This window comes from Astyanax mexicanus, chromosome 1, assembly GCF_023375975.1.
Source record: "Astyanax mexicanus isolate ESR-SI-001 chromosome 1, AstMex3_surface, whole genome shotgun sequence".
In the NCBI taxonomy this organism is placed as follows: domain Eukaryota; kingdom Metazoa; phylum Chordata; class Actinopteri; order Characiformes; family Acestrorhamphidae; genus Astyanax; species Astyanax mexicanus.
Genome location: NC_064408.1, coordinates 99,794,341 through 99,915,000, shown reverse-complemented (window position 1 = coordinate 99,915,000; position 120,660 = coordinate 99,794,341). Strand labels below are relative to the sequence as shown.

The 120,660-nt window shown below is 38.8% G+C and overlaps 3 protein-coding genes across 4 annotated transcripts; all 3 read left to right on the top strand.

The window, feature by feature from the left end:
* The first annotated feature begins 15,446 nt into the window (after positions 1-15,446).
* Positions 15,447-44,126, top strand: ptchd1 (patched domain containing 1). The gene is made up of 3 exons (XM_007252312.4): positions 15,447-16,940; positions 25,511-26,177; positions 36,832-44,126. The coding sequence occupies exons 1-3, from the start codon at positions 16,593-16,595 to the stop codon at positions 38,481-38,483; spliced, it is 2,667 nt and encodes an 888-aa protein (XP_007252374.1). The 5' UTR covers positions 15,447-16,592; the 3' UTR covers positions 38,484-44,126.
* Positions 44,127-51,877: 7,751 nt separating this feature from the next.
* On the top strand, positions 51,878-99,251 carry LOC111195199 (mucin-5AC). The gene is made up of 22 exons (XM_049476151.1): positions 51,878-52,102; positions 60,333-60,442; positions 79,260-79,847; positions 81,503-81,559; positions 81,723-81,764; positions 83,221-83,280; positions 83,508-83,990; positions 89,662-89,741; positions 89,842-89,970; positions 90,064-90,101; positions 92,261-92,391; positions 92,572-92,668; positions 93,085-93,149; positions 93,414-93,461; positions 93,560-93,627; positions 94,553-94,593; positions 94,680-94,710; positions 94,827-94,861; positions 94,993-95,120; positions 95,712-95,841; positions 96,906-99,203; positions 99,239-99,251. Exons 2-22 carry the CDS (start codon positions 60,337-60,339, stop codon positions 99,249-99,251), a joined length of 4,668 nt encoding a protein of 1,555 aa, XP_049332108.1. The 5' UTR covers positions 51,878-52,102; positions 60,333-60,336.
* Positions 99,186-118,339, top strand: adgrg2a (adhesion G protein-coupled receptor G2a). 2 transcript variants are annotated; one of them, XM_049462769.1, is made up of 14 exons: positions 99,186-103,186; positions 106,688-106,883; positions 106,994-107,150; positions 109,711-109,860; positions 110,649-110,768; positions 110,859-110,898; positions 111,057-111,163; positions 112,122-112,246; positions 112,518-112,786; positions 113,529-113,628; positions 114,135-114,418; positions 114,525-114,626; positions 116,078-116,215; positions 116,899-118,339. In XM_049462769.1, the coding sequence occupies exons 1-14, from the start codon at positions 99,319-99,321 to the stop codon at positions 117,003-117,005; spliced, it is 5,763 nt and encodes a 1,920-aa protein (XP_049318726.1). In that variant the 5' UTR covers positions 99,186-99,318; the 3' UTR covers positions 117,006-118,339. The 2 variants fall into 2 exon arrangements, with proteins under 2 accessions (XP_049318726.1, XP_049318721.1); XM_049462764.1 differs by having other exon boundaries at positions 99,186-105,763.
* The last annotated feature ends 2,321 nt before the right edge of the window (positions 118,340-120,660 follow it).

The window sequence follows — 120,660 nt, the reverse complement described above, 5'->3', positions numbered from 1 at the left end:
AAATTCAAGACGAGCCAAGTTAGTCCATAGGCTATAATTTGCACAGCATTGCCCAGACGCAGCAGCACACACCAGGCCACTGCTTCTATTCAAAGCATTTCTATAAGCTAAAGAAGCTAAATGAAAGAAACTAAGAGTGTCCCACTGTTTAAATCCAGTTCTAGTTCCTGTCCTGCCTCAGAGGTGCCCCTGAGCTCTTAACTCATCTACTCATCAATCCAATCCTTCTATCAGCATCTCCCCCACCTTCCTCGCCCATTCTCTCCTCTCTTAAATCTGCTGATCACGCTGTTCTTCACTGTAGGTCAATCCCAATGTTCTCCAGAAATGACCTCCTCCAAGCAAACAACAGTTAATGCATGAGGGACTAAGGCTATGGCCATTGTTCACTGAAGCTGCTTAAGGCAGGAGGTGTCCAGTCTTATCTGCAAAGGTTCTGCAGTGTGGCTGCAGGTTTTCATTCCAGCCAAAGCAGAAGCATGTGATTTGATCGGCTGTTTAAAAACAAACTATATGAATAAATAAAATAAAGTGGAAGCAGATGTGCCACTGGTTGTTTAAAACAGTGTGTATCTTGTGTGTCTGTCTAGGTGTTCAGACATGGTTAAATTTCAGTGTAATACACTGACAGGTGAAGAGGTGTCATGTACTGATGTTAAGCAGGTGTGAGGTGTGTGTGTGTACACTCTAAAAAACAGAGGTACGATATGAGTACTTTTTTGTACTCAAAGGTACACTCTTTATAATTGTACCATCAAAGGTACAATATTGGTCTTTACAGGGTCAGATTTGTTCCCTCTGAAGTACAAAGTCATTTCTAACAGCAATAAGTACAAATTTGTACCATTTAACCAGCCAAAGGGTACATTCAGTATTCTGCATCACTGTACTAATAAACAATATATATTTAAATTGCACATTTTTTATTTGAAAGCCAGACAATTTTGTATCATCAAGTTTTTGAGCCATATTTAGTTGATGATAATGTTTATAATCTTTATGATCTTTCCTGCCACAAAAACAATGGGTACAAAAAAGGACTTTCACTGAAAGGTACTTTTTTGTGCCTCAATATAAGGTACAGCCCCAGCGACAAGCTTTGTACTCTTTTAAGTACAAATCTGTACTTATATTTCTTAGAGTGTATGTGTGAAGAATCTGTCTCTTATTTTCTGATCTCCAGGAGCACGGTTAATTGGTTGGTTATTTGAGTTAGGAAACAAATAATGATAATGCCCAAGAGAACAATGTTAATGCTTAAAGAGAAAAAAATAATTATTTTTAAAACTTAAAGAAACACACCCTAACAAATACTGTTTAATAAGAAAAAACTGCTAAAATTATTGTTTTGGAACCAATCGTGCCATTGTGCAAAGCTGTGATTCACAAAGTGGGATCTTGGGACCCTAACAATCCGTGGTGTATAGGTGGGCAGTATATATGAGATATGCAGCAAATTTAATGTGTAAACTGATACTGATATGACCTGAATGTCAAGTACAATGATGGCTGACTAAATGATTCTATTGCATAATGCTATTATCAAACTTACTGATGCCTTTTCATTAAGAACAACAACAACAAAACATAGAGACTAAATACTTTTCTTCTAATTTTCTGCCATTTTTCTCCCAATTTAGTTAGGCCACCCATTCAGCTGCTACTCGGCTGTATATCCCCCATCACAAGTGATACCATAACTCAAGGAGGGTGAAGACTAGCACATGCCTCCTTCAACACATGTGAAGTTAGCCACCGCACTTTTTTTGAATTGCTGCTGATGCATCACAGCGTGCTTGGAGGAAAGCATAGTAACTTGGTTACAATACATCAGCTTACATACACCTTGTGCTGACCAATTGTGCTCTCTAAGGACTCTGGCAGCTGATGGCAAGCTGCATGACCGGGATTCGAACCAGCGATTTTTCGAACATGGACAGTTTGGAGTGCCTCTGAACTGCTATATAGGGTCTTTCTGCTGGCAAGGACAAGAAGCCTTCATTGCTGGAGGGTTCAGGAATTTTATTTACTTAGGAAAGGAGCCCCTGGCAACAAAACAAGGTGTTAGAGCTGCAGGGAACTTCTTGATCAAATTCAGTTTAAACAGCTTTAAACATATAAAACCATTTAATAGCTCATTAGAACTCAAATGCTTTGGGATCTATATTGTACTGAATTATGGTAAATAAATACACCATAAACCATAACAGCCCTCACTGCTGTGTTATGTACTTTGTAGAGTCTTCCAGTAAGTTCAGTTTGCACTAATTTTTCGCCAGCTCATGTGAATAATAAATGATGGGCTTGACTGTCCATTTAAACTGTGCAAACTCAGCTGCCCATACGTGATTGTGTACTGACCATTATCATGCTAATTTGACTAATCATTGCCTCTAATTGCATTCTCTTCATTAATTGCCATTTTCCGCACCTCCTGGGACAGTGGAATGCCATTTCACCCCTTCTGCTCATTTTTTTGTGCCATCTATTTTTCTGCAGCACATTAACTGACAGAATTAAAAGTCTCAATTAGCTAGAGAGTGACTCATTCAAATTAAATCACATTGGCAACAGCGCAAGCCAATCGGCTTAGGGAAACGTGCACAATGTTTAGAATGCATAAGATGCCTTTCGCTTGGGGAAGGTGCATCCCTAGCACAGCGTTTCTGTATGAGTGCACATAATCGAAGTGTTCCATAGGCTTTCTTCTGATGAAAAGCTACGTCCCCAAGGAGCAGAGGAGATGAAAGGGTCAGCTACAAGGTCAATCCTTCACCACAGTCCACTTCTAGAGAAATAATGACCAAGTCTATCACTACATAGTGCTTGACAAACCTTCTTAGATACCTGTAGCTAACTTCTCTGGTCTGGATCAGCTGTTGAGTCCATTTACTTTTTCCCCGTTTTCCCCCTTGGTTAGGTTTTTTTTTTGCACAAGCACAAACCTAAACGCACCAAAATTCACACCAATAAACCATGCCAGAACGTGGTCTCCTCTGATTGGTCAGAGATCTCTAGTGCAGTAGCAAGAAAGTAAACACAGCAAGAAGGTCTTGTGTTCTAGAGCAGTATGTATGTTTGTGCAGTGTGAAGCTGAATGTGGAAAATTTGCTGCTGCACATTTAAACAGTGTTTTTTACAATGGGATGTGCGGCATAGTAAACAGACATGCGTGGCCACGAGCAGTGAATGCTGAACATACGGCATTCAGTGTGAAAACAGTTTAACATGAAGGAGCAGCAGAGGCAGTGTTTGTTCATAACTGTAGTAATTATCTGGCTAATATACTCAGCTATTGCTGCAACTGAACAGCAGTCCAGCTCAAATTAATGTAGTATATTTTATAGTTAGGTTGGATCAAGACCGGATTACATTCTTACCACAATTGAACTGCTCCAGAGTTTGTTGTTTGGATCCGCACCCGAGTGCGATTACTGATTTCACATCTGCTCAAATGAACCACATCAAGAGTACAAAGGAACCAGTGTCTGTTTTACCCGGACCAAACAGTGCTGGTGTAAAAAACCCTCAGAAGCAGATTTTACTGCACAACTCCCTCAACATCAGGGGCCACAGAGTGTGCTGTAATTAAAAACATAAGAGAGAGAGAGAGAGAGAGAGAGAGAGAGAGAGAGAGAGCTTCTTCGGCTCACTGGCTTACTGTTCCCCGAGCTGCATGTAAAAATGTCTCAATCTGCTTTCCTCATTAACACACGCGCACTGTAGAGCTCAGGTTTAAAGAATCAGACCATCTTCACACTCAGATATCATCCTGATAATCAGATCTTCCTCCCTAATCTTAGCAGATGTGATTCAGGTATGTAGTATGTCAGTGGAACACATATAATGTGGATTTCAACATTATGAACAGTGACAAACCCTGGGTTTTGGGCATTCGTCTTTGGTTTGATGCTAACTGTTGAAATTCAATCAAAAGAAAATAAATTGTATTAAATTTTGCATATGGGTATTTTGTTTCCATTCAATACTAAAACACAGCTATCGTAAGCTATTAAGGTATTGTTTGAAGCATCAGACACTAAAGTATATTTTACATTGTACTCAGTTTTAACAGTGTACAATTTTAACAGCGACTTTTTGAGTAACAACCATTTTTGCTTCTATATATAGGACAATGTTGAATAGGTTCTTTTAAAAATGTACAATGCCTCTCTAAGAACTAATAATTTAAATCAGCATCATGAAAGAATGTGCAATTTGTGCTCCTAGGCTCCCTCTACAGTGTTGAAGTGTAATTCACATACTGCTGTCGGACACAACAGTGTAAGGAAAAAACTATATACATTTACAAAAACAAAGAACAACTGACTAACTGCATTAACTAAATGCCTTAACTAAAGACAGACATCCCAGTCTGAGAATACTAATTTGAGGGAGATCACATCAGGGAGCCCCTTTTAAAATGCGAGAGACTAGGTGGTACTCCTGTAAAGAAGACTTACAGAACTCATGCTTTGGATCACAAACCCTTCCTTTCATTTTCTAAACTCTTTATTTTAGTGTAATCTGGCCTTTTTGTTTTTGAGTGATTTCAGTGGTTTGCAACTCTTAAAAGTCCATACCCCTCTTCTTCTAAAGTGTTCTTAATTTGACAATTTTTTAACCACAGGAAGAAGTTATTCATCTACTTAAGTTGTCTTCTAAATTCAAAAATGTATTCCTTTGTGTTAGTTTAGTCACTCCTAACATTTTTTAGAGATACAACTGACTAAAGGCCACGGTGACCACTTATGCACTAATGCAGAATTATGGCATTGGAAACTATCTATTTATATTTCAATCATTAATGGTCTAAGAGGTTTACTGGCCCTGACTCAAATTATTATCATTTATTTTACATTTTTTTCCCATTTTCTCCCCAATTTACAAGGCCAATTACCCAATCCACTCATTAGGACTCCCCCTATCACTAGTGATACCCCAACACCAGGAGGGTGAAGACTAGCACATGCCTCCCCTGATACATGTGAAGTCAGCCACCACCTCTTTTTGAACTGCTGCTGATGCAGCATTGCTTAGTAGCATCACAGTGCACTCAGAGGAAAGCGCAGCGACACGGTTCTGATACATCAGCTCACAGAAGCCTTGCGCTGATCAACATCACCCTTTAGAATGAGCAAGGCCATTTGTGCTCTCTCAGGGCTCTGGTAGGCGATGGCAATCTACATGAACAGAATTCGAACCGGCGATCTCCTGATCATAATGGCAGCACTTAGCCCATTGGACCACTCAGAGTAGACTCAAAGTACTCTAAGTGGTCCAATAAAAGTAACAAAATTAACTAAACTTAATTGAGAATTTGATGAATATCAACTAACATTCAGTACATTTCACTTGAATTTATTTAGAAAAGGTCACCCCGGGGAAACGACTACACATTGACGGTGAGCGTCAGTGACAAGGGTGACATGCCCAGTATGCATATAGATGGTGCCAGAAGCCAGTGGAAAAGGTGCCATCTGTTAACACCAGTTTTCCATTTCACAGAGAATGTGTACTCCATGGTATGAGAAAGGGAAGAGTAGTGCCAGCAAGGGAGAGGAATCGGAAAGCTTAAAAACACCTGAAGACAGAGTGCAGAGGAATAGAAGGTGTAATTTGTGACTTTATAAAGCATGTGTGTGTTTGTGTGTGCGTGTGCATTTTCTCCAGCACTGACTCATTCATAAATATGGCGAGTTTTTCCTGTGAGCATGTGGTGAGGATTACCCTGCAGAGCTTGTGCCCAGTTTGAGTCAGCAGGAAGTAGAGAACTGAGGGACCTTATGATTCACATTCATCAAGTGCTCTTTTTCTCTCTTTTTCCTTCGTTTTCATCTCCTCTGTGTGAACTGCAGACCTGTACAGCCTCAGACAGGTAATATGCACTCTCGAAGATCAATGGTTCTTTGGCGTGATGCCATAAGAAAAGCACTTTTGATTCTTTGAAGAACCTTTTAATGGATGGTTCTTTTAAATAAAACACTGTTGTAAATAAAAAGTATTGGAAAGTCATGGATTTTTATCCTTATTTTCTCTTAAAAAATGTTCTTATTCACCTTTTTGAAGACATTGATTCCTCAGGGATGTCAAGGAGTCTAGGAAGTGATTCAGCACAGAACTATGATCATGATACACCCTTAACCATGCATTACAGTTGGGATGAGTTTTTAATACTAATTTAAGCAAATGCTCTAGAAATAGGTGTGTCACTTATTTTTTTCCTGTAACAAAAAAAAAACACAATATAAAAATTAAAAAATAATGTTTAATTGTATTGATGGTATAAAAGGTGATTTATTTAGCTTGTGGACAGTAGGCTTACTTTGTGTTTTAGCCACAAACGTCACAAGATGATATCAGAGTTATTGCAAGGAAGTGGCTAAATAAATAAAATATTTAGAATATTGCCATATTGATTGGCTCATTTAAATTTCTTATCATGTACCCCTACTACTTGTATGCAAGTGTCGCTCTTCTAAAACCTTGCTGCATGACATCATACAGTCATATGAAAAAGTTTGGGCACCCCTATTAATCTTGATCATTTTTAGTTCTAAATATTTGGGTGTTTGCAACAGCCATTTCAGTTTGATATATCTAACAACTGATGGACACAGTAATATTTCAGGATTGAAATGAGGTTTATTGTACTAACAGAAAATGTTCAATATGCATTAAACCAAAATTTGACCGGTGCAAAAGTATGGGCACCCTTATCATTTTATTGATTTGAATACTCCTACTACTTTTTACTGACTTACTGGTTTGGTAACCTCATTGAGCTTTGAACTTCATAGCCAGGTGGTGTATCCAATCATGAGAAAAGGTATTTAGGGTGGCCAATTGCAAGTTGTTCTCCTATTGTTTCTCCTTTTCAAAAAGAGGCAGGTGTGATGTGAAAACTATTTTTTATTGTCCACCTTTATTTCTTCTGCGACAGGGAGCTAAAGTTTGTAAGATGGAGCCCAGAGCATAAATAAATGGAGTGAATACATCTCTACCAACTAGGATAATGTCCATCTGCACCACCACAATTTACCACATGTAATAAAAAAAAGGTACAAATAGTTTTGCTAATGTCCTGACACCTCTGCTTTATTCACCATAACAACCACAGCAACCATCAGTCCAATCCAATAGAAGGATCTAGATGTCACCAATAACTAGATCTTTCCCCATATGATAAAGTACACAGACATGAATGCTGAATGTTGCAGAAATGCCTGCAAACTGGAAATATTTTTCTAGTGCATTAATATGACAACAGTGCAGTTTTCCAAGTTCCTGAGATTGCTGCTGTACATGTCAAATCTTGGTCCTCGAAAAATTTGAGACCCATGGAGAGTGAGGAGCATTTCCATACAAAGTGATGACTAGAGACCATAGCAAGAAGATAAGCGGAGGACATGAGCAGTTTAATATACCAGTACCTGTACCTGAAGGGGAGAACATGAAAAAAAAAAAAACATGGGAGAAGTGAACATCAGACAAGCTCCTGAGCTTTATCATTCAAGTACACCACACAACTACCAAGTAGTACAGAACTCTCAATCATACTGCCACAACTAACAGCTTCACCAATAAAGGTCAATGTATGGTTTTGCATCATATATATATATATGATATAGATTTTATCATCCTGTGAAATCACCCAGGGAGACAAACCGAAAAAATCTAAAGTAACTTTTAAAACTTTTGTAAAAAATTGTCTTTCAGCATGATTGCTTAAAAAAAACACATTAGGGCCCTATATACTGTTAAAAAAAAAACTCCAACTGCATCCCTTAATTCTGCAAATGTCAAGTTGCAGCAGTGTAGAAACGCCCCTGTTGGAAGCTTTCAAGTGTGGTAAATAGGGCTACGGTATTCTGTCACTGTAACAGCAGAAAGACCCACACAAAGCAACTGAAATGCACAGTGTCTCTTCCTGCTCTCCTGAGATTAAAACTGACCAGTGCCCAGCTGAGCGGGAAAAACAGGAACGACAAGACTAATAGGCTGGAAGGGAGAGACAGAGACAGAAAGACAGTGGAAACACTGTAAAAAAAAAAAAAAAGCAAACAAAAACATCATCACAACAGAAATACAATGAGAAAGGAGAAAACTTCTCTTCCTCCCTGGAATACAAACAATCTGTGAAATAAGAATCTGTGTCTGTCTTTTTTTAGAAGAGTGTTTTGACAGAAAGGTTTGGGCATGAGTTTTTACAGTATGCCGTGAATTGCGTGATTTAAATCCAGTACAATTCAGTGATTGTTTTCTTACAGTTCACTAGCTGTCTGGTCTGCATGCTGAAAAATGTCTAGTGTTCATAGGGAGACATGCTTCTGTAAATAGTGAAAAAACTAAGTGGCTTGGACTGAGAATCATAAAACATAAAACAGGGAGCAGTCATGATTTTGCACAGAACAAGTGAAGGGAAAGGCAGGTAGGTACAATGACACACATAAACTATAGAGAAGTATTTGGACAGTGGAGAGTCCTCTAAATGTTGAAAGGCTTGAAAAGGGATGAAGATGTTGCTTTATTCCTGCTGGATGTAACATAAACTTTTTCCTTTTTTCAAATTATAGATCAGTATTGTTTTGTTCAGGTTTTGATCGTTTGTGATATAGAATCACAACTGAATTGACTGGCATTAGCAAATGTAGCAACTGTTTTCTAATCGATAACGTGAATGGGGTCTATCTTTTAGGCTATGTCTGGAACCTGACCACCATCTGTATATACCTGTATATAGTCAGAAGTGGTCATTTGGTGGGCTGAACAATTGTGCAGCAGCAGATGACCTTGAGTCAATAATTGCATGTTAGTAAATTCATGGCTACACTATATGGACAAAAGTATTGGGACACCGGCTCATTCATTTTTATGTCATTCATTTGTCATTCTACTGCCCATAGAAAGCTTTCTACTAGATTCAGAAGAACTGGTGTGAGGATTTGATTGAATTTAGTGACAAAAGCTTTAGTGAGATTACAGCTCTTGCTATTTATAGTTATATGTTTAAGTAAAATTAACAATGTCATTTTATTCTATAAACTAACATTTCTCCCAAATTCCAAATAAAATTATTGTAATTTAGAGCTTTTTTTAAGAAAAGGAGAAATGGCTGAAATAACAAAAAAGATGCAGAGCTTCTATAATGCAAAGAAAACAAGTTCATATTCATAAAGTTTTAAGAGTTCAGAAATCAATATTCAGTTGAATAACCCTGGTTTTTAATCTTGGCATGTTCTCCACCAGTCTTACACACTGCTTTTGGATAAATTTATGCCACTCCTGCTGCAAAAATTCAAGAAGTTCAGATGGATGCCTTGTGATAATCCATCTTAGTCTTGAATATATTGCAAAAATCAAAGAAACTCATGGTCTATTATTTTTTTGAATGATTACCATGCCACTTCATCTGTAAACCTCCCAACTCATCCCAAAAAGTATTGGACGCAGCATCATCATTTCAGAGAACACAGTTCTACTGCTACACAGTTTAATGCTAAAGGGCTTAATATCCCTCTAACCAATGCTTGGCATTGGGCATAATGTGAGTAGTTATGTGCTTATCTGCTCTAGAGGGTGCTAATATTTTGGTAATATATGTCTACAGGGATTATAAAAAGCTGTGTGTGTGCATTTGCACATGTGTGAAAGTAATTATTAGACAGGGTGTCCACAAACACCTGTAGCTATAGAGTAGGCTTGCACAGGGAATTTGATTTTGTGTCCATACATCTACTGTACATTCTCATAGATTGTGTATGTATATGTATATACACTGTGTCTATAATGTTTCTGTTTGCACAACACACACACACAGATCTGCACACCTTCGACTCAAGAGATGTATGCATGAGCCCAAAGCCTTACAGCCTGAGGAGCAGGACAGCGCACAAACCCACACCCCAGATAAGCCGAGGTTAACCTAAGCATGTGGGGTGAAATAAGGAGAAAAAAAGAAGGGGGGGGGGGGGTGCAGAAGCAGGCAGGCGATAGATGACAGGCCATGGTTATGAGCTGCATTTAAATGAGCTCTCAATGAGCTCATCTCTCTCTTCCTCTCTGTCTCTGACTTATTTCCAGGCTTTTTTCTTTCCTCACCTTCCATATATTTCCTCTGACACTGTTCTGTTTTACACATATCCCTGCCTTCCCAGCATAATCAAGACGTGTCACAGCCTCCTGTAGAATCTTAATCCTCCTGAATCCTGTCAAAAAGCTTAACCTGGCTGGGCATGTCCTTCTGAGAGCAACCTGGTCTGAGATAAGGTGCACTCTAAACCATCAAGGCTCTATTTAAAGCGTTTTAGATGGCATTAGGACTGTAGTCAAGGCTGAAAATTATAGCAGCCCAAAACATTGTACAAGGAGACATTCTCTAAAAGGAGAATACTACATAATTTTTACAATTACCAAACATCATCTTACATCTGCTTTGCTGCTTGAATATCTGCTTTGCTGCTTTAAGATGCTGACATTTTCACATTTTCCTCCATCCTACAGAGCACCACCAGATTGGTTGCTCTGACAGTTGGCTCCGCCTCTGCCTTTAATTTACAGCAGGATCTGCGATGGTCAGAAGCTACAACATCTGGGCCAAGGATGGGGTGTAAACTATAGACTTTGGCCCATCCCTTGCCATTCACGACTAGTGGTAGAGTGGCCCACATTTTGTTGGAATAGAGGGGTATGGTGAAATGTTAGGGATACATGGGAATTCAAATAGCACACTCATAACAGCATACTCCAAAGAGGGTTATGTGAAATCACTGGCAATAAAGTTGCACAACCGGACAAAGAAACCCAATGATGTAGTATTCTCTTCATTAAAAATTAAGATCCATTGCATTTTCTTTCATTTCTCCTTAAATGGCGCAGCTCTTACATACTGTAACCTGAGACTGCTGCATGATTTAAGGTGGAATGGGAAAATTAAAAAAGGTTCTCGCAAATAGTCCATTTCTTTTCCCAATTATTGAGGAATTATTGATGGATGATGACAAATAATTGTTGCATAATGATGAGATTGCCCTAAATTGAACTAAAGTCCAAAAGCGCGAGTGCTGAATTTTACCACTCCTCTGCATCACAACAGACAGGCAACATCACCTACAAAGAACTACTATTAGCCTGCTAATAAATAAGTGTTCCTATTTGTTTATTTTGATGCTGTATTGGGTTCTTAAAGGATTGTCCAATTTCTTAGGGGGAGGATTTAATCTAATTCAACCACTTCAACCAAGGCTAACCCCTCAAAAACAAGGATTAGAGATACAAATAAGAAATTAAATTGGGCCTTATACTATATTTTTTGAGATTTTTAAGACTGCAGATATGGTTATGTTGTATTGTATTGTTTAATTCTACCACTAAAGTCCTCGTGTTTTTCTTTCAGCTTGTCCAGAAATGCATGTCTAAAGTGTGTCCTTTTTTAGTTGCTTAAAGAGCTCATTTCATTCCATTATAAATTGAACACTTACTTTATATATTTTCCTATAGTATCTTTAAGACCTTTAATTATTTTTTCTATAGTTACATAGTCTTCTGGTAGAACTTGAATTTGACAAAACAAAGCCAAACGCAAATACATACAAAACACGTAACAGCAGGATTGACACAAACCACAGACACTGCTGTCCTTCCTCCATTCAGTTCCCAGCACCTGAAACTGGAAAGTAACCATGGGAACCATACTTTGTCGCTTTGCTGGACCAATATGGCAAAGCTTTAGCCACAATAAGCAGAAGCAACGGTTACCATGGTGATAACTATGCAAGAGCCTACTCTTCCCTGAGCGTCTCCTCTGAGGGTCAAAGGTCAATGAGAGAAGCAGAATTGAACGCTTCCCTGACTCCGTCTGACCTCTAATGACGAGCCTTATTAGACACGTTGCACGACAAAAGCAATAATCTGGACAGTGGAGCATCAGGAGCGAGCAGAGAGCTGGTGGAGGGTGAGCTGCTCTCATCCGCAGGCTCAGTTCTTCATTATGCACGCCTGGGCGAGTCCGCTCCTCAGTCCCCTGCACTCCAGCCGGCAGTACCAGCGCGCCCGTCTGCTAATGAATGACCTGTCCTCCAGAGCCCAACTGCCAACACACTGAGGCATTTAGTAAGCACGCGGGAGTTCCAGGGATTTAATACCACGCCCATATATGCACCTACCTGACCGCTAAGCATCAGTACAGGTTTTCTACTCTAAAGCAATAAGCAGCTAAGACTGCATTACATTGCTGGAATCAAAAAGAGTTCCATGCAAAAGTAAAGAGGTAGACATTTTTCATCAGGCTTGGGGGGGGGAGGGGGGGGGAGGGGGGGGTGCTAACTGTACTATGTAACTTTGGTGAAGCAAGCAGAATATCTTAACCCCTTTACTCCACATGCTTCTTTAATACAAAGAAGGGTTGTAAACCAGACGTGCCACAACCAGATGTGCAACAAAGCCCCATAAAAATGTTAAAAAAATAGTTTTTAGTAGTATACCATACGATGCTCAAGGATTGTGACAGTGCACCACACAGCACTTTTTTTTAATATTACATTAAATTATACCCAAATAATAAGACATGATAACTTGTGACATGAAACATACATTAAATGCAAAAGCTCCAAATTTTAAAAACAAACATTTCCCTTGGGCAAGGTTTACTCATACAGTTCTGTACAATTTATGTCTTTCATGCAAGGAACTTTGTGGTGATGGTTGATGAGAAGCAGATCAACTAACTGAACTTATTACATAAAAAACCTGAAGACTTAATTTAATATGATCAAATCACATGAACTTAATGTCTCAAATGTAAACATATTGTCCATTTTGGTGCTCTCATGTCAGCGCTTTGTTCCGAGGTGCAATGCTTTATTGCACATTGGATGTGCGATTGCCTTAAGACTGTCTTTCAGGTTGTCCAAAAAAGCATGTGTAAAGCATTCCCTATGTGCAAAATATATGATAATCCTCAAATTCTTGTAGGTTGATTTTTTAAAATCCATTCTCTTGTCATCTTCAGTCTTTTAACTAATAATCTGACATTTACAGTAAATCCAGTATTTTCTGGTATAATGATTTAATTAAATCACCTTTACAAGACAGCAAGCAAAAAACACGCAAACTCACAGTTTACAGTTAACGGCTGACAGATAAAAAACTCTTCTAAAAGGAATTATTACATTCCAATCACTAAGTCCCAGTTTACTCTGCTGCATCAGCAAGAAAGTCCCAGTTTATGGCCTAGCCGAACTGCCCAGCTCACGGACCAGACGATCTCGGCTGTATTTCAACTTGCAGTCAGTTATAAGAAACAACATTAGCCACTAGAGCCCTGTGCTGACCTGATAAGGATGTCAGCGTCAAAATCAGGAGCATATGGTCACAATGAAAAAAAATGTATCAGTATATAAAAGCTGTAAACAATAAACAGGCCTTGAAAATAATCTACTGGTGACTTTTCTGATTATTGTCATTATTGTGACTATGATTTAATTTTGCCAGAATTGATCAGCATATCCATTTTCTCCGTCTGGAATGGTAACATATTGTACCAGATGGCTGGATCATTTTGGGTAGTGCACATGGCTGTCTGGTTGCTTCAGACTGGTCCAATTCATCTACAGGCACTGCAACCAACACTGAGGCCTGGAAACATGAAGCCTGTTGAGGCACACAGATGGTATGGTCAGAATTTGGTGCCAGTGGCTTAAATCCATGGACAAAACCTGCCTATTGTAAACAGTCCCGGCTGGTGGAGGTGGTGCAATGATGGAGACATTGTTGTTTTAGCACACCAATCAATCACTGCTTGAACGCTACAGCTAACTAATGATTACTTCCAGCATGATGATGCATCATGTCACAAAGCAAATGTTGTCTAAGACTGGTTTTATGAACAAGACAGTCAATTATTTTCAGCAGTTTCATCAGATACCAGATCTACAGCACCTTTAGGTAGAACACAATGTGGTAGAACAGCATGAAAGTGGAAAATCCTGAAAAATATGCAGAAATGATGTGGGCCAGAATCTCAAAGGAATGTTTCCAACACATAATTCCGTTATGCCACAAGCAACTGAGGCTGGTTTAAAAGAAAAAGAAGGCATTGCCCAGTAAACTGTATAGTGTACTGGATAATAAGCAAGGTTTTTTATACAAAAAAAAAACTTGGAAGTCTATTTGGAAGAAATATCCATTCTGTTTCTCTCAGTACACTTTATACACTATACAGAAAATTTGTACTGTTTTTTTTAATGTGATTTTAATTTTTACTTCAAATCATAGATACAATGAGTTTATTATGTATTAATATTATGGTTAAAAAGTTATTTGAAATATTGCAATATATATGGTAGAAACAGCGATATCATAATATGAATTTGTATATATACACTGTAAAAAAATCTATACATTTACAGTTTCAGTTTTTAATGAAAAAAAGTCTGTATTTTTTATGTGCCCTTTATTCTTGCTTTATGAAAAAAGTAATTTTCGTGGATAAGCACATTTCCCTCCTTTATCATTGCTCTCTGAGGTAATAGTTGGTGAGCTGCAAATTTGAAACTAAAGCTAGCCTAATTTCAGCTACATATATTACTTTATATTTTAAATAACTTTTAAGGTTTCATTAATATTGTAGGTCTAAGGTAGCTAAAACTAGCTAGCTAGCATTATGTATACCAGTAGGTATTAATGTTAGCTAGCTATTTGTCAAGCTAATTTTAACAGTAAAACCAGCTCAGGTAAGTTCAGGTATGCAGTTAACAGGTTGTAAACATAACAATTGTCAGATTTAAGGCTGCCTAATTAACAACACCTATGTTTTGTGGGTACCCACAGAGCAAATAGCTAAATAAATTGCCGAGTTGGGCAGCTAGCTGTCTGGTAGGAGTAGGAGCTAAAGTTCAGGTATTGTGCTGTTAAAAATAAATCAATACTTTTCAGTTCTCACAAAAGTAGCTAAGTTTGATGGGTCTTTGATAGATGCTAGCAGTTAGCGACCAATGTAGCAAGATAGCTAGCTCAGCTACGAAGTCCCATTAAGCAGCCAGTACCTCATTTAATTATACAGGAAATGTAAGAAATTGGTTACATTGCATTACCTATGTGTTTCATTTCATAATTAGCTGTTTAATACAACTTTATGCAATGGATATTTCAGTATACATATTTATTTATGTAACAGTAATGGTAGCATATGGTATGTATGCTTTTCTTTATATTTACTAATAAATTCTATATTTAAAAAAATGATGATGGTTTAAAAAAAATAATCTTATCTATTTATCATTAAAATGTACAGAAAATATGTTTTTTTAATACGAACTAATTGTAAAATAACAGAATATTCCAGGTAAGGCAACTGCCAGTAAATTTTTTTTTTACAGTGTACACTCTTATCTATAAACTCTCCAATGAAAGACAGGATAGAGAGATAGAGGGGGGGCACGCACGCGCTATCAGTGCTCCGATCCTCTACCACCCATCACATCATTCTGTGTGTGTAAGAGAGAGAGAGGGAGAGGTAGAGGGGAAGAGAGAGAGAGAGAGAGAGCGTTCGTATACAGTAAGTTCCAATTAAGTGCCGCAATCTCTTGCCTCCGTGCTGCTGAGACCCTCGCGAGCAGTGAGCGCGTCCCTCCCGGATTAACGACGCGGCGAGCGCGCGGGAGCCACCGCACACCCGGAGATGCCGACAAGTGGCGAAGCGGCACGTGCTCGAAGCCGGAGAGCGAGCGCCAGCCCCGGCCGCAGGTGGAGGAGCGCGCTGCTGCTCTGACAGCGCCCGGCGCGGACGCGGACTGCAGCATACGGTACGGCAACACAGCACGCGCCTGCCTGGGCTTCTGCAGGTGGAATAGCGTGCATTTAGGACTTCTCGCGCTTGTGCTTCCCTGCGTGTGCATCATGCGTAGTGCTGTATTACACCAGGCTGGCTTTACTTCAGCAGCGCGCGCAGCAATGCATCTGACTGCTGGAAGGAAGATTTACGTACGACTCGTCTTGCTTTCGTCATGCTTGTTATTGTAACACGTTTTTGGAGGCGCGTGTAGGTGCACCGGACAACTCACGTGCTCGTACTGGACATGCATGAAGCAAACTCTCAGTGAGTTGCGTTTTTCTTGTTGTTCAGGGCAACCAAACCAAACCCAGCGCAGCACAGCGCAGACCAGCCCAGCCTGCCCAGGTCTTGGGGGGCGATGCAGCAGCAGAAGCAGCTGCAACATCATCCCCATCACTACCAGCTGCGGACAGAACAGGGCAAGACAAGACAATCATGTTTACACTGTTGGATTGTGACCTCCACCCTTAATCCATCCATTCATGCAGTGAACACATACATACACATTTATTTGCACTAGTAACAGAGTGAGTAACAGAGTGAGCACGCCTGGCTGGAGAGGTGAGCAACCATATAGTGTTAAGGGCCTTTCTCAAGGGACCAGCAGTGAAATCTGGTAATGAACCCACCGCCCTGTCATCATTAACCCAGTGCTCTAACCACTGAGCCACCACCAGACTGATGCTGGTGTGCACGCGGTGGGAGAAGCTCGCTTCCCGCTCGTTCGCTGCGCACTCCTGCGCCCTGCCCACCTTCTAGGATGTTGCGGCAGGTGCTGCACGAGGGCCTGAAGACGTCGTTCCACAAGCTGGGCCACTTCGTTGCCAACCACCCAGTGTTCTTCGCTTCGGCACCCGTGCTCCTCTCCATCCTGCTCGGCGCAAGTTTCAGCAGGTATCGCATCGAAGAGAACGTGGAGTACCTGCTGGCCCCCAAGCACAGCCTGGCCAAGATCGAGGGAAACCTGGTGGACAGCCTCTTCCCGGTCAACCGCTCCAAGCACACGCTGTATTCGGACCTGCAGACGCCGGGCAGATACGGCCGGGTTATCGTGACCTCGCGCAAGGGAAGCGTGCTCGAGGCACACCACGTTGACCTGGTGCTGAAGGTAGGCTAACAGGCAAGTTCTTCTAGAGCAATGGTTCTCAATCCTGGTTCTGGAGTAGGCTACCCTAGTGGTTTCCCTGCTTTACCACACCCCCTGCAACTAACTCTAAAGAGCTAACGTTAATGATCTGATCAGTTGAATCAGGTGTGTTGGGAGATTGGATATATAGCAATAAGTGTGGAGGGCGGTGATACCCCAGGACCCCAGGTTTGGGAACCACTTACTGTTCTAGACCAAGAAAAAAAAATGTGTGCCTTCAAGTTGCCACTGGCAAAACCAGTGTGTTGACTGGTGAGCCAGGCTATATTTACAAGTGTTTGAAGCAAATCCTCAGTATGGATGTGATGGACTGCCATCAACCCAGATGGAAGCAGACACTGACACAGATTTTGTTGCAGCTCTCATCAACACATTCATCGTCTTCACACCACACTCTCCCTCAATTAGTCCTAGCAGCTTTTTTAGGCTTGACTGAGGGAAAAAAATAAAGCCCACATAAAGCATCATGCTGGCTTATTGCCAGAACCTCCACAGCTGAGTCAAGGCACCATTTGCAACTAAATGTTTCAAGTTTAAGAGGTGGAGTTTAAGTAGCGTCTAAAAATGCTCCACATTAATAATAGAGTTGGATGAGCCAAATGTCCCAGCTCATGGATTGGCCTGGGGCCAGACCCTCCAAAACATCAACGTATTAATTTTTTACACGGAAATTTTTAAAGAGCGTCCTCAAAATGATACCCAGTTCCCAATGATGCTTGCTGGGATTTTTTTTGGGGAAAAGCAGGTTATGGAATCTCTGTAGTGGGTCAAGACTAGGATCAATCTACTTTAACCTTTAGAAAAAAAGGTCTGCAAAGAAATGAGGAAAAGTGATCCCATAGCACAGGGTTTGAAATTGTTTTGTGAATTCAGACCCAGATTCCTCACTGAGATGTGTGTGAGAGAGAGAAAGCTTGCGTTTGACAGCATATCCTTCTCAGAAACAAACAGTACCAAATTGTCAATGGAGTGGTATACTCAGGGGTGAGCATTCAGTACTTCAGTCGGGGAACACGACTGTACCATATGTCAGTGCATTTTTGGGGAATTGTATTGACATACATCCTGCCACAACAATCCACTGAGAGATGAATAAATGTAGTGAACACAAGTGGATGTCAAGGACCACACTGAGGATACATTCACATAGTTTGTCATTTGTAAACAAAAATATATCTATACAGTAAACAGCTGAGGTAACCAAGTCTGATCCATCAGCCAAAAGATTTTACCTCCTGTCTTCTTAAACAGGGGGTTACCATTTTTTTATTGATTAATAGGTTAAATCAGGCATTCTAGTTAGGGGAAATCACACTGTAAAGCTATTCAATGGGGTGCCGGGTTTTCATGTTATGTGGTTTTGTTGGCTTTGCCACCTTCTTAACCTCTGAGGAAAACAGATGAGATTAAGTATTAAGATCTATAACTGCTAGTGTAGACGTTCTGGACCAGTGAATATCTTAACCCAGGTACCAGGCTGTTCTCACATGTTATGTAGTATCGTTGTGTAGCTTTTATGCCCATATCTCCTATCACTCCATTCACCCACAGCATTCAGTGATACAGCTGAAATACAGCTCTTTTAGCCGATGCTCCAAACAGACTTACATTGCTAGTGATAGGAGCATAGTGTTGCCCATGCAAAAATAAAAATAGCTATTTTCACTATTAACAAGCTCAAAATAGCTCCACACTTTATTGGTAGAATTCTCAGGGCCCTGACATTTAAAATAAGGCACTGAGAGCTTTAAAAATGCACATAAAGTTTATTTAAAAAATACTGTTTACACAGACAGTACCTTCAGGTAGTTATCCTGGCGCTGCCTTCATAAAATTAAGTCACAAATTAAGTCAAGATAACTAATAAGATGTGAAATGATAAAGCATCATGCTGGCTTATTGCCAGATTCTCCACAGCAGAGTCAAGGCACCATTTGCAACTAAATGTTCCAATTTAAGAGGTGGAGTTTAAGTAGTGTCTAAAAATGCTCCACATTATTAATAGAGTTGGATGAGCCAAATGTCCCAGCTCCATTCACCCACAGCATTCAGTGATACAGCTGAAATACAGCCCTTTTAGCCGATGCTCTCAACAGCGCTGCCTTCATGAAATTAAGTCACAAATTAAATCAAGATAACTAATAAGATGTGAAATAAGTTCATTTTAAACTGGATTTCTCCTTTAAGTTATATTTCTTCCTATTTTTTTTCTGATTTTTTTTTCAGTTTCCTCCAGATTAGTACTTTCCAATTCCCACCCACTAGCTATGGCTCCATACAATGCTACTATTCCTGAGAGTACAATGGCAGCCTGTGCAAGCATGTTTGGTCTTTTTAAACTGTTACTAAAGCAGCATCAGTTGGTTGCTTAATGTGCTTGGAGAAGAATCCTAATTATATTAGTTTACAGACACCTACACAGGCTAGCATTGTTCTGAGTTAGTGTAGGAAAGGGATGGCCGTCCTACCCAGACCAGTAGTGCTTCCTCGAAATCCCAGGCTAACCTTGAGGATCGGTGATCTCCTAAAAACAATTCCTAGACAGTTTTTCCATTGTGGGATTTTTTTCATTGTGGGCAAGTTTTAAGAATTCAGTTACAATGTATGCAATATAATCAGTATTAAAATGAATACTTTGTTATCTAGTAAATGTATTTTTCAATGCCATATTAAACAATACTGACCTATACATTATACTATTAGATTCCTAATAACTAGAGAGATATTTTACTTTTCCTCTCTGTAACAGAAATCCACCAGACCATACAGAACACTAAAAATGCAATGTACTTTGGTACAATGCAACCTTTTAGTCAAGTAGACTCATTCAGAGGAAAATACAATATGTTCTTGTATGTAAAAGTATGCTTTAAATGTGTCACCTAAAATACAATTTATTGCAATCTGAAGTCATGGCTTATTCAAGAGTGAAATCATATAATGCACAGTGAACAGAAATGCAAGACGCTAAAGCTCTCTGACATTTAATTTAATTTAATTTTCATTTCATTTCTTTGAAGAACATGACAAGACTCGACTATGCGACCTGCTGGTTATGGATTTGAGGCAATTTACCACTCATCCAATAGCTCACAGTCCTATTATGGTATAATAGCCATGTTGCCATGGTTCCTCTGACAGTAAACACCCCAAGCACCCATTCGGGAGGCAAAAAATGTTTTTCATGACTGCAAGATGGTTGTTATGATCATAATCATGTTTGAAATACCCATTAGGGATCTTATTTACTCTGGTCTTTACCGGGTACTACTTATCTACAGGTGTATTCTCTGAATCCAGACTACCAGCAGTTCCAATATGTACTTTTGTCATTTTGCCATCATTTTTATATTAGATATTAAGCATATTGACATTTTGTCAAACATATAATAGATTTGTAGAGTAAATTTGAACAGATAAGGATGAGCCATTATTCCTCCTCCTCTTCCTCCAGCTTTTAGTTTTTCCTACAGCCACTGTCACTCAATGGGAGGTCTATGTTTTATGTTGTTTTAAATCCTTGTCCTGCTACCAGATTTTTTTGTGTATTGTGACAACATCAGATGTAAAAAGCACTATATTCATTTAATATATATAATTGGTTAAGTTTGAATTTGATTTAAGAAATGTCAGAAAGTGTTTAAAAGTGGAAGTGCAAAACAAAACGTAATATCAAACGTATATACGTCAAAAACGTATATACACATTCACATTTGTAGCTAAAATATATCTATATGGAGTATTTTTTTTGGTTTCTATGATCTATTTATGTTATGCTGGTTGCTGCAGAGGTAGTAAACTGCCAGCCTTACCTTATTAACCCAGCTGCACATGGACCACTGGATGTGAATGCAGGATTAAAATGCCCATCCTTGCTAGTGGTTGTGATAAATAACCAAACTCAGGTTAACAAACCTTAGCTGAAGCTCAGTGCTTACCTGTTCATGAGAAAATTAGCAGCATCTCATCATCTGTCTTGTAGTCCTTTTGGGCTCTAAGCTATCTCCATATATCAAACAGGAGCTTGTCGTTTTGCCTGCTATTGGTTTCCATACCTGGCAACCCAGGGTTTGGAAATAAAACAGTAGAATAGGCATTGGACAGGGTTGGGGTCTATAATACAACCCCCCCAAAGTTGTCTTAATGTCTGAATACACATCTTAATGATTTTATTAATTAGTACAGAAAAATATATACAAACTAGTCATTTAAGCCATTGCACATTTAGTTATGTGATATGTGTAATACCAGTCCTAGTGAGCCTTACTACTTGCTTTAAAACAGGCCCCATACTAGCTAGCAAGGGACTGGAGCTGCATCCTCTGCATTCTTACCTCCTTAATATTCATACAATGCATCAAAATGCTCTACATCTCTACAGATGGAGCCTTGTTTGTATTCGTTCTGCAACAAACACACACCAAGTCTTACCACCAGAACCCTTAGCATTGTGGCACTGCATTAAATTCCATCTTTCCGTGCTTCCATCCTACAGCACTGTTGTGATTTGATGACATTTTGTGCATTCAACTGCAGTTTGCACCAATCAAGCATAACAATATGAAGATCTTACACTTGTGTCTACACCTTATCCATTTCATGTGCTCGACTGACCATGTAAGAGTAGTGTGTAGTTCTATAATTACAGACTGTTGTTATGTATCTGTTCTTTAGTGGTCAGGACCCCACTGATTCTTTTTTTTCCACCAACAGTGTGCTGGTGCTGGAGCTGGTTTCGGTTAGATTTGAACGATTTGAACACCTTTTTTGTGATGCTTGAATGCCGCTTGCATGGCGGGTTTGCTGGTTCCAGACCAGCAACATTGTGGGGCCAGAACGGCACTGACTTTTCTGACCAAAACCGTGTAATTTTGCGGTGGAAAAGCACAGATCTGTTCAGAAATTTGCCACCAGCACCAGCATCATGCTAGTGAAAACGTGCCCAGGAATTACAGTATGTGGTTGTTGGGTCATTCTTAGCACTGCAGTGACACTGACATGGTGGTGGCATTAATGTGTTTTGTGCTGGTACAAACTGATTAGATACAGCAGTGCTGCTGGAGTTTTTAAACACGGTTTCCACACACTGCCCATTCTATTATACACTCCTTTACTAGATACTCCTTCCACCTTGTAGATGTAGTGTCAGAGAGAGAAGTTCTGCATCTGTTGCTGTACAGTTTGTACAGTTTACATCCTCTGGTACTTCATCAGTGGTTACAGGATGCTGCCCACAGGATACTGCCCTCAGGACGTTGTTGGAGGACTATACTCAGTCAGTGAGGGGTTTAAAAACTCCAGCAGCACTGCTGTGTCTGATTCACTCATACCAACACAATGTACACTAACACACCACCATGCCAGTGTCACTGCAGTGCAACTGTGGACCACTGTGGTGGTCCTGTGAAGTCCTGACACAATAAACACAATGAAAATGGACAATGGGTGTAAAACAAGAAGGTTATCATAAAGTTATGATCAATATGTGTGTATGTGTGTGTGAGTATTTTGTAAGATCTGGTAAATCGTGGTTGAAAACACTAGTTTGATGTGCTTAAGCTTAGTGGTCGACATTTTTATACACTGTTCCCATGCCCTCTGCTTTGGCTTGTGCAAAGAGCAGTCGGCCAGCTAGCAGCTTCCATCCAGGTCAGCGGTTCTGACTGTGAGTATGCAGATGTCTTGCTTTAGCCTCCAATGGGGGCCTGATTAACAAGGCGAAGCAATTAAAGGTCCAATTGGTAAGCGCCTGACATTTCTCTCGTTCTTGAGAGAGCCATAGAAACACTAGTGGAAATGACTCACTGTGGCAACCTCCGGTGATCCAAGCCCATCTAATCGCTCTCACATACGGTGTGGAGATACCGACCTCAGATAAAGGATCTGTGTGGCCTGCCGTCTCCTTCCCATACTGTGCTGAAGCAGATAAAGGAGATATAAGCTCTAATCCCAGAGACCCGTGTTGGGGGATCGTCACTCATAAATATGGTAGAAAAATAGATAGTTATTTTAAAGGCTGTAGAGTGGATAGTGTCTGCGTTCTTCTTTAAAAATAGATGGTGTTTGAAGGGGAATTCCCCTGACTTTTTAAAATTCCTGCATAATTGGGTCGTTAAGATGTAAACAAATTAATTCAGGGTAGTTTGATGTGAAATGCACCATTCTATTCAGAATTGTGCTAATTCATAGTGCTGATGACAGACTTCCAGTTGAGTTGGTTTTGTGCCTGTAAAAGCTTTTAAACAAAATGGGTACATACACAGTGTGAAATAATCTTTTCTGGCATAAACAGTCATTTTCCAAATGTTAGAGAGGTTTATTATGCAGTTGTAGGGCAATACTCTGAATAGAAACATTATTTATTTTCAGAATTAACAGAATATTGCAATTAAATGAAACAGATAAACACACCAAGCTAGTTCAATCTGGTCAAGCTGGTTAATGTGGTTGGGTGGTTGGGACAGAAAATCAGTATGGCAGTATATTGTATTGTTTTTGTTTAATTTACATAATTGATAAGTGGTGTCAATATTTTTATAGGATCTAAGGCACCTTGGACTGTAAATAAAATGGCTATATTTGTGTTTTAGACACTTGTGGTTGCTATCACCACCTCTATAAAGATGTCTGACTCAGCTTGTTTCTCTACAATGGACTATTTCACATCGAACCACTCCTGAAAGACTTTATTTTCATCCCACCTACTGGATTATTCAGAACTTCAGGACCAAATCAATGGTCCCTCTTTTAAAAAATACCCTAACATGAATAATAATGGTTGTGAATTAATTATTACATATGTGATGTTATGCTGTGATACAACTTAATCTTTAGAACAGGGAAATTATCTGTAATCAGGCCTGTTGAAAGCAGGCAGTATCTGTCTGTAGTGTTTCCTTGTTTATCTCTGGGTCCTATTTTATGTGTATCATAGTGCAGATTTAAACAGGAAGTGAAAGTGACTGCCCACTCCTTGTACCATGCTTCCCTGTTGCCTGGCAACCGCTACCCTTCAGGTTTCAACAGTTGCCATCGAATGCTTTTAGAACTTGATATAATCATATACTCTTCGAGCCTCAGTGCCTCCAATTTCTTTGTCAGCCGAATAGCTGTCGTTTTAATTGCTTTCTGTGGACAGCTGGGCAACTTGGGGCTCTTTGCAGTGTTTAACATGATGACATGCTGTAGTTGTTAACACATCTGTCACACTCGAGTTGGCCTAAGACCAGTAATATTGTGTGACTGCGGCGCAGTAATGGAAATTGGGCACGGGGAGGGCATGCTTTTAACTTTTTCAGTTTCTTATCAAATAATGGCATGTGCTGCTTCTTCCTTTTGGATATGGTGCGCAAGATCAATCAGACACACTTTATTAAATTTAACAATCAATTTCCACAATGTAATGTGTGAAAATGTGTGAATTTGTCTGAGGGCCAGTGTCAGTATAATGTGTCTTTTGTGTGTGTGTGTGTGTGTTTGTGAGTGTAGTGTAGTCGTTCAAATTTCACACAAACACTGTGTAACAATACATTTTTAAAAGATTTACTCTGAATTAAAACATTTTAAAAAACAGAGAAAGTCATTTACGGGAACAGAAACATCATTATTATTTTTATTTATTTATTTTTTTAATAATTTAATTTATAATTTTTACCCTATTTTCTCCCCAATTTACACAGCCAATTACCCAACCCATTCATTAGGACTGCCCCTATTACTAGTGATGCCCCAACACCAGGAGGGTGAAGACTAGCACATGCCTCCTCCGATACATGTGAAGTCGGCTGTAGCATTACAGCTCACTCGAAGGAAAGCTCGGTTCTGATACATCAGCTCACAGACACCTAGTGCTGCAGACATCACCCTTTGGAGTGATGTAAGGAGAGAGTGCCATCTACCCACCCAGAGAGAGCAAGGCCAATTTTGCTCTCTCAGGGCTCTGGTAGCCGATGGCAAGCTGCATAAGCGGCAATCTCCTGATTAAAATGGCAGTGCTGTGGCAGCCCGCTGGACCACTCAGAGCCTAGAAATTTTACTTTATTTTGTAATCTGTTTATTTTCGATGTTAAAGTTGGGTTTGTGATGCATGTCCACCATGCCAATGGACAATTATATATTCGTCGCTATTTAAACAACACAGACAGAAGCTGTGAAAATGGAAAATTGTGACATGACTTGTGCACAGTGTAAGATAGGGCCCATATCCAAAATGAGCCAAGGCACTTTACCCTGTCAAGGTAAAATATTAAGGTAATTAAAAAAATGAACATGTATTTTAATTCCAATTTGAGTTTCCACCAATTTGCCCAGTTTACCATGACATTGTTTATACATGCATGACAGGAAATAAAAAAAATAAAAAACAGTGATTAAGCTGGGAAAATATGTTTTCTGTGTAGCCTGTACAAATATAATGAATAGTTAAAAGAATGGAATTACATTACAATAAAAAGCCACTTTTTCATTACAGTACAAGCACAAACTGATGTGGCATTCTGTGTAACTGTCTCTTTTTATCTTTCCCCAACCAGCTACACAGCACCATCACCCACATTCAGGTGCCCATGCTGGGCTTCAACTACACCTTCGCCCATCTCTGCCTGCTGGATGACAGTAAGAACTGCATAGTGGATGACATCCTGCGAGCCCTGGAGGAGATACGCTCAGCCAGGGCCTCCAACCGCACTGCCCCCCCACTGCGCTACCCCATCACTAGGCTGAAGGACGGCCGAGAGGCCTACATCGGGCACCAGCTTGGTGGGGTGACTCCGGTCGGCAGCGGACGGGAGGGTGTAAGGACTGCCCGTGCCCTCCAGCTCACCTACTACCTGCAGGCAGCGAGCCCTCTAAACGAGGTGGTGGCTGCCCGCTGGGAGCTCCTGTTCTGCAAGGAGCTAGAGCACTTTGGGAAGGTGCACCCAGAGCTGGGCCTGTACCCCTTCACCTCGTCCTCGCTGCAGAGGGACTTCCAGAGGACCAGCCGAGTGTCGGAGCGGCCGCTGCTCTTCAGCCTGGCCTTGTGCCTCTCGCTGGCTGTGCTTTGTTGCTCCATGAGGGACTGCGTTCGCACCAAGCCCTGGTTGGGACTCCTGGCGCTGGTTACAGTCAGCCTGGCTACCCTAACATCTGCAGGGATATTCAACCTCGCGGGTGGAAAGTACAACTCCACGTACCTCGGGATTCCCTTCGTTATGCTGGGTAAGTGCTCACATCCTGACATCTATATGCCAGAAACTAGTCATGCAACAAACAAACATTTTTGATTTAATACAGAAAATGAACACATTTATTTCACCATGTTTTTGTCATTGCATAAGTTAAGAGGATAACTCAAAAACTATCATTTATAATTATTTATTGCACACCATCCATTTTTAGCATCCCTGTAGATGTACCAACATAGCACAGTACAGTGTTTCTGCTAGAGGTGGGCGATATGGCCCTAAAATAATATGTGACATTCCAAAATGACATTCATTGGCATTTTAAAAATTAATTTTAAGAATATTTAGCTGCAACAAGATAAATGCTAAAGTTTCATTTAATATAAATGTAACAGTTGCATACATTCAGTCGAAACAAGGAATTAAAAAAGTCAAATTTAAAAAAACGTTGAAAGTGTGCAAATGCAAACAAACAATTAAAATAAATACAGAAAATAGCAAAATAAATGCAAAATAGGAATATCACAATATGGAGTTTTGTTTAATATGTCAGAATGTTTGTCAATATTATTGGGTAGGAGCATAGACTGTATATAGCTGGACAGAGCATCGTCTCTCAAAAGTGAAGCCACCACCGGTCGGGCGCCCCCTGCTGTTCGGCTGCAGAAATCCCCATCCCCATAGGTTTCAATGGCAAAACAGACAACTCTCAATCACGTTTTTTTCTAATATACTGTAATTATACCTCCTTTATTTAAATGCAGCAGCTAGTGTAACCTCTGATTATATTGTCAATTTTTTATATCCCCACAGAATTCGTTTTTTAAAACGTTATTCAGCTCTATTCAAAAAAGGTGTGGTTATTGTAAAAGGGCTGTTTTTGGGCGGGACCAATAACAGACCGTCAGCTCCGCTCCGCTCCGCTCTGCAGTCTGTGACCGCGAGGCAGCCCTCAGGGGCGGGGTTATTCAAATGAGAAGGTTGCTCTCGACAGTCTTTCTCCCTCCTCTGGTCTCTACTGCGCAGAATCAGGTGGCAGGATCGCCAACATGGCGGAAGATTTCATTTTCATTGAATGAATGGGAACGGAGACACAGCGTCCATCTTTTTTTACAGTCTCTGGGTAGGAGTAATGCCAACATGACAACTGGCCTCTGCTGAGCAGAAACAGTTTTAGCCTTAATTGCCTCAACAGCCAGGTTAAAGTATATAATGCTGCAGGTCTCGAATGGGCTAGAGAGATTTTGCTACCCAAGTAGTTTTTCTGAGCTGCATTACTCTCCGAGTTTATGATAGGCCCGAGTCTTTGTGTGAGCTGCCTTGTGTGCACTGTAATTTGACCTAAAATAGATAAATAAATTATGCATTTTCACTTATTTAGTCAAACACAGAAAGTGTGTTTTGTCATTTTTCCTGATATTTCTGGTTTCTTATCCCTACCTGAAACATATCCCAAATGGAAAAGACAAATGGGTTGTCGATGCAAAAGACAATGCAAGGTCATGGTCCTGTTGCACATGTTAAACATTCTATGTTAGTGTAGTCAGAGTGTCTGCAATCCAGACCCAGGCTGGACAAGAAACAACAGTAACTAGAATGTGAGGGTATGGTTTACTCATCCAAACCATTGGGTACATGGGTTATGAGCTCTGTATGACCCTTTTCCACAACTTTAAGAAAGCATCCAGTATTTACATTGAGGTCTGAACTTTCGCATGACACATCTTTAAACGTACCGATGCATGAAATCCTTTCTGCATAGCTTGAAGCGTTTGTGTGGGGTATAATTCTGGCCTAAGACGTCAGCACGATTACAGATACACCCCTGATCCTCATACTATCCGTGTTCAGTTTCACATTCTCATCACTCTTCCATTCTACTGACATCCAGCTACTTCTACAGTTTCTTTTCCTCAGGCTGTGACAGTGAATCACAGGCAGAACAAGCAGAGGGCAAGCTAGCACACCTATTGGCCAGCCGGTGCCGCTTGTGGCCATGATTTTGTAAACTCTTCAATAAAAATGAATATCCACAGATCAAAGAACTGACGGAGCACAACTGTGGCCTCTCTGAGGGATTCCACAGTGATGTCTTCTTTGTGCTTGATCTTTTCAGATTCTCTCCTACATATCCCGCATGCATGCAGAAAACACACACAAAACAAACACGCAATCGGCATATTCCGACAGATCGCCTCTGTCTCCATCTTGTCCTCTCTCACTTTATCTTTCATTCCACATCTTTCACACACACATTGTAATTAGTGCCATGTGTAGGAGGGGGAGAACTGGGTGAAAATAACAGACTGGAGCAAGATGGAACGGGTAGTGAGCTTGAGGGGGGAGGGGAGAGGAATGTCAAGAGAGGGGATGGGGAGAGAGATGGAGAAAAGAGAGAGAATGAAAGAGAGAGAGAGATGGGTAGGTGGAGTAAATAGCTGTGTGAGTACAGAGTGCACTCAGGAGGAGTAGCTTGATTCAGAATGGCCCTCTGAGCCACTCCATACAATTACCATTGCCTCTTCGTCTCGGTAAAACTGACAAGGCTACTGACAAGGGATGGTGAGGCTATGTTTGTGTGGTTGTATGCCTGTAAAAGAAATGGGAGATCCATCTAGAATCTAATAGCCCCTTCAATTCAACCCTTGCCCTTTGGCTATTGTGTTGCTGCGTGGCAGCAGTGTGTGAAACAGATTTAAACCTCAGCCAGAAAACTTGAAACTTTTGTGCTGCAGCATAGTTGTTTAAGTTTTATACACACACTGGGTAACAGTATATTTTTTTAGGGTTTGAAGAATGAACACATTAATATAAATATAGAATGTGTTAACCTTTACATTAAAGTACTTTTTTCTACTTATTTTATACAGTTTATTTGAATGATATTTAATGTGATTTTGTTTACCACAGTTCTGCCTGGATATGCTTTTCTTTTAAGTAGTAAAACAACGCTTTTTTCTTAATTAATGAATATATATTTTTAAATAATTTTGGTATTTTAATTCATTCTTAAGCTATAATAATATTTAAACATGTCCAATAATTCCCTGTCCACCCTGCAAACCTCTTAGGATTAACGTCCCTTCAAGCAAGTGACCTTTGACCTGCACAGGCTGCATCCAGAAACGCCAAAATTACTGTTTTTTTTCCCATGGATCGTCTTCCACACAGAAACTGATTTAGGGATGCCATCTTGCCGTCTGTCCAAATACCAGAAGAAGCAAAAGAAGCAACTTAAAAGAGGATAGAAGAAGAGGATACACCAGAGTATCCTACCCAGGGAGTCTTTTAGTGATTTTGAAGTGACATCACTGTGTAAATATTTATTAGTTAATTAATGTATTAATGTGTAATACACCGTGTAAAAACAATACAACTTTATAGAATTCCATAACTTACATGACAGTAGAACATATACCGTCGATTTCTTTAAATGAATAAAAAGAGATAAATAAATAACAACCAAGGCTTTTGTTTGCATCTGATTGGAAAATATTTCATAACATTTTAGAGATGTTAGTGATGTCAAATTAGAAACGCGGAATCGAACTGAATCGATTCATTTGACTCACGTTACGTCACGCAGTTTCGAAACTTTTCGAATCTTTTCGCGCGTTTTAGTCCGTGCTTAACTTTAAGCAGCTGGTCTGAGATCAGAATGCTTAGTCTCATATCTGCCCAGAGGAAAAGAAGACCCTATGGATTACTGGCTCAGACAGTCTGCCGTCTTTCCTCATTTGTTTCAATTAACAAAAAAATATCTCTCAATTCCAGCAACCCAGCAGTCCAAGCACTGTGGAACAGATCCTGTTTATTAATAAAAATAAGTGATTACTTGTAATGTTTAATAAATAAAGTATAACACAAGCATTTCCCTATCTTGCAATGTAAAATGTATAATGCCAGCTATATCAATCCACTGACTAACAGTGTATCATAATGAAAAATACATCTTAATGACATCATTAAAACAACCCTGTTCTCTGCAAAATGATGTGTTTTCACGACTAAAATGTATCTAGGGACACAATGTGCTATGGGGGAATATTTCATGTCATTTTTCATTAAAAAACACATACTTCTGTTAAGAAAAAGTTGTGGATTTAGGCCCTGGTTGCCCACTAGATGTCACTGTGGCGTGTGATTATTCGAACGTCCCACAAGATCGAATCATTTTCCGAATCAATTGGTTCATTTGATTCGATCTCCCAAAAGCCCCACTTTTCTAATAAACTTTCTAATAAAAGGGATTAGTGGTTCAATTTCCCTCAATTACTGCTCCTTCTCTTAATTCCTCCTTTTCCTCTCCTCTTCATGACCCCTCCACCTTCTTCTGGGGTAGGGAGAATCAGTAGAGAAGAGGAGGAGAGGAGGAGTAGCAAATGTTTTTGGATGCAGTAATTATGTTTAATTTTAAAGAGACTAAAGACACTTGCTGCATGTTCAGCAATAAGTAAAGTGAATTTCACTTAATATTGATCATATTGTCTCCCAACTTAGTCAAGGTAAAGATTAGAAGCTGTCCACCCAGTAGTTGTAAAATATATCAAGGTAAATAAATAATAATAATAAAACAGTATGTATATTTATATGTACTATTTATGTATCTACAGAACAAGAATAATTAAAATTGTATTTAATAAAATGCCATTTGTACATCTGTGTAGTCTGAAGCTGTATACATGTAATAAATAATAACTAAAAACTAACAAAAAAAAAATCATTTTCACTCTTAGCCAAAATACTCTGATAATAAGATTCTGATAATGATCCACAGACTTTCCTTTTTCACAGTTTAGGATGATTCAAGATGTGTCACCAAATGTTCTTACCCTTCTTCAAATGGAATAAGGAGAGTCATGAGCCCAGATCAATGACTGCCCTCCCCATTCTGTGCTCCAGACGTTCTGTCCCACTGTGGCCTCCCCCTCGTCTCTGGAGTTTAAAAAGACTGTACGCTCTGTGGTGCAGTGGTAATAGAAATATGGAGAATGGTAATTACAGCATTACAGACTTAGGCCAGCACAATGTCCCTTATCTTAATGCTCCACCAGCTTCTCCTCGTAAAACCTAATTCCATTACTGAGACATCAGCCTTTAAATGTGTTCCGACAATAGTCTTCCTGCAATGATGGACACAGGAGATACGATGGGTTATAATTGCTGGGATTAATGTTGCGTTTATGAGGAGGAGGTGTTGGTTATGGTTTCTGTAATCTTGGGAGACTTCAGAATGGGTTTCTCCTATGTGTAATGACAGAGGTATCACTTGTGGTGTGCAGTGGCAGTGACGTATATAATGGTTTAGGCTGAAATCATGTGAAAATTCAAGAATTCAATGAAATTTTCTCTGTTTAATATTCTAAGGACTTTTGTAAACTCTAGGCTATTTCTATTTCCGGAGCCCCTAAGGTGATATCATGTTATAAAAATAATAATGCGTGGCCACAACTTATTAAGGCATAGGAATAAGATCCTAAAGAGTGGCTATGGCTTAATAAGGCATGGGAATGAGATCCTAATGCATTGGATTTAAATAATTAAAGCGTGTGAATGAGATAATTAAGGCGTTGCCACGACTTAATAAGGCATGGGAATGAGATAATTAGCCAGAGAATAATAAAGGTTGCTTTTCTGTAAATGAATGCTGTAAAAATAGCTTGATATTATCCAAGGATAATCTTTAGCGAGAAAACAGAGTTTTATTTTCCTCTTATAATGATTTGTGGTGATATTTTGGAGTCTGTTGCAGTGAGACATGGCATAATTCTAAGTAAAAGCCACTTAATGATCATACTAAAAGCTGATTGGCTCAGACGCAGACAGTATACAGACCTCTTCACCTTCTTTTTTTTTCAGCCATATTGTTCACAACCCCTGAGAGCTGCTTGCTTTGTTTGCTGTTAAACAAACTTGTGACCTTGTGGCCACACCTTAATGGCTACGATTTAATTAAATCATTCCTGCACCTTCATAAGTAGTGGCCACACCTTAAGTATCTAATTACCACGTATTAGATTCTCGTTCTCACGCCTTAACAAGTTGTGGCCACACCTAAGGATCTCATTGCCACGCTTTAATCAGCTGTGGCTAAGCATTATTGTAAGATGACATGATGTCATCTTAGGGGCTCTGTAGTAAAAGACACTAGGGGGCTGTTTTAGGAATGGCTACTTGTTTGGAAACACCATGTCAGGTGCGTGTGCAGAAAGGACACTTGGAGAGCGAATGCGAATGTGAGTATTGATTAAAACGTATATATTAAATAAACATGAGTACATGAAGTACACTTACACAGAGACGCGAAACCTGACTGATGGTAGGACGTACAAAAACCGACAAACTAACACTGAAGACACAGGGGATTATATACACATGGAGGAAACAGGAAACACCTGGGAACAGGTAATGAGGGGGTGAAGCTACAAATAAACACAGGTGGGAGCACTGAAGACAAGGGCGGAGTCACGGAGGTACACACAGAACCACGTGGGGAATGACACAGGCACGGAGGGAAAAGGTTAAAAAAAACACAAAGAGAAATACAAGCACAGACGGGAAACGACAGGGAACAGGGCAAGGATTTGACACACCACTGAATATTCAAAGCCTGTAACATGCCATTAGTGTCATCCCACCATGCTATCTTTGTTGTTTAAACTGTTTTTAGGCAAATAAATAAATAAATAAATAGCATAAGATGGATACTGGAGTAAATTATAGCAAACTTTCCCAAAAGAGAAAATGTGTGTGACAGAGTAATAAAAAAGCTGCATGTATTTATAACAAAAGGAGGCAGAGATATGGGAGGAAATGTGGAGAAATTTCATGTGAAATTTTATGTGAGAAGACAGTAGCAAATCCAGGGGCTGGGAGAAGAATAGAGTTTAGGCTCAGCATTTTGCCAGTGCTTAAACTCTTGTGCTTATGCTCAGTGCTTATGCTGCAGCATCCTCTCCAACCCCTCCTTTGCGTCTCTGTGTCATTTCTCTGCATCTGTAATAATTTGTTTGGTCTTCTGCACCCTTTTAGCATTGATCTCCTCCCTGCCTCAGGCTGGGAGTGTAGCCTGGCTCAGGATCTACTGTCTCTGGAGTGCAATCAGATGGCTGTTCCCAGTGGGTAGTGCCCTGAGGTCAGTCCGCAAGGGACGTAGCGTTCTTTGCCATGTGCAGAACGCAGTTCCCGGGTCAGTTTAAAGGCAGAAAGGTTGAGAGAGAGATGGCGCCGGGGCTGAGGGAACCTCCGTCATGGCCGATGAGTCACTGGTGCCGTGGCAACCCTGGAGGTGAGAGCCATCTGCTCCAACTGTGCGCACAGTACAAGCAAGAAAGAGGAAAAGAAAAAAGTGAGAAAAAGAGAAAAAAAAACATAAAGGATTAAAGAGAAGGGCAGGTGTGCTGCTTGATCATAGTCCTGGAGATCTATCTCCCCACAGAGTTTAGCGCAACCTTAATTCAACACTTCTGATATAGGTTAGCACATTAATGCATTTTATTTACCCATTATTCATTTTTCACCTTTTTGGCCCCAATGTCCTGCAATAATTCACTCTTTTTACAGAGCCTGGACATATTAGCATTTTTTTAAGTATTTAGCTGCATTAAGCTGTTTATAAAAGGTGTTGCTACTGTTTAGAAGTTCAGATGATAGATTACGTTTTATTTATCATGAAATATAAATTATAGATACTCTCCACATTTTCCTCACTCTCTCTTTTAGACATAAACACACACACACACACACACATTATCTGCTGCTCCTGTGAAGTTTGCCATTTTTCCTTTACTGCAGCCCATCTTAATTCAGAGAATCTTTCTTTCCCCATTTTTTTTTTACATTGATATTGTGACTTTTTTTATTTTTAGCTGGTACTTAAAGTATCTGTATGTTTTGGGATTTAGGGCCCTCTCTGGTGAGAATGGGTAATTGCACCGAGCATGCGGAAGAATCATTTTAAACTGGATGGGTGTGGGTGTGGAAGTTCTTCTTTCAGAGCGGATGAATCCGATTCCAGGTTATGTTCAGTCAGAGAGAGAGAGAGAGTGCTCAGTCAGAAACTTCACTTCAACTACACACTTTTTTACTATAAGTAAATGAGCTACTGAGCTCTGAGTTTCTTCTTCTGAAGTCTCCATTGCTCCACCAGCTGCTCGCGTTCAGTAAAACTGAGCCGGATCCTCTTTTAGAGGCTGTATGTGTGATGTAAGTACTTAAAGATGCGTGACGTGGCCTCCAGCAAAAAAACGACCCGACAGCCAAGTTTTTAGAATGAATATATATGGGCTTAGCAGGGACGGTTGTTTCAGCAAACTGATACCATTAAACACAACGTTTTATGCCTTCTTCATTCAGAAATGCTTTTGCTTTTAGTTTAGAAACAGAGTAATACGGACTGCCACTTTAAACATAGTTCACAAAACAAACAAATCTTTGTTCAAAGTTAAAAAGATACACTGAAACAAATATATTTGAATATAAATAAAATCCCACTATGACTATCTTACATTGATTCTCTTATTTTACACTTAAATTTACATTATTAAAAGTTTAAGTTTTAAAAAGGAAAAATGTGATTCATCTCGATTTTTTAAAATTTTGAACAGCTCTAGACATTCAACAGCATTCAGGATCATCTCAGTATTGAAAGCTAGGTGTCTCTGTCTAAGTGTCTGTAGATCTCCAGGACAAAGCTTTGGCACACCTGGTTTAGGGTGTAAGGGAGCAGACTAGTGGACAAAAACTCAAAGTGCAACAAACATGTTTAATAAGACAAAACCCTACTCACCATATGTGCTCTGTGATCTATTTGCGCATCCTTTTCCATGATTTATCCCTCAGATGCATTTGAGGAACGCAACATCACTTGTGGCAGCCTCTAAAAGTAGGCTGACCCAGTTTGGTCTTCTGCAGAGTCCCTGGGCAACAACGTGAAGCTCTTACCCAGCCTGGCGTCTTTGGGCCTCTCTTCTCTCATCAGATCAATTTTGCATGAATGAGTGGCTGGCTTGTGTGCCTGAGAAACTCACTTAAGCGCTGCTGTAGGGTTGGAGAAAGAGTCAAGCAAGATCTATGGATTCATCTGTAAATGAAGATGATGAAAGAGAGCGCCCTCCGCCCATTTTTCCACTCTCTAGCAAGACTGGCAGCTTTGTTTTTGTTTACGGATTGTAGTTCAGTGACATGATGATGTAATTGCTCTGGAATTGGTGCATATAAAGAAGTACTGTTCATGTTAACTTGTTATCTTGGAACTTTTAACGTATTCTGTATAACATATTCTATTTTCTGCACAGACTGATCATTTAACCAAGTTTGGCCAAAACTTCCCCCCATAATTTACTATTTTTACAGCACTCAGTAACATATTATTGGTTTAATTTAGTGATATAAACACAGCATGACTATTTTTTTAGGTCAGATGGTAGATTATATTTTATTTATGGTAAAATACAGATTAAACCTCATAATTAACAATTGATTTAGTTTACCTCTCTCTGCTTATTCTTCTGCGTCTTTTTCTCTTTTACGCACACACACACACATGCACACATACAGCTGCTGATCCTGTTAAGCATAAGTTTAACAGTTAAAAGTAGTTTTATCTGTTAAAAGTAGTAGTTTTGTTGTTTGAGCTGAGCTGTGGTAGCATTCATTTCCTCCATTAAGGTTTCTGTGTCCGATCTTTGTTGTGTTCAGTGTTAATGCTTTCCCTGAACAGTAAAGGATTCTAAATTCTAAGATTTTATTCTCCCTTCCAAAAATACAAGGACGTATGAGACATTTTAACTTGAAATGAATCATGATAAATCTTTTTAATGCTAAAATATTGTTGTGCATAATATGAATAAATTGTTTTAAACAATTGGCACCAGTATTCCCCTACAACGGTGTACTTTTAAGAACTGTATGCACTTATTTACTTTACCAGCCTTAAGCTTTTATTCCTCTATATTTGCACTACTGTTAAATGGGTTCTGTTTATACTGGTACTGTCATTCCCTCTTTAATCCCCCTCCCCTCCTTCATACCAACTGGTACACTCTCACTCGTATTGCACTACTGTTTTATGTCATTTAGTGTCTTTCTTTTATTATTTTTTTTATTTTATTTTGCTGTACTTTAGTCATTCACTAAAAATCACTTTGCTTTTTTACTGAAACTTTGGGAAGGAGAGTAACGCAATTTGAATCCTCTGTATCCATCTGTACATATGCAGTACTGACAATAAAACTACTTGAACTTAAGCTTGAACAGTAGTATGAAGCTTTTAAATATTCTTACCAAGGTACAGACAAATCAGTTCAACATGACACGTTGTTTTTCGCTTGATTTGCATGTTCTTTTGGTGCCACATGTCAAGAAATATTATCGCAGGCAGCTCAAAAAGGGGTCGGCAGCAGGAGAAGAACAAAACGCGCACCTCTTAGATCCACTTGTCTCTGAGGTTCTACTGCAGAGCTGCCGCCTTGTCACCATTTTATTCAATTATTTACATTCACCCTTTCCCTGTCACTTAAGGTGAAAACGGTAGCTGCTTGAATCAATGACTGTGACTGGACTATTCGAGTACATGTGTCCTGTTCAGGATTTAAACAGCACTGAAAAACATCTCTCTTTCTCTCTCTCTGTTTTTTCTCTCTGTGTCTCCTCCACTATAACCTTCTCTCTCTCTCCCTCTTTTCCAGGTCACGGCCTATTTGGCACATTTGAGATGCTGTCATCATGGCGGAGGACACGCGAGGACCAGCATGTCAAGGAGCGGGTGGCAGCAGTGTTCTCAGACTGCATGCTGCCCTTCACAGCCAGCACGGCCCTGCACCTGGTCACCTTTGGCATCGGCGCCAGCCCGTTCACCAACATCGAGGCGGTGCGCCTCTTCTGCCGGAACGCCTGCATCTCTGTCCTTTTCAACTACCTCTACATCCTCACCTTCTACGGCTCCAATCTAGTCTTCGCCGGCTACCTGGAGAACAGTTACCGCCACAGCCTGTTCTGCAGGCGTGTGCCCAAGCCTGAGTTACTGCAGCAGAAGCCGGCCTGGTACCGCTTCCTCATGTACACGCATTACAACGAAGAGGCAGCAGAGCCTGGCGACTTGCGTGCCTATGAGACACATCTACTGGTGGCCTTCATGAAGCGCTACTACTGTGACTGGATCACTAATACCTACGTCAAGCCCTTTGTTGTGCTCTTTTACCTGGTGTATGTCTCCTTCGCCTTGATGGGCTACTTGCAAGTGAGTGAGGGTTCAGATCTTAGTAACGTTGTGGCCACAGAGACCAGCACCATTGCTTACACCCGGGCACAACAGCGCTACTTCAGTAGTTACAGCCCAGTCATTGGATTCTACATATACGAATCCATTGAGTACTGGAACATCAGTGTCCAGGATGACCTTCTGGAGTACACAAAAGGGTTTGAGCGCATCTCCTGGTTTGAGAGCTACCTGAACTACTTGCATGGACTGAACATCAGCACCAGCCTATCACGCAGTAACTTCACAGAATATCTGCGTTCTGGTTTCCTGCGTCAGCCTCGCTATCTACACTTCTCCGATGACATCATCTTTGCCAAGCGAGCAGATGGAGAGTTTGATGTGGTAGCTTCTCGTATGTTTCTGGTGGCCAAGACAACGGAGAACAAGCGAGAGGAGATGTCAATTTTGTTGGACACGCTGCGGAAGCTCTCGCTGACATCTAGAGTAAAGTTCATCATCTTCAACCCATCTTTTGTGTACATGGACCGCTATGCGTCCTCTGTGGGCGCTCCACTGAAGAATTCCTGCATTGCTGCTCTTTTCTTGCTCTTCTTCTCTACCTTCCTTGCAGCAGATCCACTGGTGAACGCCTGGCTAACCGTGACGGTGGCCTCAGTGGAGTTTGGGGTGGTGGGCTTCATGACATTGTGGCAGGTGGAGCTGGATTGCGTGTCAGTGCTGTGCCTGATCTATGGAGTGAACTATGCAGTGGATTCTAGTGCCCCTCTGGTGTCTGCGTTCGCCTTGGGACGGGAGTCAACGCGAACGCGTTGGGTAAAGTTGTCCCTGGAGCGACACGGAGTCCCTGCTCTCCAAAGTTACATGTGCTACGGTGCAGCGCTGCTGCCCTTGGCGGCCGTACCCTCCAACCTCACCCGCACACTGTTCAGGTGCCTCTTCCTGACTGCCCTCATCACTGCTTTTCACTGCTTGGCCATCCTTCCTGTCCTCCTGACCTTCTTACCACCCTCCAAAAAGAAGAGGAGGGAAAGGAAGAATGTATCGGAGAATCAGGAGGAGATTGAGTGTGTGGAGATGGCGGACAGCACACGTGTGGTCGATCAAATAACCACTGTCTGAGCAAATGACAAAAGGTAAAAGTCAACCAGGTGAACTCTGACCAAAGTACCCAGGGGGAATGGCAGGGAATGGCCTCACGGTGCCCATCAAGAGTGGGTCAGTGTGAGCCTAGACAGGAGATGCTCCCAAATGAGCGATAAAGCAAGCTCAGAGGTGTTTTTGCAGTGAAGTATGGGCCTACTTTCTCAGAACGAGAGTGTGAGCCCTCTTGTTGAAGGAGTGCTTTGTTGTCTTGGTAAAAAAAAGGTGCTAGATAGACCTTGCCATTAAATGGAGACCGGGTTGTCATGGTAAAAGCCCTGTGAAGGCTATGCTGCACAACTTCCATCCTTCATGGTGTGGGGAGAAAGCTGTTGCTCAGCAAGCCAGATACTCAGCCAGCTGCAGATAATTACAGAGTGGCTTCTCCGGCTGGCAGTTGTAGAGTAGTAGATGAATGCTGTAACAAGGCTTTGCCTTATTGCGGCACAGACACCCATAGATACATGTGAACCACTAAAACATCACTGCAAGATGAGGCAAATAACCAAGGTATCATTACAGTGTCCCTACCTCTCATATTTAGAAATGGTTAGGGAATACTCCCTGAATCAAAGCAGCCATAGTCATCTCTTTGAACAGCCATGTGTTCTATTAGCCATATAACGTCATTTATGATTATCTGTCTCAATGAGACTGTATAATGGCCTCTGGCCATTTTGTGGTAAAAAGGAAGGCACAGGCCTAAATGAAAGTCAGCAGACATCAGGACTTCATTTCAGACCCTGCTTTATTCTTTAGATTGATGCTGATGTCAGTCCTTTTAGCCCTCCCTAACACATTTTAGCTGCATTCCAAACTATAGGCTGCAAACAAGGTACGATGGGACCTCGGTAGGACTGTCTTATTAATATTATTTTTAAGCAGCATTTTGGTAAAATTTCTTTACAAAGTTATGTTAGAAATTGTTTAAAAAAACACTTCTCTCAGAAATGCAGCTCACCTCGACTGCAGCTATGGGTTTGGACTGCAGCTACAGTCTTAGTGGCACTAATAGTAGATCTGTTCCAGAGGGAAGACTTGTAAAAGGAAAAAATAGGAAACTGAGAGAGAAACAGATGCTTGTAAGTGTTGACAGGTTGAGGTGCAGTGCATCGCTTCCTGCGCCATCTCCCATATTGCAAGTCTAGTTATACTGAGCATTTCTGTTTCTCATAAGCTTTCAATCAGTACCTAATAGAGGCATGGTTTTGCAAATTTAGTTTTGTTACATTGTTACTGCAAATAGCCTGCAAAGCCTTTTCTTCTGAAGTCTTTTTTAGGATTTTGATTCCCTCTGAAAATGTTGAAAAGCACCCTGTCACAGACTGTGCTCCTCATCAATATGTATGAGTCAGAATGGCTGTTTTTTTTTTTGTCCTTGGCCTCTGTGTACGTATAGCAGCAAGGAGGGAGAAGAGAGGGATAAAGTAGAAGAAAATAATTAACAGGGAAGAAAAGACAAAGAGCCAGAGAGGTTAAGAGAGGAGCATCTGGCAGATTAAATCTATTTATTTTTTCAGATACTCCTCAGCCCTGAGGCTACTTGTGTCAAATCAATTCCAATGTAAAATAGAGTCTACTCTATTTCTTCCTTGCATTATTGAAAGCCAAGATGACTGTGACAGCCCAGATACCTTAAAGGCCAATATGGAAAACATGTATAAGCCCTGGCATCTTCTGATGGGAGACTTTCAGCCAGTATGTTTTTCTAATTGTCTGTTACAGAGCAAAAATCTGTGGTTTAGACTCTGATCCCACTTATTGCCCAGTCCCAAGTCCTATTGCTTTACCAGGGTTGCCAGAAATGGCACAAAAAAACAGGCAAGCACAGCACGCTGCAGCTTCAGCATCCTTCTGAGGCAGAGTAAAATATGAGTAAATATTGACAATGCATTTGATAGACTGAGACACACTGGAGACCAGAAGGACTACAAGACAGATGGCAACCCTGGTTACCCTGGCAACACAAGTGAGCTTTGCATCTAGGGTTAAAGAAAGGGGCAGACAACTCTCTCTTTTTGAAGTTGGACTGTGGTAGTTGTTTTTAACACTTGCTGTCAATTAGTAAATATTTTTCCTTTAATGTAGACCACATAGCTATTATAGCACATTAATTTTATTTCTTAACTTAATAGCAGGGTCAAAAGCCTCTGACTGTAACATTTTTGTACGGAAATAAGATGAAAGTTACACGAGTCGAGCATTCCGAAATCTGCCAGAGGTCTCCAGGTATGAAACATCTGTGCTAAAATACGAGGAAGCGAATGAGGCAGAGGCAAAAACCAGCAAAACAGATGTTCGCAGAACCTGCCAGCAGATTTCATATGGATGTGCACACTTGATGTGGCAGCTGTCTGTCTGAGAGTCTGATTTTCTGCTTCGTCAGGAGCACTGATGTTCATAGTGGAGCATCACAGTGCTGCGTGGCCCCAGGGGCCCGGGCTCCCCGTATGACTCCTCTGGCCAGCGGCCAACAGCTGCTTTCTCCTGCCTCTCAGTATTGCTGGAGCTATGCACGCCTGCCGTACATCTGGATGAGCTCTCTCGCTGGACTCTACAGTTGTCAGTCTAGAGAGCTGATCAAACCAGACTTGTGCTGCTGGAGCACTGACATAAAGCCTCTCCCCTTAAGCTTGCTTGCACTGTCCCCAGCACAGCACTCTGAATGTAGAGTCCGCACATACTGTACCCTGCATCTCACATTTACTATACTATCTGGTTTAGGCACCATTGTCCCTTATTCATCTAAGTTGCACACTAGCAAAATTCCATCCATTTAGATATAATTTAGAGCTTAAGAGTATATCAAGGCTGATGGAGGTTGTCTGGAAGTGAGGTGTGTTCAGGTAAATTTCTTGCTTATTGCTATATTGGCAATGGAAAACGCAGGTGTGCCACTGACTGATTAAAACCTAGACAACAGTCATCAGTCAGACATTCATTCCTGGTTGTTACCCACACACACACACAAACATACAGCAGTGCACAAACCCAACTTTTACATCAACAATAAACAGAATACAAAATAAAATAACTTTTCTGTTCCTGTAGATTGCCTGATAGTGCACCTTTAAAGGTTAAATTTCCTCCTTCTAAATTTCCTTAAGTTTCCTCTGGTTATCACAAAAGCACTGCACTGTTAAAATACCAATTCGCCAAAGTCAGTCTTTCAAAGAGAATGGCAAGTGACACGCTCATTATTTTGAAAATAAGATATCTTTACTTTTTCAAATGGAAAACTGTACTCTACAGTGGATGTACTTGATAGTATATGTATTGTGTGACAGCAAAGATATGTGTGAGGTTTGTCATTTGTCATTTGCAAATCATATGTTACACGGTAAGCCCTCTAAGCCACCTATAAAAGCTCTATTTTGAATTAGTTTTCACGCAACTTTGATGAATGAGGGTCATTGTCTAACATTCTAAACTACTAGTATCAACACCTGATATCTATTGTATGTAGATTTGTTGTAACAAATTATCAAAATTTGGTAGGTTGCATTCAGAACTAACTTTAAATCAGCATCAGCAACTTCTTCAGAATCACGCCATCTGCATACCATGCCAAAACAGCAGGATATAACTGGTCACTAAGATAGCAAAACTCGTGCCAAGCTTGAGTTGCATCTGCCTGTTGGCTTGCAGTGGAGCATATTATGGGAATCTGCCCAAAGCCATTGTGCCGACACACCAGTTGCAGAGTATAATATGTAAATTGGACAACATCGCTGGTTGCCGTGTATAAACAACATTCAGGCCAATTCCACATGGCTGATTACGATTCTTAGACGATCCTGAGTCTTAACCAACGCTGCCATATATCAAATAAGCATTCAAATGTGGGCAGTTGGCAGATTAATTAAGGTCTGTTCCTGTCACATAGCTGGAACTTGAGTATGAAAAGAACCTGACTCTAAAAAATACAAAGAAGTCTGGCTTGTGAGGCTATGAGACTGGTCTTTTGTGTAGGACTTAACCCCATTACTGTAGAGCAGGGAAATCAGTAAACTGTGCTGGACTCCAGAACCTGCTGCCCAACCCTGATCTAGGATATACCTTTGTATTCCTGTTCTGTATCAAAGTGTACCATTACAGCTAATCTGGGGTAATCAGGTTGGGCCACTCTCTGTTTACTGTAGAAGCCAGTCAGGGATGCTGTGTCACTGTGTGTGCGATGATTTGTATGTAAGTACGTCCCTCTCCGAAGATACTGTACTTGAAAAAAAAATGTACCCTTTAAAAGATGTCCTACATTAAAGTGTTTTTTTTATTAACAAACCCAATTCATTCTTAATGTGCTGGTCGAGAGTATCTGATAGATCCCCCTCTGTCACCTCATACAGGATCCCACCCAGTTTGTTGATGTAGGGGCTGAATATATATGAAGATGTAAAGCACATCCATTTAGGGCTGCAACTATCGATTATTTTGATAATCATTAATCGTGATTATTATTTTTTATTAGTTGTTTATTAATCAGATCAAATAGAAATCTAAAATATAATTAATATATTTGACCATATATTGTTCAGATTTAAACAATTTTAGAGAACTAATGTTCACTTAATATAATTGTATAAGCAACATACAGCCTACCATTATTAAAACAATATTAGTGTTAACATGAATTAAATGAATTAATTAATGATTTACATACATTTTATTATTAGCATTATTTAATGTATTCAATAACGCAACAGCGGGGTATGTAATATAAATATACACTTGGCTGTGAGTCAGAAAAGACCATGAAAAGCCCTTTAAATGTATTATTTAAAAAATGTTAGGATTGATTTTCTTGTACTGTGAATGTAGCTAAATAACTGCCGCAGCATTTAAGGTGGAATGGAAAGTTAAAAAAACAAAATTTACTCAAAATGTGACATGTTTAAACACTTTATCAGGCTCTAGTTACATGATGCTAACGTTAGCTTGACTAAAACTACAGCTTGATTTGGAACCACTGATCAACCTGCCACATTTAAGGTGGAAGGGAAAACTCTTAACTTTACTAAGAATGAGACACATCTTGTTTAACTACTCTAGCAGGCTCTAGGGACACTGAGAGGGAGTGAAAATAAGATTTAACACTAGCTTACTACAAACTTGTAGTGAACATGGCTCCACCACACTACAGCTAACGTTGTTGTTTGAAGGCATCAATGTAAAGTGCTCCGTGCTTTTGACGACTTGGGTCTGCTAATGCTAACCAGGGTTTCCTACACAAATTGTTTAGTCAAGGCGTTTGTTGAGTGGCAGTACTGCCGTTTGTTGATGAGTGAGTGGCTCGCACATCACCATAGACCCAACTAAAAAATAAATCGATTTGTTGCTGCAGCCCTACATCCGTTATTAGCATACCTATATAACACACACTCATGCTCACACTCTTCATCCATCACACACTCTCTTTTTGTTGTTTAAATGAATTACACGATGCATAATGAAGCAGCATAGACACCAAGCTTCAGACTTAACAGACTTAAAATGACAGGAGGATCTGAACAGGATATATTTCAAACACACACAGACAAAAACACACTTACAGAGGGGATTGTTGGTTTTGTATCTGTTTGTACGAATTACAAACCAATAAAGCAAAGAATGGAACAAACTTTACTGCATTTGTTGTTGTGGTTTATGTTTTCAACCTGTGAATAATTTTGTCTGTAAAAATCTGGACAATTGCAGTGTCATCCCATTCATCCTCTGATTCATTTCAAGACTCTGTATCTGCTGAACTAACACTACTGCACACTGCCATCTTGTGGTCATCAATTACTGCCAAAAACCCAGTAAAACTGTTCAGTACAGTGAGAGTATGGAAACTGGAGAAATGCCTTGCAGCTTGACGTCACGTAGTGAAGCACTATTTACTATGGTGTCCAAAGGCAAAGAACGCAACCTCTCTCCCTGTTAGGAGGAGTAAACCATGGCAATGCAAATGAAATCCCTTCCAAAAACATGCAATGTGGTCCGGACTCACACTGAGAGCATATGTTACCTCAAAACTTCAATGTGTGCTACAGTATGAGGATTATAAAAGGCTTCATTAAACAGCAATCCATGTGTGTACAGTTATTTAAAATACAGAATTATTGGCACCTGACCTGAAATTCAATGCATTCGTTTTATAAAGGAGTGACGTGGCATACACTAGATCTCTGCAATATATCAATATTTTGTCGTATAATCCTTACAAATCTTCTTATTGTATTGACAATATGGATTTTTTTTTGCATATCGCGAATACTACCAATTCTTAAAGAACACACTGACCCAGCTGTACATTTCATTACAGAAAGTGTAAAAATCTTGGCTAATTATTAATGATGTGATGCAAGAATTTAATAAACATCACTTTACTATGATGATTTTATCTATATAAAAGTCTGTGTATCCTGAAAATGTCTTTAAATATAATATTTTTTACCATGTCACCCAGCACCTTCAGCATGTGATTACATACACCAAGCACGGTGGCTGTACTGTTCAAATAAATATTGGAAAAACGTTTCATTGAACGAAATTAAGAATTATATTGTGATATACATTTTGACCATATCAACTAGCCCAATTATTTTTGTAATTTTTTATCCACATTAAAACAGTTCTCGGTGGTCTTATTGTGTGTGTTTGTATAAGACAGGCGGAGAGAGAGAGTAAGGGGGAGCGGTGGTTAGTTATGATATTTAATCCATATTTCAGCATAAATAAAAGAAATATAGCTACCTTCTCATTGAACTCAGTACAATGAGTATCATGCTGTGTTTACATCAATAAATAAAACCACTATTATCCTCCTGAGACCTGGCCTATTCATTTGTGTCCTCTGTAGTGCACATTATGTTTCTGCATCTCTCATTTTACTTGTTTGAGTTACACTAATAATTCCTGCTGTATCTTAAAGAAGACATCCTGAGCTTTCCAGTGATACCACATGTTTGGGGGGTGGGGTACTGACAAATTCTATTTCCTATTTCTACAATATGGCTTTATAACAACAAGCACATTTTATGGAAGGAGAAAGGATGAGTAAAATATTCTTTATTTATTGCATTTCTACTATGAAATTCATGTGTTTTATTTATTCTGAGGTTGTTAGGAATTGTTTAATGAAGTCTGAGAGCAGTTTAATTACTTTTGGGATTGAATAATAGCCAATAATAGCCATAGCCATTTTCTTCTTTTTAAAATTTAATGTAACCAGAAATCACCAGGTGATGAATAAAACATGTTAAAGAGGAGAGAAGAGAGTTCAGGTGGGGCAAGAGCACAAGAGAATAAGTAAAAGTCAGTCCTATTTGCTAATTATTTTACTATTAATTGTTCTTGATTGGGATATAAAACTATTATAAAATAACTAATAAAACACTAATGTTACAGTATTATTAATGAATTTAAGATAAATAGCAATATTGATAATAATTCCCTTATAAACAAAATACTAAGTCGTACACTCATAGTTGTTTTGCCATTTGCTTCGAAGGTGAGACATACAGAATATTTTGGGCTAGTTTAAGCTTCTGGTTTTAGACTGACCTTGGGCTGGATATTTTTTTTGGACCTGGCAACCCTGCCAAGGTGAAATTTTACTACAGCAGATGTTTTGGGGTCAGTCTCAAAAAACAAACAAAAAAATTTGCTTTAGTCTTAAAATAATAAAAAAGTTCCCTAATAATCCTAATCCAAAATGATGAAAGACAATGACTGACAGTGTTAGTGTTATAACATCAAGAATGCGGTCTCTAGGTATTACAGTTTGAAAAAGTTAAATAATCAGTATCAGTTCAGTAGAATTTGTTCAAATGCATTTGCTCTCTCATTTTCTTATCTCATGAAAATCATCAAGCATTTGTTTGGACTGGGTTGTCCAAATGTTTGCATACGACTGGAAACACAGAGAACATCAGAACTGAATAAACAGCTTTGTAACACTTCCATGCAAACGAGTGTATGAAACCTCATGCACATAAAAGTGTATGGCACGCCACATGGCCACTGTAGGACAAGATTAGACCAAGAACAAGGTGAAGTCTTACTGCAGCAGATGTGTGGGTGTCACCCACTTATTATCTTCGGGATGCTTTAGAGAATTTAAAGTGATGTGTCTGTCAGATACTATATGAGCAGGTATTTTTCAAACAAAGAGGAAAAGCACAACCTGTCTTTTTTGTCTCCACTGAATGAAGGGTAATGTATCATCGACTGACTTTACAAAGAATGACTAAATGTGAATACCCAGAACTGTGATAAAGGAATATACTTAAAATGACATCTTATTTTAAAAAAAAAATCAGTACAAAGAAATAGGGCTGTCACAATGACAATACTGATTGAATGTTAGATAAACTTTGCATTTTAAAGTGTTAAAATGCACATTTAATTATTGAAGCTACTACAGCAGCTGTGTCTAGCATTAGACACATGAAATTGTTGACTATGAATAAAATTAGCTGTGAAGCAACATTAAATATTAAGAAATATAAAATATTAAACATTAAATATATAAAATTATGCTGACACTTAATTGGCTTGTAACATGCAGAATAGCATCACTGCCGTTCCCAGAACAGGTTCGGCCCACTGATGACTGCACTATATAACTCTGGTGAAGCAGGAAGGACAGTGCTCTCAAACTGTGTAACGTTAAATAATCAGAGTCATATTTGTCCATATTTTGGAACTTGTACTTTTAATGTAGCAAATACATTGCTATGTGAACTTATTTGATTATTGAGCATATAGCAATTACATCCAGCAAACCTACCAGACCACTCTTTTTAGAATTAATATACTAGATATTGTAGGGATGGCTGTGGTAGGGGCATGAAATCATTAATTAGAATATTTGTCCCCGTCCAACTTAGAAATACTTCTGCTTTCAATTTAAAAGAAAAAATATTTAATATTATCTAAAAAATACATTATCTAGCTGCAGTTGTTATTTAATTTACAAACAAAGGTTGTTACTGGAACCATTAGAAAGGGATCAGATGGATGTACATCTCTCACCTGTTTCAACAGTTTCAGAAAATCTGGAACACAAACAGTAACGTTACATGCAGCCCTAAGGCACATCGACCCAGAATAGACTTGGTTGAATGCAATAGGAAATTTCATATTAGCAGAGAGCATGTCTCAGTATTAATTTGCAGTAAACAGCTCATATATCCCCTAGGTAGTCAGGTTTATTTGAATGCATATCCTTGCACTAATCAGTATGTCAGTCAGATATGTGTGTTTGAAAATACTACAGAATTCCACGGAAGTAAAATTTGTTCTTCAATAGATATCCATAAGCACACATGCAAATGTTGTATGTCTGTCAGGTCACGTGTCTGCAGCAGGACAATCACCATATTAATCTATTAAGAACTTTTTCACGGGATGTAAGAGATGCGTGACATTAAGGGCTCGACCCCACCCACATACACAGACTGTTTTTTCTGTCAAATCAGCCAAACAAACAAGTTTAAAAATAAAGAAACCAATCATAGCAAAACTCAAACCTGCCCCTCAGGTAAACAGCATAAAAAATATCATGAGAAAATTGCTTACCATGGAGCTAGACAAAAATGGAAATGAAAATAGAAAGCAATTCTTACAACTTTGCACAAATGCTGCTGCTGTTCAATGGAACAGTATAGAAAATGTATTATCAGATATTAAGGAAACATGCAGAGTTTAAGCACTGGCAGCTCTAGACAGCAGAGTTTCATAGAACCAACCCTAATCTACCTAATCTACCCACCATCATTCCTCCAGTCCCATTACCACACTCATAGTTGCCAGGTATAGACAACAACAGGCAAACAGTGTGCTACAGCCATGAAAAACTGAACAGGTAATCACTGAGCTTCAGTAAGGTTGCTAACCATAGCTGGGTTATTTATGTAGAGATTGGCATTTTGGACACTGAATTGTATATTTATTCACTAATTAGTGACAGACTAAGAGTAAGGTGGGATGAAGTCTAGTAATGAGGTAAAAATCTAAATTTTATACAGATGATGTCAACAAGAAATATATAATCATAATTTGGTTGAAAAGCAGTATTCATGAAAGGCTGACACTTTGAGGAGAAACAAAAGGCAAATAGGTATTTGTGTCATCAGTTGTGTGAGAAAATTATTAAAATGTTTGAAAACAATGTTTGGAAAGGATTTGCATATTTCTCCCACTACAGTACATAACACCATAAAGCAATGCAAAAAAAAAAAAAACAAATATAAATTTCTGTGAGTGAGGGCAAGAAAGCAGGTCTAGGCTGAACACCTGTGATCTATGCTTCATCAGATGACACTGCATCAAGAACTACATCAAGCTGATGGAATAAAATAGGCAAGGGCAAACATTTTTTAAGAAGTCATATATCAGCCATGTCCAGAAGCAGAATCAACTCCTCTGGGCTCAGAGGCATCTGGGATGGACTACATGCAGTGGAAATGTTTAATGTGGTCAGAAAAATCAACAATAAGGACCATCCAATCAGTTATCAGGCCAAAAGCCAGGGTTTGTCATAAAATGGGGTTGGGATAACAGCCTTATTGCAAAAAAAAGTACAATGAGATATTAGAGGCAGCTTTATCAGAGAGAAGAGATACTAAACCACTGATAGTACCTCAGTGATGTCATTAATATCTTGGGATGAGACTCTGCGCTATGTAACATGTGATAATTGTTGCCTACAGCTATGTCTAAACTGGGTTGGTGCTTTAATATTAACTAATTGTTGGAATAAGGTCTTGTAGCTCCCAGTGAGACATGGATTATATTGAGTAATGATATAAAAAGGCTAATAAAGACATTAGGGTGCCAAGTTGACCATGCCAGGTCCCAGTGTGACTGACCCACTTCTTATACCGGTAGTTATGTCATTCAAACATATATTCACAACCCATTTATTATTTCATGTTAGGTGCCTTTAAACTGCCAAGGTCCCTCTATCTCTTTCTGTCTCTGTCAGTATGTTGGGATCCATTATTTTTAACACAACATTATTGTTTTAATTATTATGATTATTTCTCACACATTTTGGCTTTGAGTATTGACCTTTTTCAGGGAAACCTAGAATCAGCAACCAAACCTTTTTTTTATTAACCACAGCTTTAACCATATCCTTTCATCAATATTCCCTCAGAGCAACTGTCTCATTGTAAATCTCAAAGCTGTCTCAATTCAAATCTGAACGAGTTCAAACAGGCACTCTGAAACCCTTCATGAAAGAGCTGAAAGGCATGTGACGCAAGTGCTGCTCCCAAGCCTGCAAGGATGCTGGACTGAGATAAATACCTGGAGTCTGGGTGAGGTGGGGGTGGCCGTGGGCCAGCCATAGACAGCCGTACTTTTCTCCTTCGGGGGCCATAGTCTATCCAGGAAACACCTGGCCCCACATCCTGGTCCCAGGGGCTTGAAAGCAGGACCAGCTGGTGCACAAATTCCCTTTAATCTCATCAAGACCCATCATACCCACTCTCTCCAGGATTTGTCATGGTGCCATGCTAGTTTTAAATTCTTTGAGGGCAAGTATTAAAAAGCAAGGTCAAATAAAGTGTTTTTTAAGTCCAATAAAGTCACCACTTACACACACCACAGTTACAGACCTGTATATATGTACCTTCAATAGCATATAAAAAAAAAACAATGAAAAACAATAATATGACCTTGGTTTTGGCCGTGGAGACGCAACAAATGTTGAAAAAAAAAAACCCATAATAAACATTTAAGAGACCACACAAGCCCGAGAATGTAGACTGTCATATTCAAAAAAATTATTATGAACTTGTCAAACAGGACAGGAGACAAGCACAATTCAATTACAAAAGTTGACTTTTATCTGTTGAGATGTTGATTTATAGGTATTTCATTTTTTTCCACCACAGAACAGGGACAGGTCAAAGACAGAAGCTCATCTGTTGCTGCACAGTTGGTGTTTGTTATCAGCAGTGAAACTTGGTGTTTAAACACACATGATCCTTGATGAACAGGGTGAAAAACAGAAGGACTACACAATTATCAACAGTTAGGTGAAGATCTCCCCAAACTTTGTTATAAAAATCTGTAGCCATGGGTACCTATGTTTGACAGCAAAATATCTTTACAAACACTTCATCAGAGTAAATCAGAGTTTAAAGTGGTAACGGCATTTAAACGGCAAAGTCATTGGAAGAATATTTCCTGCATTCTTACTATGAAAATCAATTGTGAGAAAACTTCTGAACAAGTCTGATGAATTTTGGTAACAAGTTCTGTGAGCAGCTGAAGTTAAAATAGAACAAAGGTATGTGTGGAAAAAAAAATTAATTACTTAATTTAAAAAGAACACATCTCTAACTCCAAATCTGGAAGCCAATATCAGAGATCTGTAAAAAGGCTGAACATGAAAAAGGGATGAGTTCCACAGCTGAATAATGATTCTACACACATTAGAAAATACACAGCGGGTAGCTGCTTTCAGACAGTTTAAACTGGTCTATAATGGTCAAAGTGATTTAAAAGCTGGTCAAACAGACAAAACTCAATTGTCTGTTTGACCACTTTATGACCAGTTTAGTGTATGTTTCATTTGATTTTGGTCAAGCAGCTTGATAATGCTAATAAGGCTTGCCGGAATTCAGCAACTCCACCAAGAAAAGCATTGTGCATGCATATTGTGCCAGTGTACCGTATCTGGGCATGGTTCAGAGCGATCACACTCATGTCAAATGACTCCCGTGTCTTGGGAGGTAACTGTAAAAGATGGAAATAAAAAATAATCTTGCTAAAATTATTATGCTTTTATTTGAGTTTAATGGTTTAACTGATTAACCTGACCAAGCTAGACCACCAGTATATCCAGGCTTGACCATCATGACCAACAAGACCAAGTTGGATGACCAGCATGTCCAATCAAATGCAAATTAACCAGCTATTTAGCTTAGGACAGGGTATGTTTTTGTATGGGTGACCAGCTATTTAACCATCAAATACCTGCATAGACCATTTAAAACCAGCTACCAGAAAAGACTGATCCTGAGCTGAATTTTTTTAGCAGGCTTTCCACAATTACTAAATTGTGACTAGGGGTGCCCAGACCATTGAATGTCTGTTTAAATTACAATTCTATTTCAGCCCAACTACAGAATGTCAGAACATGAGATTGAAGAGTTTACGCAACTCTTTATCCAGAATAACTAGAATATATGAGCTGTGGACAACCAACGCTCACCAAAAAAAAAATCATGAGTAATCTCCACACGAGCTCCAGAGCATGGTCTGTAATTTTCTGATGATTATCAGCCTGTCAAACAGGACAGTAAGTCAGTCTAGTCTATGAAAAAGTCTCCAGCTCAGGGGAGGGTGTGTCGGCTTCTCACATGGCTAATATGTCTCTCACAATGCTAGGAGTGTCCTCGCGCCTGCGCCCTCTGGCTACGAGTCACATTTCCATTACTGTTTTTTTAAGCTGGTGAAGTTAAAGCTGGCGGACAGATTTTAACGCTGTTTTTGGGAAGTGTGAGTGTGAAAATCCGAGGTTTGTGAAAACGCCTGGCACCTGCACTGACTGAGGAGAGAGAGGAAGGCGCGCGCGCGGAGGATGTCCTCCTCATCAGGTGAGTGAAAGAGAGAGAGAGTCCTGTCAGCAGCGCTGAGAGAAAAACACACAGCCTGTACTGTTACTCACACCGACAGGACAACAGCACAGATATTTCAGACTAAAAGTGGGCTTAAACCGTTAAAAACACCTTAAACGCGCGAGGAAATTAATGAAACATAATATCAGTCTGTAATTAGTTAAATCAAACTGCTAATTCGAGTTAGCAAAAGCTAAGAAAAGCTAAGAAGTCTCCTCAGAGTCTCATACAGTGACTCCTCGTTACGATAGATAGATAGATAGATAGATAGATAGATAGATAGATTTAACATGAATTCCTGTGTAAAACTAGTTGCAGAACTTTTTAGCGTGTTCAGTGCAGTAGAAAATGCTAGACAAAATGCTACACAGACATTAAAATAGACAGATAGACAGATAGACAGATAGATAGATAGATAGATAGATAGATAGATAGATAGATAGATAGATAGATAGATCATGTCTTTATAAAAAAGTTTCTATAAATACTTTAATGTACTACTAGTATGTTACTACAATACTAAAATTGCCTAAATTTCCTTATAATTTAAATGTCCTTATATCCGGGATAAATAAAGTATCTATCTATCTATCTATCTATCTATCTATCTATCTATCTATCTATCTATCTATCTATCTATCTATCTATCTATCTAATAGGCGGTGTCTGAAGTGCTGTGAAAGTTAAGAAATCTCCTCAGAATCTTACTTCATTATACTATAAAGTGTTAGATAGATAGATAGATAGATAGACAGACAGACAGACAGACAGATAGATAGATAGATAGATAGATTTCTTTATAAAAAGTTACTATAAATACTTTAATGTACTACTAGTACGTTACTACAATACTAATAGGCGGTGTCTGAAATTTAAGCACTGTGAAGGTTAAGAAATCTCCTCAGAATCTTACTTCATTATACTATAAAGTGTTAGATAGATAGATAGATAGATAGACAGACAGACAGACAGACAGATAGATAGATAGATAGATAGATTTCTTTATAAAAAGTTACTATAAATACTTTAATGTACTACTAGTACGTTACTACAATACTAATAGGCGGTGTCTGAAATTTAAGCACTGTGAAGGTTAAGAAATCTCCTCAGAATCTTACTTCATTATACTATAAAGTGTTAGATAGATAGATAGATAGATAGATAGATAGATAGATAGATAGATAGATAGACAGACAGATAGATAGATGATATATTTCTTTATAAAAAGTTACTATAAATACTTCAATATTCTATAAAGTGTTACACTACTAACTAGTTAAAAACAGGCAGTGTCTGAGACTAGACTAAGCCTTCTAAAGGTTATGAGGATTGATAGATAGATTAAATTAGGCCTATTTACAAGTGTAGATTTACTTAAACCTTATTTTAACCACAAGTTCTCAAATGAGTTCCTATATTGCATCTATATATTCCATATATTCCACTATTTATAAAGGCATAGCTACTACAAAAACAATGTTGCACTGATGTTGAACTGGGTAGCTTTGTGTTCAACAGAGCAAAACAGTTTCAAAACAAAGTGCTTGGTGAGCTCACTTTTACATAAATCAAACATACTTTTACTTTTATGAACATGTAGTGTAGAAAAAGTAAGATATTTAGTTTGAAAATGTTGTACAGTTAAAGTTAGATATAAAAGAAAACACAAGTAAATTAACAAATTACCTTTACTTTATTACTGTGAAGCAGAATTAAAACTCGTAAAAGTCACAAAATCTCTATATACAGTGAGATATTGTGTGTTTGCTGTTCTGATTCTGACTGATTTACTAACCTTTACAATTGAAAATGTATCTAATGATAACAGTACAAAATCCATGAACTCCATTATGATACTGCAACATAATGCCAGACACTGTGCCTACATATTAACTATTGTACTATATTGTACTGTAATATTACTAACTGTATATTTTGCTTAGATTAGAGTTCTGTTTAAATTAGAGTTTGTTAAAGTGTATATAATAATAGTCTGTTATACATTATATAATATAGAGAATTTTTCTTACTGTATCTTAAGTTATCTTACTGACTGATACAGACACTGCTTGTTTACGGAAATACAGTTTGACAGAATTAATTATCTGCCTGAGCACAAAGATCATTTCCCCCTTTCTTTTAAAAAGATTACTTTTTACAGAAAGGGGTCAATAAATTAATAGAATTGGAAAATAATAGAAATATCAGGTATAATGAATGTGATTTAAATCAGTGAATCAATAAATCAGTTTTAAATCATAAATTAATAAATACTAATAAAATAATATCTGAATTTATTTGTATGACACACATACAATAAATAGATTAATGTAAATTTGTAAACATGAAACACACAAAGTGCACCATCAAAACAGTATCAGATATATTTTTGTGTTGAAACACAGTATAATAAATTATAAAATCTTATGTATAATATACAGTTTATTCAGTTATTATACACTGGTTGTTGTTTACAGACTTTCCAGAATTGGTGTAAATTGGTAAAAATTGGTAAAAATGTAATGTGATGTAATTTTATCATAATAACACATTACAATAACATTGTTGATGAGTGAGTATTCTTCATAATGCTATAATGCAGCAGGATTTCATGCTGGATTCAGTGTTTCTGAGTGCTAGAATGAGTGCAGTCAGATGCTGTGTGAACAGGAGACGACGAGTGCTGAAGGGGACAGCAGGTCAGATTGTTCCCTGGGCTCAGATTGGAATGAGGCTTGTTTGTCTTGGCTTTCATTTACTTCTACGTGACATGCAATTATGTATCTAAATATTCCTGGTATACCAGTTCAACACATGTCAATAGTCCAACGAGCCACCAAAAAAAAAAAAAATACTAAAAGAGATTATTTGCATTCACAGGTCCTGTCCAACCTGCTCACATTCCAGCAATAACTATAACACACACACACATACACACACACCTCTTTGTATCAATTTAACCTCGTTGACACATCTTCAAAAAGAGTCAGGCCTTATACAAACTTAAGAGATAATTTTGGCCTTGTTTGTGCGTGTAAGACAACCTTCCACTTTCGGATAACGTAGCCACATATATGATGCAATGCTGTGTAGGCAATAGCACAGTGGAATTAAAGGGCCTTGTTTTGGCATATTTAGCATTTTTTATGCATATTTTCACACCTCAAAAGTCAAAAATATCAAAGATTCAACCCCTAAATATGCCTTGTATCGTATACTGGCAACAGGTGTAGGTGATACAAAACCCTTTTTTTCTGCAGTAAAATAAGTTATATACATTCTGAAAACTTGAAGGGCTTTGAAATCTCCTACAGGACACTTGGAGAAGCAGCATGTTTTCTCTCTACACCACTTAATAATTCCAGATCAGTAACAGGAATCAACCCAAATTCTGCATGTTTGAAAATATTGACGTGAAAACGAAACTAAAGATTTGGAGGACATGAACTGTTTGATTTGTATTCAGGAAAATTGATATTAAAATTAAGTTTAGGAAAGAGACAATTTTATCATTTTATTCATAATATTTAAAAATGAGCATATTTCCTTAAATATTATTTATATTTTTTATAACAATTACAACAATGCTTTTCAGTAACGTTCCTTATAAAACATTAAAGCTTTCTATGCAATGCTTAAATGGCAGTGTGATGTCAGGCAGACAATTGACAAAAATCCTGTCCTCTTAAGGGTATAAACAGTAAGATGCAGTTTTGAAAAAGTCAATACGAGTGGATTGATGTAAAATGGTGCACAATAGTGAAACTGGCGGATTTATATTTCTTAATTTGACACAACAGCAGGTCTCAGATTTCTTCTTTTCTAAATGGGCAGAATCAACAAATGCGAAATTGATCATTGTCGGCAGTGTTTCTTCATTGGTTTAATTTTCTAACTTAGATCAACCACAGCTGTAAAATAATACATGTAAAATATTAGTGGAAAATAGATAGATTATGTAATTATTTCAACATTATTGTGGGTTTAAACTTATTTATAAGTCAGAAAGTCAGAAAGGCCATCATCACGTTTCTTTTTCTTTGGAAGTCCAATCACTCTTACCCACTCATTTGGACTCCTCATATCACTAGTAATGCCCCAACACCAGGAGGGTGAGGACTAGCTCATGACTCCTCCGACACATGTGAATTCAGCCACCACCTCTTTTCCAACTGCTGCTGATGCAGCATTACCGAGCAGCATCACAGCGCATTCGGAGGAAAGCACAGAAACCCAGCTCTGATACAAGAGCCAACAGACACCTGTGCTGACCAACATCACCTTTGGGAGTGATGCGTGGAGAGAGCACAACCTACCCACCCACAGTGAGCAAATCCAGCTGTGCTCTCTGTGACTCTGGCTGCTGATGGTAAGCAGCATGATCCAGGATTTGAACCTGCAGTTTTTGGATCTTAGTGCCAGCTCTGCTAGACCCCTTGGGGCCCCCATCATATATATTTTTTTATATTTCAAGATAACAACATTAGTTTTCTCATAACCACATACCGCAACCGCATAATTTATTTAGATACAAGTATTAGGTGTTTTGACACTTTTTATCTCAACAAAGCATTGCGTTATCTTGATATCACAACAAAACACTTGTTTACATTGGTCACTTCACTGTGACCAGAAACATTCTAGTGATTGCTATCTAAATTGTACCCATTAAGAGTTTAACCACATGCATTTACAATGGGTAGTCAAATGCATCTTCAGTAAGTCAGACTGAAATATGATCGCTGTGGAAATATGATCTGAGGCATAATATGCAAATTAGCTCATTGAGCAGCAATTATTACAGGTGAATTGATTGTACTGAGAGGAGTTTTACTTGTTGAATGAGTCTTAAACCCTATCTGGACGGGATTCATTTCTCAGGGGGTTCTGGGGTCTTTTCTTTTTTATGGGGGGTCCTCTATGTTTTGATTCTCGTTTGGAACGACCATGTGTGTGTTTTTCTCAGATGTCCTCTGAGAAAATTACAGGCTAAATGACTGTATGACTAAATGAATTACTGTTTTTTGCTGAACTCCGTGGTTTTGAGGGAATTTTAGTCCCGTCCGGACGCACATCTCTGAGTTTCATCACCTCGCGTTTAATAAAATAGCTATTTGTCCACTGCTACTGTACGCGATGTTATGTGACCGAGAAGTCCAAAAAACTCACTGGTCCTCCTGTTTTTTCAATTGCAGTCCGGAGAACTAATCCCGTCCAGATAGGGCTTTAGACAGATAGATGTGTTTACATTACTATAAGGTTTGTATCTGTTTCAAATGTGCATTTGTTGTGTTTACACCTTGACTGTTATATAATCGTGATCCTTAAGATGCATGAAGTAATCAGGTGTAAAAGGTTGTATTCACGCACAGCTAGTTAGCCTACGCTACAGCTATTCCAGAAATGCCATGGAAATATCATGTTACAGTCAGCTTTAAACCACTGCAAGCCTTTAAACTATGTTTTAAGTACTCACAACATTAATTTACATTTTACCCAATTATTTCTGCATTATGTATTATGCATATGGAAAAAGTAATCATTTCCTTTTTGTGCGAGTTCATAACATAAAAGTACTTTAGCAATCCATATTCCCGCAGCTAGCAGACTATATAGTGATGTACAACTTTCCAGTAGAAACAACACTATGTGCTTCAAAACTTGGTGTTGTGTTTGACCATTTTGTCAGCTTTAAAAAAGTACTTTTAAAGTTTCACTGGTGGGCTATGGAAATATATAAAATATATATGTTTTGGAAGGATATTTAGGTTTTAATATTGTCCCGTTTTTTTTTAGTTCTGCTTTGGTAATGCCAGATTTTCCTTTGAATTAGGAGATAACTGTGTTAGCTCTGTTTACCATACTCTTATTGTTAGTAAAAAAAAGAATTGTCATGACGATGCATCAACTATATTTAATATTTTTTATTATACTTATTATTATTTTTATTTATCAAGCTGTGTGTCAAATTGAATATTTCTCAATGATTATATTAATACATTTCAAAAATGCAGTGTAGAAACTTGTCTCCTGTCTCTTGATTTGTTATATTGGTGGATTCTTAGCTGTCACTGGTAGATTAATGTGTTTGTATGTTTTATGTGAAACTGACCAATGGACACTAAGGACTTATTTACTAATTATTTAGTGCTTTTCTGAGAAACTATCGCTCTGCTTCAAACAATACAAACAGACACAGATCACCAGGTAAAGATAAACACCTGTAATCAGACTGCACCACACTGTATCATCACAAAAAATATTAATAAGACTGGCTGACTTTGGCTGACTTTGTGGGCCCCTGTGATTTAAGCTCTTGTAGATTAAAAGAAATGTACTGTATTTGCTTGTTTTCTTCATTTTTGTGTTCTGAAAATAAGTTCTTTCTATACACACTGGACTCCAGCTTGTAGGCTTCTTTAACTGGGAATTCTCTTCATCGTACTGTATTTGCATGTTACATTTTACCCACCACAGAAAAGTCATGGAAATTTAAATAAACCTTTAAACCCGTATTTGTTTATTCCACTAATCACATAAGCAACGTACACATTACATAACATACTGAAATAGCACGGCATCGTACAGCGCAGCATTCAAAAGTAGGTTCCTGTAAGGCGATATAGGGAATATCTGTGTGAGAAAGGCTGAATCATGATACCTGTTTCATTAAAAAAGCAAAAATAATAAAACATGAAACGTAATCCTCTCACAAAAGAAGACTGTCCAGAAGCGTTCATAGCAAATTCTTCAGCCCTGAGAGAAAGAACAGGAACAAGAGAACAAAAGCAGCTCTTTCGTGCATGAAAACAGGCAGAAATAATGAAAAGTGCTTCTGGCCATTTCTGGAAGGTGTTTGTCTCACTGAAAAGTGCTTTCTTTTAAACTAGCATGGTTTCAGAACTGCAGCTTTTTCACAAAACAGCAGCTCACCTTTTCTACTGTGAAATAGCTCTATTTTATTCGTATGGCTTTAGAGATGCCACTGTCAAACAGCAAGAGTAGCAGCTAAAACTGAAGTGCTTTTAAAAATCAAGGTTACTAAATGCCCTTGTGGGTGTAGAATAGATACAAATACGTTTTTTTTTTTACATTTGTGTTGGTTTCAATCAAAGTAATAATAAATTACCCAAAAGTGTTTTGCCTTAATGGAATTATTACTCATTTTTTTCTTTTAAATTTGTGTAATTTTCATTATTACACAGTACTAAGCACTAAGTCTGATACTTAAAAGATGTGTTCAAGTTTTCAACAAGCAGGAGTTCCTGGGTGGTACAGCGGTCTAAGCGTAACCCTATCATAGAGAGATCTCAGGTTTGATTACAGATAACACAAATCGCGTTTGGCTGGGATTCCCAGGCGGCATAACTGGCTTTGTTTTCTATGGGTGGGTAGGATAGAACTCTCATAGCTCGCTAACACAATAAGTAGCCTTCAGTTATCCAGTAACACTTTATCCCTGTATTAGTTCAGAGAGAACTCAGTCTTATGAACTTTGTGCATAAGACTGGTTACCTCTGGCCTAAGATATGTACCAGTTTACCATGTTTGCCCATAATGACAAAGAACTACATAATTCTGTGTTAACGGTTCAGTATACAGCTCTGAAAAAATTTAAGAGACCACTTCAGTTTCTAAATCAATTTCTCTGGTTTTGGTATTTATAGGTATATGTTTGAGTAAAATGAACATTGCTGTTTTATTCTATAAACTACGGACAACATTTCTCCCAAATTCCAAATAAAAATATTGTAATTTAGAGCATTTATTTGCATAAAATGCTCAATGGCTGAAATAACAAAAAAAGGATGCAGAGCTTTTAGAAAGTTTAAGTTTTAAGAGTTCAGAAATCAGTATTTGGTGGATTAACTCCACAGTTTTTAATCACAGTTTCCATGCACCTTGGCATGCTCTCCTCCGCCAGTCTTACACACTGCTTTTGGATAACTTTATGTCACTCCTGGTGCAAAAATTCAAGCAGTTCAGCTTGGTTTGATGGCTTGTGATTATCTATCTTCCTCTTGATTATATTCCAGAGGTTTTCAATTTGGTAAAATCAAAGAAACTCATCATTTTTAAGTGGTGTCTTTTTTCCCAGAGCTGTATAATTTAAATGATACATTAATACTTCATACAGCTTGAGTCACAGTCTGGACTGAAATCACTGTACCACTGTAGTAAGTCATTTTCTCATTTTGCTCTCTTTCAGAAGGATGCCTCAAAAATACAGGGAGCACCTCTTTGGACGAGCGAGGAAGTCCAAACAGCACTTCCTACATATTCTCTACCTGTGTTTTTTCCTTCCACTTGTCCCTCAAGGTATGAGTACGACATTGTAGAGCTACAGTTCAATGTGTGTAGACATGCAAATGTGGGTGTTTCCATGTTTTCATCATGTCTGTTGCACAAGTCATGTGGAATTGTTTTCTTTAAAAAAAAACGACAGAAATGAACAGGAATATAATACTGGGGAAAAGGAATGTTCAAGTTAAATTCAATATTATTCAAGTTTCATTATTTATTCTAGACACGATTAAGTCATGTTGAAGACTAGAATCAGATAAAATGAGTAATATTTTCCTGCTTCTGAAATTCAGCTTCAGAGAACTGCCTACATTTTCTCACTTTGATCTAAAAGAATGTCTCACACGTGGCTTAATCTTTTTTTGTTTTTGTTAGAGTACAAGATTGATCTCATCTCAGTCTTAGCAAAGTATTGCACAGAACAATGATGGGAGCCATAAAAAATCTTGTTTATTAAGCTTAAAGATGTTATGGTGAAACAAGCTGACAAAGGTTAGGAGGATTTAATATCTAATAAATTCAGTTTAAGCCAGTTAATGTAAGGTTTAAGACACATGCCATACACTTATGAACACATACTTTGTTGCACAAGTTGTCACAACAAAAATGGAATAGTACTTTAGTGCTGGTGTGCGTTCGCTTTACTGTGTGGTTGGTGTGGCACAGTGGATAACACCACTACCTGCCAGTGAGCTAACTACCACATTGCATGGGAGACTGTGGTTCAGTTCCCATCCTGGGTGACTAAATGCTGTGCTACAGAACAATAAGAGTCCCTGGGCAAGATTTCTAACACTACATTTGTCCACCTCTGTAATATAAAATAACATTCTAAGTCACTCTGGATAAAAGTGTCAAATAATGCATTAAATGAAAAAAAAGTACATTTTAGGTGTTAGTGGGTGAACCTTCATTAAAAGCGGTGTTTTGAATTTTTAAAGGGCAGCCTGTGCAAGTCCAGTTTGCAGTCACCTCAAGATTTATAGACATCAAAAGATCTCTTTATTTTTTATGTCTCAGATTTTCTTTTCAGAACAGAACACAATGAGACCTCAAGCTTTTCTGCTTTGTGTCAAAATCACCCCACAGTTAAGTGTTTTTCTTCTGTGGAGGGCTTAGTTGAAAGATTTCACAAACCAGTAAAACAATATTGAGATCTGCTTTATTTCTCATCATATACAGATATAAAGAAAACACATTATTTCTTTGGAACATTATGATGGTTGCCAGCATATCATTTCTTGCAGTGTTTTGTCACTGCGAATATTTTTCATAAAGAGAACAAAAGCATTTGTTCTCAAAGCTCTTAAATTAAACTCAGTTATCCCATTTTCTTTATTAAAAAGTGGAAAGCTGGCAAGCCCTAATGCTGTAAATATGAAAGAGACTTAATTCAATTTAGACGTAATGAATTAACATGAAGCAAAGCACATCTGCACTTCTCATTAGGCTATTAGTGTTAGGAGATGTTTCCCTTTCAGTGAACTGAAACGATTGTGACGTTGTAAAGTAGTGTCAGTCTTTATTCGTTTTCCTTAAGGATGCATTATCATGAGTCAGGCCTGCTCCAAGATCAGGGCCATTATACCTAAAACGTCTAAAATAATCAGCACTGAACGATGCCCGCGCATCACCCCGAGAATCTCTTACGGACATGGACTCAGGTGTGATTTGTTGCCATAGCGACAAGGCCATTGAAAAGTCCCCTCTCTTTAATAGCTCTCAGGGTCTCAATGTGGTTCAAATGAATAGCGGAGTGAAGTAAAAGGAAGATAGATGGAGAGGAGAAAGCCAAACTGAAGGCCAGAGTGCTGTGAGCTGGAGCGAACCTGAAGACAAACACTAATGCTCCCTGTGATGTGCTAATCCCATCAGAAGAGCTCCGGCTTAATTGCTCTGACGGCACTTTCCTCGCAAGTAAATTAAGCTGCACCTTAAGCTGTAAATTGAATGAGAGAAGGTGCAGCAGTGACTGGAAGCTGTATATTAACAGGAGCTAAAGCGCTGAATGAGTCGAATTTGTGTAGGAGTTTCAAGACAGACAAAAGGGTTCATGGAACAATAGAATTTAAAGACTTTAGTCAAGGAACTTTTCTTTATTTAAAGTGATTTTACATGTATCTTGTTTGGTCTTGACCTTCAGACAATTCAATGTTTTCCAAAAAAGAATAGGCAGGTGTGAAAAGTGGCAAGTACCATGGTTTGGACCAAATTACCAAAATGTGTCAGACCAAAAACGCAATATGAAAAACCAAACATACTATCATAATTATTAAATCTAAATAAAAGAAAAGTTGTTATCTTATCCCAACAGTGAGCTGATGATACAATACAACACTGTTATCCAGTTTTACACAACACAAAATGAACCACTGTCTTCCATCAGTCTTTACAAAACAGAATATTGCAATGCATTGATATATCAATATTGTCTACTCTATCAAATGTATCTGTAAACCTACCTTTTTTCATAAACAGAAATAAAATGCATCCAAAGGGAAGGACACGCATGTTTATGGTAGGGAGGGAGAATTCAGCACAACACCTGGAAAGGCAACTCACCAAACTGACAACATTCCAAACCAATCAGTGTCAAGTATTGAGAGATTGGAAGTCCATATAGGTAATGATGACAAAACATGGCAACATTGTTTAGTGTACTCACTAAACTGCAGCATAAAACCGTAACTAATAAGCTCAAATATAAAAACCTTGGTTCAGACAGGCTAACCTTGGATGTGTGCCTAATGGCCTAGCTTACAACCAAAAATAATCAAAGCAAGACTCTTGTCTGTCGGCCCATCAGGGCAAAACAGGAAACCACTGGGGTCACGCACCCACTGTTGTCCAGGCCAATTTCACTACTGTTCTTTTTATCTTTTTTCTAATATTATACATAACTACTTTCTGAACCATGTTGTGCTTTGATCTTTTGTGTGGTTCGTGAGTTTAACATTGTTGTATGACGTGTAACGATGGTTAGGCACTACAGCCAATCAGAACTGTTTGCCTCCACACTTTACATAATGCATTAATAAATAATTAATCCGGACAGGATAAGTTTGCCAGGGGGTTCTGGAGAAATTTTCTCTTTTATGGGGGTTCCTCTGTGATTTTATTCCTGTCCGGAACGACCATGTACAGTATGTGTTTTTCTCAGATGTCCTTTGAGAAAATTACAGGCTGAATTACCTGCTGTTTTTCTCTGATCTCTAGTTTTAGTCCTGTTGAATAAAATAGCTATTTGTCCACTATCTCGCACCGTAATTACACTTTGGGCGAGTGTTTTCACAGAGATCCACGTAAACACAACATAGACAAGCAAGTGGAAATGGAGGAGCTACTGAACTCGATGTGACATAACCGAGAAAAACAAAAAACTCACTGGTCCTCCTGTTTTTTTCAATTGCATTCCGGATGCAAGAGTTTTATCACTGAGTAGAAGTGTGAAATATTTTTCACAGACGTCCTCCTGAGAAACTAATCCCATCTGGATAGTTCTTTAGAGCGGTGCATTATTTTGATGTACACTACTAGTGTAGTGGTACACTGTAAGCCCGGATAAGTTGAACTTACTTAAAACGATTGAGGAAACCGGTTGCCTTAAAAAAGTTAAGTAATGGGTAATGAAAACTTAAGTTAGCATAACTTAGAACATCAAGTTATTACAGCTAAAGGAGAAGTTGTTTTAACTTTTTTTATTTTTGTTATACGGTAAGACCAGATTAGTTAAGTTTACTTAAAATAAAATTAAGAAACCGGTTGCCTTAAAAAAGTTAAACAACAGGGTATGTAAACTTGAGTTAGCATAAATTAAAATCAGGTTACTACAATTAAAGAGGAACATGATTTATTTGTAAGGTAGCCCAGGGGGAATCACTACACACTGATGGTGAGTGTCAGATACTGTTGGACACACCCAGTATGCAAATAGATTGTGACAGAAGCGAATGGAAAAGAAGCTGCCAATGGCAACAGACTAAACTCAGTTATTATAAGTTGATTTAACTTATCTTTATCTCTGTTTGAATGTATATTTGCCCACAAATGATCAACTAACTCAAAATAGTTGAGTAAAGTTTAGAAATATCCAATTTTATGTTAAACAGACTAAAATCATTTGAGTTCAAGCAACTTCTGGGTTTACAGTGTGATTTGGGACATGGCAGCAACTTCAGGCCTCGTGCCCACTCTAACGAGAGTCTCTAAACTCTACAGGCTACAGCCAAGTACATAGCTGATCTACTGAGGGCTAATAAAGTTGAAATCACCCTGTTGTATACATTAAGCCAGGGACTTGTCTCATGCAGATTGGTGTAATGTTTTGTACAGGAATTTGCATATAACCACAGTTGATGGAAACACTGAGTAATTCGTGTTTTCCCTTTAGTCATTCATTACGTAAATATGCGCCAAAGGGAACATGCAGAGAAGAAATCCGTACTTAGTGTTTTGTGTTTAGTTTCGTTCTGCTCTGTTGATACGGCACTTGGGCTGCTTTGTTGTTGCTCAGACCTCTCACTTCTGTGGTTTAGCATTTTATTATAGACCATAAGCACCACATAAAGAGATGACTTAAATTCCTGTGTTAATAAGGGCTGAATGTATTAGGAGCCAGTTTTCACCATTAGATGAACCAGTGATAAAAATATATATTTTTTTGCATTTTAGAGCAATTGGCAAAGACAAGATACTATACAGCTATGCATATAATTTGGTTATGAGCAATAGAAATGATAAACCAGTTATAATATTGTTTTATTTATATACCAAATTCTTTAAACGACCCCTACTTTACCCCAGCTTCATCAGAAGCCACCTTGGAAGCTTTTCTAACAGGCTGGAATAACTTGAGTATATCCTAAGACCATACTGACTGCCAAAACACACTCATTACATCGGTAATATACCGATGGAATGAGTGTATTACAACCAACACCTTGTTTCTACTCGCTTTGTCTTTATTTAGCTCCACTACCCATAGTATAAAATATTTGGGTGGTGAGTCATTCTCAGCACTTTAGTGACACTGTCATAGAGGTGATGTTTTAGTGTGTGGTGTGCTGGTAGTGGAAGTGGATCAGACACAGCAGTGCTGCTGGAGTTTTTAAACACCCCAGTTTCACTGCTAAACTGAGAATTATCGACCAAGCAGAAATATCCAGGCAACAGCACCCTGTGGGCAGCATCCTGTGACTGCTGATGAACGACTAGAGTAGTCTTCTAGAGAAGTCTAAAAAATACTCCAGTAGATACAGATACAGCATCTTAATACAGTATTACAGTATTAGTATAGTATTAAAGTAGTTCTGTCTTGTTACTATACATCTCTGCATTGGGGATTATTGTCATTGGTAACTGGAAGTTCAAGACAGCATCAATTATTCACAGTTACACAATGCAGTACCATTTAGCATCTTTCTCCAGGCAATCTGGCCTGTTCAGTTATGTCACTGCTGGTTTGAAATAATTAGTTGGTTTAAAGTGATGAGGCGGAGAACCTGCCTTCACCATCCCTTCTGTCAACAATACCGCTCTGGACAAAAATAAGAGACCACTTAAAAACTATGATTTATTTGATTTTACCAAATTGAAAACCTCTGAAATATAATCAAGAAGAAGATGGATGATCACAAGCCATCAAACCAAGCTGAACTGCTTGATTTTTTGCACCAGGAGTGGCATAAAATGATCCAAAAGCTGAACTGCTTGATTTTTTGCACCAGGAGTGGCATAAAATGATCCAAAAGCAGTGTCTAAGACTGGTGGAGGAAAACAGGCCAAGATACATAAAAACTGTGATTTAAACCAGGTTTATTGCACCAAATATTGATTCTTAAACTTTTAAAACACCATCTTTTTTGTTATTTCAGCCATTTATATATTTTTTTGCAAATAAATGCTTTAAATTACAATATTTTATATGGAATTTGGGAGAAATGTTGTCTGTAGTTCATAGAATAAAACAACAATGTTCATTTTTACTCAAACATATACCTATCAATAGCAAAATCAGAGAAACTGATTCAGAAACTGAAGTGGTCCCTTAATGTTTTTTTTTTCAGAGCTGTAAATTCTTAGACATAAATTCAGGAGCAGTTGCTGTAAATACAGTAGAAGCTAATTTGAAGCATTAGTCATGTGACTACCATGCTTTCAGTTAGTAAGCCCAAAACTAACCCTACTGTGCCGGTAATGCCTTTTCCACTGTTCCTGGTTGGGCTTTCCGTGAAGTCTGGGCAGGGAAGAAACGGCGTAATGAACAAGCCTCCACTGATCCAATGGAGCGGCCCTGAGAACCAGCATATGTTCTAGAATAAACAGCCTGTAATCAGTCCGGTATTCTTACAGCCTGACAGCTTACAATTCCTCTGATTCATCTGATTCATAAATCCATTCGGTGGAATGACCAGATGGAACTGAGAGTCTCTCAGGTGCAAGCGTGGCATCTGGGAAAGGAGAAAAAGAGAGAGAGAGAGAGAAAGAGAGGGAGAGAGAGCTTTTCCTGGCACAGAACAAAGACTAGAGCTAGAGAATCTTTTGATCCTAGGTGAGCGCAGTGGCCAGTCCAGCAGGCCCACACTGTTATGACATTTCCCTGCTTTAATCTCAGATTAATTAGCAGAGGCGAGTGTGTGGGCTGCTGTGGTCAGCCAAGGAGATTTAGACCATTTAGCCCCTCATCCCTCCAGGGAGCCGCCAACACCACACCGACTGGGGCTCAAAGGAGTGAGAGACGGGGTTACAATTAAACCGCAGAGGTTTTGTGTGTGTGTGTGATAGAGAGAGAGAGAGAGAGAGAGAAAAATAGGTGAGAGGTATGGTTTTAGAGGTGGTAAGATAAAGACATGTGGGACAGAGGATGTGATTAAGTGAGAGTGTGTGGGTGATTATGTCATGGGCAAGTGCTCAAACTCCTGACCACATAACCCTCAGCCTAAGACAGAACAGCAGGTCAGACCCAGCTGTGTAATGATTCGTAAAAGGTTCAGTTACAGTGTGATGCAATGCTTGCTTAATTTTAGGGATGCATACTACTTGTTTCCTTCTGATACAGATGCCAGATTTTTAAGTATCTGCAAATATTGAAACCAATACTGATACCAACTTGCATGAAAAAAAAATAAATAAATCAAGCAAATTATATAGCAGTCAATGCTCATGTTTTTTTTCATTTGAGTAAATGATTTGCAATTTGTGCTCACAATTTCTTTAATACGTGCTCACGATTTCTTTATTCTGTGCTCACGATTTCTTTATTCCGTGCTCACAATTTCTTTAATCCGTGCTCATGATTTCTTTATTCCGTGCTCACGATTTCTTTATTCCGTGCTCACGATTTCTTTATTCCGTGCTCACGATTTCTTTAATCCGTGCTCACGATTTCTTTATTCCGTGCTCACGATTTCTTTATTCCGTGCTCACGATTTCTTTAATCCGTGCTCACGATTTCTTTATTCCGTGCTCACGATTTCTTTAATCCGTGCTCACGATTTCTTTATTCCGTGCTCACAATTTCTTTATTCTGTGCTCACGATTTCTTTAATCCGTGCTCACGATTTCTTTAATCCGTGCTCACGATTTCTTTAATCCGTGCTCACGATTTCTTTATTCCGTGCTCACGATTTCTTTATTCTGTGCTCACGATTTCTTTAATCCGTGCTCACGATTTCTTTATTCTGTGCTCACGATTTCTTTAATCCGTGCTCACGATTTCTTTAATCCGTGCTCACGATTTCTTTAGTCCGTGCTCACGATTTCTTTAATCCGTGCTCACGATTTCTTTATTCCGTGCTCACAATTTCTTTATTCCGTGCTCACGATTTCTTTATTCTGTGCTCACGATTTCTTTAATCCGTGCTCACGATTTCTTTAATCCGTGCTCACGATTTCTTTAGTCCGTGCTCACGATTTCTTTAATCCGTGCTCACGATTTCTTTATTCCGTGCTCACAATTTCTTTATTCCGTGCTCACGATTTCTTTATTCTGTGCTCACGATTTCTTTAATCCGTGCTCACGATTTCTTTAATCCGTGCTCACGATTTCTTTATTCCGTGCTCACGATTTCTTTATTCCGTGCTCACAATTTCTTTATTCTGTGTTCACGATTTCTTTAATTCGTGCTCACGATTTCTTTATTCCGTGCTCACGATTTCTTTAATCCGTGCTCACGATTTCTTTAGTCCGTGCTCTCGATTTCTTTAATCCATGCTCACGATTTTTTAAATCCGTGCTCACGATTTCTTTAATCCGTGCTCACGATTTCTTTATTTTGTGCTCACGATTTCTTTAGTCCATGCTCACGATTTCTTTATTCCGTGCTCGCGATTTCTTTATTCCGTGCTCACGATTTCTTTAGTCCATGCTCACGATTTCTTTAGTCCGTGCTCACGATTTCTTTAGTCCGTGCTCACGATTTCTTTAATCCATGCTCATGATTTCTTTATTCCGTGCTCACGATTTCTTTAATACGTGCTCACAATTTCTTTATTCCGTGCTCACGATTTCTTTAATCCGTACTCACGATTTCTTTATTCCGTGCTCACGATTTCTTTAGTCCATGCTCACGATTTCTTTAATCAGTGCTCACGATTTCTTTAATCCGTGCTCACGATTTCTTTAATCCGTGCTCACGATTTCTTTAATCCGTGCTCACGATTTCTTTATTCCGTGCTCACGATTTCTTTATTCCGTGCTCACGATTTCTTTAGTCCTTGCTCACGATTTCTTTAGTCCATGCTCACGATTTCTTTATTCCGTGCTCACGATTTCTTTAGTCCGTGCTCACGATTTCTTTAATCCGTGCTCATGATTTCTTTATTCCGTGCTCACGATTTCTTTAATACGTGCTCACGATTTCTTTATTCCGTGCTCACGATTTCTTTATTCCGTGCTCACGATTTCTTTATTCCGTGCTCACGATTTCTTTAGTCCATGCTCACAATTTCTTTAATCCGTGCTCACGATTTCTTTATTCCGTGCTCACGATTTCTTTAGTCCATGCTCACAATTTCTTTAATCCGTGCTCACGATTTCTTTATTCCGTGCTCACGATTTCTTTATTCCGTGCTCACGATTTCTTTATTCCGTGCTCACGATTTCTTTATTCCGTGCTCACGATTTCTTTAGTCCATGCTCACGATTTCTTTAATCCGTGCTCACGATTTCTTTATTCCATGCTCACGATTTCTTTAGTCCATGCTCACAATTTCTTTAATCCGTGCTCACGATTTCTTTATTCCATGCTCACGATTTCTTTATTCCATGCTCACGATTTCTTTAGTCCATGCTCACAATTTCTTTAATCCGTGCTCACGATTTCTTTAATCCGTGCTCACGATTTCTTTATTCCGTGCTCACGATTTCTTTAATCCGTGCTCACGATTCCTTTAGTCCATGCTCACGATTTCTTTAATCCGTGCTCACGATTTCTTTAATCCGTGCTCACGATTTCTTTATTCCATGCTCACGATTTCTTTAGTCCATGCTCACAATTTCTTTAGTCCATGCTCACAATTTCTTTAATCCGTGCTCACGATTTCTTTAATCCGTGCTCACGATTTCTTTATTCCATGCTCACGATTTCTTTAGTCCATGCTCACAATTTCTTTAATCCGTGCTCACGATTTCTTTATTCCGTGCTCACGATTTCTTTAGTCCATGCTCACGATTTCTTTAATCCGTGCTCAAGATTTCTTTATTCTGTGCTCACGATTTCTTTAATACGTGCTCACGATTTCTTTATTCTGTGCTCACGATTTCTTTATTCCGTGCTCACGATTTCTTTATTCTGTGCTCACGATTTCTTTATTCCGTGCTCACGATTTCTTTAATCCGTGCTCACGATTTCTTTATTCCGTGCTCACGATTTCTTTAATCCGTGCTCACGATTTCTTTATTCCGTGCTCACGATTTCTTTAATCCATGCTCACGATTTCTTTATTCTGTGCTCACAATTTCTTTATTCCGTGCTCACGATTTCTTTATTCCGTGCTCACGATTTCTTTATTCTGTGCTCACGATTTCTTTATTCCGTGCTCACGATTTCTTTAATCCGTGCTCACGATTTCTTTATTCCGTGCTCACGATTTCTTTAATCCGTGCTCACGATTTCTTTATTCCGTGCTCACGATTTCTTTAGTCCATGCTCACGATTTCTTTATTCCGTGCTCACGATTTCTTTAGTCCATGCTCACGATTTCTTTAATCCGTGCTCAAGATTTCTTTATTCTGTGCTCACGATTTCTTTAATACGTGCTCACGATTTCTTTATTCTGTGCTCACGATTTCTTTATTCCGTGCTCACGATTTCTTTATTCTGTGCTCACGATTTCTTTATTCCGTGCTCACGATTTCTTTAATCCGTGCTCACGATTTCTTTATTCCGTGCTCACGATTTCTTTATTCCGTGCTCACGATTTCTTTAATCCGTGCTCACGATTTCTTTAGTCCATGCTCACGATTTCTTTAATCCGTGCTCACGATTTCTTTATTCCGTGCTCACGATTTCTTTATTCCGTGCTCACGATTTCTTTATTCCGTGCTCACGATTTCTTTATTTTGAGCTAACGATTTCTTTAATCCGTGCTCACGATTTCTTTATTCCGTGCTCACGATTTCTTTATTCCGTGCTCACAATTTCTTTATTCCGTGCTCATGATTTCTTTATTCTGTGCTCACAATTTCTTTATAGATTTTTATAGGCACTACCACAAGAAGCTCAGAGGGAAACGGCTCCCCTGGCACAAGACGCTTCCCGTGTGGGGAGCGTGTGCACAGTACATTGCGGAGCATATTGCGAACAAAGGAACATAGCGCCGTTTCAATAAAAAGCAATAAAGCAATAAAGTTGGCTATTTTCTCATGTGTTTTTTTGGGTGTGCTTACTGCACAGTAATACTCTATATTTATATTGTCGATAGTTGAGTACATTTAAAAGCAAACAATTTAGTTCTTTATCTCATGTGGGAAAGGAATTAGAGTTCAGGACTTTCCGTACTTTGTGCACCACTTCTTTGATGTATGTGTATGTAATAGGTTCTGATAATTATCATTAGGTCAGGACAATAGAAAAAATGTATTGTAATAATGTTTCTGGACATATTGCCTAGCCTTGGGCCTCCAGTCTATTTCTCTTATATTCAGAGAGAGAATGCGAGGGCTTTCAGGAGATATTTGCACCTGTTGTTATATTGTACCATGACGCTAGAGACTGCAGGTGTATGTCATACCTGCAGGAGCATTCCTGAAGTCCTAAACAAACAGGAACACATTCATACTCACAGGCACAAACACACACATACGTACATGTGCACAGTCATTTGCTTAATCTGCTGCAATTTAGTCTTATAGTCATGACTGACAGTATGCCCATGTAGAGCCCAAATGTGGGCTGGCCTGTTTCGCAAGCTATCGTATATGATTATGAAACGCTGTAGACACAAGCTGGAAACACAGCAGAGCCACAGATAATTTGACAGGAATGTGGTCCAAACTGGCTGCTGTGGATCGCCATATATTTACAGATGAAATAGGCCGCAGCTGCTTTCATAGCCTGTCTGTCTTACAGATAAGCAGCACACACTTTGTTTACTTAAGACCTGTTTTTTTCCCATCAAACTACACCAAGATTACTGTTGCTTGTTAACTAGTCACGTTTAATCACGTCCAAGTAGCTAAAGGAATGTTCCAACATGCTCCAAACTAATCTCCATTTCTTATGTTTGTAGAGGTATGGGGAAAAAGTTACTTGTAATAGAAGTCAATGGGTGGAGCTAGAATTGATTCCTGATTCCATTCTGTCTTGTTGTTGTACCTGTTTTAATTAGATCAGTGGTTCTCAGTGTAAATATAAAGTAAAATGGCCTACAAGAACACAAAACTCAACCTTTTATGTTAAATTCTTTTTATGTTGTGCTGATAGTGAAAATGAGAAGTATGGCCTGACCAAATAAGGTTTCCCCTTAAAATGTCTTGTCCCGTATACTGGCTACAAGTGTAGGTGATACAAAAACTCTTTTTTTCTGTTCACTCGCTCTTCGCCATTTAATAATTACAGCTCAATAACAGGAATCAACCAAAATTCTGCATGTTTGAAAATAGATGTAAAAACTATACAACCGTAATGACATGAAAGGTTTGGAGGACTGTGTGGTTTGTATTCAGGAAAATATTGATTTTAAAATGAAGTTCAGTAAAGAGCCAATTTTATGATTTTATTCAATATATTTTGACATTAGCAGATTTGCTTAAATATTTGTTTTATATTTTTCTGTTAGAATTACAATTATGATTTTGAATCCTTCTTGAATGCTTGATCATGAAAGCTTTTTATGTAATGCTTGAATAGAAATCCTCTATATGTATTGGTGTAATGTCAGGCAGACAATTGACAGAAATCCTGGCCTGTTAAGGGGTTTTAAAAAACATCTCCACTTCCGATTCAATCTGATGAGTTCATTCTGCTATATGTTTTTATTTGTAAATGTAAAGTTTAAGGTTTATAGATTTTTATGACTTGATGTGATGTTAATAGTCCACTATAATCTACTGCCTCCCCCTGAGGAAGGGCAAGTAGGACAATAGACTGTGCTTCATGGCACACTGATGGTTTGGGCCCAGTGGTTGAGAATTGAGCTAATTGAGGCTTCTTTGCAATATGTTTGAATCTCAGCCAGACTGCAAGTTCTTTTGTGGAGGTTTCCAGGATGGTTTGCATCATTAATCATCACTGTTTAATATATAAAAACAAAGCTTAGATGTCCACCATGTACAATGATCAGCCATAAAATTTATACCACCTGCCTTCTATTGTGTAGGTCTCTCTTGTGGCAGGGAGTCTAACCAGTCAAGGTATAAAATCCACATGAACTCTGGTACAAAGTCATGCAAGTTGTGAGGCATCAGTGAGACTTGGCATGCCATGACCCTGTTGCTGGTTCACCCACTGTCCCTAACTAGACTACTGTTTATAGGCTCTGACCACTTCAAACTGGGAATACACTGGGGGATTCATTGGTTGGCAGAGAGAGAACTTTGTGTAAAGTTTCTTAAGCTTTTGCTGATTGTTAAGCTATACACCTCTACTGATGTTTGAACGATTCTTAATCTTGCTAAGTGGTTATTTAATTTGATAAGGAAACTTGTATATGGTCTTTAAAAATGTTTTGAGAAAAGTCAGTAGAAAAGAACTCTAGGGCAGCGGTTATCGTACTAGGATCCGCAGAGGGGCAATAAGAGGCACAAAAAAATAATAATGAATATCCTGTATCGTTACATATTTTTTGCCTGATAGACAGAAAATAAGAGACATGTTGCAATGCCTGCAGTTTTAACTGCTGGTCTAGGGGGCTAACACACTACCACCATGATCCAAGGATCACCTAGTGCTTGCTGTCAGCAGCTGGAATCTGAGAGCAAAATTGGAACTTATCTCTCTGGGTGGGTAGATGGTGCTCTTTCCATTCATCACTCATAGGGCCCTATTTTAGTGATGTATAGGCGAGTTGTCAACTGTGTTAACGGAGGAAACTGATCTGCTTCTTCACAAGCTTCACGACACACCTTGCGCAGGGCATAAGATAGGGCTCTTAGTGTGATGCTGGTCACCACAGGCTTCTGTCACTGCACTTTACTCTAATAGTGCTGGCTACCCAGTGCCGTATCGTATCGTACGCAATAATATCGCCAACATTTTTGAATATCGTAAATGATATTGTACCCTGAAATATCGTGCCATATCACCCACCCCAATTATCACATCAGAGCACTACTTTTTTCGCTTTTTTTAACAAAAGAAAAATTCACACTGTACTTGTTTCCCATTATATATCTACTAGAGACAGATTATATCTGTCCAGTATCATTCATTTTACTTCAGTGCTGGATATATGGGGATATTTGAAGTGCATTATTAGTATCATGACATCACATCATTATTAGAATCATTGCACCATATCATATTATATGCAATAGAACAATTTTATGTTCATTTTGTTGCAGTAGTGTATTCTTGAAATATTCTTTATCGTCATATTGCCAAGAGTATTGTTATTGTGAAAAAAAAAAACTAACAAAAAATATATATATATATGAAATGTCATGATATTATTTTCGAACCATATTGCCGACCCCTACTATCCAGTAAGGCTGCATCAGTTGGAGCACTTTAAACACTCAGGGTTATACAGTGTTCTTGAAAGAGCCTTCTTAAAATGGTTCTTTGTAGAATTCCACTATTGCTACAGGTCAGATCTTCCAGTACAATATAGAACCCCCTTTAGGACGTGTTGAATTACTGACACTTTAGTTTAATATAGATTTAGTGGGTTTAGGCTACTCCAGTATAAGTAAGGCCACCTCTGTTTGCAGCCTTGTTTGCACTGCTGACATGGAGCTGAGTGCAGTGGCCGCAGGACCCACAGGACTGCTGCTGTGTCGCCGGGCTGAGCTCTGGACAGATGGGAGGAGACTGAGGCTATTCTTGGTTCTCTGTCTCTGGGAAAAGGGCTGGTTGACATTTTCAGCATATTGTGAAGCGATTGGTGAAGGAATGCAAAGCGACATGCATGAGCTAAATGGTTAATGTGCAGGTCATAATATTCCTAACGAATAATGACTCATGCTAACCTGATGCAGGAACAAAAACACACACCTAGCAATGCTAGTGACAGCTTAGAGAGCACATTCCAGAATAGGTCCTGATAGACTTCAGCTCTCACTTGCACAATATTGTTCAACATCATTAAATGGATTGTATTTAATATTGGAACTGATATCTTAATATTGTGAGATAACCCTCAAAATATGTTTAATGATTATTTATTTACTATATATATATATATATATATATATATATATATATATATATATAGTAACGGTATAATAAGTATAATATAATAAGTAATAAGTAATATACTGTGCTTGTTTGCTTTTTTAGTTATTTTTCAGATTATCCGTTTTGTGATCAATGTAATTCCTAATAAATTAATTTATTATGGATTTTTTGGTGTATTTGTGTATGGCTTCAAGCACCTTTTGCTGACACAGATGTAGGGTTGCAACGGTATGAGATTTTCACGGTATGATAACCGTCTCAGAAAATACCGCGGTATCACGGTTATCACGGTATCACAGTTTGTTACATATATTATTAAAAGATACACTGATCCTTAAAGAAATTACAACAAAGGTTTTTTGTTCAATTAACTATTTATTGTAGAAACCTGGAACTGTTATATACAAAATGTCTCCGTTAAAAAAAATAAGCTGTACTCCTGTTCATATAAATACTGCAAAATTAGAGAAACCTAAATCTTTAAATAAAAATCAATGTCTCTTTAGAAAGAAAAATACTTCTTTGTAAACATAAATGTGAAAAAAAGGTTCAGTAAAATTCTTGAACAGTTCTCCTGAGATCAGACTTTTAGTGCAGCAGTCATTTGTGTTTAATATTTATGCCAGATTATGATGCAGAAACGTAAGCATGTTAAGTTTTTCAGGGCTCAATCTTGAGCGCTGAGGTGACAGAATATGTCCACTTGTACTGAACATTCTTTCAGAAGGCACGCTTGTGGCAGGGATACAAAGATATTTTCTTGCCACATTTGCCAGAAAAGGCATTCCTTCAGCATGCATTTTCCACCAAGCCAGAGGGTCAGCATCAGTGCCAATAGTAGGAAGAGACATGTATATCTTGACCTCAGACATGACCTTTTCATGGATGTTTTGATTTCCTGAGGTTGCCTTGTTTTGCCTGGATGAACTTATTTTTTGTAGCAATGCAGACAGACCTTTCCCTTTTCTCTTAGTAACAGTAGCGGTGCTGCTGCTGCCCTCTCCTGCCTCATTTTCTTCCCTTTCCTCTTGAGGCTGTTTTTGGAATGAAGACACTTCTGTTGCAATGGTTACAGCTTCTTCAACACAGGCCTCAACTGTGTCATCCAGGTTTTTGGAGAAGTTTCCCTTAAACCGGGCATCAACAAAGCAGGATACTTTCAGCACTCGTTCTAGCTGCTCTGTGTATCTGACTTCTAGGTCTTCCCTTATTACTTGCTTCATCTGTTTGGTGAGTGCATTGTCTTCAGCTTGCTCAGCGAGAATTTCACTTCTGATGTGCTCCAGTACTGGTGAGAGTGAGGACAGTGTAACCCTTTTCTCAGAGGCCAGAGCATCAGTGAGCTCATAGAAGGGGTGAAGAAGCTGGCTGACCTTCTCAAGTACAGCTATGTCACTGTCTTTTGGCATGAGATGCCAATTACTCCTTTCATTTGCCAGTACTGCGCAGATAGCCTGTTGTTGCTCCAGGAACCTGGAGATCATCTCAAAAGTTGATCCCCATCTTGTTATTACATCATGAATTAGGGCATGCTCAGGGAGTTCCAGATCTGCCTGTTTTTTCTTGAAATCTCTTTTCTTCTTCCAACTCCGAGAAAAACCTTGAATCAAGTGTCTGCATGCTCTGACAGCAGATTCCACCCTTTGGATCTTCAAAACTTTGTTAACGGCCAAATTTAAATTGTGGCCGAAACAAGTGAGCCAGACACAAGGGAACTCTGAAAAGGCTTTCTTCATGTTTGTTGCATTATCTGTGGTAATTCCACACAGATTTTCCTTTGGAAGTTTCCATTCCTGAAGTATGTTTTCAAACATTTCAGAGATGTTTTCTGAGGTGTGGTCTTCAGGGAAAAAATGAGTTTCCAAACAATGACACTTGAGCTGCCAGTCTGAAGAGAGGTAGTGGACTGTAAAACTTATAAATGGTTCCCCTCCTCCACTGCTGCTGGTCCACAAGTCTGTGGTGGCTGAGTAACACACAGCTTCCTTTAGCTGTTCTTCAACACTAGCTCTCACATCTTGGTACATGCGAGGGATTTCACTGGTGGCAAAGTATGTTCTTGATGGAACTTGGTACATTGGAACAGCTTTTTTCATCAGGTGAAGGAAACCAGGTTTTTCCACTACTCTTAAGGGCATCATGTCTTTGGCAATAAAATATGCCACAGCATGATTCAATTCTTGGGCTTGTTTAGACGAGGGATCTAACTTAATTCCCTTTGCAAATGACTGTGCGACAGTTGGCTGAGCTGGATCATGAAATTTCTTTGCACAGCTAGCTTGACCCTAAACCAATAATAGAATAATAATATTAATCAATTATATTTATATATATAAATATATATATATATATATATATATATATATATATATGTGTGTATATGTATATATGTATGTATATATATATATATATATTATACACACACACACACACACACACACTTTACACACATTACATGTCCTCTAAGAAGTAAAGATCCTGTTTTCAAAATATTCAGTACAATTATTTAAGTTTAAATTATGTAATATCGGATAAACTGAGCCTGGGTCAGTGTCTGATCAACAACTGTTGTAAACGTCCGTTTTACTGCCAAGTTGGTATATAAGCAGATACTGCAGAAAGAGGGGATTTATTTCTGACATGATCCTCACAATAGAGATTTCTATTTTAAGGCTTTCACAGCGAGTCTGGTTTTAACACATGAAAAACAGCCACGTTAGAATTTGAATATGAACGCATGTAAATGAATGGCGTCTTTCACATCCAGTCCGGCGAGCACCTTTACACGGACACGTGAATCCATCGCAGCACGCACTTTACGCCTGTACCTGCGTGCCCAAATTTCGGATAACTCAGCGCTTTTGCGGGCGCTTACCGCATGGGTTGTGCACGACTACAAAGAGGTTTTATTTAGGTTCAGATTAAAATTATAAACTAAACACATACTTTGAGCTGCACAGCGGGGTGATGTTCTCTGAGATGGGAGAACAGGTTCGATGTGTTTCCTCCTTTAGCTGCGACTTTACGGCCACATTGGTTACAAATCGGATAACCATCCTCGGGTGCGTTCGGTGGGTATCCGAAATAGTCCCACACAGCAGATTTCAGTTTAGCCTTTTTTTTAGGCGGACAGAGATTTGCTAAATCTGATGCACGTTCTGCCATCCTCACCACTGTGTGCTGGAGGGCTGAGTAGCTGAAGCGGAGCAGAGTTGCGCATGCGCGGGTGAGTTTCTCCGCTGGCTTGCGTTTTACCGGTAATAAGCAAACACACACGGTATGATAACCGTGCATTTTAATACCACGGTATACCGTGAAACCGGTTACCGCTGCAACCCTACACAGATGTTGAAATACATACACCCCCTCACCCACCCCCTCCCACACACACACACACTGCCAATAGAATAGTACACCAGTACATACTACATACTGAACACTGAACCATGCTTAATTGCAGGCGTGTGCTAGGAGGGTTTTCAGCCCCCAGAATTGAGCTTGGAACAGTGCAATTGGAACTGAGCCAGGTGAGCTCTGACTTTGGCGGATTGGTATTTTAACAGCACCTCACTTCTCTGCTTCTCAGCAGAGGAAACAGACCTGCATGAGCAGGTTATTTATACAGAAAAACAACATTATTTTATTTTTATTCTGTTTTTTTTTTGTTGATGTGAAAGCTGGGTTGTGTACTACTGCTTGTCCTTGTGTATGTGTGACAGCACATCAGGGTTTTAATCAATCAGTGGCGCACCTGTGTTTTCTGCTGCCAAGATAGCAATACGCCAGAAATGTACATATTTGACATATTAGACAGATATATACATAAGACATATAGTATAATACTAATGAAAATATATCTGCAAACAATTTTAGTCTTATGTTAATAAAAAAAACACTGACTACCTCTGCCCATGATCTCTCATCCCCCACTCTCACACTGTGAGTTCAAGTTATATAAAGCAGAACATCACCACAGCTTTCTCTGTTTTTCACAGTGGGGGGCTACTTCATGAGCAAGTCCAAGGCTGTTCTGCAGGGCTGCTCGGACCACTGGACGCTGCAGGACAGCTGGGCGATGCCGCTGCAATTCCAGATGACTGTGTGCGTGGACGTGCGTGTGGTGACCCCGGGAGAGTGGACGGCCTTCACCTATACGTCGCCCCGCTCGCCCTACTATGACCTGGCCCTGCAGGGTGACGACAGTGCCCTTTACGCCTGGCTGCTGGGGGTGAAGCACCGCTTCTCTGGGCAGCTGGAGTTGGGCCGCTGGTACCGCCTGTGCCTTCGCCGAGATGCTCGGAGAGACAGCTTCAGCCTGGAGGTCAGCGGAAACCCGGACCCTCAGCAGCGCACTGTTATCGCCCGGACCATCCCACCCACCGGGACCCTCCTGCTGGGCTGTCAGCCGCGGAACGCCTCCCCCGGGGCCACACAGGCCACTGTGGAGCTCTACCTGTTTCGGGTTTGGGACGACGTGTCGGAGCACGGGGCCTGCGAGGAAGGGACGGTCGTGGGCTGGGACTCGCGCATGTGGGGCATCACCAGACCCCAGGCCAGGGTCTTGGATGACACGTTGCAGTGCGGTAAGTGCGGTTGCCATGATACGGGCCCAGCGCCAAGCATGGTTAACTGACAGTGGGTCAGGCTTAAAATAGCAGAGATAATGTGAGCAATTATAGTGCATAGAGCAGCAGCATTAGCCTGGGTGGCTCTCTTAGCCTCCAGTGTACATATAAACTCACACACACACACACGTGTGTGCATGCTCTTTCACGCACTCTCTCTCTCTCACACACAGATCATCTCTCTCATTCTCTCTCTCTCTCTCTCTCTCTCTCTCTCTCTGTGAATGCATGCTTTCATTTTTTTTCCTCAACCACAGGAAGAACTGAAGAGACAGTATGTAAAGTATGCAAGCCACATAATGTCTGTACATTCTGTAAGATTTTGCATGATAAACAATTCTATTTCATTACATGCATGCAGTTAATATGGATGTTTTATGATGCATGAGGATGTTTCCACCTTTTTGTTGTGTAATGTACAAGTTGAGTTGTTCAGTTTTTTTTATTTCCACTTTAAAAGCTTTCATCCACTTCATAGAATGGATGTACAAATTCAAGAACACTGTCATTAGGGGTAGATCATCACAATCAGCAGATATTTACTCATATCCTGTTATATATAATGGATTTTTTAAAATGTTCTCATTATGGGCAGTAATGAGAAATATTTCACTTACTTTATTTAAGGTTTGTGTAAAATTGACCGTTATGTACAAGTTATTCATTTTTCAGGAGATATTTTTGAGTGATCAGATGTAAAGTATTTCTTGTTCACATGCTAAAATGTCTATGTACATTCTCTAGTTCAAAACTCATTAGTGGGATTCCAAACAACCATCAACAACCATGCAAGATCCCATCCCAAAGCCTTCTCCAATAATTAACTAGGACATAAAGCAACCATCTGAGAGAGAGTAGAAAATTAAGCTTCACTTTTGCTTCAGATCTAAACACAAATCACTGGTGTTTCTATTGGTCTTTCTACTGTATAGAACTGTGGGTCTTAAACAGGGTTGTCAACAAAGTGACAAACTTTTTACAAGGTAGAACTAGTCAGAATCTTCATTTCAGGGAGGGTTGGGACACCCAAAAAACTTTTAATCTCATTAATAAAAAAATAAAAAAAAACTCACCCTGACCCTATTCACATTCAACTGCATGTAATGTGCTACCTACAATGAGTTAAACACCCCTTATCTAAAAGCTTCTATTAAGTAAAGAACATTTATCGAATCCATCAAAGAAGCTTTCAGCAATGGTGTTTTTACCACAGTCAACTGACAGCATCAGAAACTAGAAATTCTAAACTATTAAATGTGTTTTTCTCAAGACACCAATTGGAGGTGTGATAAAGTCTGAAAAAAGTTTTGGCTCATCAGTGTATTTTTTATGATGCTGAAATATGAATAACTTGTACAATACATACTAATAAAATACTTAAAATAATATAATAATAAAATACTTACAAGCCAATATGTTTGGGTTTTGTGTACTGGTATATTCTGAAAAGTGTTAGCTACAGGTAAATATTGGCTGATAAAAAAAAATGTCAGCTGTAAAGGTATAAGAATTGGAATAAAAAAAAATGAATGATGGTACTACCCCTAAATCACAGTACTTTAGTGAAACTGTCTACTCTTGGTTCTTTATCTTTGTGCATGACTTTCCTGTAGGCATGCTCAGTCTTTTACGCCATTCGCGGATTAAACGTGAGGTAGAAAGACCAACTGGTGAGTGCAATGTGATCTTATTTTAGTAACCAAGTGTTAAATCAAAAAATTTTAGCTTTGCTGTGTTTTTTTTACTGAGAACTTTTACATTTTTTTGTTTCTTATACTTAATTATCTTTAAATCTTGCTAAAGGTAATGGTTGAATCTGTCATTCTCTTACAGTGACAGCCAGTACGAATGCCCGAGATTTCGCCTCATCTCTAGGTAAGCTCATTGACTGAAAACTCACTATACTGTAGAATTTAACTCTGTGTTAAAGCAGCATTATGTGATAATGAGGTAGGCACCACTAAAGGACATGGTTTTCACTTGCATTACCAGACAAGCTGAGAGAAGCTGATAGAACTGTCACTGAAAGTGAATTAAAAGTGAACAAAAACAGTACTTTGCAATGCATGTAAAATACATGGTACATATACAGGGAAAATAAATTCTAATCTCATTATTTTTCCTGTATATGTACCATATCTTTAACATGCATTGCAAAGTATTGCCAACCCTTAATTGCAACATGTTTGCTACCTTAATGTACCAATTTATCTTTGTCTTGCTGGTTTTGCCTTTTTGTTTTGCTCTTTCGGACTCTTTCCGCTGTTTTGGATTGGCTATTGGGATTTGACCCCCTGTTTATCACCTGAGCTAAGCTAATTGGCCTGCCCACCCAATCACAAGCACCACCTTCGACCCATCACTTCCAATATCCCTGACACTAGAAGGGAAAGAAAAAGAATGGCCATCCACTTTCTCTTTTCCAACTTTGACCAATGCAGCATAACCAGGCAGCCATTGCACTTGGAGGAAAGCACCAGATAATAAACTTGGATACGTCAACCAGCATCCCAATGAGATTGACTATACCCACAGGGGAGAGCATAGATAATTGTGCTTTAGAAACATGACCTGGGATTCTAATTCTCTATAGTCTGGGCCGTTTAGAACCCCAACATTGCTATTTTGGACTGCCCTATAACAGTATACTTTTTAACTGGTGAACACCTTACCAGATCTCCAGTGTTATACATACTGGAAAAAAACAGCTTACCAGTCCCAGAATTGATAAAAATGCTGTTCTCTCTATTTTAAGTCACATGATTTGGAAACTTCATAAAACTTTAAATCTGGTTCGAATCCTGTTTATGTAGCTTGCCATCGGCTACCGAAGCCCTGAGAGAGCACAATTGGTCTTGCTCTCTCTGGATGGGTAGATGCTGCTTCCTCCCCTCATCACTCCAAAGGGTGATGTCAATCAGCACAAGGCATCTGTGAGCTGATGTATCGGAACCGAGTCGCTGTGCTTTCCTCCGAACGCACTGTGATAGTACTCGGCAATCCTACATCAGCAGCAGTTTGAAAAAGAGGCGGTGTCTGACTTTACATGTGTCGAAGGAGGCATGTGCTAGTCTTCACCCTCCTGGTGTTGGGGCATCACTAGTGATAGGGGGAATCCTAATCAGTGGGTTGAGCAATTGGCTGTTTAAATTGGGGAGAAAATGGGGGGAAAAAAAACGAACAAAAATTTCAAACTGATATTTTAAGGTAAAACTTCTGCATAGTGTTGCTTTAACAAGAACATACCCACAGAGAGAGCCACATGTATTGCTCTGTCTTTGAGTTCCTCTATTTCATTTTGTTCTCATAACCTCTGTCCCTCCTCTCTCAGCTCCATTTCTCTCCACACTGGCCTTGATATCGTCTATAACGAACGCCCCTCAGCAGCAAGGTCAGTGAGCAATAGGGACTATTGTACTATGCTACCAGCAAGCTTGAAACTGTGTTTGTGTGTGTGTGTGTGTGTGTGTGTGGGTGGATGTGTGGGTGTGCATGCAAATAATTTTATCCCAAGATTCATAATACATTTCTAATGTGAAATTTTGTAGAAAGCTTGGAAGTGAAAGGAAATGGATATGAGTATCTACTAACCTGTATTGTTTGCATTCAATTGTATAGCAAATGGCATCACTGCCACTATTTCTACATCTACAAGTGCTTCTCCTACTACAACCATTACTTCACCTACTACTACTGTTGTAACTGTAACAACTACCTCTGGAATGACTAGCCCCACTACCACAACTGCTGCTGCTTCTAGTTCCACCACTACTACTACTCCAGCTACAATATCATCTACAACTTCAACTCTTGGCACTACCACGTCTACTCCTACTACCACAGCTACCACCATATCCACTAGAGCTAACGCCGCCAATACAGCTCCACCTGCAACTGTTGCTACCATTACTAGTGCTTCCACAAGTTCTACTACCACAGCGACAGCCACAAGCTCAAGTCTACTTCCAACTGCTACTTCTAGTAGCAGTGGCATAGTTGCCATAGTTAGGTCCACAAATGCTTCTTCTGCAGCCACTACAGCTACAAGTCCTCCTACAACGGCTCCACCAAGTCTACCTGCACCTTCACTTACTACCAAAGGTACTACCACAAATACTACAAATACCACAAATGATGCAACCACCACTGACACAACTACAACAACTACAAGTCCTACTGCTACAAGTAATAGTACATCAGCACCAACTGACATAGATACTACCACAAATTCTGCTGGAGCTGTAGCCACCTCCACAACTACAAGTTCTACTACAGTTATCACCACATTTGCTAGTCTGTCTACAACTACTGCTCCTAGTAATACAGCTACATCTACATCTACAACTGCAGACACTAGTATCAATGCTGCATCAACTACTGATACAATAATTTCTACAGTTACAGCTACAAATACTTCTGCAACTACAAGTCCTTCTACTATAGCTACAGTCACTACTACAAGTGCACCCACAACATCTGCTCCTAGTAATACTGCATCTACACCAGCTGCCATAGTTGCTACCCCAGATTCTGATGCAGTAACTACTTCTGAAGCTGTAGCAACCATCACAACTACAAGTCCTTCTACAACATCTGCACCTAGTAATCCTGCATCTACATCTACTACCACAAATACTTCTGAAACTACAAGTCCTACTTCTATAGCTACAGTCACTACTACAAGTGCACCCACAACCGCTGCTCCTAGTATTTCTAATTCTACACCTTCTGACATAGTTGCTACCCCAGATTCTGATGCAGTAACTGCCTCTGAAGCTGTAGCAAACACCACAACTACAAGTTCTACTACAGTTATCGCCACATTTGCTAGTCTGCCTACAACTACTGCTTCTAGTAATACAGCTACAGTCACTACTACAAGTGCACCCACGACTGCTACTCCTAGTAATTCTACATCTACACCTTCTGACATAGTTGCTACCCCAGATTTTGATGCAGTAACTACTTCTGAAGCTGTAGCAACCATCACAACTACAAGTCCTCCTGATACCACAGAGTCTAATGTATTAGCCACCACTGCAGATGTAGCAGCCACCACAAGTACAAGTTCTACTGCAGCCACACTTACAAGTCATCCTACATCAATTGCTCCTAGTAATCCTGCACCAATACCAACTACCACAAATACTTCTGCAACAACAATTCCAACTACTATAGCTACAGTCACTACAAGTGCACCCACAACTGCTGTTACTAGTAATACTACATCTACACCTACTGATGTAGCGGCTTCCACAGATTCTGATGCAGTAACTGCTTCTGAAGCTGTAGAAACCATCACAAACACAAGTCCTCCTACAACATCTGCACTGAGTAATCCTGGATCTACACCTATTACCACAAATACTTCTGCAACTACACGTCCTACTACTGTAGCCACAGCCACACTTACAAGTCCTCCTACAACATCTGCACCTAGTAATCCTGCAACTACACCTACAACCGAAGATACTACCACAAATACTTCTGCTGCATTCACTACTGATACAACTTCTGCAGCTACAAGTTCTAATTATATAGCTACAGTCACTACAAGTGCACCCACACCTGCTGCTCCTAGTAATACTCCATCCACACCTACTGCCATCGTTGCTACCACAGAACCTGCTGCCTTAACCACTACTTCAGCTGTAGTAACCACCACAACTACAAGTTCTACTACAGCCACACTTACAAGTCCTCCTACAACATCTGCACCTAGTTATCCTGCATCTACATCTAATACCACAAATACTTCTGCAACTACAAGTCCTACTACTCTAACCACAGTCACTAATACAAATGCCCCAACAACTGCTGCTCCTGGTATTTCTAATTCTACACCTTCTGACATAGTTGCTACCCCAGATTCTGATGCAGTAACTACAACTACAAGTTCTACAACAGCCACAGTTACAAGTCCTCCCACACCATCTGCACGTAGTAATCCTGCATCTACACCTACTACCAAAGACACTACCACAAATACTTCTGCTGCATCTACTACTGATACAACTTCTGCATCTACAAGTCCTACTACTGTAGCCACAGTCACTACTACAAGTGCTGTTGTAGTTGCTACCACAGAACCTGCTGCATTAACCACTACATCATCTGTAGCAACTGCTACAACCACTACAGTAATTGACACATTTGCAAGTCCGCATTCAACTACTGCTCCTAGTAATGTCACAGTTGCAGCCACTAATGCTACTGCTGCATCAACTACTGATACAACAATGTCCACTACTCTAGCTACAGTTACAGCTACAAGTCCATATACAGCTGATGCTTCTAGTAATACTAAATCTACACCTGCTGCCACTGTTGCTACCACTGAGACTACTGAAGCAGCCACTACTGACACAACAACTACACATTCAAATTCTGAATCCACAGTCACAACTACAAGTGCACCAACAATCTCTACACCTTCCATAACTTCCACCACACATTCTGCTATGTCAACCATTGCAACCACCACTGCTGCCATAATCACCAACTCAGATTCTAATGGTTCAACCACAGAAAGCACCACCACAGCAGGTTCTACAATTATAGATTCCAACATGAACAGACATCCATATACATCTGATAATTCTACTAGTACATCTACCATAGCAACTACTGGAAGTTTTACTACTACAGCTAGCACCACATATATAAATCCATCTACACTTGTTGCATCTATTAATAATATTGATGCTCCCATCAATTCAGGAACAGGAACCATTACAATAAGCAATACCAATACAGCTACTGGTGCTTCTAGTCATGGTGTATCTACATCAACCACAACCACTACTGCTGGAGACATTACTGATGCAACAACTTCTACAACCACAAGTCCTTCTACTATAACTGCAGTCATAACTACAAGTGCACCCACCACTGCTACCAATAGATTTACACCTCCTACTACCACAAATTCTCCTCCGGCAGCCAATACAGCTACAGGTCCTACTACATTTACAGAGATATCTACAAGTCTACCTACATCTACAGTGAGAACAGGTGCCCCTACAACTGATGCTCTCAGTAATACCACATCTACACCTTCTACCATAGCTCTTACCACAAATGATGATACCTCAGCCACCCTTGTTACCTCAGGACAGATTTCTCCAACCATAATTAATACCACAAACCCTACTACTGACCCCACCACTTCCATTACAGCTTCCATCACAAACACAGGTCCAGATACCACTGGTACTTCTAGTACTACCTCTGCAACGACAAGTTCTACTACAGCTACGAGCCCAGCTACAAGTCCACCTACATCTGCTGACCCTAGTACTGCTACATCCAGTCCTATCACCTTCACTACTGAAACCAAAACTGTTGCACCCACCATGTCAGTCGCACCAAACACCACAAACGTAGGCAGTACTAATACAGCTACCAACACAAATACAAGTCAACCTACAACTGCTGCCACACTTGCTACCACATCTCCAAGTTCACCAACAGCCACTGCTTCTGCCACTACTACTACATCTACACCTACTAGCAGACTTTCCACCCCAGCTACATTCAACACTTCATCCACAGGTACACAACTGTTAATTGTTATGCAGTCAATGCCCTGTAATACATCAAAACACTGCAATATATTAGATCATGTTCCCTCATTACCCATGACATATGCAAGATATGCATTACTTCTGCTGTTGGACTCCTGACTGCCTCACCAGTATGTGGACTAGTTTTGACCAGAGGTGGAAAAAGTACTGAAAAATTGTAATTAAGTAAAAAGTACCTTTACTTTGCTAAAATTCTACTCAAATAAAAGTAAAAGTACCCATTTAAAAATCTACTCGCGTAAAAGTAAAAAGTACTCAATTTAAAATGTAATTTCAGTAAAAGTTACATAGTTACTTTTAATTATTTGATGTAAAAAAAAGTGCAACAAATAAATTAAATAGTTTTTAATGAACTATTATTTCACATAATAATGTGGACCCTTATTGCAGTATTTGTTCAGACCACCGCATAAAACATTTTTAAGAACAAGTGGCATAGGTTTCTATGATCCATTTTTTTCTTTACTGTTAAAAAGTTATGGTCATATAGGCGACTATAAACCGTATTTTTATAGTTTTACAGGTCATTGTTACATTTTAACTTGCCATTGCTCTGCTTTAACTGCTATTTACATGTTTTTTTTTTAACATTCAAGCAGATTGTTTAATGATATAAATATTTACCACCACAAGCTTTCCGGCGGGGCACATTTTGCATTGCATGAGAAAGTTATTGCCTCGTTATTCCACGCACGAGCATCCGTGCGCCAGAGCATCCACATCAAGAAATATATATTTTTAATTCAGACAGTTGTTTTTTTCCCCAGCATTTTATTTTTTACTCAGTAATTGAGAGTTTTCCAATTTAGCAGAGTAGATTACTTGTGTCAAAATGTACTTGAGAAAAAGTAAAATTATCTATTTTAAAAACTACTTTAAAAATGACAAATTACTCATAAAATCTACTCAATTACAGTAACTTGAGTAAATATAATTCATTACTTTCCACCTCTGGTTTTGACTAACATTGCTATAGAAAAGATGGTAAACAACATTTTGTACACAGTGTACAAATTCTACATACAGTCACGGAAAACGAAAATGTTTATCTCAGATCCTAAATAGAATAGTTTGATGCACATTTAAAATATTCAGGAAAGCACTGTTCATTCCCCTATCCAGTCAGTCTATGGAAACTAAGCTAAAAATGCAGCCTCTTTTGGGTTCACAGAAACCAGTGCATTTACATATGCCCACATATTTATTCAACATGCATCAGCTTAGCCCTGTCCATTCACAATGCAGTTACAGTCGGGAGATCTTTTTTTTTAATAATGTACAGTGTGATGAAGCCAATCAGAACAGAAATGATTTGCATGCAGCAGACTTGCAGGCTTATGAAACTATATAGGCCAAAAAAATCCATTATTTCCTTGTTTTGAGATACAGTATCAGTTTTAATACATACAAGTCATAATCTTACTCATTACTCATTAATTTAAGACAAGTCCTTATCCTAATGTACAGTACAAAGTACCTTACAATGTATCTCAAAGAATCTCATTGTTTCAAAAAGTAAAGTGGAAATTAATTATTTTAAGATAGATATCTCAGTACTTTGAGATACTATTAATTGTTTACAGATACTACTTTATAATATTGAGATACTGTCTCATTACTTTGAGATACAATATATATATATATATATATATTGGGACAAGATCATATCTTAAAAAATGTTTTATTTGAGAGAAAATGTAATTTATTTGGGTCTCATTTGGGACTATGAGTATATCTCAAAGTATCAAAGTGTCCTGAAGAATACAGCATTGTTATTTGAGATTATTTTTATTTATTTGTCATTATTTTAAGGTTATTTCTTAGTATAGGGAGATCCAACATTTTTTTTATTAATTTACTTTTATTAAGGTACTCAACTCAACAACCAAAAATAATTACCACAACCAAACTAGCAAATAACAGAACAGATTATAAAACATAATTTTAAATGTTAGTGTTAGTGTCCTCCACTTTCCATATACAATAGTGGCAGCACTTTGCAACATTTCCCAATTCTGTAACAAAAAAAATAGCTATTAAATTTTAGACATTGGGGAACAATTTTGGCAAGATGAAATGCAAAAAATATATGTTTAATATTATAATATTAGTAATATAATCTTTTTGCAGTCTAAATTCAATTTTATGGTTGCTTATAAATCCCATTTCTCTCACTCTCTCTGTAGCATTTTACTATTGGATGTTTGTCAGTGTTGAGGTGACAGCAGCAGGAACCAGTAAAAGCACCACAGACGTCCAGGACTGGGTATGTACACTTTATTATTTCTTCAGTCACTAGCTTGTTTATCTACTGATGGACTTTTTTCCCCTTTCTAACTTTTTTTTTCCATCTCGCTCTCTTTCAGTTTTCAGACCTTTTCAGGCCTGCATGTGAATTTGATGTTGTTGTGCTAAGCTCGTCAACCGAGGTCGGCATGAATTTAAACCTAAGCGCTTCTGCGTTATGCCAAAATAGCTCCACAGTTGAACTGCAGGTAACTTTTATTCACATGGAATGTGTTCTGAGCTTAAAGTGTAAAGTATGACTGAAATCCAGTGTTATTTGAGATGGGTTTTCTATTTCACAGGTCATCAAAGTGAGCTGTAAAGACATTACAGATTTCAGGTATCCACATAAAGCATATCATGAACAAAAACACACATTGCATCTGACTAGGATTTGTCCAGTTTTAAAATGATGCTTTTTGATACAACAAAGACTACACGATAGAAGCGGACTACTTTGGCAGATTGGAAATTGATTATCATTATCACTATGTTTTATTATTATTATGTTTTATTATAATTATTATGGAGACATTTTGTGTTTCTATGGTGAAGCTTTGTGAAAACGATACAGTACAGTACATAACTGATAAAAAACATTCATAGATAAAAAAAATTGCATTTTTTATGCTTTTAGTGTGCAAATATAACACAAAACATATGTATGCATATTAAACAGCATTGACATACCTAAAACACCTAAACTTAAATAATCAGTAAAAATAAAACAGAATATGATGAATCTGTTCTGATGATCTGACCTTCAGCCTAATTTAAATAGCCAGCATATAACATCAGGCAGTCATAGTGTTTTGTGGAATAATGAGACGGACAGCATATGTGTTTTTATGTTTAAAATAAGCTTGTAACTTATTTTTAAAATTAATTTCCTGCTAGAGCTTAATCGAATGCGATTTTCAGAATGGGATAAAGGAGATTGGACATCTTTACAAACTCAGTAGATAGACATTTGCTTCTGTCAAAAACCTGTAAATAACTATTTTCAGTCTCTATTAATAGAGCTGTTATTATATCATCTTATTTTACCCATTTCACCTATTTTTAAAACATAAATATTACATTGGCCCCATAGTGCGTGGGCCCACTTGGTAAATGCCGCCATTCAAGCTCTAATAGTGTATTTTGTACACCATCCTTCATCCTGGTGGCATACCGCCTGTCAGCAGCAGAAAACTGGCCTCCAGAGTAGTGGAGCTGTCTCAGCGTTATTCCAATCATTAGTAAGTCATTGTAAGTTAAGTCTTTAAGTCGGATGCCATTAACTCAATGAGTGTGATGGAAGCTAGCTCCTGTGTCTATTAGCAGAAGTAGGAGAACTGAGGCTAGCGTTCACGTCCAAGTATGTTTGGTTTTCTAATGATGCTGCATTAACAGTGGCTTTACCTGCTAGCCTTCACCTTTCCAGCACTGGTGACATCATGATATAGTGAGAGTGACAGTTAAAGAAGTTCTGTTAATGTTTGAGAAATTAAGGTGTTGTTAACTGTTGACGCTGAGCACACTGTAACAAATTAATCAAATTAAATATGTTTTAACAGTTAATATAACAAAGCTTTTATAGTTATTAGGAATGTACCAAAATTTCAGAAACTGAAACAGAACCATTCAGAATCATTTGTCTGAAGGCAATATACAGAATGCAGAACTTTTTTTGCAAACTTTTAATTTATTTTGTCACATTTTTTACTGTAGTATGAAATAAATAGCCATTTTTGTTACAATGACATTTTCATACAATGTCATTAATGTCAATAATGACAACAAATAAATTGAATTTTGAGATTCAGCATATCTCAAAAGATCAAAGTATCAAACTTTTCAAAATTAAAAAGCAATCAAAAAACTACAATTTAGAAATATTTATTGAACACTGAGCATTTTTAACATCCCAACAGACATCAATCTATATACTTCACCACATAAATTTTGAAGCATTTTTTATTTTTGTCAGTTCCTAAAAAGATATTGGAATGATGTAGTGTGCATCACTGAATAGAACCTTTAATAAATTCTACAAATAGCTTATGCTTCTAATTGTTACACGCCAATAAGATACAAGTGTGATGGTTCCTCTTGCCAGACTGGTCCACAATTAGTCATAGATGTACTATTGACTGACAATTATATATTTCTATATCAATATTGCTCACATATATATATATATATATATATATATATATATATATATATATATATATTATATATTAGAAAATTCATAGATCATTTATATATTGTCTATTGGGGGATTATTTGGGAAAAAACAGAGAGACACCAGTTTTAGAACTAATGCATTACACAGTGTACCATATAGGCCACCATAGGTTGTGTTAATCAGGTAGCAGATATAGATATAGTATTATGATGGTAAGGAAACACCAATAGGCAGATACTACATACACACATACTGTTTATACCAGAATAAACATTCTGCAACAAGCCAATTCATTATCTAACTCTCTGTTGCTCCACCCATCACAGGAAGACCAACTGCACTGTGCTGGTTCAGTTAAACCAGTCCACAGACACGTGCACCATCAAGCAGATCCTCCAGCAGAAAAGCGGAAACTCCTCTCTACACGTTAAATTACTGGGAGCGGTGAAGAGAGCGGGTGGGTGAGACTGAAGATGGTCCTGAGTCTAATGAATTATTTATGCAGTTTATATAGTTTATGAAGAAGCTCTGGCTGAGAGGTGATCAATCATCTACCAATGAGCCACAATAACATTAAGGTCAAATGGGCTATTGATTATGCACTGCTGCAGTACTCAGTACTCATTTGTCTCTGTAGGAAGAAACCTGTGTCTGGATGGGAGTATGTTGCCCCCTGGAGATGGTTTTGTGCTCTGCAACGACTCTGTGCCTGCTTCTGAAACCTGTGATTCATGGTATGATTTTTTTTTTATTCCCTCCGATTTGCTTCTTTTATTCCACAGTTTAAAAATAGGATGATATATGTATATATATTTTTGGATGATATATATTTTTTTCCAGAGCTGTTTTAAAAAGCAGTTCTAAATGATTACAAATTTAGAACTGGATTTGAAATATAAAAATGTTGAAATAACCTAAATAAATAAAACATAATAAAGTCAACATAATGGCTTATTAATGTTAATGAACTCTAAGGACATACAATGGACAATATTAAGGTCAGGGATTTATTTTTGAGGCTACATCTGTATATTGTATGATAAGCCAATAGTGTAGGCATCCCTTATTGTGAAAATATAACTTTAATATTGTGTACGACTCAGTAGAAGCTTCCAGGTCATTTTACTGGTGCATTGTGTTTCTCAACCAGCTCATATGACAACAGAAGTTTCAACCCTAATGACATGACCGAGGACCAGACGCTGTATTGTGACAGTGAGTATTTACAATATTTGGTCAGTTTGGTCAGCTTAATCTGTGTGCAGTTTTTTGCATCAGTGTTGTTTGAGTGGTCTATGTGTATAATGTATAATGTGAGGTGGCTCCTACTTTAAATGTTGATGTACAGTAATTTCAAATTTGAATCAAAGTCAATTGAATGTTTACATGGACAATTCTAGCCAGATGCCACCTCTCACAATCACTGTGCTGTGCTGTCCACTATGTGTAATTCTGTCTGATATCCTGTCTGTGTCTCAGATAAACCGCAGTACTCCTGTAACTGTAGCAGTTTCTGCAGTGACTCAGGTGAGCACACCCCATTTATGAGCTTTATGATCTTTTTCCTGTTTGTAGCTTGTCGGTTTACAGTTCTAAAAGCATGTCTTCTCATCCTCGTGTCTTAGGAGCATTTTATGGATTTAGTCTGAATATCAGCAGCCCTAATGTTACATTTAGAGACATCAAGGACAAGGTGAGTATATATTAGACATAAGACAAGAGTAAGAATTGGATCCACAGTGCAGTTTTTTCTGTACATTCTGTAGTATTTTAATACATAAGTCTTTCTTACAGAAATCTTATTAGGTTAATAAAACTGGCATTTGTACTAATTTATCCTAGATTTAATTTGAAAATTTGTATAATTAAGTATAAAATACATGTCAATACACTTCAGAATTCATGTTGCCAGTGTTCTTAACCTAACTAGATTTCTGTAAGAAAGAGTTCTGTATCAAAATATGTTTACTGACAAAAAAATAACCCTAAATTTACATTTACGACACTTAGCTGACACTCTTATCGAAAGCGACTTACTAGGTCATTCCTATTACAGAGTTGGGTCAATGTAGTGTTAGGAGTCTTGCCCAAGTACTCTGTTGGTGTAGCACAGCATAGTTACCCTGGCCTGGAATTGAAGCCGAGTCTCCCATATGGTAACTCACTGGCAGGCGGTGGTGTTGTCCTCTGCACTACACCAACCACTGCAAATTACTGCATTACTGTATTAATCACTGAAGTACTGCAAACCCTGGCATGCGTGTGTGTATGCCTTCATGTCTTCCTGGTAAAATGGCAATAATAATTCAATGATACAATGATAATACAGCCATGTCTTAGGTAGTTTTTTTTTTTGCACGCAGCTATAAATATAGCATTTTTATGTAACAATTGGTCTGTCTAATATGTCTAATTGGCTAATGAAATGAATTGTACTTTTTACAAAAAAAAGAGAATATAAATAGGAAGGAATATGAAAGATGGATACCCACAGACTTTGTCAGATTGTTTCAGGCCAGCTCTACTTAAGAGTGAAAAATGTCAGAGGCTTAGAAACAGAAACAGAATTTCTGGTGTATTTTTTAAAACCTTCTGTTTCTGTTTTCTAAATCCACTAGATTACACAACTGGGGTCTTCATGCAACTCAACTGTCCTGCCGTATGTACTCTTCTCACAATACTCCAATCGACAACATTTTACCTCAAAACAACACTGCTATATATAATGATGTTCTTTCCTGACAGGTCTCTGTGTAATGTTTCCAGTCAGTATCTGGTAAGACATTTTTTTTATTCATTGTGTCTCGCTGTTATGAGCTCAGATTTACTAATTTACTAATGTTCTTGCCCAAGTGCTTTCTGAGATCATGTTTTTGTGATTTTTGATCGCAGGGTGTACACATACAGTGCCATGGGAATGACACACGGTAAACTTTTTTTTTATAGCTATTGTTTATATATGTAATTGTACCCTAATTCTTTGTCTGTTTATGTAATTTGCTAATACCGTATGTTGTGGCACATTTCTTGTTTAATAATGCTGCATTTCTCTTCTCAGGCTGTATAGCTGTTTAGTTGCACTGCAGCTCAGTCAGCGTCTAGAAGTGTGCACAGTCAGTGAGGCACTGGCAGCCTTCCTACAGTCCACGACTTTGTTCACATATGATGGCACACTCAGTAGATTAGGTAAGTGTTGAAATACCACACTATTAATCCCTTAAACTCTATGTTTTTAAATCATTTTAATACTGATGTAGACATTCAAGTGTAATATTCAATAACTGTTTAGTTTAGCAAATCTTGGGTAGTCCCACAGGTTTAAATTGTAGGGCCTGAAAAAAACTGTAACTTAATTTGACAGCAGTCCATCTCGCTTTAGTTAAAGATTAATCAAAAAAGTGTCATAGATGTAAAACTATTGCTGATATGTTTAGGTTTTAAAACATATAGAATACAGTATGCTCTACATGTTAACCTGTGTATGTGCAGGTTTATTGTATAAAGAAATATTTCATTTTTGTTAGAAAGAAAACAGAATGTTAGGTTGCATCCTGCTCACCCTCAAAGGACATTTTCAAAGCAGTTGTAGTTCTTAATTTACATACCATTTGAGAACAGTAACGTTAATTCTGTATTAATTCTGTATTTACAGACAAAAGTCTTTACAGAGCAGTCTACTGGCAGTTTCTGTAGGGAACCAAAAGTGTTTTTGTGGCATCATTCCAAAAAGTATTGTTTGTATAAAAGTGCTGTTTTTACTTTCTTGTTTCTGCTCAGCTCTGTGTGGAATACCCAATGATGGTGCAAGAAGTCTTTTAAACGCAAATCTCACCTGGGGCTCTGCAAACACCAGTGCTAATCAGATATGTGCACTAAACCAGCCGTCTATCGGCACCAACTTTACATGGTAAGTGCTGTATATATAAATAGTCTCAATACAGTATCTCAACCAGTGTTCATTTAAAATCATATAGGAGTTAAACCTGAAATGTATATGTGTGCATAATTGCAAAAGCGTGCCTAATTTTCCTAAAGAATTAAATGTATTACAGTAATGTACTATGTTGTATTTCCATGTGATAATTGGTATTCGTACTAAGTTTAAAGATCTCTGTTTAGTTATTTCAGTACCGTATTTTTCGCACTATGAGGCACCCTATCAGTAAACATCCATTTTCTGGACTATTTTCATACAAAAGGTGCACCAGATTATAAGGCACATTTTATGCGACACTAGTAACTGTAGGAGGAACAGGGGTGTTGCCTAGTTTTCCTTCTAATTTAACAGGAAGCTAAGCTGAGTTAGCTAAACAACACTGTAATTCTTAAAAAAAAAAAAAAATGAGTCTGACAAGTCAAACCAGCACAGGATGTTAATTTACACAGATTTCTCTCCTGTGCTTTTCTTTATTTACAGTAAGCTTAGATTTCTAGATTTCCACTAAAGCTGGAGCCTTAGCATTAGCAGCTAACTGCTAGCAGTTATTGCTGCCTGACAGAGCTACACTGAGGAACCCTGAGTATTCCTCTAGCTAGCGGTTCATTCCACATAGCTTATTTTAACATGGTAAACACGCAGGCTACAGTCCAATATGCTCACCTCAGAACAGCAAACATGCTAGTGCTGTGGTTAGTGGCTAATGCTAATGTTGCTCCAGCAGTGCTATCTGGGGTTAGCAGCAGGGTACAGGCCGATAATACTCACCTTTGAACGGCCAAAGAGCTAGCGCGGTTAGCAGCTAATGCTAACACTGCTGGACAACTAAACTAAAACTCCTATATAAGGCTGCACTTCAGAGGAGTGGCTTTACTGCTCTATACAGGAGTGGCTTTTTTCTGCTCTTTGATTCATGGAAAAAATAAAGGATTTTAAATGCCTTATAGTGCAAAAAATACTGTAATATATTATTCGCACAACCTGTTTTAAATATATTTCATGTTAAAATTTTTACTTTTCTTGTTTGTTTACAGTGACAAGGGTCAGGTGCTTTCTGTGATTCTAAATGAGAGCTGCACTGTGCCATATAATTTTGAAACCAGCTCAAGGCAAATGCCAAATATCACATCTAACACAGCTACACACAGTACAGGTACACTAGCCCAAACTGTCAGTGAAATATCAAGTACCAGTCCAGTAAACAGCACAGTCACACCTTTAGATTCTACAGGTCGACCTACTGGTCCTGTAGCAACATCTTTTAATACACCAGCTATATCATCTATCAATAGTACTGTGAAAGAACCCAGTGACAAAGCAACAACTCCCAGTACAACTGTCCCATTGGCCAGTACATCCAAATCCGTGGTGACAACTTCCAATACTAAAGCTACATCCACCAATTCTGTGGTTACATCAATCAGTAGTACAACTGTAGAACACACCTCTACAGCATTATCTCCTAGTTCAACAGTCGCACTGTCTAGTACACCTACACAGCTCAGGGCTACAACCACACCACCTGGTCCTCTAGCAATACTTTCCGATACAAATGGTACAGTAATAGGAGCTGGCTCTACAGCATCATCTCCCAGTACAACTGTCACACTGTCTGTCACAGTCACACCATCCCATCCTATGATGACACTGTCCAGTGCCACAGCTACATCCTCTAATTCTGTGGTTACATCAGACCAAAGTACAGTAATAGGAGCTGTCTCTACAGCATCATCTCCTAGTACAACTGTCACAGTCACACAATTGTCTCCTACGTTGACACCGTCCAGTGCCACAGCTACATCCTCCAATTCTGTGGTTGCATCAGACAAAAGTACAGTAATAGGAGCTGTCTCTACAGCATCATCTTCCAGTACAACTGCCACACTGTCTGGTACAGTCACACCATCAGTTACACCGCCTCCTACAGTAACACCGTCCAGTGCCACAGCTACATCCTCCTATGCTGTTTTTACATCAGTCAAAAGTACACTCGCAGGACTTGGCTCTACAGCATTATCTCCCAGTACAACTGCCACACTGTCTGGTAAAGTCACACCATCGCCTCCTAAGGTTACACCATCCGATGCCAAAGCTACATCCTCCAATTCTGTTGTTACATCAGTCAAAAGTACAGTCATAGGAGCTGGCTCCACAATATCATCTTCCAGTACATCTGCCACACTGTCTGGTAGAGTCACAACATCCCAATCTACAGTGACACCATCCAGTGCCACAATTACATCCTCTCACTCTGTAGTTACATCAGTCAATACAGCTACACCGTCTAATTCTGTGGTTACATCAATCAACAGTACAATGGTAGAAGCTGGCTCTGCAGCATCATCTCCCAGTACAATTGGTACACTAACTGGTACAGTCACACCATCCCATTCTACAGTGACCCCATCCATTGCCACAGCTACATCCTCCAATTCTGTGATTACATCAGGCAAAAGTACAGTCATAGGACCTGACTCTACAACATCATCTTCCAGTACACCTGTCACAGTCACAACATCACATCCTACAGTGACAGTGTCCGGTACCTCAGCTACATACTCTAATTCTACAGTCAAAGGACCTGACTCTACAGCATCATCTCCCAGTACAACTTCCACACTGTCTGGTACAGTCACAACATCCCATCCTACAATGACACAATCCAGTGCCACAGCTACATCGTCTAATTCTGTGGTTACATCAATCAATAGTACAATCATAGGAGCTGTTTCTACAGCATCATCTCCTAGTACACCTGTCACAGTCACACCATCCCATCCTACAGTGACAGTGTCCGGTACCACAGCTACATCCTCCAATTCTACAGTCCCAGGAACTCTCTCTTCAGCATCATCCCCCAGTACAGCTGCCTCACTCTCTGGTGCAGACACAACATCCCATCTTACAGTGACACCATCCAGTGCCACAGCTACGTCTTCTAATTCTGTGGTTACATCAGACAAAAGTACAGTCCCAGTACCTAGCTCTACAGCATCATCTCCCAGTACAACTGTCAAACTGTCTGGTACAGTCACATCATCGCACCCTATGGTGACACTGCCTATTGCCACCACTACACCCTCTAATTCTGTGGTTACATCAGACAAAAGTTCTGTTGTAGGAGCTGGCTCCACAACATCATCTTCTAGTACAACTGCCACACTTTCTGGTACAGTCACACCATCCCATCCTACAGTGACACCATCCAGTACCACAGCTACATCCTCCAATTCTGTGGTTACATCAATCAATAGTACAATTATAGGAGCTGTCTCTACAGCATCATCTCCCAGTACAACTGCCACAGTCACATCACATCCTACAGTGACAGTGTCCGGTGCCACAGCTACATCTTCTAATTCTACAGTCAAAGGACCTGACTCTACAGCATCATCTCCCAGTACAACTGCCACACTGTCTGGTACAGTCACAACATCCCTCCCTACAATGACACAGTCCAGTGCCACAGCTACACCATCTAATTCTGTTGTTACATCAATCAAAAGTACAACAGTAGGAGCTGGCTCTGCAGCATCATCTCCCAGTATACCTGTCACACTAACTGGTACAGTAACACCATTCCATTCTACGGTGACACCGTCCAGTGCCACAGCTACATCCCCTAATTCTGTGGTTACATCAATCAATAGTACAATCATAGGAGCTGTATCTACAGCATCATCTCCCAGTACAACTACCACAGTCACACCATCCCATCCTACAGTGACAGTATCCGGTACCACAGTGACATCCTCTAATTCTACAGTCCCAGGACCTCTCTCACCCTCTGGTGCAGTCACAACATCACATCTTACAGTGACACCATCCAGTGCCACAGCTACATCCTCCAATTCTGTGGTTACATCAGTCAAAAGTACAGTCCCAGTACCTAGATCTACAGCATTATCTCCCAGTACACCTGTCACAGTCACAACATCCTATCCCATATTGACAGTGTCCAGAACCACACCTATTTCCTCTAATTCTACAGTTTTTGGACCTGACTCTACAGCATCATTTCCCAGTACAGCTGCCTCACTCTCTGGGACAGTCACACCATCACATCCTACGGTGACACCGTCCAGTGCCACAGCTACATCCTCCAATTCTGTGGTTACATCAGTCAATAGTACAGTCATAGGACCTGTTACTACAGCATCATCTCCCAGTACACCTGTCACAGTCCCACCATCTTATCCTACAGTGACAGTGTCCGGTGCCACAGCTACATCTTCTAATTCTACAGTCAAAGGACCTGACTCTACAGCATCAACTGCCTCACTGTCTGGTACAGTCACAACATCCTTCCCTACAATGACACAGTCCAGTGCCACAGCTACAGCATCTAATTCTGTTGTTACATCAGACAAAAGTTCTGTTGTAGGAGCTGGCTCCACAAAATCATCTTCTAGTACAACTGCCACACTTTCTGGTACAGTCACACCATCCCATCCTACAGTGACACCATCCAGTGCCACGGCTACATCCTCCAATTCTGTGGTTACATCAATCAATAGTACAATTATAGGAGCTGTCTCTACAGCATCATCTCCCAGTAGAACTGCCACAGTCACAACATCACATCCTACAGTGACAGTGTCCGGTGCCACAGCTACATCTTCTAATTCTACAGTCAAAGGACCTGACTCTACAGCATCATCTCCCAGTACAACTGCCACACTGTCTGGTACAGTCACAACATCCCTCCCTACAATGACACAGTCCAGTGCCACAGCTACACCATCTAATTCTGTTGTTACATCAATCAAAAGTACAACAGTAGGAGCTGGCTCTGCAACATCATCTCCCAGTATACCTGTCACACTAACTGGTACAGTAACACCATTCCATTCTACGGTGACACCGTCCAGTGCCACAGCTACATCCCCTAATTCTGTGGTTACATCAATCAATAGTACAATCATAGGAGCTGTATCTACAGCATCATCTCCCAGTACAACTACCACAGTCACACCATCCCATCCTACAGTGACAGTATCCGGTACCACAGTGACATCCTCTAATTCTACAGTCCCAGGACCTCTCTCACTCTCTGGTGCAGTCACAACATCACATCTTACAGTGACACCATCCAGTGCCACAGCTACATCCTCCAATTCTGTGGTTACATCAGTCAAAATTACAGTCCCAGTACCTAGCTCTACAGCATTATCTCCCAGTACACCTGTCACAGTCACAACATCCTATCCCATAGTGACAGTGTCCGGAACCACACCTATTTCCTCTAATTCTACAGTTTTTGGACCTGACTCTACAGCATCATTTCCCAGTACAGCTGCCTCACTCTCTGGTACAGTCACACCATCACATCCTACGGTGACACCGTCCAGTGCCACAGCTACATCCTCCAATTCTGTGGTTACATCAGTCAATAGTACAGTCATAGGACCTGTTACTACAGCATCATCTCCCAGTACACCTGTCACAGTCCCACCATCTTATCCTACAGTGACAGTGTCCGGTGCCACAGCTACATCTTCTAATTCTACAGTCAAAGGACCTGACTCTACAGCATCATCTCCCAGTACAACTGCCACACTGTCTGGTACAGTCACAACATCCTTCCCTACAATGACACAGTCCAGTGCCACAGCTACACCATCTAATTCTGTTGTTACATCAAACAAAAGTTCTGTTGTAGGAGCTGGCTCTGCAACATCATCTTCTAGTACAACTGCCACACTTTCTGGTACAGTCACACCATCCCATCCTACAGTGACACCATCCAGTGCCACAGCTACATCCTCCAATTCTGTGGTTACATCAATCAATAGTACAATTATAGGAGCTGTCTCTACAGCATCATCTCCCAGTACAACTGCCACAGTCACAACATCACATCCTACAGTGACAGTGTCCGGTGCCACAGCTACATCTTCTAATTCTACAGTCAAAGGACCTGACTCTACAGCATCATCTCCCAGTACAACTGCCTCACTGTCTGGTACAGTCACAACATCCTTCCCTACAATGACACAGTCCAGTGCCACAGCTACAGCATCTAATTCTGTTGTTACATCAGACAAAAGTTCTGTTGTAGGAGCTGGCTCCACAACATCATCTTCTAGTACAACTGCCACACTTTCTGGTACAGTCACACCATCCCATCCTACAGTGACACCATCCAGTGCCACAGCTACATCCTCCAATTCTGTGGTTACATCAATCAATAGTACAATTATAGGAGCTGTTTCTACAGCATCATCTCCCGGTACAACTGCCACAGTCACAACATCACATCCTACAGTGACAGTGTCCGGTGCCACAGCTACATCTTCTAATTCTACAGTCAAAGGACCTGACTCTACAGCATCATCTCCCAGTACAACTGCCACACTGTCTGGTACAGTCACAACATCCTTCCCTACAATGACACAGTCCAGTGCCACAGCTACACCATCTAATTCTGTTGTTACATCAATCAAAAGTACAACAGTAGGAGCTGGCTCTGCAGCATCATCTCCCAGTACACCTGTCACAGTCACACCATCTTATCCTACAGTGACAGTGTCCGGTACCACAGCTACATCCTCTAATTCTACAGTCGTAGCACCTGACTCTTTAGCTTCATCTCCCAGTACAGCTGCCTCACTCTCTGGTGCAGTTACACCATCACATCCTATGGTGACACTGTCCAATGCCACAGCTACATCCTCTATTTCTGTGGTTACATCAGTTAATAGCACAATTGTAGGAGCTGGTTCTGTGGCATCTTCTTCCAGTACAACTGCCACACTGTCTTATTTTACATTGACACCGTCCAGTGCCACAGCTACATCCTCCAATTCTGTAGTCACATCAGTCAAAAGTACAGTTGCAGGACCTAGCTCCACAGCATCATCTCTCAGTACACCTGTCACAGTCACACCATCTTATTCTACAGTGACACCATCCAGTGCGACAGCTACACCCTCCAATTCTGTGGTTACATCAGTTAAAAGCACAATCGTAGGATCTGGCTCTGTAGAATCTTCTTCCAGTACAACTGTCACACTAACTGGTACAGTCACAACATCCCATCTTACAGTGACACCAACCAGTGCCACAGCTACATCCTCCAATTCTGTAGGTACATCAATCAATACAGCTACACCGTCCAATTCTGTAGTTACATTAGTCAAAAGTACGGTCGCAGGACCTGGCTCTTTAGCAGCATCTCCCAGTACAACTGTCACAGTCACGCCATCCCATCCTACGGCGACACCGTCCAGTGCCACAGCTACATCCTCCAATCCCGTGGTTACATCAGTCAATAATACAGTCGTAGGACCTGGCTCTACAGCATCATCTCCAGGTACAACTGTCAAATTGTCTAGTACAGTTCCAACACCCCATTCTGTGGTGACAACTTTGAATCTTACAGCTACAACGCCTAATTCTTTGGTTAAACCAATCAATAGTACAGTCGTACAACCTGATTCTACGGTATCATCTCCCAGTACAACAGTCACTCTGTCCAGTACAGTTGCACCAGTCAGTACTATAGTCACAACGCCCCATTCTGTAGTGGCAACTTTGAATACCACAGCGACATTTTCCAATTCATTGGTCTCAACAGTCAATAGTACAGTGTCTTCTCCTAGTACAACTGTCACATTGTCCAGTACAGTTCCATCAGTCAGTGGTACAGTCACACCTTTCAGTACTACAGCAACAGCAGCTACAATACCACCTAGCACAACAGGCTTACAACAGAGCTCTACACAAAATGCCACAGCACAGGCAAATGTAACACAAACAAACATAACCATTTCTACAATGTTACGTCTCAGCACTGGTCTCTCAGAAAACACGACACCTTTCGACACAGCACAAATTACAAATGACAACATGACTGATAATTTACTAAATGTTTCACACTCGAATTCAACAGTCCGTGAACTAAATACAACACTGTTAAATACAACTGCACTGCCTGTGAACACAGCACAATACAATACGACAAAACGTATGAATGCAACAAGTTTTAGCACTGCTGAACCCCTCTGGAACACATCACAGACTGAAACGACTACAAATGCAAAAGTGACAGAGAATGCAACAAATCCATCCAACATTGCAAGCTCATCAATCTACATAACAGACCATAAAAATGCAACAACGTCAGCAAGCACAACATATAAACAACCTTATACAACAGCATCATTTCATACTTTAACAGATTCAGTCGAAACACAGAGAACAACAGATGCAACAGCATCAGAAAATACAACATCATTTCATAACATCACAGCTTCAACCGCTACTGCGGACATTACAGATGCAGCAATTTCAATGAATGTAACAAGTCCAAACACTGCAAGCCTAACTACCACACATCCAAATGCCACAACTTCACCACTGTACACAACATCGTTTCCTAATGACACAGTACCAAACACCACTGCAAACTTTACAAATAGTCCAAATACTGCTCGCCCAAGTACCGCACACCCAAATATCACAACGGCACCCTTTTACACATCATCATTTAATAATTCGACAGTATCAAACACCACTGTAAACTTTACAAATGCAGTTACATCAATGAATGTAACAAGTCTAAACACTTCACAGTTAAATACCACAACGGTGCCCCTATATACAATGTCAAATTATAATGTGACTGTGTCAAACACTACTGTAAACTTTACAGATTCTATAACAACAATGAATATCCAAAGTCTAAACACCACACAGCTAAATACCACAGCTTCACCCCTAAACATTACAAGTGCTGTGACAACAATGTATCCAAACACAACTTCGCTTCTTTACACATCATTCAATAACACGACAGAATCAAACATCACTCTAAACTTTACAGAAGAATCAGTCAACACAACAAGTTCACAGCCTTACACATTAAACACCACCAGCTCACCATTTAACACCACAGAGCAGCAAAATACAACAGAATTTGTGAATACAACACATCTGAACACCTTAACTTCACCACTTTACACAACTGCACCAAACACCACACTGCATATTACAAATGAAACAATATCAGTGAATACACCACCCCCAAACACCACAAGCACTTTCACCACACTTTACGCAACTTCGCAAAACAACAATACAGACACAAATATTGATGTTTATGAAAAAAATACCACAGAATTAGTGAATGCAACACAGCCGAACACTGAAAGCCCACCCCCTTACACAACAAGCACTGCATGGTTTAACACATCAGCATTGACGCCTGATGTCACGACTTCAAATACAACTGATTTAATATCAGAAACAGCACCTCAGTTAAATGCAACAGAGTTTAATACCACTATAATTCCTTTAAATTCAACCATATTCAATACCACAGACCCCCAAAATACAACACAATACAATGAAACAGTGAAAGATGGCACCACAGAATTTAATAACACAACTCCAGCCCCTATCACAGCATGGATAAACACCACCTTAGTAAATTTCACCACAGAGGCCAATCTAGAGCAAAACGTCACAACAAGTGACCCTAACGCAACAGAAACTGGTACCACAGACATGATATACAATACCACACTCGATACACCTTCAATATACAACAGTACAGCAGACTTTCAAGACACTGGATACACAACCATGGAACCTGAAACTTTTCCCATAAATAACATGACATCCACCCAAAGCACCACAGACACAACCTCTACTACAACCCCCATCCCTGCCACCACCTATAAAGTTCAGACCAACCATAATGCTACTGAGACTACAGCACCAACAATCCCAGTAACACAAACAGCAGCCACCACTACTACCACCACCACCACAACTGCAACAATGCCACCACCAACAGCACCACCGCCAACAACTACAACAACACCACCAACAACTACAACAACACCACCAACAACTACAACACCATTTACAACAACAGATGCTCCAGGTCAGATCATAAAGATGCTTCTAAATGTTTTATTCTACAAGTACTTTCTTTCCAAACATCTATTGTTGAGTTTTACAAGATTTTTCTATTCCATTTGTTCCATAAAGAAGTTATAGCACACTTGTCATGATTATACAATAAAATGTTAACACTTTACAATAAGGGTCACAAATAAAAGTATTACAACAGTAATAAACATTGTTAAGTGATTCAATAATGGCTAAACTATGTATTAAGTGATATAGACATAATAAACATTACATTACACATTATTAATGCCTAAGAATGTGGTAAATTATAATGAATTAATACATTACTTAAAGGTTGGCAGTAATTAATAATGTCTTAACTAATAAGTCATAAGTAATGAAAGGGTTAAAGCTTTTGAGCTAAAACTGCAGGTACATTTATTCCAAGTCTCTGGCATTCAGGTTCCTCAGCTGCCCTTACACAATGACCTTGAGCATTCTGAGTTTATATATAATTGCCGGTAAATATTCTTGTAGGAAATAAAAAAAAAAGAGTGCAAATACATCTCAAGCTTTTGTGTAATATATTGGATATCACAGGACTGCATTTACAAGCCTGGAGCAAAAAAAGGATACCACACTGCTAAAAAAAATGAACAGTTATTATTTTTCATCATGGTTGCTGCCAGAAAATATAATTTTTTTACATTAATTGTTTTAACAGTGCCCTAACACCTACATGTAGTTTGAATTGGCCATCACATATATATTTAAAGTGTAAGTCTTAGAAAATGCTTTAGTTACAAGACACTAAATGTCTTTTACACAAAAAGACTATTGAAACTGAAATACTAAACTCTGTGGTTCAAATGAAACACTGATATAATTACAACATACATGCAACATAATTACAACATACATAGTCTTTCATGTCCATAATGTTCCATCTCTGCAGATGTTGTGGCCAATGAGCTTCTGAACCAGAACATCTCCACCATTAACTCCTCTGAGGTGCAAAAGATGGTTGAAAAGCTGGAGAACATTGTGTCTACACCCAACATCAGTCTGGACCTGGGGCAGAAAGTGCTGTCAGTTATCGACCACCTGCTCGACAGTTCCACTGATGCCATGGCCCCCTCCTCCTCCAACCGGTAAGAGATAAAGACCTCAACAGACTTCCACTGCTCTAAAGCTGCAGATAATGGAATGAGGTCAGTGTGTGTGGTTTTGTGATTCATGTTGATTGTGCATTATTGTTCAGTTTGATCAAGGCAGTGGACACTCTGGGGCTGAAGCTGTTCATTCGGGACAAAACTGAGAGTATAGTCATGGGGTCACTTGCTCTGATGGTGACAAAGATCGATGGAAACAACTTCATGGGAACATCATTCTCAATCACGGATTCAATGTCCTTAGAGGTAAAGTATGATCCTTAAGTCTTATACTGTGCAGTCAGTTGTAACCCTAAACTACAGTAACAGTACACTGAAAAAAAAAATAGTAAAATTTACTTTCTGCATTTGCTTTTTTTAAGTAAATTTAATTTCAGATAAGTTTAAGTAACTTCAACTCGGTTTCAAGATTAATGTCACGTCCTGGCCTTGTCTCGTGTCTCTGTGTGTTTTCCCTACATGACCTGTGCTCCTCTGTGTCTCCTGTTTCAGTAGTTTTCCACCACGTGTCTCATTTGTAGCTCCGCCCCTTCCCCAGGTGTTCCCAATTCTAGTGTGTTTCCTGTTTGGTTAAATAGATCCCCTGTGCCACTTGTCCCTCGTCGGTCTTTGCACTAACCCCTGTTGTTTTGTCTCTCCGGGTTTATTCTGTGTTTCATAGCCCTAGTTCTTGCTCCGTGTTTATTTCTTGTTTAGTTTTCTAGTTTCTTGTTTCTTCCTCTTTTCCCCAGTCCCCTGCTTAGTGTTTAGTTTCTTGTTGTATTTCTTTGTTTATATCCCTGCCCTGCTTAGTTTTGGTTATCCCTCAGTTGTCCTTGTTAGTTTCTAGTTTCTTGTTTATCCCTTGTTTATGTTCTTAGCTCTGTTTAGTTTCTCGTTATTAGCCTCCCTGTTTGTTTGTTAGTTTTATCTCACCTCCGTTTCTTGTTTATTTCTTTATTTGTTGTTTACTCGTTTCTTTTGTTTACCTTTGTTATTTATTTCGCCCTACCTGCACTTGCGTCCGTCTCCTCATCCCCCTGCCTGGGTCACCATGACAATTAAAATGTTACATATAGTAAATAAGTGAACTGAACTTTAGTCAATGCTTTCTTTTAGTAAACTTTTCCTAATTTCTTCTTACAATATTACCTTATTACACTTACTTCATTTATACAATATTACTGACATTTAAATATTTTTAGTTAAAACATACATTCAAAAATGTACTTAATCTCAAATATTTATTTTGTAAACTGACCAAGTCTCACTGTCTCAGCACATGAATGGCATGTAATACATTCTTATTAGTAAACTAAAAGAATGTATTACATGCCACCCATGTGTTGAGACAGTGTAATATGTGTGTTTTAACTAAAAATATTTAAATTTCAGGAATTATATTATATTATGTATCATACATTATTTGAGTAATATTGTATTAATTAAGTAATTATAATTAGGTAATATTGAATGCAGGAATTAAGTAAAGTTTAATAAAATAAAGGATTGATTCAGCAAAAATAAATGAAGTAAAGTTTAATAAAAGAAAGTATTGACTGAAGTTCAGTTCACTTATTTACTCTATGTAACTGAGTTACCCTGTTACCTTGAAACCTAGTGGAAGTTACTTACATTTATCAAAAAATTTACTTAAAACTAAATTTAGTTAAAAAAAAAGCAAATGCAGAAAGTTGCGAAACTTTTTAAAGTACATTTTACTCATCATTTTTTTCAGTGTAGGCCTGATGGAAATCTCTATTTTGTTATTGGAGGTGAGGATAAAATGCAAGAACAGAGATATTGATGTCAAGCACATTTACCAAATGACATCCCATCACTTTCATTGCCTGTAACCAGGCTTTTTATTAAGCTTCTAAATCAACTTACTGATGTACAGTCAACTGAGTTTTTTATAAGAGCAGCTTTATTAACCTTTTAGAAACAATAAACAATAAAAGCTTTATTAACTTGATCAGCATTTTACAGCACTTCCTTTAACCCTTGTGTGGTGTTCATATTTTTGTTACTCGTTTACTTTGTTACTTGTATTTAATTCAGCCATATTAAGCAATTCTACATTAAAATGCTTTACACATGCTTGCTTCACCTAATTGCAAGCAATATAAACAGCTTACATGGTTAGTATTTGCCCTTTACCTTTCTTATGTTACTTTTCTTTCAATAAGTGCTACTCTTTTTTTTTATTAGTTTTTTAATAAAATGTAAAAGAAAATGAATTAAACTCAAGATATGAGTAGAACATTTGTTTAGTTTCAAATTTACAAATGAAGCAATGTTTATTAGCCCTTGGCCAAACATACTGTATGTAATATAAATGTGTAGGGGGGGGGGGTGTACAGTGTGTGTTTATCGAAAATGTGTTTTGATATGTGTTTTTCACAAAAAATGAGCCAATGTCAATGAGTTTGAGTTAGAAAAAATATTTTTTGTATCATTTGATGAAAAATGAAAACGGGTCCCACAGACCCGAACACCACACAAGGGTTAACTGTAACTATGTATTACAAAGAGAATAGCAATAAAAATATTTTATGCCTCAAAAAAGGATTTCCATATAGGACACACAAAGAAGCCTCCTCTGTTCTCTCGCCTCCATTACTCAGAATGCATTTAATAAAAAACTCTGAAGGGCAGAGGAGATAGAAACTGAGGAGGAAGCAAGGAGAGCTACAGGATTTACCAACACTGAAAAAAAGTATCTTGTCATTTCAAGACAAGACAAGATGTCACTCACGAGAGTACAAGTCTTTAAATACTGCATCCTGAACTGAGTGTGTGTGTGTGTGTTTTGATGTTGTTCCAGGTTAAAGGAAGAAGAAGGAGGTCTGTGAGTTCCTCTCAGCTGGGTTCCATCACACTCCCTTCCTCTCTGACAGAAGGTCTTTCCCCAGAAGAGCGTCTGCAGGCATCAAGGATTCAGTTCACTTTCTACAACAAGAGCACACTGTTCCAGGTAAAGAAGAGCTAAAAGTGTTGCTGAGTTGTCATTATCACAAAGAAATCATGAACTGATTCATGAACAGCTCTGGAAAAAAAATAAAAGACAACTTAAAAAGTATGGGTTTCTTTGATTTGACTCTGAAATATAATCAAGAGGAAGATGAATGATCACAAGCCATCAAACCAAGCTGAACTGCTTGAATTTTTGCACAAGGAGTGGCATAAAATTATCCAAAAGCAGTGTGTAAGACTGGTGGAGGAGAACAGGCCAAGATGCATGAAAACTGTGATTAAAAACCAGGGTTATATTCGTTTATAGAATAAAACAAGAGTTAATTTTACTCAAACATATATCTATAAATATAAAAAATCAGAGAAACTGATTCAGAAATTGAAGTGGTCTCTTATTTTTTTCCAGAGCTGTATACATGTGTATATAGCTGTTTTTCCACCTTCTACCGCCATTTTTACCATTAAGGGGATACAACAGCAATGTGGATAACTGAGTTGATATGTTATCATTGTCATTTTACAACCTCTTAAACACTTTTAAAATAAAAAGTAGATGAAAAAGAAAAAAATATTCTGTTGCACTGAGCCAAAGTATGATCTCATCTATGTACACATCAATGTACTTAAAAATCAAATAAAATGTAATGTAATTGTAATTGGATTTTGAGTAACTTGGCCCCGTCTACAATAAACCTTTACACTATGTAAAGGCCTGCTGATGTTTTTAGACCATGTAAAAGAATGATGAGATGCAAAAACCCATATCTTCCTATTTATTCCATATTGTAGGAGAAAAATAACCCTCTGACCCTGGACTCTCTGATTCTGGGGACGAGTGTAGCCAACCTGTCTATTAAGGGGCTGAGCGAGAATGTGGAGTTCACTATGAAGAATAAACAGTCTGAAGCAGTGAGTCCAATCAAGAACACAAACACCGTCTCTCTTCTCTTCACTGCTGCCTTTCTCATTTCTTTCTTATTTCTCTTCTTTCTCTTGCAGGGAAACCGGACCTGTGTTTTCTGGGATTTTGAAAAAAATGGTAAACATTTATTTTCCTCATCATTAAGCCCATTTAAGTGCATCTACTATTATTAGAAGTTATTGAAATCTGCATTTTGTTCTAAATTCATCCAATTGCTATCACATTTGATTAAATGTAATATAAGCTGTAGTGTAAATATACTTTGGTCATTTTAGAAGGAGCAGGAGGTTGGAGTGATGTTGGATGTGCTGTCATGAACACCAGCACAGAGAATGAAACTGTGTGTAGCTGCAACCACCTGACTAGCTTTGCTGTGCTAATGGTAAGCATACATATGCTAGTAGTATTCATATTAACCGATTGTTCTATTTATATATATGTGTGTTTATTCAGTGCTTGACCATCTACAATTCAGTCTACTACTGTTTTTTACATTCTACACTAAATTATTATTTGTATCCATCTATACTGAATTATTCAGTTATTTATATGATCTCAGATTTGCAGTAATAATCAGGTCTAACTAAAACTAAATTACAGTTATTAAGTTATGAAAATAGAAGGAAATAAAGTAATTAATATTATATTATATATCCAAGATGCAGTCATTTAGCCAAAGCATGTTTTATGTCTCACATAAGCTTAGAACAGGAGATGCTAGGCTAACAATGCTAACAAACACTGGACTTGAAAACTGTTACCAATCTTATCTCAGTGAATATATACCCAACATATTAGATTTCTTCCTCAAATTTCAATCAGGAAAAATGGTTTTAATCATTCTAGTAATAAATCTGCATTGATATGTCTTATTTAAACTATGTTAATATAACACTGCCAGTGTTCATTTAACACTGGCAAATTGTGCTATTGGGTCCATTGTTGTTAGCAACATTAGCATAACATCTGCTGTTCTAAACTAAAAGAGCACATGTTTAGCTGACCAACTATATCTTAAGTAAATCATAAATCTTGTTCATTTGACTTTTTTCAACAAACTGTTCTCTTAAGTTAGGCAAGATAAAGTGCTGAAGTGATTTTTTACGAAACTAACGCTAACGCTTAGCCAGGTTTGTGGGATCCTGGCCAAGCCTTCTTATCCACACAAGCAAAACAGCGAAATAATTTAAACCTGAAATAAAGACTCAGCAGGGTGTTTTGTAGTGTAGATAAACAGAGCTGTGTGTGCAGAGTCTTATAATGATTTATGTTCTATAGGATTTGTTTATTGGGGAATGTAATGGACTGACTGATTTTTTATTATTCATGGCTTCTTAAAGGACATTTCAAGAGGTGGGATCACTGATCGGTTGCAGGCCACCATTCTCACCTTCATCACATATATTGGCTGTGGTATCTCCGCCATTTTCCTCGCTATCAGTCTACTCTCCTACCTGGCCTTTGAGTGAGTTGTAGATCTATGAATTGCTATCTACTATCTGACTGTTTCAGTGTAATTTAAGAGCATATGTTCTTCTAAAACCTTTCCATGGTACTATAGGTTATAGGTACTATAGGTTATATTTTGCAAATCTGAAATTTGATTCTGCAGTATAATATTGTTGTTGATTGTAATAATAAGAAATGTAATGATTAAATTAATTACAATGCATAGTTTTTTTTTTTTTTAAATGTCAACACAAGAAACTCTAATTGTGTTCTCTTTTATACCTCAGGAAAATCCGGAGAGACATTCCTTCCAAGATCCTGATCAATCTGTGCTTTGCACTCCTGCTGCTTAACATGGTCTTTCTGCTGGACTCATGGCTGGCCCTGTACCCTGATGCTGTAGGTCTCTGCATCTCCACAGCCTTCTTCCTGCACTACTTCCTGCTTGCTTCCTTCACATGGATGGGCCTGGAGGCCCTGCACCTTTATCTAGCCATCGTCAAAGTCTTCAACAGCATGTCTCGATACATGCTCAAATTCGCTATGGCAGGATGGGGTAAGTTCCTGTTTCAGTTACAGAACCAGTCGAAAGTTTGGACACACCTTCTCATTCAGTGTTTTTTTCATTTCTACAATTTCTACTTTTCTATTAATTTTCTATATTGTAAAATAATATTAAAGACATGAAAACAATTTCATGGGACACAAATGGGATTACGTAGTAAACAAATTAAGTGGTTTAAAATAAGTCTTCCACAATCCCCTGATCTAAACCCAACTGAGATAGTGATTTGAGGTGATTTGGGATGAGCTGGAGCTTTACAGCCTGAAGGAAAGCAGTAACTATTGTTTAGTACCTCCAAAAACTCCTTTAAAACACTAAGAAAACTATTCCTGGTGACTCTACCTCAAGAAGACACTGGGAAAATACCAAGAGTTTCATCAAAGCTACATATGGTATTTAGAAGAATCTAAATTCTGTGTTGTTTGACACTTTTTAGTTACTAAATAACTTCACATGTGATCCTGTATAGATTATTAAATATATACTTCAATATTACATTTACAATGTGAAAAAAAAACATATAAAAAACAGAAAACATATTGAATGAGAAGAGATGTGTCTATATATTATATATCATTTTTCTGTAAAGCTGCTTTGTGACAACATCAGTTGTAAAAAGTGCTATACAAATAAATTTAATTTGATTTGGTTTGATTAATATTGAGGATATTTAGGAAGCAAATAGGAGTTCTGTAGTTAATATGCTTTATGTTTGTATGTGAATGAATTTCAGGTGTACCATTAGTGGTTGTCATCATTGTGATTGCTGTTGACAAAAACAACTATGGTATCGTCCAGTATGGAAAATATACAGATGGGACCACGGATGATTTGTAAGTTGGACCATTTTGATGTTGCCATATATTGATTTACTCCTTAAAGAAATAGATAAATCAGACAAATAGGAGAATATTAACAGCATGCTAATTGGTGGCTGTTTACTTTCACTCATTATTGAAAAAAACAGGCAGGAAAGATAGAGAACCATTAGGAAGCTTTCTTTGAATTTTACAAACGTTGGCTTGAAATCCTATGTAGCACCTCTATTTAAGCCTATTTTACCCATTAGTACTCGGATATAATATTTAAAACACTATTAAATGGATTTTGGGTTTTGGGTAAACAAAAGATATTACTTCAAAATGTAAACCACTAAACACATATCCAATGTCAGTGACAGTATTTTTAAAGTAACCGGTCAACTGCTAAGATGATCCAATATTTAACACAATGATATTGTTATCTACAATATGAAAATAAATTGCATCAGTGGAGAAAGCCATATCACGGACACACTAAAAAGAAGACAAATATATATGCCTGTTTGTCTTTTTTCTAGCTGCTGGCTGAGCAACAACATTGCCTTCTACGTGGCGGTGGTTGCGTACTTCTGTGTGATCTTTGTATTCAACCTGATCATGTTTGTGGTGGTCATGGTCCAGCTGAGGCGTATCAAACGTCAGAACCCCCACAATAACCAGTACCGCAGTGGGATACAGGACCTGCGCAGCATTGCTGGCCTCACCATCCTGCTTGGACTTACTTGGGGCTTTGCTTTTTTTGCCTGGGGACCCGTCAACCTGGCCTTCATGTACCTCTTCACCATCTTCAACTCTCTACAGGGTGAGAACTGCATACAGTGTGCATGGCATGGTCTCTGGGATGAGTCAATTTATATAGACAAGCAAAAAACTCTTTCTTTCTCTTTCTTTCTCTCTCTTTGTTTCAGGCCTTTTCATCTTTATATTCCACTGTGCATTAAAAGAGACCGTCCGCAGACAGTGGAGAACCTACCTCTGCTGTGGCAAATACAGACTGGCAGAAAATTCAGGTAAGATTTCACACATTCTCTTACTAACTAGTACAGTACCATTACCTACTACCCCACATATCATTCTTCAATTCATGCACTGTCTAGCCCTGCATCAGCAGTCATTTTCTGACCACAGAAAGCTGTTGGCTGGACATTTATGAACCAGATACACTTAAAACTCTACACATACCACATACCAATGTAAATGAGCACCATTCAGATACTTTAATTCAGATACTTATATATTTCAGTACCTGAATGATGCTCTCTTCCTATGCTCACTTTTAGCTTTTTGTATGACCAAATGTTCATTATATACTTCCAATTTTGAGGTAAAATGAAATAAATATGTAAGAAGGAAATGAAATGTGGACACATACACAGTTTGACAGGTTTAATAATAACCCAGAACTGGGCGTGACTTAATTTATACATGTATGCGAGGGGCTCAAATAAATTGCGAACTAATCCAGAACTACTGACATTAATAACGTGCATTAAGAAAATAATAGAATTATATATAACAATAACAGAAGAAGAATAAGAATTATATATAACAATAACATTTGGGTAGCCAATCAGCTGGCTCACCCGTTACTTATGCTAATAAATACAATAGATATAACAAAAGTATTAACTTTGAACACTCAGCCAGTCAGTGTTTATATCACTTATAGTAACAGTCAAATATGTGGATACACATTCTCATTAATATTGTTTTTTTATTTGTAGTATTTACTACATTGTAGATTATTATTAAAGACTTAAAAACACATATGCAATTGGGTAGACGATAAAAAGTGTTCGGCCTCCACAATCACCTGACATGAAAACAACAGAGCAAAAGGTGCTAGTTTAAAAAATCTAAAGTATATAACATATTTTTATGTTTAATATTTTTTTTTGTTTACTTCTTAATTGTCAAGATTTGACACATTTTATTATTGAAGATTGTGTGTCAACATTGCCTAATTTGTTTTATATCAAATTAATTTTAGGCCTACTGTAATAAATTTTGATTATAGTTGTCGTTGTTTTTTTATGTCCATGTCTGCACTGATGTTTTAACAATAGTATGGTCATGAAAAAAAGCCTTGAAGGCATTGAGAAGTCATGGAAAATCATGGAAATTTCTTGGTTAAAAACTGTATGAACCCTGAATATTAATCTACAATGTAGAAATTAATAAACTTGTCCAAACTTTTGAGTGGTACTGTATGTCTTGTCCACTACTCCCCCAAATATTCTGGTTCTTGATTATCCCTTTCTATTAATTGTACAACAACTTATGGGCTAGAGTCAATAGCTGTAAATCTGCAAACTGTGTGCCTGGCAGAAAAGCCTTTTTAGAGTTTATTAGACAGAATGTTCTAAAAAAGTGGAAACTCAGTGTATGCTTCATTCACATATTTTGTTCACATCTCTTATGCAGAAAGTCATTATCTAAATCTTTATTCGTGTTCTTGCAGACTGGAGCCGGACAGCCACTCAGAACACAAAGAAGACTTCACTGGCCACTGCACACATGTCCCGCCAGTCTCCTATTCAGAGTACTTCTAGAAGCTCCTCAATGAGCACCAACAGCATTCCACACTCCAACATCATCAGTCAGTATAACTTATCATCACATCAATATATACAAATATTTCAGTTTAATAGAATATTAGAAGTCAAATTAATATTTTGTTTTATTATACTTTTTTATATGTAATTTAAAAATGCATGATTGATTAAGTAGCTGATATTGATTGACAATATGGATCACTATATATTGCATTACATTTCCATTCAGTTTACAGTTTACAGTCTGTATCAGCAGCCTGACATTTTTGTTTGTCTTTGTTTCAAGAAATGATATAAGGATTCACAGTAGACATTACCTGAGATAGAACACCCAATCAGAAAAAGGTGGTACAGCATGGTAGAAAATGCAAGTAAAAAAAAAAAAAAGCTGCTGAGCCGAGTGGTCCAGCAGTCTATTGTGCTGCCACTAGGAGCGGAAGTTTGCAGGTTCGAACACCCACTCATGAAGCTTTGCCATCAGCCACCGGCGCTCAGAGGGAGCACAATTGGTCCTGCTCCCTCTGGGTGGGTAGATGCCACTCTCTCCCCATCACGTTTAAAGGTGGCACCGGGAGGCACTAGGCATCTGTGAGCGGATGTATCAGTATTTTCCATACTGTCTCAACTTTATCTAATTTGGGTTGTGCATTCAAAACAATGCTTTGTTGCCATTGTGGCTTCTCAAGGATTTCTTTTCAGTAATGTGCTCTTTATCCTCACATTACAGACACTTCCGCTGAAGACATTGTGTCCACATCCATGGAGGACTCCAGTGGTGACGTGGTTCTCAATGAAATCAACAGCCATCACAGACTACTACATAGAACTGACTAACGTATAGCCGGAGTCTACTGGACCAATTATGGTGATCCAATCACCAGACACTGAATATGGTCAGTTTACTGAAAGAGAGTCTTTAAGACAACAGCAGAAATTAGAAACGCTGTTCAAGACTTTGCCTACAAATATGGTTATTAATGACCATGGAAATGAGAACAATGAGTAATGAACAACAAAGAGGAGATTAAAGGTAAAGATGAACAAGACCAGTAGGCGTGGTTACAGATTAGAGGGAGATGGGAACACTGTAGACCAGACATGGGGGTTCAATGAGGGTCCAATGAGACTAAGGCTATGTTCACATTACAAGCCACGTTGCTTTTTAAATGTAAGAGGTCTGTATTTGTGTGTAATGTGAACGAATTTGTCCCTGAAACGCCTCACATGCTCACATGATACGTGTATAAACATCACTTTCTTATATTTGAGAGACGACTCGTAGCTTTATAAAGGGAAATGGAGGCGTTAGCAGCTCAGATGTGGAGCATCTTCTGCTGGAGTGGAAAGTTAACAGCTGGTCTGAAGTAAATGCTCAGGTCGAGGAGGAGAAAAAAGGCCAGATGGTTTGCTTTTGCTGTTTTTTTGCAGCTATATCTGCACAGCTGCACCAAGAGATGTGTGGGTACGTGAGAGAAGCACATAAATTAAACGTATGCATAAAAGTAAAAAGATGCATGAATTCAGATTTTACCGTTTACATTCATGTCACATATCCAGGGATCAGATATGTATCCGATTTAGGACTACATATGAAAGTGACTCAAATCTGATTTTTTTTAACATTTCCATGTTCACACAGTCATGAAAAAATCAGATCTGATTCACATTGAGCAAAAAATCAGATTTGAGTCACTTCAGCTTGGTAATGTGAACGTAGTCTAAGATAAACACAAACGCTCAAATGGGGAACAAAAAAACAAAACAAAAACTGACAAGGACAGGAAACCCCTTCCCTAAAATGCAACTCTTATGGCTCAAAATGGAACACACCCAAAGGGCAGGCTCAGGGGAGGGGTCTCTGGAGCTGGCAGGTCAGGGGGCTGGGTGGCCGACACTAGAATGTAACAGGCAGGGCAGAAATACTCAATTCATGTGAAGAACCTTGAAGGATATGAAGTTACTACTAATTTTCAGATAACAGTATTAAACACTGCCTGCCTCTTTCAAGCTAATAATGTTTAAGTGGCATTAGACTTTATGTTTTGGTTGATTCACATTTTATATAATCTGAAAGTTCTACTGAATTTCCATGTTTAAGTTTTCTCATTGAGAAATGTGCCTTTATATTATACATTTATAATAAAATGTTGTTATATTTGACTGACTTTACTAAAAAGATACGTTTTCAGTGATGTTTATGTTTTAAATAAAGTAATTCAAATTAAGTTCTTTTTTTCTCATGCTTACAATTATTATAAATGTGTTAAAGTTAAAGGATAGTCCACATTATTCACTGTGCATTTTTTCAGCTCCTCTAATCAAATATATTATTTGTATAAAAACAACCTGTAGTCCTTCTATTTCTCTGCATACTTTGTTACTGTTCTTTAATGGTCAGGACCCTTACAGGAGAGACCACCACAGAGCAGGTATCATATGGGTGGTGGGTCATTAATTCTCAGCACTGCTGTAATACTGGCTTGATGGTTGATAGTGTGCTAGTGTGAGTTGTGCTGGTACGGGTGAATGACACACAGCAGTGCTGCTGTGTTCACTCACTGTCCTCCACTCTATCAGACACTACTCTCAAGCTGCTTCACATTGTAGATGTCTCTTTAAGTCAGTGTCAGAATCTCTGAATCTGTTGCTGCACAGTTTGTGTTGTGTCCTCTACTTGTGTGGGATTCAATATGCAATTAAAATGTCCTTCCAAAAATCCTTAGATTGAAATATTCAAACTAATGCATTTTGCACAAAAAACAGATATAAACCTAAAATGCTGCTACTGATTAATCATCTGTTAATAGAACAAAATCCATCTGTTAAAGTGAAAGTCCGAATTGTTTTTTTTCTAAACTGAAATCAGAAGCATTTCTGAGTGCAGAAGGGATAAAATATTGTGTTAATGGTACCAGTGTGCTGAAACGACCATCCCTGCTAAGCCTAATATATTCATTTTAAAAACTGGGGTGTCGGTCGCTTTTCGTGGGAGCTCTTCTGGTCACATACTTACATCACACATACAGCCTCTAAAAGAGGATCTGGCTCTGTTTTACTGAATGCGAGCAGCTGGTGGAGCAATGGAGACTTCAGAGGCGGAGACTGAACATAACCTGGAATCGGATTCATCCGCTCTGAAAGGAGACCGCATCACACCCACCCAGTTTATAATGATTCTTAGGCATGCTTGATGCAATTATCCATTCTCACCACAGAGGGCACTAAATCCCTCAAATTCTATAACTGAAAACGGACATCAGCTTTAATGTAAAGAATCAGAATAGATGCTGCATGGTACAAAATGATGAAAGTTCATGAAACAACTGTTGTGTTGTCTTACTTTATATATGGATTTATGATATATTACTATTTAAAAGCATATCCTGGTTGTAAAAGCTGTATTTTTTTTTTTTTCCCAAAGCATTATAGGTTTGTATAGGTAGAAGTTTCACAAGTATGAGAGAAAAAGAGAAAAAGAGGACAGGAGAGAGATTTTATCTTTTCATTCATTAGAAAATGGTAATGAGAATCAACCAAACACTAGCTAGCTTCCTGCTGTGCTGTATAGTGTATTAGCTATTTAAACAGGTGATAGTTAACTGTTGTTATGTAAGGTAATAAAAAAGGGTAATTACTCACAAGATGTGTAACATGTTTTTGGTCCTTTTATTCAGCCTGTAAAGCACATAGCAAACAGAGGTGAAACCAAGCAAACACGCCTTTTCTGCTTAAACAAAAGCAGCAAAAAAAAAAAGAATAACAAATCCATTACTGTCTTTTTTGTCCTTTCCAGTGTCACATACTTTTTGCCCCACACTTTATCATCACCGTACATTTAAAGTTATGTACATTTGTAAAAATGAAGCCTGTCACAGCTGTATATTTTAAGTACAAATGGTACAAATGGATATAGTCATCTAAAATCCTAACCCATCCTACATGGCCTACATTCTGATTAATGCGTTATTAATGCAGTATTAGTACCCTACCCACCAAATCCTGATGTCCTATTTTTGCTGTAGACACCACATGATTATTTGAACATTGGGTTGCCAGTTAATCAGTTATAGTGACCTGTGTAATCACACTGACAGCTTTATCAGAAAGGGAAAGGGACTACCATTGGAGCACCACTGAGCAGATATTGCCTGGTGGATGGTGTGCGTGGTTTTGGTGGTGGTGGTGGTACAGGTGTTTGGTACAGTACCCTTAACAAAAATACACTATATTGCCAAAGGTATTCACTCACCCATTCAAATTTTTGGATTAAGATATTTACTTCACAATCACTTCCATGGCCACAGGTGTACAAATCCAAGCCCCTTGTATGTCAGAGTGGGGTCAGAGGATTCTGATTCAGAGGATTCTGAGTCAATCATTACAGAACTCCAAACGTCATGTGGCCTTTAGATTAGCTCAAGAACAGTAGAGTGTAGAGAGTTTCAAGAATTGGTTTCCATGGCTAAGCAGCTGCATTCAAGCCTTACAT

Excerpts from the sequence above, each read along its gene's own strand:
- LOC111195199 (XM_049476151.1), top strand. The coding sequence starts at position 60,337 with ATGCCTCAAAAATACAGGGAGCACCTCTTTGGACGAGCGAGGAAGTCC. Across the intron at positions 79,848-81,502 it reads GGATGACACGTTGCAGTGCG|GCATGCTCAGTCTTTTACGC; the intron begins GTAAGTGCGGTT and ends ACTTTCCTGTAG. Across the intron at positions 81,560-81,722 it reads TGAGGTAGAAAGACCAACTG|TGACAGCCAGTACGAATGCC; the intron begins GTGAGTGCAATG and ends ATTCTCTTACAG.
- adgrg2a (XM_049462764.1), top strand. The coding sequence starts at position 99,319 with ATGACACAGTCCAGTGCCACAGCTACACCATCTAATTCTGTTGTTACA. Across the intron at positions 109,861-110,648 it reads ACAAGAGCACACTGTTCCAG|GAGAAAAATAACCCTCTGAC; the intron begins GTAAAGAAGAGC and ends TCCATATTGTAG. Across the intron at positions 114,627-116,077 it reads CAGACTGGCAGAAAATTCAG|ACTGGAGCCGGACAGCCACT; the intron begins GTAAGATTTCAC and ends GTGTTCTTGCAG.
- ptchd1 (XM_007252312.4), top strand. The coding sequence starts at position 16,593 with ATGTTGCGGCAGGTGCTGCACGAGGGCCTGAAGACGTCGTTCCACAAG. Across the intron at positions 16,941-25,510 it reads ACGTTGACCTGGTGCTGAAG|CTACACAGCACCATCACCCA; the intron begins GTAGGCTAACAG and ends TTCCCCAACCAG. Across the intron at positions 26,178-36,831 it reads GATTCCCTTCGTTATGCTGG|GTCACGGCCTATTTGGCACA; the intron begins GTAAGTGCTCAC and ends CCTCTTTTCCAG.